The 144,179-nt window shown below is 36.8% G+C and overlaps 6 protein-coding genes across 9 annotated transcripts; 1 reads left to right on the top strand and 5 right to left on the bottom strand.

Moving 5' to 3' along the window:
- Positions 1–32,999: 32,999 nt before the first annotated feature.
- On the bottom strand, positions 33,000–36,409 carry LOC134844385 (mpv17-like protein 2). Its single transcript, XM_063861044.1, has 2 exons — positions 35,002–36,409; positions 33,000–33,364 (listed from the first exon to the last, which is right to left on the bottom strand). Exons 1-2 carry the CDS (start codon positions 35,258–35,260, stop codon positions 33,054–33,056), a joined length of 570 nt encoding a protein of 189 aa, XP_063717114.1. The 5' UTR covers positions 35,261–36,409; the 3' UTR covers positions 33,000–33,053.
- An 8,818-nt stretch (positions 36,410–45,227) lies between these two features.
- LOC134844264 (cytoplasmic dynein 1 intermediate chain 2-like) lies at positions 45,228–67,319 on the bottom strand. Of its 4 annotated transcripts, none has more exons than XM_063860857.1 (14): positions 67,029–67,319; positions 64,263–64,283; positions 63,708–63,801; positions 62,975–63,032; positions 61,890–62,104; positions 61,065–61,266; positions 60,504–60,618; positions 60,025–60,186; positions 58,777–58,923; positions 58,150–58,263; positions 57,535–57,697; positions 56,884–57,020; positions 46,442–46,711; positions 45,228–46,098 (listed from the first exon to the last, which is right to left on the bottom strand). In XM_063860857.1, the coding sequence occupies exons 1-14, from the start codon at positions 67,140–67,142 to the stop codon at positions 45,985–45,987; spliced, it is 1,926 nt and encodes a 641-aa protein (XP_063716927.1). In that variant the 5' UTR covers positions 67,143–67,319; the 3' UTR covers positions 45,228–45,984. The 4 variants fall into 4 exon arrangements, with proteins under 4 accessions (XP_063716927.1, XP_063716925.1, XP_063716928.1 ...); XM_063860855.1 differs by lacking the exon at positions 62,975–63,032 and adding an exon at positions 62,531–62,678 and having other exon boundaries at positions 45,229–46,098; XM_063860858.1 differs by lacking the exon at positions 64,263–64,283 and having other exon boundaries at positions 45,229–46,098.
- On the top strand, positions 49,093–52,863 carry LOC134844266 (homeobox protein DTH-1-like). Its single transcript, XM_063860860.1, has 3 exons — positions 49,093–51,811; positions 51,984–52,348; positions 52,546–52,863. The coding sequence occupies exons 1-3, from the start codon at positions 50,758–50,760 to the stop codon at positions 52,777–52,779; spliced, it is 1,653 nt and encodes a 550-aa protein (XP_063716930.1). The 5' UTR covers positions 49,093–50,757; the 3' UTR covers positions 52,780–52,863.
- A 221-nt stretch (positions 67,320–67,540) lies between the features above and the next one.
- Positions 67,541–76,292, bottom strand: LOC134844267 (NADH-quinone oxidoreductase subunit I-like). Its single transcript, XM_063860861.1, has 3 exons — positions 75,990–76,292; positions 75,164–75,337; positions 67,541–68,074 (listed from the first exon to the last, which is right to left on the bottom strand). Exons 1-3 carry the CDS (start codon positions 76,281–76,283, stop codon positions 67,814–67,816), a joined length of 729 nt encoding a protein of 242 aa, XP_063716931.1. The 5' UTR covers positions 76,284–76,292; the 3' UTR covers positions 67,541–67,813.
- Positions 76,293–83,808: 7,516 nt separating this feature from the next.
- On the bottom strand, positions 83,809–98,707 carry LOC134844721 (uncharacterized). The gene is made up of 9 exons (XM_063861534.1): positions 98,683–98,707; positions 97,497–97,769; positions 96,596–96,723; positions 95,872–96,008; positions 94,902–95,130; positions 88,418–88,592; positions 86,918–87,163; positions 84,549–84,766; positions 83,809–84,183 (listed from the first exon to the last, which is right to left on the bottom strand). Exons 1-9 carry the CDS (start codon positions 98,705–98,707, stop codon positions 83,992–83,994), a joined length of 1,623 nt encoding a protein of 540 aa, XP_063717604.1. The 3' UTR covers positions 83,809–83,991.
- Positions 98,708–104,453: 5,746 nt separating this feature from the next.
- On the bottom strand, positions 104,454–117,999 carry LOC134843537 (stress-70 protein, mitochondrial-like). The gene is made up of 9 exons (XM_063859643.1): positions 117,938–117,999; positions 117,235–117,863; positions 112,107–112,362; positions 111,068–111,277; positions 110,388–110,615; positions 109,740–109,935; positions 109,169–109,383; positions 106,416–106,559; positions 104,454–104,872 (listed from the first exon to the last, which is right to left on the bottom strand). Exons 1-9 carry the CDS (start codon positions 117,977–117,979, stop codon positions 104,762–104,764), a joined length of 2,031 nt encoding a protein of 676 aa, XP_063715713.1. The 5' UTR covers positions 117,980–117,999; the 3' UTR covers positions 104,454–104,761.
- Positions 118,000–144,179: the final 26,180 nt, after the last annotated feature.

Below are 144,179 nucleotides of genomic sequence, written 5' to 3'. Positions count from 1 at the left end.
CACTCACGGTCGACGAGTTGAATTCGTTCGGTGTTGGTGCCTTATGAGGATATAATCCATTGGCGTTGTAAGCCACTGTATTGTTAAAAATTCTTCACAATTGGAAAAAAGAGACAGCAAGAGAATGTTTACATAAGTTAAGTAAGGTTTTGGTTGCTGATCTGAGTCATCCTTGGATTTTGCTTTATGTTCTGTTTTTTCTCTCTTGAAAGCATCAAACTACCTTTTCTTGAATATTTGAAGCTTTAAATTAAGTAGGGTATCACGCATATCTAAGTAGAGATTACGATTAGTTTCAAATTCAAATTCAAACTCAAAACTGCTTTCATCTTGATAAGTACTGGGGAACCCTTCTTGTGAGTAAGATGCCATAATCGTTTCCAAAACTGGGACTTTATCAAAACTCCAACGAAGAGTTTGTAAAACTCCATACAGAAATTGAATGACCACTTTGATTTATACTCATTTTTTTTTTGTAAAAATGTCTTAGCGAGAGCGACTGGTTTTATATCTATTTTTCGAGTAATCAGGTTCTTTTTGTTCCACGCTTGGATTTTTTTTCCACCTTCCAATTGTTTCCAAACTATTTTTGTTCCCGCATCTTTTGCACATGTTTTGAGTTTTTTGCGCCCTCTAACAACTTCCCCAATCTCTGGAGCAGCGACTTCGAACAAATCTACTCAAATTCTTGTTACAGCTGTGACTATTTATTTTTTAAAGAAGGGGATTGCAGTTCTCTCAAAAGTTTGCGCAAGAGCACCAAAACTTTTTCCACGTTGTCTTCCATGTCCTCGAAAATGGGAAAATCAGCTAAAGTTTGAGCAACGATTTTGTATGGACTATAAATCGAAAATGACTAATCGAAATCTTGCAGAGCAAGAGAATAACTTGTGTAATTCCTACGGAAAAAAGCTAGATTTTTTCGCCTATACAATCTCTTAGTTCTATCTTGATACCATGGGATAAAAAATTTTAAACTTGTAAATGGTTGATAATTCATGTACTGTCCTGTAGATATGTTGTCTCTAGTTTTTTATATAAGAGATAAAAAAAATTTTGTATAACCGACGTTTTTATATTCTTTGATATCACTATACGTCATCAAAGAATGTCTTCTTAAAATGTCGTAAAAATAGTGAGGCTAATATGGTCATTTTACATTCATTATAAATCCTGTTTGATTTTATGCTAATTTACAATCAAAAATGTGACTCAAATCAAAACTTTGAATAAAAAACACTGATTGATCCTCAGGTAAATAAACGGCTATCTTATGTGTAGTTTTATTTTCTTAAACTTGTATTCCGCTTTAATCAAATGCAGGAGCACCTAGACGTTCTCGAATTTTTTTAATCATGGCTAAAACTATAACAACTAAACTTGGATACAATCATGGTTCAATATGCATCGGTTCACTCTTCCTTTTCGCCTCAGAATTTTCTCTGCTACTTACGAATGTAAGCTTTCCCTCAGCAACATTTTTGTACAAAGAAGGGTATGATTTTTCTAAAATAGCAACCTCCCATTTTCCTTTCAAATGTATTTGTCGGCTAGCAAATTTGTAAAGTAACTAATACTGTTATCCGGGTAACAGTTAAACGAAACGTTAGAAACTAGCTCTACAGCAAACGAATCCATGACAATATTTCGATAGAAATTAAAATTAAAAAAATACCTTTAATGTGAACATTTATGTAAAGACTTACCTTTTCAGATTTTGAAAGGGATCCAAATGCCTCTTTTGCTTTGGCCTTCTTCTTGATAAATCAATTTTCGAGAAATCTTTTTTTGAAAACAAGCTAAGTGTCTTTGGCTTATTTTGTTATCAATGTTTGAACTCGCGAAAAAACATCAACAGCAACCAATAAATAAATGACTCCTAATGACAACAATTGATTTGACTCGCTAGTTTGTCCTCGAAAGCCAAGTCCAAACACCAAATTTCATTGATATATTTCGGGCTTCGGAAACGTCTGATTGGAGGACAAAAATTTTTAAATTTAGTTCTACTTTCCTTTTTAATAAACCGCTGGCTTTACCTAAGTTTCGCACAGAACCGTACGCCGCTCTATCCCTAGAACATATGTTGAAACTTACCTTTTCAAATTTTGAAAAGGATCCAAATTCCTCTGTCTTTTGCTTCGGACTTCTTCTTGATAACAAGTTTAGTTGGAATTTGGGTTCCTTCCAAAAAATGTAAAACAAAAATCTGGAAAATCAGTACTTTTTCGCTTTAGTGCATACACAAAGTCTACAATAGATTCTTTTGTATCTCGATTGTCCGATGTGATACTGTGTGACTGACTTAGTTTTGACTCTAGAAGATTTCAAAGTTAGATTAATAAGGTGCTTATTGTTACTCGTTTTCAACCTCGCATTTACAGCACTGTAAGTATAATCAAAGTCTTTTAGTACAATCACCTGTTTTTCTTGCTTTTTTCCCAAATTTTTCAAAATCAGTTCTCCTTTTATGCATTGAAGTTTTTCTTCGTGTGAGTTCTGATATTTTTCTTCGATATTTTATTAGGGCTACTTTTCGGAGATCCTGTAGTTTTCCTCGTGGCAAATTTATTCCTCGTGTAGTTTTTGCATGACAAAATGGGCAGTATTTTTTTCATAATTACTGCTCCAGTTGATTTCATGAAGATGCTTCGTACACGCAGATTGAGATGTTGCTTTGAAATTTTTGAGTGGAAGAAAAGAACAGCCCACAACGCTATAAACTCCAATATATAAACTCCTAATTCTTTCACTATTTTGTTTTCAATACACTCAATATCTAAAACAACCAGATTCATGATATTCACTGTTTAAAATTTTGTTTGAAAAGACTAAAAATCGAACAATGCATACACTGTTGAAGCAAAAATTCAAAGATAAAAACAGAAAAGCAATCTAGTCACATGACCAAGAAATCAAGAACTAGGAAATCTAGGTACAGTATAACAAAAACCAGGGCTCTTATTCGTATTAGACTTCACAGATCCAGCTGCATCATGAAGAACTGAAATAAGTCTGAACGCTTTGGAAACGCAGAAAAAAATAATCCATACAAGAATTTCAGATTCAATTAGACCTCCAAAAGGAAATTTTTAGTCCATTACTTTCCAATTTATGTTCGGGTACAAAACAATACAGGTACAAAGAAAAAAAATATTCTTATTGTAATTGAAATACATTTACCTTAACCAACTAAAAAAAATCTGAGAATTTCATTCAATTTCTGAACGTTCATTTACTTAAGTGCATTCGTCAAAAAAGATACACATTTTTTGAGCGTCTCGACATAAGACAAAACCGAGCAGATAAAAGCAACTGGTTGTTCATACTTCTTTTTTTCTAACTAAAATTTTTGATTGCTTTTCCAAGGGTTTTCTTTCCTACGATATTCTATATGATTCATTTTTTAATATCTGAACAATAGCTTAGAAAAATGTTACGTCTTCCATTATGCAAAGTCCATTCAAATTGAAAAAATTGTAATTCTGTGTCCAAATCTTGCAATTTTGGTAAACTTTGAGATTTTAAATTCGTCAGTCAAAACTTCCTAGACTTTTCTTGTAAGACGATATGGAAAAGACCCAATTCACTTCGAACTTTAAAATTAGATTTCCAGAAAAACCAATGTTCCAGCTCATACAACTCAGCTCAATAAAATTTTAAACAATGATCCAAGAAGATGAATATTTGAATTACATGACTATCATAACATCACTCAATGAAAATATCGAAAATTTCAGTAGAGAGAGAGAGATTCTCTAGAGAGAGAGAGAGAGAGAGAGAGAGAGAGAGTTGCTTAGTGGAGTCAGTTGGAAGTCAAATTGTAATTAGACAACTGTGCTGATAAATCGCGGATACTTTCCTTTTGATTTGTTTGTTTGAATATATTCTGGCTACTCAGGGACTTCTGTTATTAGGCGTTTATTCATCTAAATTTAATTACAATTGGAAATTCTTGCGATTGTATTGAGTAGATAAGACAGCCTGAAGAGCAGTAGTACACAAGAAGGGGTCAAGCAACATAAAACAGTTCAGAACAGTTGCCACCAACTTAAACTTTTCGGGATTGTATATAGTACTGCATCTCGGTTGCCCCGCTGAATTCACTACCCAGGGGACCACTTTGAGGTGTCTTTAAGAAAGAGAGAACGAACCTAGAAAAGCAATCCCCTAAATCTACAGCAAACATATGAAAGAAATTCAAAAAAAGCTTATAAAACTTTTTTCACCACTTGTCAAACATGTCAAAAATCTCGAAAAGAATTCCATAAAACAATTGAAAAAAATTTACGCCTCTGAAGAACATGTCACACATCTCAAAACTTTAATGAAATGTTGAAAAATTTTTGTACACTCTTAAAGACATTTCAAACATACTTCGGAGGCTTTCGAAGACAAGGAAAGCATCCACAGCAGTGGTGAGTGAAGTGCTGAGATGGTACTCCAACTTGGTCCTGATCTCCTTGTTTGACAGTCGCAACCTGGAGTCATTCATGCCCGGAGTGTCATATATATTCAGCTTCTTTCCTCCGCTCAATTGCGTCGTACACTCCGACACTTCTGAACATCACCACCCTCAGTGTTTTCAGGTATAATAACCGATTATAATCGGTTTTCGCGGTGAAAAATGAAGCCATTATAATCAATTATAATTACACTTTGCCACCGCGCACTGAGTTATTATCCGTTATAATCCATTTTTTACAGAAACTAAATCGATTTTAACCCATTTAAAATCCCGTTTAAGATCGAATTACGGGCAATCGTCAAAGAATTATATCTAATCTTAGTAGGATTTTATGAAAAAAATTGTTTTTTTTTTGCAAAAGTTTTGGCTTAAAGCTGAGGCAAAGTTTTTTGTACACGTCTTCATTTAAAATGTCAAATATGTTGCGTTTCTGGTTTGATTGTTTATTTGATGCTGCACTTTTTTATCGAGAGTCCTTCCAAACAACCAACTCACCAGCAGTCGTGGACTCTCCGTTGTCGCCACCAACTCGTTTCCAATCACGCCTGTTGACAATCGTGTTCACGAACGAGGTCTTGCCAACCCTCGTGTCTCCGATCAACATCACGTTCAATTCCATCATTCAGCTTTTTTCCTTTTTTTTTAGTTCTCCCGCAAAATTAGAATGCAAAATTTAGTTTAATTTTTTGTATTGAAAACAGAAACAATTATACTTTTTTGTGCGGTGTTGCTTTTTATAATTTATTTTGTTTTTGGTATTCAGCCTCTGCAACTGTTTTTGTAGCAACGAGACGCAAAATTAACAGAATTTACTACCAAAAATGGAAAGAAAAGTAAAATGCAGGCGTTCACTTCTATGACGGAAAAAAACGTTGCAATATTTGTGTGAACATCATTGCAACCGAGTGCTGTAAGGACATTTTAAATTTATAGTCCAAATGTGACGTCGAACGATATTTTCAAAGAGGTGTGTGATAACCGAACGATCATTAAAAAAATCTAGTATTTCATGTTCTTTTAGTTTCCAATTTTTTTCTGCTTAGTTATCAAGTAACCGTTTTAGTTTCGATGGCTTAAAGGCTCTATGATGCATTTTTTGAATGATTGTAAAGTTTCCGGTCTTTTGTTCAGACATTTCGCTAAATAAAAATGTGACGTCAAAATTGAACTGCAAGTACATTATGTCGCAATACTAATTCAGCATGGATCTTCAATTATATAGAGCAAACAAGGAAGTTTTGACCACAACAATTAAGGAAAAGAAAATGAGCAAATAAAATATTGAGCAGAAACCAAAAAAAAATGTTCTTTTCATTAAATTATTTGTCATTTTATTTTTAGTTACAGACGATTAGATTATATAAATTTCTACCAAGAAAAAAGCTATGATTGGCACAAGGAGCAATGAAATTAGCTAGTTTCACACCAAAACTATAAATTAAACTGAGAGCTCAAAGCCTCATCGTGCCTTTCGATGACGTCAGTAGTAGATGTTGGATCTAAAAAGGGGGGCGGACCCCATGTATTGAGATACCTTATAAATGACTCCTAATGACAACTATTGATTTGACTCGCTAGTTTGTCCTCGAAAGCCAAGTCCAAACACCAAATTTCATTGATATATTTCGGGCTTCGGAAACGTCTGATTGGAGGACAAAAATTTTTATATTTAGTTCTACTTTCCTTTTTAATAAACCGCTGGCTTTACCTAAGTTTCGCACAGAACCGTACGCCGCTCTATCCCTAGAACATATGTTGAAACTTACCTTTTCAAATTTTGAAAAGGATCCAAATTCCTCTGTCTTTTGCTGCGGACTTCTTCTTGATAACAAGTTTAGTTGGAATTTGGGTTCCTTCCAAAAAATGTAAAACAAAAATCTGGAAAATCAGTACTTTTTCGCTTTAGTGCATACACAAAGTCTACAATAGATTCTTTTGTATCTCGATTGTCCGATGTGATACTGTGTGACTGACTTAGTTTTGACTCTAGAAGATTTCAAAGTAAGATTAATAAGGTGCTTATTGTTACTCGTTTTCAACCTCGCATTTACAGCACTGTAAGTATAATCAAAGTCTTTTAGTACAATCACCTGTTTTTCTTGCTTTTTTCCCAAATTTTTTAAAATCAGTTCTCCTTTTATGCATTGAAGTTTTTCTTCGTGTGAGTTCTGATATTTTTCTTCGATATTTTATTAGGGCTACTTTTCGGAGATCCTGTAGTTTTCCTCGTGGCAAATTTATTCCTCGTGTAGTTTTTGCATGACAAAATGGGCAGTATTTTTTTCATAATCACTGCTCCAGTTGATTTCATGAAGATGCTTCGTACACGCAGATTGAGATGTTGCTTTGAAATTTTTGAGTGGAAGAAAAGAACAGCCCACAACTCTATAAACTCCAATATACAAACTCCTAATTCTTTCACTATTTTGTTTTCAATACACTCAATATCTAAAACAACCAGATTCATGATATTCACTGTTTAAAATTTTGTTTGAAAAGACTAAAAATCGAACAATGCATACACTGTTGAAGCAAAAATTCAAATATAAAAACAGAAAAGCAATCTAGTCACATGGCCAAGAAATCAAGAACTAGGAAATCTAGGTACAGTATAACAAAAACCAGGGCTCTTATTCGTATTAGACTTCACAGATCCAGCTGCATCATGAAGAGCTGAAATAAGTCTGAACGCTTTGGAAACGCAGAAAAAAATAATCCATACAAGAATTTCAGATTCAATTAGACCTCTAAAAGGAAATTTTTAGTCCATTACTTTCCAATTTATGTTCGGGTACAAAAAAATACAGGTACAAAGAAAAAAAATATTCTTATTGTAATTGAAATACATTTACCTTAACCAACTAAAAAAAATCTGAGAATTTCATTCAATTTCTGAACGTTCATTTACTTAAGTGCATTCGTCAAAAAAGATACACATTTTTTGAGCGTCTCGACATAAGACAAAACCGAGCAGATAAAAGCAACTGGTTGTTCATACTTCTTTTTTTCTAACTAAAATTTTTGATTGCTTTTCCAAGGGTTTTCTTTCCTACGATATTCTATATGATTCATTTTTTAATATCTGAACAATAGCTTAGAAAAATGTTACGTCTTCCATTATGCAAAGTCCATTCAAATTGAAAAAATTGTAATTCTGTGTCCAAATCTTGCAATTTTGGTAAACTTTGAGATTTTAAATTCGTCAGTCAAAACTTTCTAGACTTTTCTTGTAAGACGATATGGAAAAGACCCAATTCACTTCGAACTTTAAAATTAGATTTCCAGAAAAACCAATGTTCCAGCTCATACCACTCAGCTCAATAAAATTTTAAACAATGATCCAAGAAGATGAATATTTGAATTACATGACTATCATAACATCACTCAACGAAAATATCGAAAATTTCAGTAGAGAGAGAGAGAGATTCTCTAGAGAGAGAGAGAGAGAGAGAGAGAGAGAGAGAGTTGCTTAGTGGAGTCAGTTGGAAGTCAAATTGTAATTAGACAACTGTTCTGATAAATCGCGGATACTTTCCTTTTGATTTGTTTGTTTGAATATATTCTGGCTACTCAGGGACTTCTGTTATTAGGCGTTTATTCATCTAAATTTAATCAAAATTGGAAATTCTTGCGATTGTATTGAGTAGATAAGACAGCCTGAAGAGCAGTAGTACACAAGAAGGGGTCAAGCGACATAAAACAGTTCAGAACAGTTGCCACCAACTTAAACTTTTCGGGATTGTATATAGTACTGCATCTCGGTTGCCCCGCTGAATTCACTACCCAGGGGACCACTTTGAGGTGTCTTTAAGAAAGAGAGAACGAACCTAGAAAAGCAATCCCCTAAATCTACAGCAAACATATGAAAGAAATTAAAAAAAAGCTTATAAAACTTTTTTCACCACTTGTCAAACATGTCAAAAATCTCGAAAAGAATTCCATAAAACAATTTAAAAAAATTTACGCCTCTGAAGAACATGTCACACATCTCAAAACTTTAATGAAATGTTGAAAAATTTTTGTACACTCTTAAAGACATTTCAAACATACTTCGGAGGCTTTCGAAGACAAGGAAAGCATCCACAGCAGTGGTGAGTGAAGTGCTGAGATGGTACTCCAACTTGGTCCTGATCTCCTTGTTTGACAGTCGCAACCTGGAGTCATTCATGCCCGGAGTGTCATATATATTCAGCTTCTTTCCTCCGCTCAATTGCGTCGTACACTCCGACACTTCTGAACATCACCACCCTCAGTGTTTTCAGGTATAATAACCGATTATAATCGGTTTTCGCGGTGAAAAATGAAGCCATTATACTCAATTATAATTACACTTTGCCACCGCGCACTGAGTTATTATCCGTTATAATCCATTTTTTACAGAAACTAAATCGATTTTAACCCATTTAAAATCCCGTTTAAGATCGAATTACGGGCAATCGTCAAAGAATTCTATCTAATCTTAGTAGGATTTTATGAAAAAAATTGTTTTTTTTGCAAAAGTTTTGGCTTAAAGCTGAGGCAAAGTTTTTTGTACACGTCTTCATTTAAAATGTCAAATATGTTGCGTTTCTGGTTTGATTGTTTATTTGATGCTGCACTTTTTTCATCGAGAGTCCTTCCAAACAACCAACTCACCAGCAGTCGTGGACTCTCCGTTGTCGCCACCAACTCGTTTCCAATCACGCCTGTTGACAATCGTGTTCACGAACGAGGTCTTGCCAACCCTCGTGTCTCCGATCAACATCACGTTCAATTCCATCATTCAGCTTTTTTCCTTTTTTTTAGTTCTCCCGCAAAATTAGAATTCAAAATTTAGTTTAATTTTTTTATTGAAAACAGAAACAATTATACTTTTTTGTGCGGTGTTGCTTTTTATAATTCATTTTGTTTTTGGTATTCAGCCTCTGCAACTGTTTTTGTAGCAACGAGACGCAAAATTAACAGAATTTACTACCAAAAATGGAAAGAAAAGTAAAATACATAAATTCGCATAAATTTCGGCGCGGGTTATCTATTTGGTAAATTTCAATAGTGTATTACGTGTAGATTGTAGGCTGAAGGTAATATATTCTGTTTTTTCGTTCATGGTAAACCAATGCTAGGAGTTTTTGGGCAAAATTGAGATTTTTTAGAAAAATTGAAATTTTTTCATAAAAACTCCAAAACACGATAAGATTTGACATGATTTGACATATTAAATATTTTATTAGTTCATCTTACTCTTTAAAATAGCACTCTATAGCACTCTATGAAATTATGCTGAAACCTACTGAAACTTCGAAAAATTCAGTTTTTGAGAAAAAAATTAATTTAATAAGATATTATATAAATCACTACATCGTATAGTAAAGTTACAGCAAGAAATTACCCATACAATTAAAAAACTACAAATTGACATAAAATTACAAATAAAACTAAAAACTTGCACATCACGAAAATGATTCAAGTTTCTCTGGTGAAATGTAAAAAAAATAAATGCTGGATAAACTGCGTAAAATCCACACAAGTTATCAGTTTTTTTTTGCAAATTCCGCTAATACTTTTTTATCAGAGAGAAATAAGTTGTTTTTTTTACCAAAAGAATCAGCCAAGTAGTAAATTTGGTCCAGTTGAGCTATCATGAATCAGTGTTCTCCTCTATCATTGCTTGGAGTTGATGATTGCAAAAGATTATTTTGTTAGTTGAGGTAGTTATCAGAGGGGTAAGATCCCATGTACTTGAACCTGAGCTCAGAAATTTTTTCAAAAATTTGTTTGAACGAACAATGAAACTGATTAATCGATTGTGCAAATTAAGATAAGAAAATTAAGAATAAACACTTACATGCACAAGGTATTGAATCAACAAAGTCTATACACAAGTCTTATGAACTTCTCGTGTTTTCAATTAAACAGCCTTAAATGTCGCAACCTGGAGTCATTCATGCCCGGAGTGTCATATATATTCAGCTTCTTTCCTCCGTTCAATTGCGTCGTACACTCCGACACTTCTGAACATCACCACCCTCAGTGTTTTCAGGTATAATAACCGATTATAATCGGTTTTCGCGGTGAAAAATGAAGCCATTATAATCAATTATAATTACACTTTGCCACCGCGCACTGAGTTATTATCCGTTATAATCCATTTTTTACAGAAACTAAATCGATTTTAACCCATTTAAAATCCCGTTTAAGATCGAATTACGGGCAATCGTCAAAGAATTCTATCTAATCTTAGTAGGATTTTATGAAAAAAATTGTTTTTTTTTTTGCAAAAGTTTTGGCTTAAAGCTGAGGCAAATTTTTTGTACACGTCTTCATTTAAAATGTCAAATATGTTGCGTTTCTGGTTTGATTGTTTATTTGATGCTGCACTTTTTTCATCGAGAGTCCTTCCAAACAACCAACTCACCAGCAGTCGTGGACTCTCCGTTGTCGCCACCAACTCGTTTCCAATCACGCCTGTTGACAATCGGGTTCACGAACGAGGTCTTGCCAACCCTCGTGTCTCCGATCAACATCACGTTCAATTCCATCATTCAGCTTTTTTCCTTTTTTTTAGTTCTCCCGCAAAATTAGAATGCAAAATTTAGTTTAATTTTTTTTATTGAAAACAGAAACAATTATACTTTTTTGTGCGGTGTTGCTTTTTATAATTTATTTTGTTTTTGGTATTCAGCCTCTGCAACTGTTTTTGTAGCAACGAGACGCAAAATTAACAGAATTTACTACCAAAAATGGAAAGAAAAGTAAAATGCATAAATTCGCATAAATTTCGGCGCGGGTTATCTATTTGGTAAATTTCAATAGTGTATTACGTGTAGATTGTAGGCTGAAGGTAATATATTCTGTTTTTTCGTTCATGGTAAACCAATGGTAGGAGTTTTTGGGCAAAATTGAGATTTTTTAGAAAAATTGAAATTTTTTCATAAAAACTCCAAAACACGATAAGATTTGACATGATTTGACATATTAAATATTTTATTAGTTCATCTTACTCTTTAAAATAGCACTCTATAGCACTCTATGAATTTATGCTGAAACCTACTGAAACTTCGAAAAATTCAGTTTTTGAGAAAAAAAATTAATTTAATAAGATATTATATAAATCACTACATCGTATAGTAAAGTTACAGCAAGAAATTACCCATACAATTAAAAAACTACAAATTGACATAAAATTACAAATAAAACTAAAAACTTGCACATCACGAAAATGATTCAAGTTTCTCTGGTGAAATGTAAAAAAAATAAATGCTGGATAAACTGCGTAAAATCCACACAAGTTATCAGTTTTTTTTTGCAAATTCCGCTAATACTTTTTTATCAGAGAGAAATAAGTTGTTTTTTTTACCAAAAGAATCAGCCAAGTAGTAAATTTGGTCTAGTTGAGCTATCATGAATCAGTGTTCTCCTCTATCATTGCTTGGAGTTGATGATTGCAAAAGATTATTTTGTTAATTGAGGTAGTTATCAGAGGGGTAAGATCCCATGTACTTGAACCTGAGCTCAGAAATTTTTTCAAAAATTTGTTTGAACGAACAATGAAACTGATTAATCGATTGTGCAAATTAAGATAAGAAAATTAAGAATAAACACTTACATGCACAAGGTATTGAATCAACAAAGTCTATACACAAGTCTTATGAACTTCTCGTGTTTTCAATTAAACAGCCTTAAATGTCTTTTTTTCTGGAGATATAGGTCTGAAGAAAAAAAATTATACAGTACAGATACAACAACAATGAAATGTCCCTAGAAAATTTAAAATATTTTTTGAGGAACCTTAAAACTCAAAAATAGAAACATTTTTAGCGACTGTTCCGAATTTGTCAATTTGAACACTTGAAAGTCTTTCTCTTAAGAATATCACTTCCGTTACTTGCTCCAAGGGAAAACGAAAAAACATTTCCGATATCAAGCTTTCTCCACTCGGTTCTGGTTAATGCAACTGTTCAGCTACATCCTGTAGTAAAGACAGGTCAAAAACAAGAAATTAGTGACTTTGAAATACCTCCATAGGAAGAGCTGGAACATTTTTGTTAAATTGCATTGCTTTCATTGTTGTTACAAAGGGGTGACAAGGAGAAGTTGTGTCTATTGGCACAATTACTCTTGCGCCCCGATTAGTTCAAATCTCTCTCAATTGAAAATGTTAATATTTGAAAGGATTTTTATGAAATATGCGGTTACAGCTGAATCTGGGTTCATTGCAACTGCTATTCTATCTTTGGAGCGTTATTGAATATAATTTTCTGTATGAGTTGGTTTTGACGAGGTTGAATGATAAAAGTTCTTGCTACAGTTTCCATTTAATTGTTTTGAGCAGGTTCTCTTTCCAGATTCCATTGCAAGTAATAATGATTAGGTTCACCAACGGAAATTTTTCTAGTAATTTAGCAAACAATCAACAATTTTCAGACTGAAATTTGGATTATCAGATGGCATGTAAAAATTAGGACTAGCTCGAATTACTTTATTTCGAACTTTGGTATTTGGTAGTAACAATGTTTTGCAAGAACATAAATCAAGGGCGAGCCTCCCATAGAGTGAAAAAGTTATCACTGCTTCAAAGGAACTTGCTCTATCAGTGAGCGGATGCATATCAAATGCATCAGGAATATCTTCAAAATTGTCTTCATGACAAGCAAGTATTCCTTTATCACTCACGGTCGACGAGTTGAATTCGTTCGGTGTTGGTGCCTTATGAGGATATAATCCATTGGCGTTGTAAGCCACTGTATTGTTAAAAAATCTTCACAATTGGAGAAAAGAGACAGCAAGAGAATGTTTACATAAATTAAGTAAGGTTTTGGTTGCTGATCTGAATCATCCTTGGATTTTGCTTTATGTTCTGTTTTTTCTCTCTTGAAAGCATCAAACTACCTTTTCTTGAATATTTGAAGCTTTAAATTAAGTAGGGTATCACGCATATCTAAGTAGAGATTACGATTAGTTTCAAATTCAAAATCAAACTCAAAACTGCTTTCATCTTGATAAGTACTGGGGAACCCTTCTTGTGAGTAAGATGCCACAATCGTTTCCAAAACTGGGACTTTATCAAAACTCCAACGAAGAGTTTGTAAAACTCTATACAGAAATTGAATGACCACTTTGATTTATACTCACTTTTTTTGTAAAAATGTCTTAGCGAGAGCGACTGGTTTTATATCTATTTTTCGAGTAATCTGGTTCTTTTTGTTCCACGCTTGGATTTCTTTTTTCCACCTTCCAATTGTTTCCAAACTATTTTTGTTCCCGCATCTTTTGCACGTTTTGAGTTTTTTGCGCCCTCTAACAACTTCCCCAATCTCTGGAGCAGCGACTTCGAACAAATCTACTCAAATTCTTGTTGCAGCTGTGACTATTTATTTTTTTAAAGAAGGGGATTGCAGTTCTCTCAAAAGTTTGCGCAAGAGCACCAAAACTTTTTCCACGTTGTCTTCCATGTCCTCGAAAATGGGAAAATCAGCTAAAGTTTGAGCAACGATTTTGTATGGACTATAAATCGAAATTGACTAATCGAAATCTTGCAGAGCAAGAGAATAACTCGTGTAGTTCCTACGGAAAAAAGCTAGATTTTTTCGCCTATACAATCTCTTAGTTCTATCTTGATACCATGGGAAAAAAAATTTTAAACTTGTAAATGGTTGATATTTCATGTACTGTCCTGTAGATATGTTGTCTCTAGTTTTTTATTTAAGAGATTAAAAAAATTTTGTATCACCGACGTTTTTATATTCTTTGATATCACTATACGTCATCAAAAAATGTCTTCTTAAAATGTCGTAAAAATAGTGAGGCTAATATGGTTTTTTTACACTCGTTATAAATCCTGTTTGATTTTATGCTAATTTACAATCAAAAATGTGACTCAAATCATAACTTTGAATAAAAAACACTGAGTGATCCTCAGGTAAATAAACGGCTATCTTATGTGTAGTTTCATTTTCATAAACTTGTATTCCGCTTTAATCAAATGCAGGAGCACCTAGACGTTCTCGAATTTTTTTAATCATGGCTATAACTATAACAACTAAACTTGGATACAATCATGGTTCAATATCCATCGGTTCACTCTTCCTTTTCTCCTCAGAATTTTTTCTGCTACTTACGAATGTAAACTTTCCCTCAGCAACATTTTTGAACAAAGAAGGGTATGATTTTTCTAAAATAGCAACCTCCCATTTTCCTTTCAAATGTATTTGTCGGCTAGCAAATTTGTAAAGTAACTAATACTGTTATCCGGGTAACAGTTAAACGAAACGTTAGAAACTAGCTATACAGCAAACGAATCCATGACAATATTTCGATAGAAATTAAACTTAAAAAAATACCTTTAATCTGAACATTTATGTAAAGACTTACCTTTTCAGATTTTGAAAGGGATCCAAATGCCTCTTTTGCTTTGGCCTTCTTCTTGATAAATCAATTTTCGAGAAATCTTTTTTTGAAAACAAGCTAAGTGTCTTTGGCTTATTTTGTTATCAATGTTTGAACTCTGAAAAAACGCGAAAAAACATCAACAGCAACCAATAAATAAATGACTCCTAATGACAACTATTGATTTGACTCCCTAGTTTGTCCTCGAAAGCCAAGTCCAAACAACAAATTTCATTGATATATTTCGGGCTTCGGAAACGTCTGATTGGAGGACAAAAATTTTTAAATTTAGTTCTACTTTCCTTTTTAATAAACCGCTGGCTTTACCTAAGTTTCGCACAGAACCGTACGCCGCTCTATCCCTAAAACATATGTTGAAACCTACCTTTTCAAATTTTGGTCCAAATTCCTCTGACTTTTGCTTCGGACTTCTTCTTGATAACAAGTTTAGTTGGAATTTGGGTTCCTTCCAAAAAGTGTAAAACAAAAATCTGGAAAATCAGTACTTTTTCGCTTTAGTGCATACACAAAGTCTGCAATAGATTCTTTTGTATCTCGATTGTCCGATGTGATACTGTGTGACTGACTTAGTTTTGACTCTAGAAGATTTCAAAGTTAGATTAATAAGGTGCTTATTGTTACTCGTTTTCAACCTCGCATTTACAGCACTGTAAGTATAATCAAAGTCTTTTAGTACAATCACCTGTTTTTCTTGCTTTTTTCCCAAATTTTTTAAAATCAGTTCTCCTTTTATGCCTTGAAGTTTTTCTTCGTGTGAGTTCTGATATTTTTCTTCGATATTTTATTAGGGCTACTTTTCGGAGATCCTGTAGTTTTCCTCGTGGCAAATTTATTCCTCGTGTAGTTTTTGCATGACAAAATGGGCAGTATTTTTTTCATAATCACTGCTCCAGTTGATTTCATGAAGATGCTTCGTACACGCAGATTGAGATGTTGCTTTGAAATTTTTGAGTGGAAGAAAAGAACAGCCCACAATTCTATAAACTCCAATATATAAACTCCTAATTCTTTCACTATTTTGTTTTCAATACACTCAATATCTAAAACAACCAGACTCATGATATTCACTGTTTAAATTTTTGTTTGAAAAGACTAAGAATCGAACAATGCATACACTGTTGAAGCAAAAATTTAAATATAAAAACAGAAAAGCAATCTAGTCACATGACTAAGAAAACAAGAACTAGAAAATCTAGGTACAGTATAACAAAAACCAGGGCTCTTATTCGTATTAGACTTCACAGATCCAGCTGCATCATGAAGAACTGAAATAAGTCTGAACGCTTTGGAATTCGCAGAAAAATAATCCATACAAGAATTTCAGATTCAATTAGACCTCCAAAAGGAAATTTTTAGTCCATTACTTTCCAATTTATGTTCGGGTACAAAACAATACAGGTACAAAGAAAAAAAATATTCTTATTCTAATTGAAATACATTTACCTTAACCAACTAAAAAAAATCTGAGAATTTCATTCAATTTCTGAACGTTCATTTACTTAAGTGCATTCGTCAAAAAAGATACACATTTTTGAGCGTCTCGACATAAGACAAAACCGAGCGGATAAAAGCAACTGGTTGTTCATACTTCTTTTTTTCTAACTTTTTGATTGTTTTTCCAAGTGTTTTCTTTCCTACGATATTCTATATGATTCATTTTTTAATATCTGAACAATAACTTAGAAAAATGTTACGTCTTCCATTATGCAAAGTCCATTCAAATTGAAAAAATTGTAATTCTGTGTCCAAATCTTGCAATTTTGGTAAACTTCGAGATTTTAAATTCGTCAGTCAAAACTTTCTAGACTTTTCTTGTAAGACGATATGGAAAAGACCCAATTCACTTCGAACTTTAAAATTAGATTTCCAGAAAAACCAATGTTCCAGCTGATACAGCTCAGCTCAATAAAATTTTAAACAATGATCCAAGAAGATGAATATTTGAATTACATGACTATCATAACATCACTCAACGAAAATATCGAAAATTTCAGTTTTCAACAAACATCAAGACGAGCACATTTGTTCTTGACTTAATGCCGTAGAAAAAGTGATAATAAAATACAAAGAAAAAACTCCAAACAGAACGTGCAAGTTTCAAAAAAGAATAGTTGCGTTAAGGTTTCATTATCTTTTTGTAAAATCTCTCTCAAGATTCTGAAGTAAAGATAGCGTTGACCAACTTGTATTTTCAAACATTTATCAGGCAGTAGTTCGAATATTTTTTAAAAAATGTGCGCTATCATGAGTAAAATACGTAAAGTCTCTTTTTTAGTTTCAGTGCATACTACTGGCAGATTCATAAGTCTTAACTTTTGATCGAGTTCCTTGCCTCATTTCGATAAAATCAAAATCAAGTAAGAACCTAACAAAAATTCCAAGATTTTGTAAAACCACCTCTGTGAAAAATTGTTTAAGAAAGATTTCGATATCAATATCAATGTTGTATTCCAGCAAAAATCATTTTGTTTCATCAACTTTTCGTTTGAAAAAAAGTGTTCTTAAAATTTGTTTTTGCATTAAATTAATTCTTCTAAGAAAGGTTTTAGATGGAAACCCATAAATCAGAATTCCAGTGTTTATAACTGATTTGAGGTAAACATTATAGAAAAACATGAGAGATGTCTTGGAAATCAAAATTCACGCTTGATGGAGTACTGTTGAATTTTGCCGTTTTTTTGCATACTTGATCAATATGAGGAGTTAAAGTCAGTTTTTTATCAGTGAAAACTTCGACATATTCAAATTAACTGCAATCCTGTAATTTTTGCAATTAAATGTTAAGCTCTATCGGCGGACGCAATTTGCCAAAACATATATACAGGCGTTTGGAACTTTGAATGGATATTTTATCTACTTTGCACCAGTCGTCTGAACATTTTTATATCGTATCTGAAATTTGAACGCCCGGGGATTTGTTTTGTGGTTGCTCAAAAAGTTGTATCGTCCGCAAAAAGAGTAGCTTGCGAATAAGCCATTTGATCCGCAAGTTCGGCAAAACATAACAAGAAAAGTGGAACCAGATCTAAACTACAGTTTATTATTGGTTATAAATTGGATATTTTATAACTATAAAATACTTAATATTAACCAATCATAATCCATCTAACTAACAACCCACTTTTTTGTAAGTGCTGAAAATACTTGTAATTTCAGCACCAGAGAGAATTGAATTTAACTTACAAATAAGTTACCTCTCCAAGAGACCTTCTAGCTATCGCAATCAGCCAGTTTACTCTAGATCTACTGAGCCCAGCAGAGACTAGTTAAACACCCTGAGACTAGTAGATATAAGAGTAAGATTAGGATTGGTATTAGACTAAGAAGTTGCACGAATCTATCCGGCCGAAAATAAGATAGCTTGACGAGCAGACGGTGTACCCTATCCGAAATTACTCTGTGAGTTAAACCTCGGTCATAACTCATCTGGTGCGACCATAAGTGTTGAATAAGACCTTAAAAAACAAATTAGCTTAGAACTAACAAAATAGATTAGAAATAGACAAAAACATTTCCGAAATGTTACATGATAATAATTTAATTGAAATGTCTCCACGACTTAATAGATCAGAGCCGCTATTACGTACAATACGAGAACTACCAGGAATTGGAAGAAAACCTCGGACAAGAGACAATCTATGACTACGAAGAAACTTACCATTAAATTTCATGGTCGTACGGCAAAAGCCAGAACAAACTTTTATATTTAGAATTTTACTAGCAATGAATTTAGATTTTCATTTGCAAACATAAAACCTTGAAGAATAATCTTCAATGATTATTTCAGGCGCTATACAAAATTTACTTTTGTACAATAACGGTTGATAAAAACATCTCAAATCGTTTCCTCCAAAACTGCAGTAAGATTCAAAAAGATATCTGAAACATATATTTACTAAAAGAAAAACAAAAATTAGTTAACATGATCATAAATTATTAGTATATACAAATCATCATGTCATCTCCAGCTTCATCACCTAACCATAATAGCAATAATAAAACTACTAACATCATCAAAAACCAAACTTTCCATCAATAAAACATAAAATTTTTTTAAAGGCTTATCCTAAATTTTATTTTTATTTAACTTAAATTTCTCAGCACCTTAAATACAGATCATCAAGGCTTTCCTTGGATCTCCTTAAATACCTAACTTAATTCATTTTATACCATTAAAATTTATATCTGATCATCAAGGCTTATCCTTGGATCAAATAAAACAATTTTGTTCTCCCCCACCCTATTAATAAAGTGTCTAACGACCTCAAACGTCGATTCACTATCCAACCCTTTCAAAGACCCAGGACTAATAGAAATTTTTCAAATCCCTCTAACTATTCTAGTTAGGCTAAACAGTGAAGAATTTTGGTTATTCATCCTTCACTTGACCCCCCTCTTACCTGACCCAGGCTAAATCTTAATTCATAGTTAGTTTAAAATAGTACCTAACGAACTACTCGCGTTCTAATTATAACCGAACCTTGTAGATCGATTTACTATTCTCCAACCCTTGAACACAATCACTACCCCTAAATAAAATTAAGTAAGTTAACACCTTAACTTAGAATAGTCACGAGAAAGTAACAGTCATATACTTTTCTCTCCAACCCTGAATAAATAAACCCGAGTGAGGCTAACCAAAAAATCGTAAGGACTAACAGTCTAGGATATTATATTCACAAATAAAAAACCTTGCATCCTTCATCCTAAACCTTATGTCACTGAACAATTTAGGAAATAAACAAACAATCGTATTACAAAATTGCGAAATAAATAACGAAACATACGATCTCGTAATCACACCACACAAACAAACGATGGGATACATTCGAACAAAACGACAAACAATAAAAAGGAAAATTATAAGTAAACAAAGACAAAATATAAGGAAAAGATTTTCAAAGGAGAATAAAAAAGATATACAAAATTGAACCAGTACGTTTATACAATTGGAACCAACCAATCAGACACATTGAACATTACGCACTGACAGTTATAAAACGAAAAATTGAGCCAAAGTCCAAGTGATGAAAGTCCAGACGAAAATTCTGTTTTGCCATTTCTCATAAATTCACTCACTGAAGATAGAGGACAAATACAATTTTGTACTAACTTAATTGCAAATGTGTTTGAACAAGGAATCAGCCCATGTAAAGCAGAATTCCCAAAATTAAAAATCAAAAGACAAATTATCGACCATTATTTAAAATGAATATGTAACCTAACACAACCATATAGAATCTACACCATAGAACTCAGTACAGAAAGTAAATTCCATATCAAACATGTTATTCAAACAGACGATGTTGACATCGAATTTTCAAAAGTATTCGCAGAATACATCAAAAACATACAACACCAAAATTCACAGAGAGCAAATTCAATATTCACTAACGATGTTTTTTCACTAATATAAAATTATATATCCATATTAGAAAAAATAGGAACTGAAAGTACATCACCAGTTCAAACATCAAGACACACGAATGTAAAAAATGAAATTGCCGCATTTTCAACATTTTCAAATACAATCCGTGAAACTTTTTCAAGCAATGAAATTTCACAAAATGGTAAACACGATTTTCAAGAAATCTTAGCATGGTTCATAATTAATTATTTTACACATAATATTGATTTAATTGCACAAGCAAGAAAAAATTTTAGACCTCAAAGTACCAATGACGACACTGTCATTGCAGAACAATCAGATTAAATTGGGGACCCTGAATGGTCTCATCCATTTTTTCTGAACATTCCAATAGACATCTCAAGTCAAGCAATCAGTACGATTTCTATTCACAAAGACTATGTAAAGGTATTTCCACTTACAATAGATGCAACACCTTTAATCTATAATTCATTTTTAACTGATAGAAGACAAAATAATAGCTTAAATTCAACCCTTGTACAACAAGAAAATTTGAATGGAACTAGAAACCTTAAACAACAAGATATTCAAACACCATCACATTTTGTAAATGAAGAAGTAGTTGAAACAATAGTAGCAACTACACAACAAAGTATTGCACCAGTACAATCAAACCCTACAACACCAAAACCTAAAAATTAAACATTATCACAAGTAACATTGCAATCTACGGTTAAACCCTCGGTTGCTCCAAAATATTCACATATGGATTATCAGACATATAGACCAATGACAAAACCAACACACAGACAAAGAACAATCACTAGAAGTAATTTCGCAGAAGACAATTATAATTATGTAAATCCATCGAAAACAACTCATCCTCCCCGTATACATAAGCAAAATCATTTATTTTCACAAAAGTCGAATTTTCCAATGACATCAACAAATTCAGTAAGCTTTCATGACTATCCACATTTCTCTCAAGATCATCCATTTATCCATTTATTATAATTATCCATTTTTCCAACAAAATAAGAATAAACAACAAACACCATATTACACATCAAATTATTTATCTTCAGATGATGACGATTATTATCAACCAGATACTTTTGCACCATACACAAAAGAATATCGTACACAAAAACCTCGACAAAATCAATTATCTCAAAATATAAAATATCACCCACAAAATTTAGCTAATACACAAAGCTATCAACCGATGAATATACAAAATCAACCAATCACACAATCCTATCAACCAGCACAATCGCAAAACCCAGCCATTATGCATTCTTATCAACCAACACAAATGAAAAATGAAATACCACTACCATATTATTTACAACAACACGAAATAACACAAAATCAACTTACAAAATTTTTACAAACGCTAAATGCCGCAGAATCACTACAAATGACAATGAAGCCATAACTAACTAATGGATCGATCATCAATAACATCAAATAAACCATTGATGGTATTTACAGGTACAGACCCTGAAAACTCTGTAAAAGATTATTTAAATACAGTCACAGCAAATCTAATTTTAAATACAGGAATTGAACCAATTAATACGCCACTTCACCAAAATTGGATACCTAGACGCACAGCGTTAATATAAACAACACTTGATGGCGCAGCTCAAAAATGGTTTTCAGTTTTACCTATAGATATAAAAACAGATTGGAAAAGGTTCACACAAGATTTTTCAAAAATGTTTGACTCTGAAAGAAATAAACAACATCAGAGAGTTTTATGTAATGAAATTCGCAGACTACCAAACGAAACAATTAAACAATTGGCAGTTCGAATCGAAACACTAGTTCGAAAAGCATATTCACTTAACATCCATGATTATAAAAACACGAAGATGACAGAAATTTTAATGATGACTCTAACACCCCAATTAAGGAAAATAGCTATTAAAAAGAGAGCATCACATCCCTCCTTAATTCGAGAACCAGATTTAGAATTCAAAAAACTAGTTGATAAACTAGAACAAGCAGAAATTACAATGAAAGTCGAAGAAACAGAAAATCTTAAACTACAATACGTCATTAGAATCGAAACAAATACTACACATATAAACAGCATACAAGATTCAGATGTAGATCTAACTGGAAAAATCACTGAAATTTTAAACATATGTGAGAAAAACCCAAATTTCAAAGGTAAACCATCTTTCAAAAAATGGTGTATTTATTGCCGAAGATACGGACACAGTATTGCCGAATGTAGACAAAAACAACAAGATAACCAAAACAAACCACAAAAAAAAACAAAGAACCAAATAAATCATACTATCAATACTTGAAAAGAGACCAAAATTTACCAAACAAAAAAATACATAGTAATAACAGCTCTGGTAAACCACTTCCAAATAACTCAAATTACTCAAGAAACCAATAACCCTATAATTCTAGTTATAGAGGTAGATCACCAGAACAAAGAAATTCACGAAACTTCTCACGAAATAGATATAGTCGATCAACTAGTCAAAACAATCAGTATAGAAATAACTATTCACGCTCAAATTTAAACAGAACAGAATTGTTTGATACCAGTTCCCATTCAAATTCTAGGAGGAGACACTATTCAAACGATAGATCACGAAACTCATCATACAATAGAAACAGAAACTATTCAAACAATAGAAATAGGAGTTATTCCAATAATCGAAATCAAAGTTACCAAAACAGTAGATCAAGAAATAATTCATACAACAGATCCAATTATCAACGAACAAATAACAACAACTTCCATAATAGATCACGAAATAGTTCACAAAATAGGAATCCAAACTACCACAATCAAAAAAGGATTTATTTTCAATCTCCTCATAGAAATAATTATCGCTAATCCATTTCCCAAAACAGATATAGAAGCAATACACCGAAACATCAAAGACAATTTAATCAGGTACAAACAACTGAAGAAACAAATTCAGACCCTTCTGGTATCGATTATACAGAAAGGACAGAATTACAATTAAACCACATTAATTGTGAATCAACAGACAGCGAAAGTGATACAAATAATACTATCTCAGTTAATATGATCACAACTGAAAATGATTACAAACCTATTATATATGAACAACCTTTCACTTCACACATTTACGAGTTTCTAGTTCCTAGTTCCCAGGAGAACAATGGAACAAAACAAAATCTTAAACAAACCATTTAAACAAACATTCCACATAACAGATATAAAACACAATATCATTGGCATACCATTTATTACTCAGTATATTCCCACAATAAATATTTTAAATAGTAAACTTCATATAGAAGACAAGTACACAAGAATGAAAAATACATCCTTAACATTTTTTCAAAGATTAAACAAACAACCACCATTTTTCTCTAAAGTTTACCCTATATACAATCAGCAATGAAAATATCTGAAACCACTATCAGGAAATGTATATAACTTTTACAAGTAATAAACGAGTTCACCAATATGATAAAAACCGAAATAAACAACATCTCTTTATGTCAGATCTTGAATTTAAAACCATCCATAAAATTTTTAGAAAAACAATCTCATCCATAAAATACATGAAACAGTCAAACTGCGATATTATTTCGTTACACGTATATAACAATTCACCATACCAGATAACATTACCTCTAGGACTCTTAGGATACTGTGAAACAAATGCCATAATTTTACCCACAAACGAAAGAGCATATCGAGTCAATAATATATTACAATTACTAGACATATGTCAATCAACAATTCATGATGAAGAATTATCAATAAATAATATAATAAACAATAAAAAAAAGAAACACAGATTATTTCACAAAAACACCATATTTTAAACCAACCTTTAAAATACCACATTATACAGAAGAACAACAAAAAATTCTAACAATGTTGAATTTTCAACATTCTCAATTAACACAAAACGAATTCGACAAATTAGCCAAACTGTTATTAAAAAATCCAACAGTTTATGCAATATCAAAATTCGATGTCGGAAAAATTAGTTCACCACTACATTTACCTTTAAAACCTGACGCAATTTTCAAAAAACAAAGAGCAAGCAAAGTACCAATGCACTTAAAAGATAAAGTAAATACACTACTTGACAATTTAGAACAATATGAAATTATATCTCCAGTAAATAAAGAAGAACAAACAAAAGGTAACACCTTTATCAACCCAGTTATCACCCTAGCTAAAGGAGAATCAATAAAAATTGTTCTAGACTCTAGATATCTCAATTCCCTAATTGAGGAGTCTAAATGTAATTGGCCCATAGAACCAATTCAGGTAATTCTAACAAAAATAAATGGTAAATTTTTCACAACCGCAGACATGAATAGTGCATATAATCAAATTCCATTAGACGAACAATCACGAAGATTAACACAATTCGTTATTGGAAATCAACAATACGAATTCAACTGAATATTGTATGGAATATTTATAGAACCATCAGCTTTTTCAGCTTTTATGAGTTAAATTTTTAGACCAGTTATACTCAAGAAAAATGCAATCACACATTTAGACGATGTTTTCATGCAATCACAAACTAAAGTTGAAATGTTTATAATTTTAGAACAGTATCATCAAAAACTCAAAAATGAAAATATGAAAGCAGCCCCAGATAAATCACATTTTTTTCTAACACGCGTAAAGTTTTTTTGGACACATTATTGAAACCAACACTATAACTCCATTAAAATCACGTAAAGACGCAATTCAAAATTTTCAAACACCCACAAATAAAAAGAAAATCCAAGAATTCCTTGGAATGTTAAATTTCCTCAGTAAATATGTATTTAAAATGCAATTATACTTAAGACCTTTCTATAACATCCTTAGACAGCAAAACAACTTTGAATGGACTACTGAACATCAAACACGATTTGACGAAATTAAAAAATTGGTAACGGAACAAATATCAAATACAATCCCAGATCCAAATCAACCATTCTATGCAATGTGCGATGCTTCAAATTTTGGCATCGGCGCAGCATTACTACAATCACACAGTGGAACAAATAAGATGAATCTTACATCAGCAAATTTTCGCTTATTTACACAAGCCGAACTACGACTCTCTACTCTTATGAGAGAATGCACAGCTAGAATATACACACTTACAGAATATAAATTTCTGATACTTGGATCAAAACATCCAACAGTTTTTTTTACGGATCACAAACCAATTATATTTCTTTTTACACAAAAATCGAATCCAAACCATCGAATTTACAGATTTCGATTAACTTTAATGAAATTCCCAAATTTACATATAAGTTGGACAGCAGGAAAAAATCTTGCATTACCAGATACACTAAGTAGAAATACACCACCTGAATTACTCACTCGAAAAACTACAGTTGAAAAACCACAAAAGATTAAATTTTTCACCTTGCAAAAAATGAAACATCACCACGACTAGAATGTTAATATGCAGTAAAAACCGTTATGGATCAATCACAAATACACAATTTACAACATTTTCCACTTTAGTTAGATTGTCAAAACAATCACTATGAAGTCGATTTATTAGGTACACCCACATTTAAACCAATCCCATATTCACATTGGATAAAAAATAATACTCACCAAAGGCAAAAAAGCAACAGCCACACAAAAAAGAATCCTTCCCTTTAATAGAAAAAGAAAATCTAACTGACATATTAAATTTATCAGGACCACCGACAACTGATTTAAAAGACACAGTAAATCAAGTTTTTAACCTTCATGACCCACATGACACAATTCCCCTATCAAAAATAGAAGTCGAAAGTATTTTTTCACCACCAACAGAGAAAATCACACCACAATTATTACAAAAATACCAAAATTTTGACCCTGTTATTAGACAACTCAAACCATGGCACAAATATAAAACAAACCCAGCAAAAGCTGATACAACGATATTAGGAAACAAAAAACTCCTTCGATACAATAGTAAATTCAATAATACTACTATAAATTAAAATACAGATCTTTTAGAATATCAAACATCCGATTTTAAAGTACCCTATCTTCCCCTCAGCATGATGTTGATAGCATTCAACATATCAAACACACAAAATACAAAAGGACACTCAGGATCAGAAAAACATATTCAAATTTTACACAAAATTTTTACTTCCCAAACGCACGAATTTGGAGTAAAGTATTATGCAATAATTGCATAATATAACAATTAAAAAAACCTTACCCAAATCAATAACAAATAGCACCAAAACAAGACTTTAAAGGCCAAAGTATATATTTCAATCATAAAATTTCATTTGACACAAAAGGATCAATTTCACCAACCTCCGAATTAAAGTCCTATATTATGGTCATTTTTGATGCATTTACGCACTACGTAGCACTCAACCCAGTACCACATTGTCATTCTTATTACGCATACACAACACTCTACGAACATTGGATAGCTAAATTCGGAATACCCGAAATACTAGTTACAGATAATGGCACAGAATTTATAAATAATGAAACCATCACATTATGCCACTTATATAACATCAAACATAAGCCACGTACATCTCATGCACCATGGACAAATGGATTAGTTGAAGGTATGAGCCGTTCACTACAAGAATATCTTCGATGTATCATAAATGGAAATGATACAAGATACACTGAATGGTCAGCAGATGTAAAATTATTCCCCTTATCTTATAATTCACAAATCACAACAACCCTAGGATTGTCACCATACGAAATGGTTTTTAATCAAAAGCCACGAAAACCAATTATGTTCACAGCAAATGCCCATAAAAATACACAAGGATATTGTCAACCAAACAAAGATTCAATTTGTTATAATCTACCATGATGAGGACCACTTTCATCATCCACAAATTTTGAAATTAGCTTCCGGTACACATACCGGATGGATTTTAAATAGAGATGAAAAACATAATGAAATATACCAAAAAGTAACAAAGAAATTGTTACAAAGGCAAAACATAAATAACCAAATTAATTCACGCTTCATACCAGCCACCGATTTAAAAATTGGAACATTTGTTGTAGTACCCATTTTTATTACACAAAAAGGAATATCCAAAAAACTACAACCACTTCGAAAAGGACCATATCAAATAATTGATAAACTTAATGAAGTAACATACAAACTTACTGACTCTTACCTTATTATCCAAAAGAATACGCACTCCGCGATATAACTCAATTATATTGTTTCACAGGTTTACACATCGTTCAAAATCATTCACAAATAGAAGAAAATCAAAACGTTATTACCACAAAAAATAAAAATACAATTCAACAGCAAAATGTAGACCCTCAAAAATCAAACCTACCAGAACCAAAAATAACTCAGAAAGAAAGAAAAAATAGAAAACTGACAGAAAAAATCTTACCACAGGATCACCAACAAAAATCCGAACATAGAGAATCATCACGTCTTAGAAGTCAAAAACGAAAAAACTATAAGACATTCATTCCACAATCTGAAATATTAAAGAAAGTTGAATTTCAGAAACAACTTTAATTTAGATTACCGTAAGCATTCTTTTTAATCACTTTAAACTTAAACATTTCTGAAAAACATGCTGAAAATAACGTCGATCAATTCTAGTTCAAATTCAGCCAATAGAAATCGTTCAAAATTGCCACCTTTATATCTCTAACACAAACTCATTAGCCGATAGATATTAATCTCCAGGCATATCTCAAACTATAACTTTACAACCTCCAGGTCAAAAATAAGCAACTTGCTAAAACTTGACAACTAAAATAAACATTAATTCAATATTACAACCCTCCCTTATCAGATTATGCAAAAATTAACAAAAAATCCCCCAACCAAAAATGGCAAATTAGCCTAAAGTGAAAAATACCCATGTTCATTTGGCCTAAGGTACAAATATTTCAAAGATACCCCCACTTACCCAACAAATAAAAACAAAACTATGAAGACCTCCCAAATACCATAAAAATACATCCTCAACAATTTTTGACTAAACCCAACCCACTTGTCAAAAAATCAATAAATAATCAAACCACACTTGAATTTCGCCTCAAAACTTTAAAAAATATTCGACGAAACAAATTATTTCTTAAATGCTTTTTTCCATAACAGTTGATCACATAAAACAAAAACTTCAAAACCTCTCCACAAAACTTTTCACTCTATTTAAATTTTTGCTATTCTTTTTCATTGAAACTTTTGAATCTCTAATAATCCTTTCTATAATTTTTTGCAATCTTTTTTTAAATTTTCTACTTCCGATTTGAAATATATCTCCAAATTTTCCAAATCCTTGACCACATCTACAGGTACGAACACATAAAATCTATTTAAATGATACGAACCATTTTTAGTCGAAAAGATATTTTTCTTTATTCATAGTTTTTCTTACATTTTTAATACCCCTAATCATGACAATGTGCAAAAGTATAAAAAAGGCAATAGTCACATTCGTCTTAGCAACTATTCTTTTGATACTTTTTATTGAAGAATTTTACAATAAACATAAATTTTCCCAATAAGAATTAAACACTCAAATAACTTTTCAAAATTGCTAATCAACCACCACCAAACCAGCCCCCACCAACAACATCCCAAGAAAGTCCAATAACACCTACAACTACCAATAATCCCCCACCATCAACTCGAATTTCTTTTCAAGACAACCCATACACTTTTGAAGAACGACACGCACGATTATCTGAACCCTTAGATCCAGTTCATCGCCAAGCACCTTTAAGTGAACCAATATATAATTTATACCCCGCCTTGCAGCAAGATCTTAATCGAGTAAGACATATAAGCCAAAATCAAAACACACTTGAAATAAATAGACAAATCATACACCCAAGAAGAAATAGAAAAATTCAAACCCCCAGAGTTCATTTTAACATACCCCAATCACAGACACCAACTACCTCAGAACTTTCAAGTAGTACACTAACAGAAACTCCCACATTTTCCTCACAACAAAGCATCTCAAATATCCCATCAGATTATTTAGATTCAACTCCAACATCAGAACAAATTCGAGAAAATCCTTTTAACCCTCCAGATACCACCGAACGACCACCATATTGGTCAACACACTCATATACTCAAGGTGAACCAAATTTAGTGAATAAACCAATAGATATTTCTTCTGATACAACATTATCATCTCTACCAGAAACACTTTCACTTCCATCAACACCATCTTTAAGTCAAATTTCATCAAAACTTTTCCCCCTAAATTTAACCACCAATCTCGACACCAGATACCAAGAACAATCATCGACAAATACCCCTCTACGATTAGATTGGAATAATTTCGTAGCACCTCCCCCACTATTTGGACAACCTCAAGAAAGTAGCCGACTCCACAGTTGGGCACTAAATAGATTACAGTACAGACAAGAAATTCACAAAGATAATCAAGAACACAACATTCAAATACTCCAACAAAATAGTTTCCAATTAAAATTTGAAATCACAGTCAGACTTAATAATATTGTTCAACACCGTTTTCCTCTAAGCCCACCAAACATAACAGCTCAATCTTTACATCCCCCATTTATAACGACTGAAGTCATATATAAATACGACAGATATATCAAAAACAAAATTGGATATATCACTTGTTATAACCCATATTCAGGATTATCATACACATGTATATTCTAAAAATATTAACATTTCAACACATCCTTTTTCTAATTTTTTTCCAAACAAAACACAAATCCAACTCCCCGCACAGGACCTCAGGATTTGTTAGTAACACACTACGATTGTGAGGAAAATGAACAAAAACGCTACACAAATATGCAATAAACCAAGTAACACAATGCGAATCAGAACCACAAGCTATAGAAACAACAAACATAGTAGCAACATTATACTTAAAAGCCCGAGTAACAACACTTACAGGCTATAAGTTTACAGCAACATTTTCTGAAAAGAAAGTACATTGTTCACAAGTTTCAAATGGAAATAAAAACCGACTTGATCACGAATCAATCTATCAAAGTAATATAGAAAGACTTTTACATCTAAGCCCCGAAGACTGTAAACACTAACTACATCAGACGCTATTCACGATGTTTTCCCTCACGGCTTTTTCCCCGACGACAAAGGTAAGTATGAATTTAATATTTTAAAACTAACTAATTTAAAATAAAAACTAACCCTTCTTCATATTTAATTTACATTTTCTTTAGTCTTCACCCATGATCAGCTACAACAAGAAGAAAAAAAAATAAAAATGCAGACTCTTTTTTCAGAATAAACTCTATTAAACCTATAGCACTAAATGATGCAGTAAAATTCGATTCGAAAGCAATAAATTCATCTATGAATTATTTCCCTGAATGTAGTAAAAATCATTACGATGATAATCAATTCATAATTTTCAATCCCCACAAAGCAGTAAAATTTAAACTTAAAGTAGTAAATTTATACAAAAAATGCAGTACTAACCTTTTATATATCTTCTGTTTACCCGCACAAGAGTTCTATCGACAATCGCACAACTCGCCTACGAAGAATTGTTTAAAATAATGAATTTTAAGTTTTAATTTTGCACTAACAACAACTCAAACAAGCAATAGCAAGTTTCCAACTTTCCTTTAACCCGGTTGGAATGGAATTATATAATAACCAAACTAACCAATGCAGCTAACTAAACACCATAAACCACAAACTAACAGCATGACTAAGAAAAGAACACCGACGGTACCCAAACCGGATTAAACCAGCTTAAAACTGGATAATTTATTTTTTGAAGACTATTACCAAGTCTAAAAAAGAAATAATAAAAAAAAAAGTCGCAAGACAAACCCAAACAAAAAACAATTTGATTTTTGAGAAAAGGACACAACCAAAGTAACAAAAGGAAAACTAGAAATAATATAACAAAAACGTTAGCACAAAACAGGACCCCTTAAAAAACCAGCATGAAATCATGCTCCCACTCCTGGCCTAACCCACCAGAGAGGACGTCCTGAGCATGCTCTATAGCCGGCCTAACCCACCGTGCTACATCCACGCTTTGTGACCACATCAAATTTTTGACAAGAGGTACTCAAGGGTGAAAAACTCTTAAAAATAACTGAACTAAAACTAAAACGCTTTTGCGAAAACAATTAACCAAAATCATAACTAAAAAATTAAATTAACAAAATTTTAAAAAATGTAAATTATTATATGCAGAACATAGATCGCGAACAACCGCAAAGACGAGCATCCAAAGACTAGGCGACCACATCACACTCAACCTACAGAATGGCTAAACACAACCGACATGCCGCTCACAATCACGACTCAAAAAAGGATTTAGAGTACGACTTGACTTCGCAGAAAAGGACTTCATTGAGTCAGACCAATGACCACCTCGATGTTCAAGTATACGTACAGATCCGAGTTACAAGGCATTTCCTCCAAACACGATCTTCACGCCTTTCCCAGACAAGAGTGATACTCGATCAGTTCTCCACCCAAGCAGAACAAACAATCATAGCCAACCAATTTGAAATCAGATCGATTTCACCGGCGGTCGCAGCCATCGTCGAACAAACAAACTAACAACTTCCTATCGACGACTCCAGCTTCCTGGAGCTTTCTTCTCCAAGAAAAAAACAAGAAATGATGCTCGCCAAATACCAACGACCATCATCCATCCTTCATTACAGATAGAAGATAAAAGATTCAAAACTCTGTAAACCCCGGATGGGTGGAGCCAGATCTAAACTACATTTTATTATTGGTTATAAATTGGATATTTCATCACTATAAAATATTTAAAATTAACAAATCATGATCCATCTAACTAACAACCCACTTATTTGTAAGTGCTGAAATTACTTGTAATTTCAGCACCGGAGTGATTTGAATTTAACTTAGAAATTAGTTACCTCTCCAAGAGACCTTCTAGCAATCGCAATAAACCAGTATACTCTAGATCTATTGAGCCTAGCAGAGACTAGTTAAACACCCTGAGACTAGTAGATATAAGAGTTAGATTAGGATCGGTATTAGACTAAGAAGTTTATCCGGCCGGAAATAAGATAGCGTGACGAGCAGACGGTGTACCCTATCCGAAATTACTCTATGAGTTAAACCTCGGTCATAACTCAAAAGCAATGGTCCCAAAATTGACCTCTGCGCAATTCCTCAGGTGACAGTTTTTATAGAACATACACGCTTATCTGATATTACAAGAAACGTCCGATCTTCTGAATAGGATTTAAGAAATTTCAAAAATTACAACGGAAACAATAGTATTCTAGTTTTGTCAATAAAATTTTATGATCAAGAAGGTCGAAAATCAAAAAAGGGCTAAGCCGAATGTTATTTTTTTCAATGAACCAAATTATCCCTTTAAATTTGATTTTTTTCCAAACTTTGCTGAATACAGGAGAGAGACTGATCGGTTTATAGTTGTTTGGATCAGATTTATATACTGATTTCCACAAGCGAACTACATTAGCAATTTTTAATGTAATTTTTGCTCTTTAAATTATCTATTGAACTATCATATTCCTATTTGTCAATTGGTGCAAAAACAAAAGACTTTTCAAGGCAAAAAAAAGTTTGATGGCAGCAGAACGTTCTTGAATTGAGGAAATCAATGTCTTACTAATACTAGCAAAGAAGTTTCCAAATTTTTTCACTTTTAGTTCCATGTTACTTCTTAAAATATCTCGAGATGTCTTTACTTTCAAACTGAAAAGTTGTAAGCTCATTGAAGAAAAATTAAAAAGTGATTGAAGAAAAAGGTTACGCTAACCTTCGAAACTCATGTTTTATATAATCCCTCAAACAATTTGAACATTCAATAAATAAATTCAACAAAATGAAAACAAGTTATCGACTATCAGTTTGATTTTACATCCGGTTTGTAGTGAAATAGAGTAGATAAAATAATATTCCATGCGAAAGTTACGAAGTTTACATAAGTTACTCTAAATGCTGGCTTGACAAAATAAAAGTTGGCGAATTGAGCAGCCGGCCAAATGCACAAATCGAGGGCGTAAATTGGGATGAATTTCTGTTTGCACTCTTTCACTGATTGTGACCAATTGTTTCCTTCTACATATGCCAGACATGTGATGAATGTCAGGTAAAGAGGGACTGCGTTCAACTGGTCGAAAAAGATCTTTGCGCCGATTGTTTTGAAGGCTAAACCTAAAAGCAGCAATCAAATATAAAAATGATAGATAAGACCAAGTTAACACGACCAACCCCCCCCCCCCCCCCCCCCCGCAGCAGTTTTGGGGGATGATAACTTTACTCTAAGTGGGAATTTTCAGCCAATCAAAATCGAGCATTTTACATGCAGCGATTAGCTAGCTAATCTAATGTTAATTGAAGGATGTTAACTGATTCCATAGATGAAATACTTTGTTCCATTACTATATAAAGCCGTATAGGCTGTATCACAGAAAAGATCAAATATTCGACCCCCTCAGGGATTCGAACCCCTAACCGCCCAAACGCTCCCCCATTTGGTAAAAGTTCGAATGCAATTTTTTGGTCAACTAACGCCTTTGGCACCAATGCACCTAGTTTACCCAAAGGCAACTGCTAACAAGCACACCAAGCTCAAGACTCCCAAAAAAACTACTTCAAAGCGACTGTTCAGCCCAGAGAAACTTTTGTTCTCTTGCATCTGAAAATTTTATTCTATTACTTGAAAAGAACTTAGTTTTTTCTACGCCATCTGGCGTTAGATAGTCGACGATTTTTCAAATCAGAAAGCAACTTTTGCGGAAACTTGGTTAAATATAGAATTTTAGTTATATTTAGGTGCTTTATTTATTTAAGAGAGCTTGGAAATTCAGCATTCATTTTGGTCGACCTAAACGTTTATAAAACATAAATTCGCAGAGAAAATTTGCCTCTTTCCTCAAGATCTGAAGCGTGGCGGGATAAAAAAAAAACGAAAAGAAAACTTTAAATTGTCCTTTTAAAGTGTTGTCGCAACATTCAGGGCTTTCGTAACTTTGATATACTAGGAGTCAGGGGCGGATCTAGGATTTTTTCGAGGGGGGGGGGGCGGATTTTCACGACCTTTTTTGACGACCTTTTTTTTTTTTAGGTCGACCAAATTGATTTTTCGAGCTCTCCCAAAGCACTGTTTTGCCCCTATTTTTGGTAAATTTTCTGCGCCGCAGGCAAATTTTTGAAAAAACAGTCAAAAAAGCCGTTTTTGGGCACTTTTTGAAAAATTTTGACAAAAAAATCGCGTTTTTTTTGGCGCGCGCTCCCCCTCAAAGTTAGTATATATTGGCGCGGAAGGCGTTTTTAGAAAAATTTTAGGGTCGGTCGGCAAAAAATGGATTTCTTAAAAAGTACCAAAGGGGGGACCCTTTGGGTCGGCAGGGGGTCGAATCCCTGAGGGAGGGCGTAGCCCCCCCCCCCCCCCACTAAATCCGCCCCTGCTAGGAGTCTCGCTTAGATGAGGCTAATTTGGCCATTTTTACTTTGCCGACATCCTATACTCTATATCATCAATTGAGCCTGGCAACCTTTGATGCGGAGTGCCAAAGCTGCGTAGGAAATCTTTAAGCTTGGCTCTCAAAAATTATTATAGTAAAAATAGTTGAACAGCGCAGGATGTTCCTGCCTTTGTTTTGTTTCAACCCGAATTGAAATATTACCAGAAATTTATTTTAGACAAGCAAACTTAATAAAAAGTTTAATATTCGATATTTTACCATCATGACTTAACCGCTGGATTTTTTTACCATCATGACTGGGTTAGTGTAAACTAAGTAAATTATACAGAGGGCGGGGGACTTTTGACTTTAAATGCTTCTGACCTGGCAGTCTTCTGTCCAGAACGAGGTAGAACCCAGTCTGCCAGGGACTGATGATGAAACTCATACTCGCCATCCGCACAGCCCTCTGCAAATCAATCTGACCTTTGACCCCTTCTTTATGACCTTCAACTGAACTGATCGTCTGCTGTGACAGTTCAATCTTCTGGGCGGCTATGTCTCCCATGAAGTAGAGTGCGAAAGAAGAGGCAGTGTTTGTGACCCACAGCAAGCGACCTGAGAATGCCTTTCTCCATGCCATTAATAACCAGAGGTTTATAACTAATAACTTGATTATCACAATAACGCTATACAAAACGATTTCTGTACACCGAAACCTCCAATGAGCTCCAATTAACAATTATTTTCAATTAACAAATAGAAGTCAAAAACAAGTAAGGAGTAAAATTAAAGTGGCTAAGAGCTTCAATAACGAATATGCTATATTTCATACCTGGATCCAAAATTAAATCTTACACTTCTTACAAGCCTCAAATTACAATTTTCTACAATTTGTGGAAAAAAAATTGAACTGATCTTCTTCAGAAAAAAACACCAATTCTTGGCAAGTAATTTAAAAAACTTCAATTGGACTATCAAATTAAGAAGCCAAAATAAACGAGCAACTTGGTGTGATGGCTAAACTGACTAAGAACTGGACTAGATTGAACTTCAAGATTGAACTTCAGCATTTACGAGTGGCTCAGAATCAATTTTAACTAATCACCAGCAACATTTTATACCCGTATCAGGTGCAAGCCTTTAACATCCAATTTTAAACCTTCATTCTGACGTTCATTCTAATTTGTAAGACAAAAGTAATACCAAAGAGTGTCCAGAAAAGAAATGCAAAATCTAACCCCTTATTTTTGGGTACTTTGGGGTAATTCAGTTGACGTTGTGGAAAGGAAGGCGCTGATGAAAAAAGGAGAACTGGTAGCGCAATGCGGAAACACAGTAAATGACTGTGTCAATTTCATTAGCATAAAGTATCTGCAAACAGAACTCGATTGATGAAGATTGACGCCATTGACGCAGACCGTAATTTGATTAAAATCTTGTTGCTGTTTTCGATGACTGTTGAAAAAGTCTTTTTTTCTAATGATATTTAACAAGAACTCTATATATTATCAAGTGCACAGTTTCAAGTTGCATCTTCGAACTGGGCCAGCAGGAAATCGAAGCATTAGTTGCGAGATAAATTATGAACTGTTTGCTAGAGATTATATACAATGTAGCTTATTTTCTAAAAAGAACTTTTATTTTGAACGCGTGTGGTATATTATTATAAGTCACCAGATAAGAGTTTAAGCCAAACACCGAAAGTGCAAGTCACTCACAGCAGATTGAAAACTTCAAAAACTACGATGAAACGAGTGGACAAAATTAAAAGCAAGCTCATTTTTATGATCGCTTGAAGGACAGTTTGTAGGACGATTTAAGACAAACTTCACTGAAGAATTCGAACAACATTTTACATCGACAAAAGTAAATAAACTCAGCTATCCTGTGTGAAAGGATCAATGTTTTCAGGTACTTAGTATGGGATTCCCGGTCTGAAATTGCCAGTTTTCACCATCTGGATTAGGTTTCCCTATCGGCGTGATTTTTATTCAAAGCGAAATAAAAACAAAGATAGCCAGTTACTGTGCAAGTAGCACAGAATGTTTAGACCATAAACTTTTTTTAAAAATATATCAAAAACACTATTAGTCATAGTAATATAGGCAATTTGGACAATTTTTTTCCAAAATTTGTAAAAATTACTAAATAAACAAAAATCGATAAAAAAAATTAAATATCTTTTTTTGATATTTTTGGTTCTCAAAATGGCGCAAAAAACCAACTTTACTTGCTTCAAACTAACTTTTCAGGGCTTAATTTAAGCATAAATAAGCCGCTGTAAGCCTGCTTGCCCGATTTGTTTGCTCAAAATTGAATTGAAATCAAAAATTTTAAAACAGTGTTTCTCGATACTGAGACAACTTTTTGAAAACGTTTTAATGTCGTTTGAATCAAGACTGAAAGGGCTTCAATTTGGAATACTACTCACCCATTCCAATGAAAATTTTTAGTACTTGACTTTGCGCAGAAAACAAAAGTAAAACTAACTCGCCCCCGAAGACAAAGTTCCTAATTTTTCAATTCGTCGGAACAAAAAGGTTCACAGTGTGAAACATTCTCAGCCATAGAACTGAACTGTTCAATGTGACAACGTTCCTACACTTGACTGTGTTTAAGAATTTTAACTAATTGAGAAAATTTTACCTCATTGGCAACATTGGTCTTTTCAGACCCAAAAATAAACATTACTTCTTTGAAATCAAGGAAACGATATTTTCACTGAGGGTAGCTGAGATTGTTTGTTCTCCGTGGATGCAAACAATTTACTTCAATTCGAAGTTAACTTTGTGCAAAATAGTCCTAGAACCGATAACATCTCAATTGGTATAATTCTCAAATGGCATAATTTCTATGCAACAGTTGCATTCATACTTTTTTTTTGAAGAGAACTATTTTGTGAATAAGGTATGAAAACTAGTAAAATTGTTAATGTAAATTGATTGAGATTTTATCTTGAAAAAAGTTGTCAGAACTCATATCAAAAGCATGAGTTTGCTGTTACTAAGTAATGTTTCCAGCATTGCAAATAGCGTAGCAATTTCTCCAGCACTGCGATCATTTTTTCAAGTTGTCGCTCCTGATGAAAAGTAAAAATATTAGTAGATAAGAACTATTAGAACTATCAAAGGAGAAATATAAGTTAATCCTTAACCAGCTTCTCCAGCATTGCAGATCAATTTTTCCAGAAAAATTTGAACTTTTTCATTATTTGTTTGTAAGAAATTATTTCCGAATTAGTGTTTTTCACTCCTTGTAAAAAGAGGAAATAACAGTTCATGGAAAGGGTAAAAACTTAAACATAATGACATTTGTGAAAGTTTTCATTTTTGTCGAATTTGGGATTTATTCCATTTGGGAATTTACCCTTGAAAACAGGCAGTTCTAAAAAACGGAAATAAAAAACTGAATTTGCGTTCAATTTTGTTTTTTTTTCTAAGAAGGAACTAAAGACTATTAAATTTTATTTTACTATTACGCGGCGTGTTCTACTGTGTTACACTTTTTCTGGACAATGACCTGAACAAATATACTGAACCAGTATTTGATCACTGAAGCCTATATTGTGCTCAATTTCAATTGAACAAAAACGCAGAAAAATCAAACTAAACAAAGCAAACGTTATTATCTTGCAATAGTTTCTGCTAACTGCTAAAAGACTTTCTTAATCCACATAAACTTATTTTAACAATTGCACATCTTAGAAAAAATATTTAAATGGCAAAAAAAAAATTAACTGATAAGAGCACTGAAATATATTTAATGCAAATTTGGAAAAAAGGCAAGATTTATTTCGCTGAAAACTCAGACGCCTAAATTTTTGACAAAGAAATTCTAAGTTAAAACCATGACGTCTACTGTAACCGCTTTTAGTGTCACTGAGAATTTTCTTCAAAACATTGAGTAAATTATTGACTGTATGTTAATTTATCTTATCGAACAAAAATAAGGTTTGCAGTAGGTATAAAGTATAACTTTGGGTCAGTCGTATTTAAGTATTATAGCACTGTGTTGCACTTCGCATACACAAAAAAAATATGACCAATAACGCTACTTAAAAACATCCGACCCTTCCTAGTTTCAAACCCTCTTAATTTGTTGCGGGTCCCCTTCCCTACCTCTACTCTACGCTACATATCAAGGATACTTTGCGGCTAAAGTGCTAGTCTGTGTATACATCCTTAGCATTGGCTGTACTTAATAGCTGGTTATTGATCAAAATGAACACTTTCAATAAGACATTTTGTCGCAACGATATTTGCGTCGCAAAAACATTTGCGACTTAGGTTGAAAAAAGAGAGTTCATGGTATGACACAAGCTTTGCTTGTGTTAACAACTGAACACTGTTTATTTTTGTTATTTAAATAACTTGCGCGTTCGAAAATTACACACTGATCATTCAAAACTTGTTCAAAATTGAACTAATGCTGTTGCAGCTATTCGTTTAACATGAAGCACCACGAATGACAAACCACGATAGTATTATCAGAAAAATTTGAAAAATCCAAGTCGTAGAACCAAATTATGAATTTTATCTAAGCAATATTTCAAACAATGAAACAGTTCTTATCATGGTAACGTTAATATATATTTTTAAAATTGAACCATTTCTAGGAATTTTTATGATCATCTCACGTGATTTTCCTTGAATTGCGGGAGACAAACCCTGCGCCATAGATAAAAATTACGATATTCGAAATAATAACAAGGATAGCCGGTTGCTGTGCAAGTAGCACAAAATTTTACTACAAAGTTCACAGAAAAGAGTTATTTCTTTTTCTTCTTCAATTCAGTTTCATGGTGGCTTTTTTGTGCGTAGAGATAAGAGGATCAAACAAACGCGTCTATCAGTAATGAATTAAGCTTAATCGACAACAATTTACAACTTAAAATTAACAACACAATTAAGGAAATTCAAAAAACATTATAAAAACTTTCTTTTCCAATTTTAGACATCTTTTTTTTGCCAGGAAGCACTGAAAGATTAATCAAAAACTACTGGTCAAACCAAGCTTACTGAGACTAAAGGACTAAATTTCTCACACACAGGCGAATGGGAGCTTCGTATCACTGGCGGTACAGGGCAAGCGCAGCATTGCAAGCAAGCAAATAGTAAGAGAGACGGAAATAACAAAATTTAAAAAATGGTAAAACCTAGTAAATGTATCCGAGAAATACTAGTATTAAAACTACAAAATCAGTATTAGTTGATTTTCAACTAACTTCTCCAGCATTGCAGATCAATTTTTCCAACAAAATTGACACTCATAATTTCCTTGAGAGCAATTAATTCTCAATTCGGGTTTCCACTTCCGACAAAAAAGAAACAACTAGCAGATGGTTCCGGTGAAACACTATTATAACTATTAACAGAGAAATTTTAGATGATTTCCAACTAATTTTTCCAGCGTTGCTTAAGAATTTTCCAGCCAAATTATCACTCAATATTTATTTGTAAGAAATTTATTGAGAACTTGTGTTTTTACTCCTGGTAAAAAGTAGAAATAATAGTAGATGCCAGGCTTGAAAAATTGAAAATTAAGCCATTTGAGAATTTTTTTATCCAACTTAGAATTTACGCTATTTGGGAATTTCGTACAAAAAACGAATGTTATTTCTTGTAATGAATTTTTGCTAAAAATATACTTCTTTAATCCGCATCAACAACTTTTAACGCTTGTAACGAAGGTCAGAAAAAGTTTTTTAATAAATCGCAAAAAATCATCACCGATAAGAGCATTGCAAAAAATTTAAGGCAAGTTTGGAAGTAGGGCGGCGCGATTTTAAGGCTAGATGGCTTGCTGGTTGGACAGATGGCTAGATGGCATAATGTATGGGTGGCTGGGTGGATATATGGCTGATTGACTGCATGTCTGGCTGGAAGTATAGATTGCCGGAGGGATGGATAGATGACTTGAAAAAGGCTATCTGGATTGATGGACGATGGATGGCTAGATAGATGGATGGCTCGATGAATGAATAGAAGGAGTGATTGGATGCTTCTTTAGATGGTTGGATGGATAAATAGTTAGCTGGATCGCTAGATGGAAAAAGTGTTTGATGGATAGATGGCTTGATCGATTGATTGGTAGATTGCTGGATGAATGGATGACTGATTAGATGGTTATCTGGATGCATGAATAAATGGCTGGAAGGACACGAACCTGTCCTGAACCAGCCTGCTCTGCCCTCTTTGCTCTGCCTAACCTTGCGCTGTCTTATCTTTGGCTAACTTGCCTTGCGTTGCCTTACACTGCGCCGTCCTGCGCTTCTCTACCCTGCCTTGCACCCCCTTACAAAACCCTGCTGCCTCTCGCCCTGCCCCAACGGACCTAGCGCTACCCCGCCTTGCCTTAAGCTTCCATGCCTTGCCCCTCTGCTCTCTTACGTGCGTTGAATTTAACCCAGGCCTTGCGATTTCTCGTGCAGCCATGCACTTCAACGCTGGCCCTGCCTTGCACTCCCTACCCTGATTCGCCCTTTCTCGCCCCTTTTCTCCCTGCCCTGCCAAGCGCTGGCCTACCCACGCCTTGCCCCTCCTCGCCCACCTGCCTAGCACCTCATCATTCCGCGCTGCCCCACCCTGCCCCTTCTCGACCTGCCATATTCTCCTCGTCCTGTCATGCCTTTCGCTGCCCTGCCTTTCCGCTCCTCGCCCTGCCTTGCGCTGCTCTGCCCAGTCATGTGGTGAAAAATTTTTAGAGCACTGCAAAACAAGTGGCAGCTTAAACGTGTACAACTTCGTTCGTTTCTGAAAGCTTGAACATGAAACATGGTACAGCTTAAACATGGGAGATGGGCACAGGCATTTAAATATAGAATAGATTATTAAAAGAAAAACTTAAAAAACCAAGCCATATGCCCAAAAAATGAATCTAGTCAATAAAACATTGCAAAAATAGGAATGTTCTTGTGCAAATAGTATACAGCGTGGCAAAGTAACTTATTTTTCGATTTGATTCGTTTCGCTTTAAGTTTAGGATCATCCTAAGCCTTCTTCTTTATTTGATAAAATAAAATCACGGCAAACCCTGCGTCATTGTTTTCTGCAATTTTTGTTGGACCGGAAAAAAGTGCTATATTCAAATTAACAACAAGGATTGTGGGTTGCTGTGGAAGTAGCACATAAAGCCATATCATGATGACATTCATAAAAAAATTACAAAAAATATTCCGTTTTCATGAAAAGTCGTTCAGGTGCGTAGTGTGATGAGAAAACTAAGCAAATGCTTCTTAAGTTAGTAAATCAGGCATAATCGACTGTAGTCCACAATTTCGGAAAAAAATTAATAAATCAAAAAAAAACTTTTAAATCCAAAACAAGTTTCATAAATTTTCTAATCTCTTGCGCTATCTTTTTTCACGCGTTTTTGGATTGTTTTTCGCCAAAGGAGCACTGCAAAAAGCATCCATATCTTGTATCACCAAAATTTTTTAAAGTAAGACCAATAATCATACACGGCGATACAGGGTTAGAACAGCATTGCAAGCTAGCGAGTAGAGAATGAGACGAAAATAACAAATTTAAACAATAATAGTTTTAAAACAGTCGAAAAACTGCCAGCTTTAAATATGTTTCTAGTATTACCCAGCAGTACCCTAGCAAATCAATGGGTAGGCACCTCCATCTGAGAAAAACCATAAAAGTTAACGTCGTAAAAAACTTTAAGCAATTAAGTTTTGAAAACTTTGAAACTTTGCAACATAAAATACCTGAAATTTTTGAAAACAAAATCTCAATCGAATTTGTTTTGAAGTGACAAATACTAGAATAATTGAGCAGATGAAAATTCGGCCGAAACTATTCAAGCCGAAAAAAGCTTTTGAAGTGACAACTTAGACAACAAAACGTAAACAGAATAACATAAGTTCGGCATTCAATTTTTCCAGGATTTTTTCCACTTAATAAATACTCCAAAATGAAACAAGGTCCGACCGGGACTTGAACCCAGACTTTAGGGTAAAAAGGTATCTGCATTACATCTAGGCCGAGTCAGGAAAAAATCTCGAAGTTGCTAAGGTTCTTTAAAAAAGTAAATTCACAATTTCTTACAGCTGTGTGAGAAAAAATATTTGATTGAAAAAGCGAAAATCCCATAAACAAAAAACGTGCTCTCGCAAGTGTAATAACGAACGTTAGTCATTTTCATAACATCTATTTTTCTCGATATCGGGACAACTTCTTTCGAATTATGACTAAAAGGGTTTAATATTATATATCACTCGAACCATTCCATTATTTGAGGTACCTGACTTTGTAAGTAAACCAAAAAAGAAACAACTAAAACACACCCGATTACAAAACTTCTCCTCATTTTCTCCTCCAAACAAACGGATTTAACGCTCAATGATCAATTTTCGATAGAAAAAGACAAGAACGGCAATTAGATAGCAAGTGACTTCAAAAGCTGTTTTGATGTTTAGTTTCATTTGGGTGGCTACAAAAGAAGCCACACTTTTTTGCCAAAATCACAAATACATATTGTGCTTCTGAAACACGTGATAATATCAAAATAATTTGAAAAAAAAACTTTTTCTCTTCAAATAAAAATTTCACTGAACAAATTACAGCACAGCAAATCTGCCTACTACAGCACAGCAAATCTGATAGTTCGACAAGCGACAACTCACTTTAAAAAAAAAAACATTTTATTTCTTAACATTTTTCAAATTTTGAATCAAAAATAGATATTTAACTTCTAAAAATAGAAAATTCAATTTTTCCAATTTCTTGATTGAGTACAGTAGGTTTTTCCCACTACTTGCGTTTCTTTCATGGTAGATCGTAATTTATCATCCATTCATCTGATAAAATTGCAGTGAAAATTTTAAAGTCCAGCCTCGAAAAAATAAAATCAGTGGATCGATTCTGAAGTGATAATCTTTCTTATCAACAAGTTTCAAGAGAGTTCAATTCAGACTTCAAGAGTGTTCAATTCAGACGTTGGTATGTTACAAATTACACTGAATTTCAGAATCAAATTTGGTTTATTTCATGATTTATCAAAGTGCGGGAAAGTTGCTCCAGCAACATGCTCCCGGTCCCCGAGTTGGGCTCAAGTCAAGGAACTTTTTTGAATCGAACGAAAAAACGCGTGCGAGTGCACTAGCCCGGCGGTCAAAAGTTCGCTACGCCGTTCTTACGTTAACGATTCGAGTAGTCTCATCTCGTTCAGGATGTTCTGCTGTGGCGCGTCCCAAACGCCATATTCCACGCGGCGTCAGATATTTCAAGATCCAGATTAAATCCGTCTTTTTAGCGGTTGGTCTGCGAACTTTTTCGCTTCAACAGATTCGGTAAATGTTCCTTTTATAGTCTTCGCCAGATCTGGTTAAATAATTGTTGTTGTTGAGACCAATTTTCAAGGCGGAGTAGTAAGTTGATCGTCAAAAGTTGCTGGTGGTAGGTTGCTGAAAGTATGTTGGATTTTAGAATGATTCGGGGTCAGTGGTTCTTCATTGTCTGCGATATCGGCAACGTTTGTCAGAGATCTGGAGTTTAACATCGAATCTGTTTCCGTGAGAATGGTATTGAAAAAAAACTAGGGTACGTTTTTTAGAGCCAAGAATAACTAAGATCGTGCGTTTGGCGACCTGGACTAATTGCTCCCAGGCCCCAACAAAACGAGGTCCATATCGTGGGTTAAATTTCCATTCAATCCCACCCAGGAGCGCCAAAGCATGTAGTGTTATGTTATTCTTTCTTATCAACAAGTTTCAAGATCGTTTAATTCAGACTTCACATTCATATGCTACAAATCACAGATACTTGCAGAATCAATTTTGACTCATTTCATGATTTATCAAAATGCGTGAAATTCGCTTCAGCACCAAAATCTCTGATAAAACTTGAAATGCTGCTGAATATGTTAACAGCCTGATTAACATGCGCTTGAGAAGTCTAGAAATTGTAATCCACCTGTGAATCTGACAGTTGAGTTCCATTTCCCTCCATTTTTACGTTTTGTAGTTAGTTAATCTCAGCGTAGCAAGCCTCCCATTTGTCAAAAAAATTTGAATTGAGTTAACCAAACTGCTGACCACTACAACATCCAAAAAACATCCTAGGAACAAAACCAAAAAAAAACACGACCTAATTAATTGAAACATAACTGTATTCATTAACTCTTGGTTTTTTTTTCGTGAAAATATCACGAAAATTTAGCCACTGAAAATTCATTCAAATTTCATTAGAAATTGTATATCTATATATTGAGTCATTCCATCATTTTATTGCTTTCAGCAAGCCAAAATGCACAAAAAAGGCCAACAGACAGTTAGGAAAATCACTTGCCACAAGAAAACAGAAAAAACACCGACTTGTTTTTTGAAAAAATCTCCACTTTCGAAAGTGGATCATAATGCCCGAGTCCATTGGTTGCGAATAATTCCACCGAGGTGAAATCTGGATTTTCAATAAAAAACAGCTCATGCAATAATTTAATAATTTTGGACCATATAGCAGAAAACACCCAAAATTCCTAATAAACAGCAAAATTCTCGTATTAATCAGCAATTGACAAAGATCACTCGAAACTTTAAGGATCTCAGAGAACTTAAGAAAAAAATTATTCAAAGTTAAATTATTTTCTTCAACCGACAAACTATTATAGCTTTATTTATCAAACTTATTTTACATAGTTAACTAAAATATGAAGACACTCCCGGTGACAACGTTTATTTAAACGATGGAAATTGGTCATTAAATGGAAGACAAAACACATATTTGCAAAAAAGATAGCAAAAATAGAATTATGATGCTGACATTTTCAGGTTAATTTTCAAAAATTGAAAAAATCGCTAAACGGTGTCCAAGATAATGACGTTGTCTGTATCAAAATCAAATCAATCTTCAAAATCGGTAACATTTTCTAATTGTCGTCCAACTAAAACAGCAGCACCATCACGCAATAACAATTTGCAAGCAAGAAGTCTATCTACATCTATTTCATGTCTTCACACCAGTTCTGAAAACCATATTTACCAAATACGAAGTTTTTGCGCCAAAAATGATCATAATTAACAGCAACATTGTCGACAGTCGACAAGCGTTGTTGAAAAAAAGGCAACCCAAATTCTAATAAAAGAGACTCGTATAAGTTTTAAAATTGCTTTCGATGAACTTCAAATGCGTATGTAGAGTCAAGACAAGAAGAAATACGTTTCATCCGACTTCGATTACGCTTGATTTAACACTCGTTATGAACAACTGCTTTCGGGCTCTAGAGAGTGATTACGTCATATCATTGCATGATTACTTCATCAATATTTGTTCCAAGTCCAACAACGTCATGTGATTGATCGATGACGTCATATAACTGGATGACGTAATTCGATTGTGATAATGATGTAATTGTTTTGGTCTAGTAGTTGGAGCTGGTGTCCGACCACTGGTCTATTTCTGTGGTCTGGGTTTGCAGCTCGGATAGAGTGTGTACTAGGTTGCTCCAAGCATCTGGCTGAGGCGTGCAGATGTTCTATGACACACATATAGATAAGTTTAACCTTTTGTATCAAAACGAAAACAAAAATGAATCAAACGTTAAGCTCCAAGCAGATTTAAAAAAAATTATGATATCTGAAATTATTAAGATATAAAAAAAACATTTGAGATTTAGACAACTGAGATTTTCGACACAATTTGAATGAATTTGTGATTTAAAGACAAAATGATCATATAAATTTGTCAAAAACCACAGACAAAGGAAATTGCCAATTAACACTGAAAAATTCGGGTTTTGAACAATTAGATGAGATTCATCAAAAATTGAAAAACTTGTTTAAACTTCATTTGGGGTTAATTATAGAAGGATAGCACACCTCTCCTATGTCTGCCACGTGTATCTTCCCGTCATCGTCACCCATCACAATCTTGCGTCCGTTCTGGGCCCACTTGGCCTTGATGATAGCGGGGGATCCCTCCAGCTGGAGAGAAGAGAGGGGCACTTCTGTGTCGTGGTTGAGGTTCCAGATGTCCATTCTGCCAGTGGTGAGTGTGGTGGCGAATGTAGAAGGATGCGTGGGACACCATCTACTCTCAGTCACATACTCGCCCAGTCCTTCCAGAGAGTGCAGAGGTCTTCCTGGAGCCTGAAACCAAACAAATTTTATCAGTTTAGTATAATAAAAATCATAAATTGCTCCAAAACCAATTTTTCTTTGTACTGGAAGTGTACAGGAACTTTGATTTCGGGTGTTTTTCCGCGTTAAGTGGTAGGAAGTCAAAGATAAATTATAGTGACGCTCGTTCAGTCGTTTTTCGATCCACCGATGTCAAAAAATCAAACTCCAAAAACTGAATAACTGTGAAGAAAAAAATAGAGAAATTAAAAAAAAAAAACTACTTTAACATAAATGCGAAGTTTCAATTCGCGGATACATTCAAAATTAAAGACAAATTCGACCCGCCTACTAAATCAAAAAAAGTTCAAAAAAATACTGACTTGTTTTCGAAAAAATCTTTCGAATTGCAAAGCAAAAAATAGATGGCCTTAAATTTCTTTGAAGTTCTAAAACAATTTATGATTGACTCTTTTTTGATAAAATCAACCCAATTTGAGAAAAATGGACGCTATTGCTATTCGATAGTAGAGTTTGCCTTCCTTTCAAAAAAGCAAAAGAACTGAACTGAGCGAAAAAATAAATTTCCTGGAAAAAAAGCATCAGGACCTATAACAGTCTGAACTATGTTCATCGAAACTTAAAAACTGGTATATAGCTAATAATAATAATCTTAAATCGGTCAATTTAACCATTTCTAAATAATCATAACTTTCCAAAAAAAAGTCGATTTTCTGAAATCGGGATTAGGACATCAGTGTCTTTCAGATGGTTTGAAATTGGAAAAGTCTGTATTAATATCATCAACAGCTATTGCAAGGAGAACTGGAGTACATGCAAACACTGTAAAAAAAATTGAACACAGAAGTTGAGCTCAAAAATTAGGGGCTTCTCCTGGAAAACAAGGACTCGTAATATAACAAGCGTTTTCTTGTATCAAACACACTTTGTTCATCAACACTCAATAAAAAATTTCAGGTTTTGAATTAAGAAAAGAAAAAATATAGACATACGAGATCTGGATGAAAAAAAATGACTGATTAGGTTTTTATCAAAAAAATTACGGCCTGATCGCACTTTGAATTTCAAGAGCAGTTTATGATTGATACTTTTGCGATAAAATTAACCCATTTTGAGATAACAGGATAAATTGGTAAACTTTCTATTTCGCAGGGAAATCTAAAAGTCAAAATTTACTTTCGAAACAATTAACTTTTTTGCGCCGTTTTCGCTTCCACAATCGCAGAGCGTAATTATCATTCATTTTAGTAAGTTAGTTTAAATTGCGCTGCAAACAACTCTTAAATTCAAACTTGGCATGAACAAGTTTTATAGACTTTTTCCTGAAAAAAAAACAAAAAAATTAAACAAAACAAAAAAAAATAAAACAAGGATAGCCGGTTACTGTGCAAGTAGCACAGAACGTTCCGACCATGGTCTTTAGAAAACTACGGTTTAGAAAGTTTTTTTTCCAACTTGGTGTTGTTTTTTCTGCTGGGTGTGATGAAAGGATCTCACGTAAAAATATAAATAAGGCATATTATACAGTCATAGTAATAAAGGCAGACTGGACAAAATTTTTTGTAGAAAAATTACTTGGAACATATAAAAAATTTTCGAAATTTGCAAAAATTTTTTGATTTTTTGAAGTTTTTAGTTCCCAAAATGAAGCTAAAAAAACCAAAAACCAGTTTTACTTGTTTAAAATGAAGTTTTAAGGACTTAAATTAGGCATAATTCAGCTGTTGTACGCCTGCTTGCTTGCTTTATTCGCACGAATTAAGACGAGAAACCAAAAATTTCAAACCGGTTTTTCTCGACACGAGGAAATTTTTTGGAAATTTATTAATGTGGTTCGAATCACGACTTAAAGTGCTCTTATATGATATATCACTTAACCAAGATGGATGATTATTTGTGTTACCTGATTTTGCGTGGAAAACAAAAAAAAACTAAAACACACCCGAATATAAAGTTCCTCACCATTTTTCAAATGGTCGGAACAAAAACACGACCTATAAAAGTCGTCTAGAACCATGCGCCTTTTTTGGACTCTGATACGATTCTTTCATCAATTACGTCACTTAAGAGCTGACTCAGATTCACTGAACTGAACTACTATGATTGAAAGTTTTCGATAAAAACAACGCGATTTGCTCATAACGTTTTTTTCTTCCGCTGATAATACTCATAACTGAATCTCCCTTCGGAACTAAGAGTAAGAGCAAATTTTTGCTTTATTTTATCTTTCGCAAAATTGCAGCAGCGCATTCTGAGCTTCGCTTGGAATAATAATTTGAATTTTACGAAAATGATAACTTGACAAAAACTACAAAAAACTATCGCTTCGCTGTGTTAAAATCAGTTTTTTTTAATGGAAAAAATGGAAAATTTGAGCTAATTAACTATTAAAGCTGTGAAATGAATTTGAACATCACTTCATCGATATCGAGTAAAGCGCTCCTAGAATCATTGCATGTATTCTGTACATAATTAATAGACTTCTAAAAAAATTTTACCCAAAAATATGGACAGTCCTTAGAAAAAATTTGTACGCTTTAGCTTGGCGTACTTTAAAAATATATATATATTGATCTGAAAATCCATTTATTTATTTGGCGAGACCGGATTCTGCAAATCTGTTAAATTATTAATTTAATTTTATTTGACATCATTATTCGTCACATAAACGCGTGTCGTTCAAAACTCATGATGCCTTCAGTTTAGGAATTCAATTATAAAAGCAAATTAAAAAAGACAACAGACAAAAGTCATAACAGATACGCGCAAACAATGAATATTAATTATAAAAATGAGGCCCATTTTTTGATTTATCATTTCCGAATATTATTTTGCCTATTATAGTTTTTTAATAGCAAGTATAAAGCTAGCGTCTTTCTAAATCAACACAACAATGCTTCGTACATCAGCTAACTATGAAATGACGCCAAATAAGGTTAATATTTGAAAGAAAAATTAATTAAAATCATTTAATAAAATCGGCAAACAAAAATGATACAAAAATAACTATTGTTATTCACACAAATAACAAAAACAATTGTCATTAAACAAAAAAGATGAGAGACGAATTATTGGCTAGCAACAAAACCACAATTATGGGAGAGGAGGACAAAAAAGAGCATTTGATTAGAATCAGAACAGACGAATGAAGCTTCTTTCAGATTAGAAGAGGAGCTATTTAGTATTTGCAGAGCAATATTAGAGAGAGGCTATCAAAATAAATGAGGGGATCAATTTTTACTAGAAACATTAGCAACCTGTGATTAAAGAGGAGCGAAAAAAGAATTTTAATTTCATACTCTTTCTCGGTCGAGATGGCTAAAGATTATGTGCATTATTGTTAAGTGGGACACTAAAGACAAGACGGATCAACTTTACTCTTAATTATTCAATTCCCTCTTCAATAAAACAACCCCATCAACCACCACCCACCACCCAACAACCCCGTCGCAACATCACCACATCACAATCAACTCGAGAGAAAAACTCGAACGGACCCCTGCACCGCTTTCTCAACACTTCGCTATTCTATCATAGTCCCCCCCTCACCGGCCAGACGCCGTTTGTTCAAAATCAGCCGGAAAAAGGAGCCAGCAAATAGCAATAAACTCGGCATCAAACCGGATCAGCGGCCTCTTAATTTCCGGCTTTCATTGCGACACACTACACACAGGAGTTACTCTCAACGGCAGACCCGACCTCATCCAGATTAATTACTTCATCTCATTTCTATTCTATTGTCATAATAATAAAATTCCACAAAATCCTCCAATAAAAAGTAATAAAGCGAACAGAAAAAAGTTCATTTGATTCACTTAAATTAAAACTTATCATTTTTATTTAGGAATCGGTCGAGAAATATTTTCTGAAATTATTAACAAAAAACAGCGATTTGAGCAAACTTTCAGCAAAAGTTGTTTTTATTCATTTTTTCGCGGCTAATCCGTAATTAATTAATCAACAGCGGCGCCCATTCATAACGCATCACAAGTCTAATCGAATAATTGCTTTTAAATCCTTCGATTAGTCGCTATTCCTCAATTGATTAGTTTGAAATGACAGCTCTGTGTCCCTCTCCTCAAAATAACAACAATAAACAATCTTCACCCGGAATAGTAACAGCGAAATTGGAACCTTCCGAGGATCGACAACACATGTCATTTCAGTTGACCCCCACCGGTGAAAATCAAGACAGCCCCCTATTAATCAATCAGCCCACTAATCCCGCCCAAATTAAAAGCCCAAATCACATGAATTACACCCGCTATCCAACTCTAAACCCGTCTAATTGTTTCTCATTAATCGATCATCAGAATCAATTCTCACTTTTAAACAGCGCATCTTTTCCAACAACTTTACAAAACTTTCAGTTTTCGCATTCCAACTCAAAACCAACTTCGCCAAAAACGGCAACTCAAACGTCGCCACTTGGTCATAGCGTTTCAACATCCGTGGAAAACTCGCAGAAACCAGTTCCTAACAATTTCAGCAGAGAACTCCTTGAAATGTTTTACAACTACAATGCTTGTCGCTATGGACCTCAATTAACTTCAGGGTTCCATAATATGGCCAATTCCGAGGTCCACACATCTGGTCATAATACTATGCCCTTCTCCAATTACCCAATGGGAGGTCCGATTTTACCCCAAATTCAACAATGGGCTTCTAATTCCCCAGTAATGAATGCAGTCTCAGCTGCATCAAATAACCAAAATTTAGATTCACGATCTGATAGCAACTCGCTCCTAGATCAGAACGATTCGGTAATTTCGGCCCATAAATCGGAATATGTTAACAACCGATACACTATTGATAAAATCCTGGATAGCACCACTTCCTCAAAAGATAAATCCAAAAGAATCCAACTTGATACAAAGAGTTCGAGCTCTGCTGCTTTGAAGGGAAAGAAAGAAAGAGATTTGTCGTCATCAACTTTTGATTCCAAGGATTTCCAGGTTCACCCACACAACAATTCGCTTTTCCACCACCAGCAAGCGGCAGCAGCCAGTTTGATGCTGACTCAACACGCCCAGGCTGCTCTGATGCGACAATGGCAACAGGGTCAAATTTTGAACTTCGGGCAGGCAAAGGACTCAGATCAATTTACAGGTACAAAAAAGAATGTCGACACATTGAGCTTTCTAACAATTAAAACAGTTCTAACAAAAACTTATGCAAAAATTTGAAATAATCCAACGCAAAAATTAGTTAAAATGCGTTTTTCTTCAGCCATAAGAGAGAGACAATCAAGTTCATTTAAAAGATGGTTTTCTGTTTTTAGATGGAGCTTCACGTCCGCTACCACTGTTGAATAAAGACAACCAAATCCAGATGTCCATCCCGACATCAAACCACGGCTTCTCTCTGGATCCCTTCAGTGGGGCTAACTTCAGGTCAAACCCAGGCCAGCCACTTGACCTCACTCCAAACGACGAAACAAACCCATTGTCTCTTCTCAGTTCAGGAGGGGACAATGACCCTAACTTTGGGGAGGGCTCTGGCGTGAATAAGAAGCACACTCGGCCGACATTTTCAGGACACCAGATATTTGCTCTGGAGAAAACGTTTGAACAGACTAAATATCTGGCTGGACCTGAGAGAGCGAGGCTCGCATTCGCACTTGGCATGACTGAAAGCCAAGTCAAGGTAAATCCACTTTTTCTCAAACTTTCGGCGAAGCTTCAAATAGCAATATGAGCCTATTTGAAATCGTATTTTACTCATTCGATTTGAGAAACACTTCGATATTGATTTGATTTCAAAAGCTTCAATATGATAGCTTAAATAAGTTGTATTTAAATTTTTCGTCGCTTTTCACTTCAAAACTTTTCATTTTATTTCAGGTGTGGTTCCAGAACAGACGCACCAAATGGAGAAAGAAACACGCAGCTGAAGTGGCTTCGAACAGATTCAAACTACAACAGTCCATTTCATCCTCGAACAACCCCCACTCAGTCGGTCACATGGTGGGGGGAGCATCCGACCTAGACCACGACTGTCCCCCCAATACTCTCAACCTCACATTGGGAACCGAAGACGATTTAGATGACAACTGTCTTTATAGCGACTCAGATTAAACAAACAAACAAACAAACATTTTGCTTTACATTCACGTTTTTGGACATAAATAATAAAAATTTGAAATATGTGTGAAAACATAGGTGGTGGCAAAGAGGCTTCTTTTTATATAATTTTCTCATCAATTAACTCGGTAGTTTCAGCGTTCTTCTTGATTAACTAAAAAAGCCCAAATTACCCATTTTTGGAGGAAAATGTTGGCTGCGAATTTCGAAAAATAGATTGTACTATAATAATTCTGGTGAAACTCTGAGCAACTTTTGTTCACTTCTCACTTTATCTAATCTTAACTCAATTTGAGAAAAAAGCCTTTGAAATTTCAAACTTTGTTCGTTGTGTCCGGTTAATTTAAATCAGCACTATATAAATCCAAAACACAGCCCAGAAAGAGTTGAGGTATTCACAGAAACTAAAAAATCAAGGTTTTTTGCAACACTCGATGGTCTGTCACGAAGTAAAATATGTCACCTTGAAGCTCTCTGAGTTTGATTAAGCTTCTACACATTTTTCCTTCCGGACAGAAAATGAAACTAAAAACCGAAAAATTAAAAGCCACAAGAAAATATGAAAAAACCACACCACAAATATTAGCATCTTTCATCGACGACTAGAAAAAGACCACGTACCGCAACCCTGACAGGTCGAATAAAACGGCCCTTTAAATTTTTTGCATTGTTAAATTAAGTTTGCTGAAACAAAATTCGGGGTGTTCAAAACAATCAAAGTTGATTAGTATAATGCCAAAACCGAGCCAAAAAATGTCTTGAAAATTGGAATAATGTTGTAGTAATTTAATGCAGGTTACAACGTTTTTGCGTCAACACAAAGGCGATGCAGCACTTCTCAAAGCCAACCACTAAACACCAAGAAACAATTTATACAGAAGCGAAGCCGCACTTCGCTAACACTAGCCAGAACACGACAAAAAAGCTGCTTTATAAAGTGAAATAGGAAGTAGAAATAAGCCACGAATTAGAAAAACTTTGCTACGTATCGGATTCGAACTTGCGACCTCGAGATTTTGAGTCTCACGCCCTGCTCGCTCTATCATGAACACTTGACATCCGAGAAACACTAGCATTAGTGGCATCAAATACAAGTAGATACAATTTGTCATGAAATAATTTGAAATATAACTAACTGAAGACATCCACGCAAACTTTGCTCATAATTAATTCGAAAGCATAAAACCACATTATGAATGAACTAAGCATTTCAAAAACATTGCGAGATATATTGAGTCGGAAAGTTTCTGAAATCGAGTTTTTACACAGAGGCGAAGTTGCACTTCGCATACACAAGCAAAAATATGACCGATAAAGCTGCAGGGAAAAACTGAACGAGTAAAACCAGGGGCTGATTTAGGGGGCGGACGCCCCCCCCCCTTCAGGGATTCGACCATCTGCCGACCCAAAGGGTCCCCCTTTGTAATATTTTGAGACAACCATTTTTGGCTGACGGACCCTAAAAATTTTTAAAAGCGCCAATATATACTTATTTTGAAGGGGAGCGCGCGCCAAAAAAAACGCAATTTTTTGGTCAAAATTTAAAAAAAATGCTTATAAACGCTTTTTTAGCCTTTTTTTTCAAAGCTGTTCTGCGACGCACCTTTTAGGGTCTTTTTGGTGATTTTGGAGAGCTCGAAAATCAATTTGATCGACCTAAAAAAAGTCGACAAAATTTTCGAACTTTTTTTGAAAATCCGCCCCCTCCCTCCTCGAGAAAATTCTAGATCCACCCCTGGCCCCTGAATAAAACTTTGAGTCTACAAAATTTCTTTAGGGACGCAAGCCAAATACAACGAATTAGCAGTACCAGTCAATTTGAAAGGGAAAGAAATTTACCAATTGCACATGCCTCAATTTATAGAGCGGACGCATTAGAGGCCAGTTAAAGCTAAAAAAACCTGTTTGATAATTTTTGAAATTTTTGTATTGATGCGGAAGTACAAGGGTATTTTCAAAAACAGACCTATAGCAAAGAAAAGTAAATCCCAATTTAATGACTTCAAAACCTGTTAATTTCATCAATTGAATCAATTTTCTTTTGAAAACTTGAACTGAATACAAGAGCTTGTTAGGTTGAAAGATAGTTATAATGTTGCACATTAGATTTGGTTCGGTAGTTTTCGAGAAAAATCAAGTTTCACAAACTCCATTTCCTCGCTGTTTCAAGGGTTTGTTGTTGTTTATCAAACATGTTTTTCCGGCCCAACAAAATTTTTGAATTCTCAAAGGATTGAAAAGTTAAAACTAATTGGTAAAAATGCTAGCCAGTGGCTGTGCAAGTAGGAGAGAAATTACAAACAAGTTGATTAAATTTTTAAGAATCTGAAAAAAAAAACAATTTTTTCAATTTGTTTTTTTTTTCGAAATTTCCGATCAACTAATTAAAAGCGAAAACACAGAGGCTAAGAATAGAGAGAAAACGACAAAAGGCAGCTCTATAACGTCAACTAATAAAAAATTGAAATGAGCTTAGATTTAGCAAAAGTTTTCCTATGTCAAATGCAATCCTGCGAACTCGAGATTTAGAGTCTCGCGTTCCCAAATCTGCTCCGCCGGAACTTGAAAGCTGGTTAGCACTGTCCAACTATGATGCAGCTATAGATGCTAATAAATTGCCAAGGCTTTGCACCAAGAATGCCACCAAATATAAATAAAAAGTAGTGCTTAGAGTAAGGTTGAACCTCCGACCAGTAAATTAAGAGTATCAAGACCTTCCATCTATTCCTCAGCCAATACGCGATCGACAAATACTAGCCACAAATAAAGCAGAGAACAGATACTTCGATTTTTTCAATGCTACATATCGTGATTATCGCAAAAGTGCCGCCAAATGAGCATTATATTTGCGGGCAAAATGGCAAATTTCAAACACCCAAAACTTTACGAAAAATGATCACAGGTGAAATATCTTTTCAAATTTAAGCTCAAGACAGCACTACCTTTTGAATGATTTAAAAAAAAAACACCGTCAAAAATCGCTAGTTAAAAAGACGAATTTTGTCTGAAATAAAAAAAACCACCCCGAGCACTATTAGTCCGCGATCGACAAACACCGTAAAAAAAATTCCGTCAACAGTTCCGTCAAAAATGGCTTGTTAAAAAGTCGAAATTTGTCTGAAAAAAAAACACACCGACCACAATTATTCCGTTACTTTCGTTACGAAATTCGGAACAAAAATAGACGGTGTTAATATTGTTAGCATTGGCTGTACTTAATAGCTGGCTATTGACAAAATGAACACTTTCAAAATGAACACATTTTATCGCAACAATATTTGCGACTTAGGCTGGAAAAAAAGATAGTTCATACTATAACACAAGCTATGCTTGTGTAATCATTGTACTGCTATTTGAAACAAATAACCTTTTTAGTTCATTTGATGAATTAAAAATACATCAGCTGTTTTAACTTTTTACTAATCAAATGCTAAAGCACTTATGATATTATACTGCTACCACAGCCTACCGATTCAAAGGTGCCACCAAAAGTAGCACTTTTATTTACGACTTCGGTTGGGAAAAAAAAGAAAGTTCGCACTAATACACTTTGCTTCGCAAGTGCAAAAAGTGTTGATATCGGAAAAATTTGTAGATATTTTTAACAGCTGAACATACTCTTGACAAATACGTCCCAAGTACGATGAAATTTATACATTTGGAGAAACTTATACTATCTCGAAATATGAAGCTTAAAATTCAGTACATCAAAGACATAAAATCAAAGTTGAAAAGCGTGAAAGCACCTGAAGGTAATTATAAAACCTTAACGCATGCCAAGCTACTTCTCCAAAAATTATCTCGATTTCCGATAGCTGATGATTTGGTTTCCCTGATCTTGTTAACAAACCAACCCTCCCCTAGATACCTAATGAACAATCTCCTCTGATACAGTAGGGATCGGAAATAGTTGACCAGTTCCGACTTCCATGCAGCTACGTCGTGGTTATTTGTTCTAAATTGGATGTATTTATGTTTGTAACTCTTTGAACATTTCCCAATGTTGCAAAAGTGAAGAAATAGTCGAAAAGTTCCGATTTATCTGTAGCTAAATTGGTAATATTTTTCGTTCTAAATTTTATTGAGTTTGTTAGTAACCTTAGTGGACCATAGCTTCGCAGACCAGTCGAAGGAAGAGGACACGAAGAGGTGGCTGAAGTCTATGGGACCTGGACACTGGTTGAAGTCCACACTCGTCACTGGCGCATAGTGTCTCTCATAGGTGTCCGTTATACCTGCAAGTAATATAACTTTATAGTAGTTCTACAAATAAAGCAAGACATTATCGGCACGTAAAATAGTCATCGCAAACCACCGTCAGATCAAATAAAACCTTTGAAACATCTAAATTTTCTCTGGGTTACTCAGCACCTCCGATATTGAATACATTTATGGAGCAATAGATTTATCAGTAACATCATTGAAGTGATATGCATTTGGTTGGTTCAGTGGTCTCTGCCTGAGACTTGAAAGACAGCTGTCAGTGTTTCGAGGGCCGCCATGATCACTGCTTGAGGGTTAGTCAACATTTCCCACACAAAAATAATCAAAAAGATTGCATGTATGCCTTAATCATAGTTACAAACGCGACCTTCCGTAATTAGCTCAACAGTCATAGTTGGCCAGTTCACTTGTGGATAGAAGGCTCAGGAATCAAATCGTACTAATCAATTCTTTTTCTTCGCTCCTACTTGTATGGACCATAAGCATTGAAACGTTTTTGTGGACTTTGGTGTGAATTTAGACTACCTGGTTTGCTCCCGTGTCTGACTGCCCCGTAGATATATCCGTCTTCTGCTCCGACCACGAATGAGTTGTACTCGTTAGTGGGGAAGGACATACACTTCACAGGCACACTGTTGTGTTTACTCGTCTGTGTCTTGCCCAGAGACGTGAACAGTTCCACTGTCTCCTGAAAGAACGACAATTAATGGTGGCTCCTGCGAATCGACGAAGTTATTTTTCTGAAGCAAGCTCTTTTTTGCAACTCAAGGCCGTGTGCTTAGAACTCAATAGATACACTCAATTAACCTTGCCGTAGACACTAAAACTGGACTTGTAAGGTATCTCTCCTATTCGCTTTTTTCTTCTTCATTTTCTGCGTGTGGGGTAGAGACAAAAAGCTATAGGTGAAAAAACTATTAATGGCTTAATTTAATACAGAAATTAACTAAACCAATATGCCACACATAAAGCAGAGAACAGATGCTATGAAATTTCCAAAGCTACAGATTGTGATTATAGCATAAGTGCCACCAAATAAGCACTTTATTTGCAAATTAGGTTGAAGGTTCGCACTAATACACTACGAAAAAAGAAGGTTCGCACAAGCTCTCTAGAGTAAAAACGATGAATAATACATGCCTGTGGCTCGGAGAGCATGTCCAGACTCCATGAGCAGAGTTTTCCGTCCGAGGAGATGGTGATGAGGTTGTGTGCATTCTCAGTCCCAATCACCTCCGTACAGAACACAGGATGCTACAGCAACACAGTCAAAACACAAAATCATTAGTAGTGTAATTGCTACCTTTTTTTTCGCGTTAAAAACTCGACAAGACAGTGATATTCGGCTCTGAATAGGTATTAGCATATTTTCAATCCAAAAAACTGCTCGCTAAGTCGGGATTCTTAGGATTCAACTAAAGCCCTCAATATGTACATATATATTTCAACGTTTTTGCTGACACCAAATCTTTTTTTAACTCCCAAGTTCAATCATACAAAATTAAATTAAGACCAGTCTGCCTATTTTGTAAAAAATTTGCATTGAACTGTGAAATTACTCGCTACCTTGAGGCATGAAATTTGTCTGAAACACCAGTTGTAGCAAGCACAAAAAATCTGTAATAAATCTTTCTAGTTTTGTTTTGTATGTTCGATGTGCTTGCAACTGTATGTGCTTACTTTATTACAAAAAATCTGTAATAAATCTTTCTAGTTTTGTTTTGTATGTTCGATGTGCTGCATAAATTATTCAATTGGTGACCATACCGTGTGACCCTGAGTGGGAAGAGCCGTTCTCTGAACTGGACTTCGCTTGTTGTTCCTGCTGTCCCAGATGACCACTCTGCCACTGTATGTGCCTCCCACCACTAGATTCTGATGGAACTTGGCAAACACTGCATTCACTACTGACGTCTGAAACATTGGTTTTCTATGTTTCAAATTTTATCACTTTCCAAACTATCGTGTTTTCATCGATCACTTTTAACTTAACTTCACGACATATATATTCAGTGGCCTGCTCAAATCTTTTTAATTTTTCGGCGGTGGAGGGGGGGGGGGCTGAACAAATTATGCCAGTCATTTCATGGAGACATTCTTTTCAAGTCAGCCATTATAAAATTAGTTCTACAAAAAATTCTGCTAGACAGGTAAGTTTTTTGAAAGCTTAGATAAAAATCGGCAAACGCTGCCCGACCAAATTTCGGGTATACTGAACGAAGTACTATAGACTTTTTAGGCGGTGCAACGATTGCAAAGCTGCACATTACCGATTATATCTAAAAGAAACTTAGCAATTCGAACAAGGACGAGGAAACCATTATCCGGTTTTCCTCCATTGTTCTAGCTGGCTAACCATTACAGGGTACTGGAATTATTGTTGACGCTATTACTCGCTACTTTTGGATACACACCCGTCGGAAAAAAACAAATAGCTATCTTCACAATCTTCTTGATTTTTTTTGATGCGTTGAATCAGGGGCGGATCTTTTTTTATAAGTCGACTTAATTGATTTTCCGAGCTCTCCTAAAGCACTAAAAAGACGCTGTTTTGGCAAAATTTTCTGCGCCGCATGCAAGTTTTTGAAAAAACAGGTCAAAAAATCCGTTTTTGGGCACTTTTGGAAAATGTTGACAAAAAAATGCGTTTTTTTGGCGCGCGCTCCCCCTCAAAGTTAGTATATATTGGCGCCAAAGGCGCCTTTAGAATAGTTTTAGGGTCTGTCGGCCGAAAATTGATTTCTTAAAAAGTACCAAAGGGGGGACCCTTTGGGTCGAATCCCTGAGGAGGGGTGTTCGCCCCACCCCCTAAATCCGCCCCTGCGCTGAAAAAAAATACCAAACACCAATGTCACAAAATTCCCTCTGGGAGAAAATTTTATACAACTTTCGAATAAATGAAAACCAAGAACAAGGTTCATTATCGAAAATATAGGAGACCTTCAGATAAAAACCTGTCCTTTTTGTAGCTATCTTCATCTCATCATCTCTCCTATTTAATTTGTTCACATGTACCTGACACTGATAAATGGCATCTGGAGTGTCCGTGTTGAAGCCTAGATTCCACACCATTGCCAGTCCACTGTTCTCCAGTCCACCCAGAGATCCCCCGGTGGATTCGGATGCTGCTCCGGCAGGGTGGTGGTCATGGGAGAAGGAGTGGTAGGAAGAGAGAACCTAGAACAACAGACACAAGTACTTAATCAATTTACATGAAAACGAGACAACAAACATTTTTGTAGTTACTTTTCTTGTTCGACAGAAGAAAAAATAAGGACAAAATTTACCATTAAAGCTCTTTTTAGATTAATGAGATGAAAAAAGTATATTACTGAGTTCGAAAAAGGGCTGCAAAGAGCTTATTGAATCACGGTTGCCATAAGAACTTGGTACGATTGATTTGCAACTCAGCTCGCTTCGGCCAATAAGACCCGTTCGTTAATTGAACCATTATCCTGTAGCAGGTGTATGATTTAACATTTGCTGTGCAGTACCAGTTCGTTGGGGAAGAAGGGGGACCAGTCGAGGCTGCTGATTGCACTGTTCGCACACCAGAAGTCCTGGTAGAACACTCTGGACACCTTCACTTGACTTCCGGGGTGGGTACTCCTAAACAGTTCTCACTCCGCCATTGGTTCACTCTTTCCTCATTGAGGACCAGGCAAAATGCATTTCATAACCCAGAAAAACATCCAAAAAAACTCCCTCCCCCCCCCCATAATGGTATTCACCCCCTGTAATATCAAATTAAAACGGTAAATTAAAACTAGAGCTTTTCTTTTCCATTGGTATTTTCAATTTTGCTGCTTTCTCATTGGTCGAAAATTCGATAAAATGATCTATTTACCAATCTCCCCCTTTTTTTATAAAGGGGATTGTTAAGAAGATCCCAGCGGCTCTTCATAAATAGAAAAGGAACCCATGTTGGAAGAACTCAGATAACTTTACTAACTGTAACGTCTTCAAATGACTGATTCGAAGAAAAATAGTTGAGTTGTAGCCAGAGTTGCACTTATTGCCACCGACTCAGAATATCGAATAGTAATGAGACTTACGAGCTCTTATCGTCGTCCTCCTGTATGTAAGGCTTGTACACATCCACCTCCGATGTGATCTTCCGCTCCACCAGTTGGGATGAGCGGGTGAGGAAAGTGAGGAATCCCTCTGATGACACGATGGCCGCCTTCTCCTCCTCCGTCAGTTCCTTGGCCACCACTGGAACTGGACTGCCACTCCCACTGCCAGACTCCTTCTTACCTGAAGGAACAAAAACAAACTTAAGCTTGTTTAGAGTTGCAGACAATAGTTTTATAGATGACCCTGAAAGTCATAGATTCTTAGCAGACATTCATCTGTTCTCGTTGTTTAAGCCTCTTCTTTCCTTTGAAGAAGGGAGTTGCATTTTCTTTGCTTGTGCTACCAACTACTCCAGTTTAGATACTAATTAGGCATTCAAAACTACAGAGTCTGGAGCAGAAATAAATGGCTTTTTGCTGCTCGAAACTGACAGAAGGTTGGCTTCACACATCCACATAGTGAAGTAATACAAACAAATAATCTCTGTCCGGTAAACGTACAAGCCTTTCTATCAATACACTATCATCATATTTTAGAATTGACAACAACACATCAAAATAACCCATCCCATAACATCGGGCACTCGTTGATGCAAAACGTATTTTCGAAGAAGAGCATTTTCGAGCCAAATTTTCGCCACGTGAATCAGCGAAAAATATTAGTTGAGTTATGGTTTTTTTACTTAAAACTGAATGTTTTGAACACCTCCAAGCAAATGTTTTGAACATGTGCTAGTCGCTATGAAAGTTCCAATTGCATTTAAGCAAGCTTGGCGTACTTAATTGAAAAGAAATGACCTTGACCTTTGTCGGCGTCCTTGTTCTCGGTCGCTTCTTCCTTCACAGTAGACGCTAGTTCCTCTGCATCCGTCTGCTGGGACTCCTTTGGCAGGAGGAACTCATCTGTCTGGGTGGATTTGGGGTAGAGGTAGTTCTCCGTCGGAGGAATGTCCACTGTGTTAAAGGAACCCATCTCTAGTTTGCTTGTGGACCGAAGAGACCTGGATGTTCCAAGGCCACTAGAAAAGATACAATTGGTATGAATTGGGTCCAATGACATGAAAGGGAAATAAAGTGTAAGAACACATTCAGATGAAAAGATAGCGAAGACTGATCGCGGGAAGCATCATATATCAACCATGTATTTAGGGAACCTCGCTTCAATCAAGACCGCCAATACCAAACATCTTTTTGGTTTAATATAGCGTATAGACTCTTTCAATTTTCCACCAACACCACCAAATTTTTTGTGCAATAAAAACTGGTTCACTACTCCCAATTGAAAAAGAAGGTTGTTCACTTGCAAACGTTTAAATCACAATTGGTTAATGTTAAAACAATGGTTTGCCATCATATGTGAACTTTGCCTTCATACATCATACTGTTGTAGTACTCTTTTAAAGAAACAATAAAACAATGAGTTGAGAATGATTCTGAACTGTAACCTGGCGTGAGTGAGCCCTTCACCCGAAAATGCCCCTCCGGTAGAGGATTCCATCATGCCCCCTGCAGCTGACATGCCAGAAGGGGGTGTAGATAGGAGGGACTGGCCAGTCGAGGGATCCACACCTGAGGAAGACTGGGTCGGAACCCCTGAAAGAACCCCCCTCAATGTGACATGCAAGCAACCCAGACAAAGACAGAAAATATCAGCAATAGTCTATGAACCCTTCCCAGAAAACAATTCCTAACATAAAGTGCTCGGGTTTGAGTTCCAAGAATGAAGTATCGAGAAAATTACTTCGAAACTCCAGTGGTAAAGACTTATGTAGAAATAGAAACAGAACCCGTCTCTACTGCGCATATGTACAAGGGAATTACATGTGTTCAACAGTTTTGAAGAAAAATGAATATTCAAATGTCATTTGTTTCGCTTGTGTTGAACCTACTGAAGTGCGTCGGAAGATACAATGGCGCTCAAAAAGGCACTGGACCCGGATTCACTCGCTGAAATGTGACCGTACACAGATTTTTCCAGATATTCAATTCAAATAAATCTAACATGGAAATAAAAAAGGTTAAAAAAATACAGTAGGTTTATTTGGTTACACTACGTTTTCGAAATAATTTCGTTAAATTGGAAATCTTCAAAGAGAAACCACTCTAAGAGCTTCTCGGTTTTTGTAACGACCACATACCAGGCCTAACTTGTTCCTTTTCCACGGAAAAATAGATAACTCAAAGAATATTCTCGGAGAATTGAGTGAAGTTCCATTTTAAGATAATTGTTGTCGTGATTTGGATTCCAAAACAAATTTCAAGTTCTCCGTCAAGAAAAATTGGTCTAATATTTTTGCTCTTTAAACTACTTTACCAAAAAGAGTGAATGTAAAGAAAAAACGTTTCTAGCCTAATTTTACAGCTCTTTTCAACTTATCTAAGCTATTATAAGCAGCTTTTAGGACTGGTTTTCAAAAGACTTCTACAACACAGAAAAGTAGAAAATCTATCAAAAATTAAATTTTTCTTTCATTTCTATTGCATTTCATTAGTTTCGTCGTAATATTTGTTGCTACTTCTAACGCAACCCGCTTCTATTTTTGAGTATTGGGTTTGCATTTGGTCTTGCTTTGGAAGGAAATCGAACTGGAGCCTGTCACACGCATTTTCTCCAGACCTTACCTTGAATGTCGAACTCCTTGAAGATGTCATCTGCGTTAGACCATCTTTCAGATGATCCTGCTGCTGCGCCGCCTGCAGGAGCATCCCCTTGGTCCTGCACAGATAACAATTAAACAATTATCACAGAATTGTCCGGATAGAACCAAAAACAGGATTGGGTGAAATTGCAAACCTTGAACAGCAATTGGTTGAAAAGAATTCATAGATGGACATCATCACTAGACAAAATGGACATAGCAAATTTTGTAAGTATGCAAGCAAAAATAATTCAAGGACATTAAATAGAACGTTTAATAATTGACAATCAAAAACTTGGAAATCGCTTTTTGCTTCGAGCTCCTCAATCGTTATTCGTGCAAAATTTTATTCGTGCCAAATTAAATAACGTTTTTTTTTCACAAATCTTTTAGAAGAAACCATTATTGTGCTCAACAGTTGTAGAAATCAATTTTTATCCCAAGATGAGATCAGCCGTTCTCACAGACAAAAGGATAATGCTTGTCAGTCAGTTCAATCTAGAGGAAAAAACAGCTTGTGGTCAAACTAAGTGCATACCAAACCCATGATTCCTCTCATCTAAAACTTCACTTTGCTCATACTGTTTGCAATGATCATAATGGGTACTTAATTTTGAAAACAACTTAAATCACACATTTGATTTCTACAAACTACCATCGAATATCATGCTTGTGCGAGGATATGTAAGCCGGTGCGCATTAAGGAAACCCCCTAAAGAATTTTGTTCTTTTCTATCACAACTGATTTTGTCAAAATTTAACTTTGAATCTAATTTGCCTGGCTTCGCATAATACTAGGGCTTAAAAATGAGACCAATAATCAAAAACTTATTAGGGGCCAAATGTAAGGCATCCAACAACCAAGCAAGATCATTATCATACTACAGATTTTAATTTAGTAAGCCAAACATAAGTTTGTCTATATTTTTCAAATACACGAGGCTCTATTTTATTGTGTTCAAGACTCTTTTAAACCAAAAATGTTGAAACAGACTAGGCATTCAAAATGCCATTGCCTGCGGCCAAACCGTGGTAGTTACAGTAGCTTCCCTTTTATTACTCACAGGCGAAGCTGCACTTAGCAAAAATGGCAAACGGGGATTTGGAAAAGAAAAAACAACAATCTGGATCTACGGTTTCGAACCACCGACCACCAAATTTAGAGTCTGGTGTCATCAAATCTGTGCCTATCTACCTAGCTCTACTCCCAAACACTAGCCAGCAATAAAACGCTAACTGTTAAATTGCCAAATAGAATCCGAGCAGCACACAGATATTGAAATTGAGCTTTTTGTTGAGCCCTAAATTATGCTCAAGTTAGGATGGAAAAAAGAAAACTATATTTAACGGAAATTTTTATTTCCGTAATGAATTTTGGAGACAACGTGATTGTTTTGCCGCAAAACTCCGCGTTTGCTTGTCTAAACAATATTCACATATATTTATACCTTAAAAAGACCACCAATTTTTTTTTAAATTAGGGCAGTCACTTTGTCCGACAAAAACCCACATGGTATCGCTATTCATTTTATTTACAAGCTAATATTTCCAACCCTACTATTAAATGGGAATTTTTGTAGGGTGGCTTTTGCTGCGACAACTGAAAGAGGGGAGGAACTTTGTCTTCGAGTGTTTTAGTTTTTTTACTTTTTTTTTCACGCAAACTTAGGTACAAATAATTATCAGAACTATTCGTGTTATAAACCATACGCAATTTCAGTCTTGACTCGAAAGACATTGAGAAACTTCCATAAAATTTCTCAGTGTCGAGAAAAACCGGTCAGAAATTTTTATTTTTTAGTCTAAAATTTTTAGGCTCAACAAATCTATTAGTTTGAGCTTTTTATTTAAGCGGTTATTATTTAGTTTTACTCTAAAATTAGTTTTAGAAGGTTCTTTTAGCGCCTTCTATGTAAATAAAACATACATATCATTTGAAAATTAGAAAAACTGTTTGTTTTTCTATTCATTTTTGTTAAAAACTGATGTCAAAATGCACAATTCCGTTTTTATGTAAAATATGGTTTCGCTCCATAGTATATCACACCACGGACAAAAACTACAAGAAAGGTCTGAATAATTTTGGATTGCCACCAATACAGCAGCTACAGTTTCTATCAAATTGCCAATGTTACACAGCAAAAATTCGATCGAAAAAAAAATATTTTAATCTTCCGGATTTGAGCATCCGACCTGTTGTTTATGAGTTTTACGTCCTCGCATCTGCGCCACCGTCGCTTGAAAGCAAACTATTGGACCAGTTAATGCTGGATCTACCTGTTCTGATAATTTTTTATTTATTATATTGATGCGGAAATGCGTAAAATTCAAAATTTCAAAAAAGGACTTTTCGCTCTGCTACGAAATGGACATGTTGTTTCTCTGCTTAAGAAGAGGATTAACAGCTTTTTTAAAGGAGAAAACTACTAGTCGCTGTTTCCATTGAAAATTTTATATCAGATTTGGCTAGGCAGTTTTCGAAAAAGTGAAAAAGATACCAAAAACGATCAAAAAATCAAAAATTTGCATTTTCCTAAATCCATTAAGCAAAAGCATGGTACCAGCCCTTTATGCAGTAAAAAATTCTCATACCTGATTTTTCAACTTCGATTGGACGCTTAATCTACGATAATCAAAAAACGAGGATAATTTATGAAAAATTTTAAGAATTAACCAAAATGTCAAAAAAATGGGCTTGTTTCAGGCCATAACTTTTTTCTACCGTAATTATTGAATATCCATCTGAGAAGGGGAGATCCCTATAATTTGTTCTTTTCATTAAAATCTTCATATGATTTTTCCCTTTAATATTTGAGAAAATGAAAAAATGAAGGCCGTCGAACGTGAGGTAAAATGAAAAGACACTAGCGAAATATACAGGCACACAGAAGAGCAGCCAAAAAACGAAAAGCAACAAATCACATGCATTTTCATAACACACGCTTTTTTTCAAACAGGACGTAACACTAGCGAAAATAAAGCGGTAACATATGCCATTAAATTATTTATGATTAAATAACTTAAATATGATTAAATTGAAATACACCAAAAGTGCCACCAAATGAGCACTTTCATTTGCGACTTAAAATACACTACGCTTCGATTGTGTAATGAATTGAAAACAAATCGGAGAAAATCGGGCTTGTTTTTTAAGTTACATATACTGTGATAAGAAAATTGTGTGCTAATTCCTGGGGAGCCTGATTCTCTTTCTGCTTTAGAAGGGTTTAAATATCAAGTAGCCAATCACAATCATCGACAGTTGCAGCTACTTGAATTCCATTTGATGCATTTACGTGTTTACCTTAGCCTTGTGTTTCTCTGCATTCGTCCTTTGCATCTCCGCCTTCTTCCGCCTCATTTCTTCTAACTTTTCCTTTTTCCGCGCCAGCTCATCCTTCACAGGTGTCGACATCATCACAACAGACTCGCTAGACAATACACTACACTGCTATTCAACCAGTTCACAGTTTCTAAACTATTCTGTCTCAAGTCCACCAAAGAGCGGGTATTAAGCAACTGGATTTGGACGCAAATAACTGCTAGATGAAATATTTAACCAATTCAAAACTACCTGAAAAACGAAAATAAAAAACAATTGAAAAACTTTCAGGTACCCAATTGTTGAAATCCTAAACGATAGTATAGATTAATTAGATTCAACGATTTATGCTTCTGATCAGAGGAAGAATGGTACCAGCCCATGCTTATAAATATGTACAATAAATATCTCGAAAATAAAGCCAATGCATAACATAGTTAATCGTAAGATATACCGTTGTCCGTGACGAGAGATTTCACGCGCAGTTGAAAAGATAGATTTTAAAATATATTTCTATGTTAGAGTCAGTTTTAGTCGTGCTACCGAGTACAACTACGGATTTCAATGCAATGAAATTGTTTCCTTGCCATTCGAGCTAGCAGTTAAATTCTCAATTAACTTTCAAATTTCATCTCAAAACCCATTTGATTACATAACTGGACACCGATAACAGAATCATGTGTAGGCATCGCTGGCTAACAGGAAACAATTTCTACAGAATTCAATCATGAAGAACAGTCTTCTGCGACAACTGTTCTGTCTTTATCTCATCTGTAGAGATAGTCCGCCTGGATGTTAGCCGCAATCTCCTGCTCCCATCTGTCGCCATTATTCAACAACTTCTCCTTGTTGTACAGCAACTCTTCCCTGGTCTCTGTGCTGAACTCGAAGTTGGGTCCCTCGACTATGGCGTCCACTGGACATGCCTCTTGACACAGTCCACAGTAGATGCACTTGGTCATGTCTATGTCGTATCGGGTGGTCCTCCGACTTCCGTCCTCTCGCTCTTCCGCCTCGATTGTGATCGCCTTAAGAACACACTTCGCTTAACTCCAGTGGCGTACTTAAGTGTGTATGCGCGCCCGGGCATGTGTGCGTGTTTCGTGTGTGTTTGAGGGGGAGAGGCATTTAACTCTACCAACAAAAACTTGGAAATCAAATTTGATCGACGGAATCTTATATGAAATAAATTTTCGGCACTTACTACGGGTGGCAGCGATTTTGACACAGAAGCAAAGCTGAGCTTCGCACCCCTTGCGGTACAACAATTATAAGAAAAAGGCACCGTGAGGCTTTTTTTAAACTACTTAATTTATTTTTGTAATTAAAATTTTTCTTTTTGTGTTTCTAGAACGGTTAGCTATGGGCATTCAAAAACTGCTGCCAGAGTCTTATCGATGTCAAAAGTACTACCAGACATTTTAAGAAAAAAAGACAAATAAGCCGACAATATTAAAGCCGACAGCCAATAAGCTGAAAATCAACCAAAAAATGTTGTTCAAAAAATCATAGTAGAAAAATTTGCATGTAACGCCCACAAGGATCCACGATAGCTATATAGTATATAGCTGTATCCAGTTTGCCTAAGCAAACTGGATACAGAATTTGGAAACTGAGCTTAGGCCAGCGATCATGAAGCCGAAAATCATCGGCAGGAAATAATATCGAATATAATTATACAAAAAATGGTTTGAGTTCTAGATATAAAATATACCAATAGTAACTGGTACCTAGTAGTAAAACTTGAATTTTTATGAAATTGAGCATATCAGCAGCATAGTAGCATCATAAAAGATTCAACTGACTTTATTAAACTAGTTGTTAACCCGAAGAAAAGTCTATATTCCGATTTGATAAATCTTCTTAAGCGTAGACTAGCGTTTAACGCACCTCCGGTGCTTCGAAATTTCTCGACAACTCATGAAAAACCGCATATATTGGAAACAATATCTGCAAATTTTTTGTGTACTCTGACTGCACCCAATTACAGGGTTGGTTATTTCGAACTTTTTAATTCCCATTTTGAAAGCGTCATCTCGAAAACTTAATGGGCCTCTGGAGAAAATTGGAGGCCAGATTTGCAACCACTGAGAGTCCCTGAGAGCACCCTACTATAGGGTTAAGAATTCAAAATTTTGTGAATTTTTTTTAAACTTAATTTCAGTTTGCCGAATAAAAAAATTGAAAAAAACGTCTTATCTCGGACACTAAAAGGATTTGAGCATTCATTTTAAAAGGCACGATTTAAGACACCAGGGTGTACACTGACAATAAGGTTGTAATTTCATCGAGTTGGTAGTTACAAATTTTTTGAAATTCTTTGTAGATAAGTTCTTTGAGAAATTTTGAAAAATCAAAAAATGTCACATCTCGGAAAATAAAAGCAATTGAGCAGGCGCGTTTAGCAGTCGCATGTGGCAAGATTTGCAACTCTTTAGAGTACCCTGACAACACCGAACTATAGCGTTGGGAATTTCAAACTTTGAAAAATAATTAATTTAAACTTTCTTAAAATTTTGAAAAAATCACAAAAAACGTCACATCTCGAAAACTACAAAGAATTGAGCAGTCATATTTGGAGGCAAGATTCGCAATCCTTGAGAGTACTCTGACAGGACCTAACTTCAGGGTTGGGAATTTCAGATTTTAAAAAATAATAATAATAATTTAAGTTTTCTGAAAACTTTTGAAAAAATCACAAAAAACGTCATATCTCGAAAACTACAAAGAATTGAGCAGTCATACTTGGAGGCAAGATTCGTAATCTTTGAGAGTACTCTGACCAGACCTAACTACAGGGTTGGGAATTTCAGATTTTTAAAAAATAATAATTAAAGTTTTCTGAACATTTTAGAAAAAATCAGAAAAAAAAAGTCATATCTCGAAAACTACAAAGAATTGAGCAGTCAAATTTGGAGGCAAGATTCGCAATCTTTGAGAGTACTCTGACAAGACCCAACTACAGGGTTGGGAATTTCAGATTTTGCGGGAAAAAAAGTAATATAAGTTTAAAAAATCACAAAAAATAATTCAAATCTCGAAAACTACAAGGATTTTAACAGTCATATTTGGAGGCAAGATTTGGAATTCCTTAGAGTACTCTGACAGCACCCAACAACAAGGTTGCGAATTTCAAATTTTGAAAAACAATTAATAAAATTTTTTAAAACATCACAAAAAACGTCATATCTCGAAAACTACAAAGAATTGAGAGTACTCTGACAAGACCTAACTACAGGGTTGGGAATTTCAGATTTTTTAAAAAATAATAATTAAAGTTTTCTGAACATTTTAGAAAAAATCACAAAAAACGTCATATCTCGAAAACTACAAAGAATTGAGCAGTCAAATTTGGAGGCAAGATTCGCAATCTTTGAGAGTACTCTGACAAGACCCAACTACAGGGTTGGGAATTTCAGATTTTGCGGGAAAAAAAGTAATATAAGTTTAAAAAATCACAAAAAATAATTCAAATCTCGAAAACTACAAGGATTTTAATAGTCATATTTGGAGGCAAGATTTGGAATTCCTTAGAGTACTCTGACAGCACCCAACAACAAGGTTGCGAATTTCAAATTTTGAAAAACAATTAATAAAATTTTTTAAAACATCACAAAAAACGTCATATCTCGAAAACTACAAAGAATTGAGAGTACTCTGACAAGACCTAACTACAGGGTTGGGAATTTCAGATTTTTTAAAAAATAATAATTAAAGTTTTCTGAACATTTTAGAAAAAATCACAAAAAAACGTCATATCTCAAAAACTACAAAGAATTGAGCAGTCAAATTAGGAGGCAAGATTCGCAATCCTTGATAGTACTCTGACGGTACCCAATTACAGTGTTCGGAATTTCAGATTTTTAAAAAATATTTATAATTTATGTTTTCTGGAATTTTTTGAAAAATCATAAAAAACGTCCTATTTCGAAAACTACAAGTACTTGAGCAGTCCTATTTGGAGGCAAGACTCGCAATCCTTGATAGCACTCTGACAGTACCCAACTACAGGGTTGGTAACTTCAAGTTTTGTAAATTGTTTTGTTATTTAAAAGTTCTGAAAATTTTTGAAAAAATCTCAAAAATCGTCTTATCTCGTTTACTAAAATGATTCGGGCATTTAAAATTGGAGGCCAAACTCACAACCCTTAATTCGATATTGGGTTTCTTAATTTGAACTCGGTAAAATAACCACTAAAATCAAATTGGAAAATCGAAAAAAAATCTTAACCATTGCAATATACGATATAGCTTAATAATGCAAATAATACGTTGGAAAAGCTTAAACATGATGAGATGGTGAAGCACGCATTTAAATATATAACAGATATGTCGAAAAAGACTCGCCCTCTTCCAAAAAATTTCAGAATGCATCCTGATAGGCAAGAAAATTATTTCCAGTTTTTGATTTTAATAACCAGCTTGCAATTCGTTGCATTGAATTCATATTCATTCAATTGGTTGCCCTTATCAAGCGCTTTTAACGCCAAATTAAACACCATTTGCGATACAAAATCAGAAAGGACAAAAATCAGAAGATAATACCTCAAACGAATCGTGAAAACCTTGAATTAATGCTTGAAGCAAAAAGAACAAGGAAAAACCTTTTTGCAAATGTCAATTCTTTCTCATAACCAATCGATAGTAACGATGAGAAAAAATTTCGGTAGAAGAAATCTAGATCCAAAAATTCCTAAATTTACTTTAAAACGATGCCTCATATCTTGCAATCAGACAACTTGCATATCCTACAGGAAGAATAGTGAATTAGATAAGGCCCTCTCCGCTATTTGCGTTAAAGTAAGATAAAAAAAAAACTAATAAAAAAATTCAATATGTAAAAAATTTACACGATTGCCGCAAAAAACTTCTTAATCAAATTTTTGTAGTTTCATCCAGAAATAAAAAAAATCCTGAAACTCATGCGACACTCGCCGAATGCTTTCAAAGACAAAATAGTCCAACCAAAATTTCAACAAAAAATATTCTGGAAAATTAAGAATTTTTTCGAAAACAATTCAACATATGAGAAGAAAAAAAGAAAACGCTACTCCATCAACTTAAATCAAATTCAAGTGAAACTGCTCTAAAACACACAAAATCAATTAAAACTAACTAATTCCACTTGCAGAATAAAAAATAAATCAGAACAGAATAAAATTCTAGCAGAAAGTCCCAAAAAACTCTATTCTAACATTAAGTTTGGGCGTGTATAAAAACCAGGAAACCATGAGCTATGATTAAACACTTGACAAGGAAAAAGTCATTAAAAAATTACCGAAGGTTACAGAATTGAAAACCCGGCAATAAGGCCGACAGAAATTGGGTCGAAATCACTAAAGCCGACGAAAAAATCAATTTACCTAAAACTTTTTCGGCTGTAGACTTGGTATTCTTTCAGTAGCTGAAATGGAGTTTTTAAAATTGGAAATCTTGTGAACATATTTTTTATGGGAAAAAATTCTAGTACCCGGTTGCAATACCCTTGCTCGTCGCATAGGTAATAAGCTAAGGCGCGCTTGGGGCCCCTACAAGAATGATTTAGCAATTCCGTACCAAGGTTATCCTATATTTTTAATATCGAACGTCGTTATGTGCAATTTGAAGCCAAATCTTTTCCCGACCCTAATCATATTAAGCGATAAGTAAGATTCAACAATCGAGCAGCAGGCTGATGACCTTTTTATTAGATACTAGCAAGCCCGTCTCCAAAAATCAATCGGCTCGCAAAAAATTAGTCGTTAATCTGATCAAGCTATTCAAAGTAAACCATTAGCGAGGTCTTCCAGCTAAAAAAATGATGTTTCAACTTAACTCATGAAGCGATTCGGATGTCAAAAAGTATAAGTTTTTCTGTTGAAGCCATTCAAGCGAAGACCCTTTGAAAGATTTGATTGAGCTAATTAAGTTAATTGTTAGAGCAAATCTGTCTGCGAAAAATCAAACATTTCTTGAGACATCTATTCAAGCTATGAAACTTCGAAATATTTCTTCTAGAGCAAATTATTTCGCGAAAAAATTGAGTTTCTCTAAGCAAGCTATTGAAGCTATCAAAGCTTAAAATATTTCAAGTTATATCATGAAGCAAGTCGAATGGCGATATTTTTAAGTTTTGTTATTGAAAAAAGTCAAGCAATGAAACCTTGAAATAGTGCAAGTTGATTCATAGACCGAATCAGAGGACAAAAAATCAAGTTTTTTCAGCAAGTTATTCAAGCTAAAAAAAACTTTGAAATCGAACTTGTTGCCAGCTATTGAGCAAAGTTCTAAAAAATTCAATTTAATTCTTAGAGCGAATCAGTCCGCGCAAACTCGGTATATCTCAAGCAAGCAATCCAACAAAAGAAACCTTGAAATTTTTTAGTTGTTTCATACAGCTAATCATTTGGAGATATGTCAAAAATTTCTCAGTAAGTTATTTATATTATGAAACTTTCACATATTTCAAGTCATTTCATGAAGGAAACCGCACAGCACATGAAGGAAACCGCAAGGAAATTATAAGTTTTTCCATTGCAGCCATTCAATCGGTGAAATTTTGAAAAATGTCAAATTATTCCATCGACAAAATCAGATTTCCAGAGTTTCAAGTTTTTTGGGCAAGCAATTCAAGCTTCGAAATTTTTGAAGTACGTAGTGTTTTCAAACTAAATCGGTTCACTAAAACTTAAACTTTTCTAAGGAAGTTGTTCAGGCTATAAAGCTCTGATACGAAGCGAATAAGAAAGCGAAAAGCAAGTTATTGAAGCTAAGGAAACTTGAATTATTTCAAATTGTTGTTTAGACCGAAACCTATTGTTTAGTCGAAAAGATTGAAGTTGAAGACAGAATCGTTTCGCACAAAAAATACGCTATCAAACTATAAAATAGTTCTAGTTGTCTCAGACGAATCGGTCCCTGAAAAAATGAAAAAAAAAATTCTCAAGGCAAGCTATTCAAGCCTTAAATCTATGAAATATTTCAAGTTTTTTCGTAGACTGACTCGTTTTGCGAAAAATGAGTTTTTCTAAGCAAGCTATGCAGGCTACGAAACTTCGAAAAAATTAAGTTTTTCGTAGACTGATTCGGTTCGCGAAAAAACTAGGTTTATCTCAGCAAGCTATTCAAGCTATGAAACTATGAAATTTTTCAAATTGTCTCATAGACGAATCGGTTCGCAACTAGTTAGTTTTTTTAAACAAACTATTCAAGTCTCGCAACTTTGAAATATTTCAAGTCTTCTCTGGACTGACTCGGTTCGCGTAAAGTTTAAGTTTTTCAGGAACTAGTCAAGCTACGAAAATTTTCAAGATGTCTCATAGACGAGTCGGTTCGCGAAAAGTTTAGGTTTTTTAAGCAAGCTAATCAAGCCTTGAAACTTTGAAACATTTCAAGTTTTTCGTGGATTGATTCGGTACGCAAAAAGTTTAACAAGTTTTGTTTAGGCAAAATATTAAGCTAAAATTTGAAATATTTCAAGTCATTTTACAAAGCGAATCGGTTCATGAAAAGTTTTACTTAAGCAAACTATTCAAGCTACAAAACCTTCAAATATTTGAAAGGGAATCGGTTCAAGAAAAGTTTAAGTTTTTTAGGCAAGCTATTGAGCCTATGAAACATTTCGAGTTGATGCGCAGACCGAATCGGTTCGCGAAAGTTTTTCCCAGCAACCTATTGAAGCTACGAAACTTCGAAATAATGAGGATTATTTCATACACTGAATCAGTTCGCAAAAAAACGTGTTCTACGCAAGCTATTGTAGCTATGAAACTTTGAAATATTCCAAGTTATTTCATAGCTCGAATCGATTTGCTGAAATACATCTGTCACCGCATACTTTCAGACAAAAAGTGGGCAGGTACTGTCCAGCCTTGAAGTTGAATCGAGTTCATCTTGCTCTGATTGATTCTTAAACGTTGCGCTCGATACCCCCTTATTCATTGGGCGTTATGTCAGCTAAAACTTGGCATTAACTTTTCTGTCATTCGTTTAATATATAGGATAGGATAGGATAGGATAAGATGATTCCTTTATCAGTAGAATAAACTCTTCCTACCAAATGGGTCCAATTTTAAGCACTTGTGATCCACTTCAGATTTGTTCGGCGATTGCTGAATTTAACCGATAATGAAACTAACTTGGGCAGGACAGATGGCTTCGCACAGTTTACACGCAATGCACCTCTCCTCTCCATTGGGGTACCTCCTCAACGCATGTTCCCCTCTGAATCTGGGACTTAGGGGTCCTTTCTCAAACGGGTAGTTGATGGTGGCAGGCTCGTGCAGTATTTTACTGATTGTCATTCCCATTCCCTTCAAACATTGAAAAAATAAGACTTCAGGCCAGCCATACACGAGCAGCAGCTCTCGTCATTGGAATTTTTAGCATTTCAAAAATCATTTGAGATATAAGTTAAGAAATCACTTCAGCTTTGTCCTGTCTTAAACAAAAACTATAAGTTTAACCAAAATATACCGTTATTTTTCTATGTAATTGATCGACTACAAATAAAAACCAAAATGGAAAACAGACTAAAACGTTTTTGATGCCTTCTTTTGACATGACGACAATTGGTCGCTAGCGACGACTCGCCTCAGGACAACTTAATCAGGATGCTTTGCCTCGAAATTCCGTGAAACATTCCATATCAAAACCTTCATTTGGTCAGACAAGTCCGTTTGGTCGCTATGCATAGCTAAATCATTTTGTTTCGAAATTCTTATGTAATTATAAATTGCAAATAATATAATTGCTCTTACAAAGGCTAGCAAATTATCGCTGGCGACGAATTGAAGCTAACGACGAGTTGTCGCTGGCGACAAATTGTCGCCTCGCACTTAATTTTAGCCTAAATAATAATTTTTAAAAATCAGAACAAAACCGCCTTCAAAATTTCAGTAGTGTGAGCTCTTGGGATCCAAAAGCAGGACATACGTTCAGATTCTGCTTTTAAATAATGCTTACTTTCATGAGTTCCCCGAACAGAAGCGAATTCGCACTCAAGTCTGTCGTTTCAAGCCATGACGATGCAGATGTGGTCGCATTCACTAACTTGTACGTGTTCTGACCAACGCTTTTGCCCAGTTGTGATTCAATCGGGTACTCTTCGCCTTCAGATCCTTTGCTGACCCCTGTTGATGTCGTGCTTTTTGTGCGGCATGCAATTTGACTGTTACTCTGTGCTAATTTACATGATGTTGCTGAACTTGGCAGAACTGAAGAAAGCCAGGTGCTATTTTTCACGAGGTTCTTAATCATTACGACCTCAAAAATTCAAGAGAATAAATTTCATACTCGACACATGTGATGGAACGTATACTTTACCAGGCAAGTACTGGCCAAAATGACCGTCATCCTAATTGGACTGATTCATTAATAAGCAATGAGAAAAAACTGAATACTTAAAAGTAGAGCTGCTATAAGGTAAATTAACGAAACTAAAGTAAGCTTTATAAAAAAAACGACACATTCAGACTTTCAGTACTAAAACATCACTCAATACTGAGGTACTAAAATTATACAAATATAATGCTAAAGCATGAGATGTAAGCAATTACGGAGACAACTATGTGAAAGATTAGCTAGCGTATACGAAGAATTAGGAATCAGAAAAAAAAAACGTTTTCCCGCTTTCAGCGCTGGTTATTTTACTATCTGGTTTCTATACAGATTTCCTGGGTGCTATTATTCAGTATTTTATCATGCAGGAAGTGTCTTTCCAACTGAGGAAAGTCTCCTACGAGAGATTTTACCCAGATTGCGTTGCTAGCAGGACTGTATTCCTCGAGGCTGGGAGGACTAGAGTAAAAAAGTTTCGGCAGAGGCGTTACAGAAATCGAACTGGCCACTCCCACGGATATCTATAAACTGATTTTACCAACCAAGACATTTGTTAGTTTTTACAGTGGCAAGATTGATTTTTTAAAATTATCAGTAAAGTTGTTACAAAGGCTTATATATCTACAAAATAAAGAGTTTACAGTCACAAGTGCAAGTAAGAGATATTTATTCGGGAAATTAAATTCGCAAAAGTAGAATTCGGTTCTCAATCGTCTAGAATAGCACGTACAGCTGTATTGAGATAGTGATATGTTGTCAGAACAGCAGACGAAATTTGAACCGTGAAAACAAAGTTCATACAAAACCGTGAAAACAAATTCAGAAAATCTGACCTTTTTTCAGAAAAAAATTTCGGCCAATTTGATAATTGTAAATGATGATAAAAGATTTCCAAAAAAATCACATGTAAACATAAACATCATTTTAGATAACTACTAGATTTTCGAACGAAAAAAAATTGAGAGGAAAAAAGTTGAGAGGAGAAGCTTCTTACAGAAACTACAATGCGCCCAATGGAAGCCATCTAGGAATAAGCAGGAAAACTCGAAACACAGGATAGTTGAGAGTTACCGCAAATATCGTTCACATTGTGACAAAAGTTTACTACCCGAGAATTTTATTCAGATTCCTTTGAGGAATGTATTCCTCAGAAGGCTCAGAGGACTAGAGAAAAGCAATATAGGCAGAGGCGTTATTGGAAACGTGCTGGTCACTGTCGCGGATATCTCTCGAGTGATTTTACTAAGTTTAACTAAGAGTATTGTTGGTGTTTACTGTGGCCATATTGATTTACGCAAATTATCAGTAAAGTTGATTACGAAGACTTGTATCTAGAAAATTAAGAATTCAGTTTGAGTTTATCAAATTTTTTCCCTTGAAAAGTATTTGTTCGTCCTCTCTTTTTCTTTCTTTTGTTGAGAAGAGAAGCTGAAGACGAGGATGATGACAGTAGCTGGACTGACTCCGAGGCAGTCTCCGAGTTGGAAGAAGAAAGAGACGATGACTTCTCGGAGGTGGAGAGAGGGGACACCAGAGTGAAGACGCAGTCAGAGAGACAGCGATAGAGGAGAATGCTTCCTCTACGGATCACCAGTCACAAGTGCAAGTAAGAGATATTTATTCGGGAAACTAAATTCGCAAAAGTAGAATTCGGTTGTCAATCGTCTAGAATAGCACGTACAGCTGTATTGAGATAGTGATATGTTGTCGGAACAGCAGACGAAATTTGAACCGTGAAAACAAAGTTCATACAAAACCGTGAAAACAAAATCAGAAAACCTGACCTTTTTTTAAAAAAATTTCGGCCAATTTGATAATTGTAAATGATGATAAAAGATTTCCAAAAAAATCACATGTAAACATAAACATCATTTTAGATAACTACTAGATTTTCGAACGAAAAAAAATTGAGAGGAAAAAAGTTGAGAGGAGAAGCTTCTTACAGAAACTACAATGCGCCCAATGGAAGCCATCTAGGAATAAGCAGGAAAACTCGAAACACAGGATAGTTGAAGGTTACCGCAAATATCGTTCACATTGTGACAAAAGTTTACTACCCGAGAATTTTATTCAGATTCCTTTAGATGAATGTATTCCTCAGAAGGCTCAGAGGACTAGAGAAAAGAAATATAGGCAGAGGAGTTATTGGAAACGTGCTGGTCACTCTCGCGGATATCTCTCGAGTGATTTTACTAAGTTTAACTAAGAGTAATGTTGGTGCTTACTGTGGCCATATTGATTTGCTCAAATTATCAGTAAAGATGATTACGAAGACATATGTATCTAGAAAATTAAGAATTCAGTTTGAGTTTCTCAAATTTTTTTTCTCTTGAAACGTATTTGATCGTCCTCCCTTACTCTTTCTCTTGTTGTCTCACAATAATTTAGAGTCATACCAAATGAGCCACGAAAGTGTTATTGTCGTCAAAAATAATTCAACCATAAAGGGAATTTAGGGATGTGACACATTACCAATCTTGAAGTTGCCCTGGGTTAGAAAGTTGTATGCACTCTGCCATTTTTTGTCGAAAAAATGGGGTTTCATTTAAATCCTCTAGTTGAACAACCAACGCGTTGGTCATGTTATATATATTAACAAATATGCGCCCCACGAAAAAAAAATTATTTTCTTTCGAGCCTATTAAAAGTTTATTGAAAAACCAGGCTTTTCATTAAGATTTAAGGCTACCTATTGCGGTTGCTTTATTAAATGATTTTGCTGTTAATTTTATTTTAACTGAAGTAAGTTTTCAAGTGTGGACTCAAGCCCTAGAAATGACTTAGCAAAGCCGTGATTTATAAAACTCGTCTGCTTAACAAACTCAACGGTGTGAAGCCCAGGGCGTCAATTCCACTTTGACTCTTTCTGCGTGTTTCAAAAGAAGGCTCTCTGGAGTCAACATTTAACTATTGTGTCAGTGAAGGTGTCACAAGCAATATAGGGTCTGTTTTGTCCTTTTTACATTTGTAGTAGAATTATATGAACATTGCGTTGTGTATCATTGATCTGATGAGGGAAACAACACTTATGATTAGCGAGTGTGTCAACTTTAGCCGGTCATCGAAGGCTCGTGCCAAGGAGGGACAGAGTTTTTTCAATTTTTGGGCTAGTGATTGGTCAAAGGTCCTCAACTGGTCATTATTTTGTATGGAAGGCGAGTCAAGAAGCTGCTCTCGTATTTCCTTAAATAGTTGTATCTAAGCATACGTGTTTGTGTCGAAGTAAGGCATTTCTTCTACTTCTGACAATTTGTCAGCAAATTTAAAATCGGTTCAGGTGGTTTGTCGTTGATTTTGATTGCTGGAACTGTTTTGCGATGTGATATGAATTGAACTTAAAAAAACTCAATGAACTTTTGACAAAGATATTGGACGATTGAAGTTTTACTGAACATGACACCAAATATTAATATCAAAAGTTGGTCGAGAGTTCAAGGAGTTTATTGAGTTCAAATTATATCCCGGATCACAGATATGTGATATAATTTGAGCTCATTTAACTCGAACTTTCGACAAGCACTTATGCTATTTATTATTAGAAATCAAAGGTGGTATAAAAAGGAGCTCAAAAATAAGTACCGACCACTTCGAGCCGCACATTGTCCGAAGCCCTCACTTGCTTTGGTCACATCCTAAGCCTGATTAAACTAAATTATACAGAGTAATTAGTCTAACATATAACAAATTTCCCATGTATAAAAGTTTGATCTGATTTTTATGTGCGGTCTCACAAGTTGTCTCCCGAAACTCAAAGTTATCATGCAAATAATTCATCCAGAAAATTTCACAGTGCCGCTCGAGGTTGTAGATGTAGAGCCAGAAGAGTTTTAAGTAAATTTTAAGAATCTAGCACTCCATGCATTTCCTGGCCCGAAGCCTTTGGCAGATACATAGGCAGCGACTATAGACGCAGCTGAAGGTGCGCGAGAAACTGCTGAGCATCAAGCCAACAGGGATGGAAAAGATTCGCGGAACGGAAAAGAACAGGCTATGTAATGAGACTTTTTGAAAAGGGAATACCAAATTTCAATTAGTTAAATTACTTGAAAAAGAAGATACAACCACTAGCGTACAATATTTGTGCAGTACAGCTAAAAAGCATTTGATTCTAAGAGAATTTTGGCCCAGTTGATGATTTCACAGATATTAACTCAATTGAACTAGAAAGTAATCCGCAGACTGATCATCGGTCTAATCGTAGTAATGACTAAAAGAAAACAGAAGACTTAAGAAGAATTACATTCCAAAGTAGATGAGCTAACTAAGCAAGTCCACGAGAAAAGTAAGACTTTTAGAATTTTGAGTCAAAACAAATGAAACGACAGCTGGAAACAAAACCAGCAATCGACTTCAAACTGAAACTATAGAGGTAAAAAAAAGGAGAAAAAAATATTAAAGACAGGTATTAATTGAGTTGGTTAGGAAAATCAAGAAAACAATCAAAATTGGGTAAATAACCGGAAATCAGGCAACAACCATAACAAAAGTAATTAACGCAATCGGAACCATAGAACTTGGAATCAGAACCAAATCAGCAGGATCTCAACACCAGCAACAAAATACTCAAAGGGTGGAAACCCTACAAACAGAACACGATGAGATGACACAGCATGCAGAAGCCCAATGCAAAGCTTGTGTTCTTACCAACCACATCCCTAAGTTTTCCTTATAAAACCCTTAAACCCAGAGAAAGAAAAAAGAATCTTTTTAAAACCAACTAAAAAAACGTAATGCAAACAAAATGTCTCATTTATGTATTTTTTTTTAATATTTCCAAAAAACTTCGCAAAAAATTATAGACACGGCTGCAAGTGCTAGTGCACTCCTAGAAATCGTTCAATCCTCAACGCAAGCCGAGAAAACGTTTCTACTCTAGAACCAATACCATCGTCTTTTGTAAAATTTGTATATTAATGTTATACAATGTTATGCAAGTCTTAGCATTTAATTTCGCTTCAAGAACTTTTGCATATAAGTCAATACCACAGCAAAATTTAGCTGCAATACTAACATATTGCCGGATTCAAAATACAGCAGCCCAAATTGCAAAAAAAAACAATTCAAAACCGCATTTTCCCGATCTAAGACAAATCGATCAAATCGAGAACTGATTACAACAATACCAACTTCCTAATAACGAAAATGACAGAGGCAGTACATCTTTTTGCAGTGAAACGATTATTCACGAAACTTGACTGTTAAAAAACATATCACTGTGTACAATTGGCAGACACTATTGGTACAATAGCAGTTTTAGCAGTTGATTTTGCTTGGAAATTTTTGCATAATTATCTCTAGCTCAAGGCTTGAGTAATTCGAATACAGGCTTTAGCCCACTCATCAGGTCAAACTTAGAACCCTATGTAACATCCGATCTCGGTACACAACTCGTGGACGATATAGGCGATGAAATAATCTTCGACTTATCTCCTGATTTTGAAAATTTCGTCTATGTTTCTTTTGGTTCCAGAGACTTTTACATCAGAGAGTAGGGTTACTCTCAGACGTAAAATTGTCCTGAACGCAAAGAAACATACCAAAAATAGACGAAACTTTCAAAATCAGGAGATTAGTCCCAGATAACTTATTACAGGATAGTGATCCATGAGAACCTTTCAACCTATAAAAACGAAAAATTTCCTATAGACCCAGAACAAGAACAGAAAAAAGATGCAAACATTTGAAAGGTTCTTGAAAGGATTTCGAATGATGTGCCCTATGCAGCTACAATCTTAGAAAGTACCACAAAAACTTTCAAGATTAAAACTCAGTAATGGCATGGCATACTTCATGGCATGTTTTGACCAAAAACCGTATTTGTACCAAAACAATTTGAGATGAGAAGCTTCTTACAGAAACTACAATGCGCCCAATGGAAGCCATCTAGGAATAAGCAGGAAAACTTGAGAATTTCGAAAAGGTTTTAAATTTTCCCGGCTTTACAGACTTTGTATATTGATATGAGAAACTCTCAAACATGCTTAACTGTCAAGAGTCTCGTATGAATCAAAATTACTTGATTCAGGTCAACTCAGTTAGCTAGGTTATTAAATTTCTCAATTGGTTAAGCTTTTGTTATCCGTGAGAAATAAAACTGTTTTTTTTACATCCCCAAACAAACAGCAAAGAATTTTTGGCTCTTTATTTTGCTCTCTGTTTTTCACAACTAGAAACTTTGAGATTTCATTCAACACTACTCACAGTAGTAAAAAATGTCTTAACGCATAGGAAGAAGGAACAAACCGAAAAATAGATGAATTTTTCAAAATCAGGAGATTAGTCCAGGACAACTCAGAACAGATAGTGATCCATAAAAGCCTATCAACCTATAAATTGGGTTACTTCTCATAGACCTGGAACAAACGCAGAAAAATGATGCACACAGTTGAGAAAACGTTTGGAAATTCGGAACTGTTGTTGCGGAGTTATAACACGAGTTCTCGGACATTAAGTTAAGACACGCTTTGCTCAAACATCCACAGACAGAAGGAAAAAAACGAAAGACAAAACCTCTCAAAGAATCGTGAAGAACGATACGAATGAATCATGATCAAACCGGCATCGATGCTCAAACCTTGCTCCATTTATTCACAACACTTCCTATTATACTTCATTAGGTATCACACCTAGCACAACGGAAGATACAACCTCAAGCAAACTGATCTAAGACTCACACTAAGTCGAAAACAACCGAATGACTCAAAATCGGACTATGCAAGTGACATTCAAAAGTCACTAATGACATCTTATGAAAAACGAAACACAGGATAGTTGAGGGTTACCGCAAATATCGTTCAAATTGTGACAAAAGTCTACTACCCGAGAATTTTATTCAGATTCCTTTAGAGGAATGTATTCCTCAGAAGGCTCAGAGGACTAGAGAAAAGAAAAATAGGCAGAGGCGTTATTGGAAACGTGCTGTTCACTCTCGCGGATATCTCTCGAGTGATTTTACTAAGTTTTACTAAGAGTATTGTTGGTGTTTACTGTGGCCATATTGATTTACTAAAATTATCAGTAAAGTTGATTACGAAGACTTATGTATCTAGAAAATTAAGAATTCAGTTTGAGTTTATCAATTTTTTCCCCTTGAAACGTATTTGTTCGTCCTCTCTTTTACTTTCTTTTGTTGTCTCATAGTAATTTCGAGTCATACTAAATGAGCCATGTAAGTGTTGTCGTCGTCAATAATGATTCATAACCATAGATGCAATTTAGGGCTGTGACACCAACTGGTTTCAGAAATAGAACCAATCTATTAAACAATTTGTCTAACATTTTCGAAGAAACTAATGAAAAGCCTCGAATATTTTCAGAAACTCATACGTAATTTTGCTTGCTTTGTTAAACTCCGAGGAGTAAAAAAACTGAGCTTTTTACGATGAACAAATGGAAAACTTCATATATCATCTTCGTGAAAAACAAAATTAAAATTTTTCCAGTCGCCGTGAAGCGTTGTCTCCGTATTGTTATACATTGTCTACAACTCCATATTAATAACCATTATTATTACAGATTATATTAAATCACCAACCGCATTAAATCTCTTCAGTAAACATTTTGATTATAGATTAACGAACAGCACAAACACGTTATATACTTTATCAGAGCAATTAAATTGGCTTCTTCAATGTCTGTTGGATCTGAAACTCTCGTAGTGTTTCTTGATCAACTTGGTTTGGAAGAGAATACTGTCTGCAAAGTCGTCCGCTGATTCCTCGTGTTCTCGTGTGCTCCTCGTGTTTATCGACTGTCTATTTCTGATGCCACTTTGGGGTGTTCTTGGTCGTAAGTTGTATGATCTCCTGGTCGGAGTTAACTGAAAATAGTTTCAAGTCAACATATCGTACTTTCTGAAAATTTTATCATCAAGTTTGAAATGTTAAATTTCGTTCGAAAATCTAGTAGTTATCTAAAATGATGTTTATGCTTACATGTGATTTTTTTGGAAATCTTTTATCATCATTACAATTATCAAATTAGCCGAAATATTCTTTTGAAAAAATGTCAGATTTTCTGATTTTGTTTTCACGGTTTTGTAAAAACTTTGTATTCACGGTTCAAATTTCGTCTGCTGTTCCGACAACATTTCACTATCTCAATACAGCAGTACGTGCTATTTTAGACGATTGAGAACCGAATTCTACTTTTGCGAATTTAATTTCCTGAATAAATATCTCTTACTTGCACTTGTGAATGGTGTTCCGTAGACTGGTGGCTCTCCTCTAACTCTGTCTCTCTGACTGTGTCTTCATTCTGGTGTCTCCTCTCTCCGTCCTCCGAGAAGTCACCGTCTCTTTCTTCTTCCAACTCGGAGACTGCCTCGGAGTCAGTCCAGCTCCCGTCATCATCCTCGTCTTCAGCTTCGTTGTTGTCGTCGTCTGACTCATTCGAAGCGACATCTGCAAACAAATCGAGAAAATTGAAGTTCATTTGTAGTTAAGCTCTAAACATCGCGCAAACGGGCAGGGAAATTCTTAAACGTCTTCCACCTCATTTGATGCCTTAAAGGCGGCGTCAATTTAAAACAAATCAACATTCGTTAGTTGCGAAATAACTAATGTCGGAACCAAATAGTTTAAGAAGCAATCCACGGCATAAATTAGTAATTAGCATAACTTACCATTGTTATCGAAAATCAGACGTAAGAAAACACTTGATAAATGCCAAAATTGGTTTAAGACTAAGGTTGAGACTAACACTCTTTCTCTGGTCTAACGGCATGAATTATACGTTAATTTGAAAGGCTATGAAAAAACCTGGAAAAGGAGAAGCGCTTATGAATAGGAAAATAATTCATTTCTCTTACACGAAATAAAAATAATACAGCTTAAATAAGGTTGAACACTTAATAATCAATTTGGTCCCTAGAGTTTCTGTGCTCATATAAGGATGAAAAAGATTTGGCAAACAAATTTGATGACAGGAAACAACTGAAAATACGGACGAATGAAAATACGTTGCAAGGCACACATAAGCTCAAGCCTATTAGCTCCGTTCTTTATCAGTTGTGAAGTGGTTACGAAAGGTCGGATGTTCGCGGCCCACCATGATCCGAGCTCGAGGGTGAGGCGACATTACCCAGCCTCAGTGATGTCCATTTAAAAAATTGTAACTGAAATTTAAATTGTTCAAGAAACCTATATAAAAATTGTTGGCATCAATTTAAATTTTTTCGAGATTATTTATTTTTTAACAATCGCAATCCCGTTCCTATAAATAAAAGCAATAAATTAGCTCTAGAGCGTTGTATTTAAAATTCAAATTGTTGCAATCTGATTGGTCGAACTTAATCTTCTTAACAATTGCCCCCCTTTCTTGAAAGGGGACAATAAGTAGATCCGTTTTTTGGAAATTATTAGCTATTTAAATTTTTCTGAAAGCTGTTTTAAGCAGTTTTTGAAGCAATTTTGTTTACTTATCGCAACTTCGAAAAAAATCGAAAGCTGATTTTTCAGACATCTGTTAACAACAAAAATTTATCAATTTTGTCGTGAAAACTCAGATTGTTTCCTTTTTGGAGGAATTTTGAAATTTGAAGTTAATTGAAATAAGTTAACTGTGTACTTTGGCGTTTGATCGAATCCCGCTTGAGCAATTTACATTGCTCCAATTAAATCAATATTTTCATTTAAACTGAGTCGTCTCATAATTTTATTATTAAACACAGAGACGAAGCTGCGCTTCGCAAACACTAGCGAGAACACGTTTAAAAAGCAGCTTTATCAAGTCAAATACGAAAAGACAGAAAAAAGCCTCGAACTAGTAAAACTTTGTTACGTAAGGGCTTCGAACCTGCGAGCTCGATGATTGGAGTCTCACACCCTGCCTTCTCGGCCACGAACGCTAAGCAACCGGCAAACCTTGTCACAAATAAAGCAGCTACATATGCTAACAAATTGCCAATGCCATGCAGCAAAAGTGGCACCAAATACAAATAGACACAATTTTGCAAGTAATGGTTAGGAACAAGGAAAACTGAATGCATCCACGCTAATTTTGCATGTAAAAAATTGGAAAGCATAAAGCCACATTGTGTTTAAATTCGGTTCATTTGATGAATTTAAAACGCATGAACTGTGTTAACTTATTACTATTCGAATGTCAAAGCACATGCTATCAATAAGCCGTAAAGGTGCCCCAAAAGTGGCACCAATATTTGCAACTTATGTTAGAAAAAAAAAGAACAATCGTAGTATAACACAACGCTCACTAAAGTTCGCAAGTGTAATAGATTGAAATTTTAATGAAAATCTAAATTAATTATTTTTTTTAATGAACATCACTTCCCAGCCCAGAAAAAAATTGCATGTAATTCTTAAGCAAGGCCACAACAGCGGTTCTCCACGATGAGGGTACAGCTCGTATGTTGGTCCTTTCCCTTGTGGATAAGTGCCAAAATTAGCCTGTGACATTTCATCAAACTTTCTCGAAAACTACCTTTTCCCATCTCTAAATTCTCGTTGTATGCAAATTTACCATTAACAATGAGAAATAAATTATTTCTTCTTCTAGGAAGGAGCTCAACAGACAGAAAAAGAGAAGATAATTACCTTCTTCTATCTGTGAGTCTGCTAATTGTAACACATCGTCATGCTCATTAACATCCACTCTCAATGCCTCCTCTTCACTCATGAAGTACTGCACATGTAGCCCACTGTTATTTCTATTCATGCTTCCAGGCAGCGTGGTTGAAGCACACATGGAGTCGTCTGACACTAGTTGGGCATTCATAGAGCAGTCCAGGGTCTCACCAGTCTGTAGACTCGGCACGTGTTCCTCATTCGACGATTTCATCACTAAGCACAAAATAATGAAATTCAGAACTTTACACAGAGGCGAAGCGGAGCTTCGCACTGTTTGCAATTAAACAAAAATTAAACGAAATGGAAGTCGAAAAAACCAGATCTACCGAAAATTATATTTTCGTATGTCTTAATAGAAGCTCATTCTAGGCTAACCTGCCAGAAACTTGAGTATTAAATTAGTAACGGAACAAAACTTACGAGGAAACAAAAACGACAATCGTTGAGCAGACACAAGCAGAGCAGAAAACAACATGATTTCATGAAAAATCTTTACAATTCTAAGTTCCACCTGAGACTAGAACGAACAAGACTTCAAGTGAAGTTGCCTACAGCACAGATGTGGCAACTAAGCCGACAATCTTTCAGCAGACACCTGTTGATCAGGAAAAAAAAACGATTTAGAAAAATTAAAAAAATTTCAAGTACACCTCCCTGAACCTACAAAGAACAACACTTGCACTTGCAATGAAAGTTGCTTAGAGGACAAACAATATGTGTGATGTGGCAACGCTGACAAAACTTAAAAGAGCAACGGAAGCCCAGTAATTCTTTTTTGACCGATAAAAAACAAAAAAAAAACAAACAACTGGAAACGAACTGACAGAAACTAGGCCGAAAACAACGACTCTGAAAAAAATTAGACCGGGAACGGACTTCACCTATTTACTACCTAAACTATCGCAAGGGTAATTACATGCAGTAACTGTTGCCTGGAGGCTTATGTTTTCCTTAACTAGATCATTATCATATTTGGCGAAAATTTTTGTACAACGTAGATGAATTTTTAGCGAAAAAAAAGCAGAACATTACAATTTTTTGGTGCGCTATTACCCAAAAATTTCGAAATATATTGGTGCCAATAGTTCAATTAGATAAATTTTAGATCTGCTGACCACAAACGGATGTCGTAAAATAGTCCCCAATGGGTCATGCTTCGGAATCACATACGCCGGCCCTCAAAAAAAATTCCCTCTACCAGTGTCAAAAAATGCTTGCTAATATAGTACATAACAGAATACAAACATGTCCACAAACCACTTTAATATTATCCCACCCAATAATTATCAAAGAATACTAGCTACAAGTTACTGGCAATTAGACAATTTGTCACCTTCTTGTACGTTCATTCAATAAGACATGGGAACTCATCAAACTTTATTTCAAACTAGTTCTCCGATTGCATGAAACTCGACTCAAAAACCCGTTCCGCACCATTGAGTGTCAGCACTCGATAATAGTTCTCACCCGATGTAGCAATATTAGTTGTAGTTAAAGTGAGCAGGTGATGTTTGAGTTCGAGTAGAAGTCTGTTGTTCTCTCTGCTGATGTCTCTGTAGGAGTAGAAATAGGCCACCCACACTATCACCAACACTCCCCACACTGACTTGCGCAACTTCCACTGACTGTCATACACCATTTCCTGCTCACACAAATCACACAGGTTCAAATTGCACGACGAAACATGATCGATCAAGAAGGTTACAAAAAGGCTTCTTATTGTTCCGACCATTGACAATGGAGAGGGACTTTGTTTTCAGATGTGTTTAAGCTTTTTTTTACTTTGCATACAAAAGCAAGTACCACAAACAATCATTGCATTGAATCGAAGGATATATCCTAGCGAGGCCCTATAGTCGAGATTCGAGCGGCAAAAAATAATCAAAAAGTTGTCCCAGTGTCGAGAAAAACAGGTTTGAAATTTATATTGAAGCGAAAAGAGCGATCTAATTGGCTCGTTTTCGAAGTTTTCTTTAGCGCCATCTTAGGAATAAAATACTCAAGTTTCAAAAAAACTGCAAAAAATTGAAATTTATTTTAACTCTTTGGAAATTTTTTGTTTTTCTGGACATGTTTTCAAAAACAATGTCATCTAATATGGCTATTTTACTATTATTTTCGATTATGCTTCGGTTTTATGCTTTCGTTCACATCCTTTCATCAAAACATCCACAAAAAACTTGAAGTTTACAAAAACCTTGGTTTTGAAATTTTCAGAATATAGTCAAAACATTATATGCTACTTGCACAGCAACCGGCCATCCTTGTTTCTTCCTTTAATGCGTTGGAGTAAAAAAGTGCTGAAATGGTCAATAAAAACTATCTGGTTAACTTAAAACTCTTCGGAATTTCTAACTCTGACTATACTATTCACTGACATGTATTTAGCCTAATTGTTGTGATAAACTTATTAAATAGCTTCAGATACTGGAAATGTCAACAGAATCAAACTCAATGGAAAGACAAATCACCAATTTGGAAACCGAATATCCCGAATTGACGCCCATCCTTCTCCAGATGTGGGAACAAATACAATAAAAAGATAGACAAATTGTGAATCTGGAAAATTGCTGTACAGACCTAAGTGATAGAGTGCTGAAATTGGAGAGGTACAACAGCAAGGACTGTCTCATTATCTCGAACTTTCCATCAGATCTTTCGCCATCAATTACAGCACAGGCAGTGAATTTCTTGAATAGCATATTCAAAATCAATATAGGATGTGAAAGTATAAAGGCATGTCACTACCTGGGGAACCCCAACGCAGAGAGAGCCATAGTGATAGTCAAATTCGTCTATTTCGAAATCAAGAACATTATTTGGAGGTCAAAGGCAATGTTGAAAGGAGTGACAAACAAATACAACGGTAAATTTATTTTTATCAATGAGAGACTACCTGAGCCCGATAAAGAGGTGCACATTTATGCAAACAAGGAAAGACAATTGAAGACGGTTACTGACAATTGTGCAGTAAAAATTGAGGTTCGAGGTAATAATGGAAATGGCACTAGGTTCATTGAAGTTCGAAACAAAAAGGACGTTGATAGACTCGCAGCAGATGCAGTACCTAGATTCAACCAGAGACCCCGAAGAGAAGCGAATAGCCCATCGCGAAATTCTTATGGTACACCGGTGCCTAAGTTAGTGAAAAAACCGGATAATTTCTTCGCCACGCCAATATCCACAAGCCTTCCAACACTAAAAAGAGGAAGAGACAAAATTAACTACCGTGAGACAAATGAAAAGGAAACTGAGATAAAACAAGAACTACGTGCACGAAAAGGAAACCGAGAAGATATGCTGGACTACATCATGGGTTTTTTAGGAGACACAACAGAAGCTAAGCAGTCCAATATTAGCTCAATCGAAGAAGAGCCCTTTCGTATCGAGAACGAGGAGACCAATGGAAATAAAACACTCCAAGCCTAACCTAACCATAAGTATCATACATATTAATATACGTTCGATTAAAAAGCATTTAGATGAATTGGAAGCACTTATTCTTAGTCTTGAGTCTCCGCCCGATATTATATGTTTAACTGAAACATGGCTAACAGACAATGATAAAAATGAAAGTTGGTTAATCAGTGGTTATAATCAATGCTGCACAAAAAGTAGGAAAACTCTTGGCGGGGGAGTCATGATACAAATCAGAAATACCTATTGTATTTTGAATCAAATAGAAATGCCCTTTGATGAGGGTATAATTGCTACAATATCGAAAAATTATTTTAAGTTCTCAGTGGGTGTTGTATACAACAAACCCAAGGCTAACAAAATGCTGTTCGTAGAGAAGTTAGATAATTATTTAGATGAAAATAAATCTATGGATCAGCCAATGATCTTGTGTGGTGATGTTAATATAGATATTATCCAAAACAATCTGCTTACTAAGAATTACCTAAACGCGATCAGCTCAAATGGCTATGAGATTAGCAGTATTGAACCAACTCGAGTTACAGAAAATACGCAAACGTGTTTAGACCACTTTATATTTCAAAATATACCACTGCCTGTTTTGAATGTACTTAAATATGAAACGATATCCGACCATTATCCCATATTATTTGAGTGGAAATTAAAAAGGGAAAATTGTTACGACGAAATACCTTACCGGGATACATCTTTTCTTAAAACACCTCTTACGGTGTCAAATTTTTTGCAAAATTTACATATAGTTTTGGATAATAATAAACAGTGTTTGTTTGAAATACAGGATGCCAATGTAGCTTTTGAGTTTTTTCAAGGATTGTTTGTAACAACTCTTGATGCCTTTGCTCCTCTGAAACGTAAGAAAAATATACAAAAAACGCGGCCAGTTTGGTTTACCAATAGGCTAGCTAATTTAAGAAACAAACGTAATATAGCCCACAGAAAATGCAAAATCAACCCCGATAATGCTGATTATCTAGCAAAATTTAAGCTGATAAGATCACAATTTGAAAAAGAAGTTAAGCAATCGAAAAAAGAATTTTACTGGAATAAATTTAAAAATTGTATCAGAGACTCAAGACAAACATATAAACTTTTGAATGATATCAGTGGCAAGAACATCAAATCAAACAAAATCCCACCCCTAAAATCATGCCTTGAAATGAAAGAAAAACCAACAGATGCTGACATTGCGAATAAATTTAATACTTTTTTCACAACTGTAGGGACTATGCTCAAAAATGAAGTTCCTAATGCTGACATACAGGTGGTTGTTAACAATCCCTTTTCTATATTTCTCTATCAAGTAAGCCCTGCAGAAATTGAGAAAATTATTAACAGCTTTGATAATAAGTACTCAGCAGGTGATGATTACGTCAGTAATATAATTGTTAAGACGTCATCCGCGGTTGTGGCGCCCTATCTAGCATTTATCATTAACCTCTCTTTTTTGAAAGGAGTGTTTCCCAATGAACTATGTAAAGCAAAAGTTTTTCCCCTGCATAAGGAAGGTTCGAAAACAGATGAAAAAAATTACCGTCCTATATCTCTTCTCATCGTATGGAGTAAAGTTTATGAACGAGCAATGTACAACCGCGTATACTCCTACTTTGAGAATTTTTCTCTTCTGTTTTCAAAACAATTTGGTTTTCGCAATAAGCATAGTACAATTGATGCTTTAGCAGATTTAACCGAAAAAATGAGGTTGGCAACATTGTCAGATTCAATTTGTAGTTTCTTCTTAGATTTGAAGAAAGCTTTTGATACTATCGACCATGACATACTAATCTACAAGTTAGAACGTTACGGTATCCGTAGTAATTGCTTGAACTGGTTCGTATCATACTTATGAAATCGCATGCAGCGTGTTGAAGTTAATGGCGTTAGTTCTGCTTGGAACACGGTTGACTGCGGTGTTCCACAAGGATCAATCCTAGGACCATTATTATTTATCATATACATGGATGATCTTCCTCTGACTTGTAAGTCTGCAGAAATATTTCTTTTTGCGGACGATACTAACTTAACAGCGATAGGCTGCACTGTAGAAAATATCCAGTCAGACCTTGAATGTCTGAATAAATGGTTAATAGCAAATAAATTAGTAATCAATATATCAAAAACAGTACAAATGACCGTTAAATCAAGTGCTTCCAATTGCTCTTTCAATTTAAATGCCCTTGATATAACCGTTAAACCTGTGTGCAAGTATTTAGGAATTTATATTGATTGTAAATTGTCCTTTGTCAGTCATGTTGATTTTGTTAAAATGAGACTTGGGAAACAATGTGGCATAATATCAAAATAGAGACATTATGTACCCAGGTACCAACTATTAGAATACTACCGAGGTAATGTTGTCCCTATTTTACAGTACGGAATTCTGGTTTATGGATGCTGTAGTTTCAGTGTTTTGAATCCAATTTTCATTTTGCAAAAAAATTTTTTAAAATTTATATATTTCAGGAAGCGGCAAGATCACTGTGAAGATATATTTGAAAAGATTAAATTACTGACAGTTTATGAATACCACGTATACGAGCTTCTGAAATTTGTTCTTAAATCTGTAAACCAATTGCACAGCGAAAATTTTCTAAACGAAATGTTCACTTTTCAAAATTCGGAGAAATTGACAAGGCGATCTAGTGCCAAGTTACTATTGGAACCTCTTTCTCTCGATACGATATAGAGCATGCAAATTGTATAATAAACTGAATAGCTTGGGCTTGCTCCCAGTGGATATTGAAAATAGTTCTTTTATGGAAATATCGCGTTATTACCACAATTTCCAAACTTATCTGATTCAAAATATCGAATTGGTGAAATATATTTATGAATTACAAAAAAAAACTAATACAACCGTTAGTTAAATGCTGCTGGACAACCCCCGTAGGGTTACGAATTAGGTGGAAAAAAATGACCCTCCAGAACCCGCTAGTTTTCAAGAAATCGCACTTTTTAGATTTTTAAAAATTTTTTCTCACTAATTTGTTTTCAAAATACTTAAAAAAAAAAAAAACGATAAACGATAACTAATCCAACCACTGAGCTAGAGTAACCATGCTGAAAGAAAAGCTGTGTCAGTCACCAACAATTTAAGTATCTAATCGAATCTACCGAAACATAAAAAAGAAAGTAAAAAAAAAAAAAACATATTGGCAGATCCGTGGTGGATCCTAGGATCCCGTTATCTGTCATCTCCAAGTCTCAGAATCTGTTATGTTGTATATTTAAAATTTGATGTTTTCATATACTGGAGAAATTCATTCTTTCTTTCTTTCTTTATGATTCGTAAAAACTCGCTTGAGAAACTCAAACCAGGTGAATGAAACATTTAAGAGACAGAGGCGACGAGGATCTTCGTAACAGCTGCGACACAATAAAAACAATGCATTACTGTTGAAAGAAAAAAGAAGAAAGTCATATTTTTTTGAAAAACTAAGCTGAAAAAATTTGTCGAAAAAACTACATGTATAGAAGTTTCAGAACTTTGGCTCGGGTGAAGAGCCTTAAAACTTTGAGAATCAATGAACGAGCTACAACTTGGGTAAAAAAAACTTGGGTCGGCCCTCATTAAACCGGAAATGAAGCTAAGTCATAAAAATTTCAAGCTTTAAAACTTATGAAATCATTATTTTAAAGATGCACCCCTCCCCTGAGAAAAGCAAGAGCACTTCTAAATTCGCCATTGAAGCTACGCAACAAAAGTTGACCAAGCCGATAAAACGTATACCGAACCCGTTTAACCGACAAAAAATTCACAAAAAAAATATATATTTAAAATCAGATTGTTTTTACTCGAAATTTTACGCTGCACTTCGCTAACACAAACAAGAAAACGACATAAAACAGCTCTAAAAACTGAAATAATAAATGGTAAAAATATGTCTTTTATAAAAATTTTTGCTGTGTGACGGGCTCTAACTCCGAGATTAGGAGTCTCACGTCATCGCATTTGCCCCATGAGCCCTTGAAAACCTAGCCCCCAATAAACAAGCAACAGTTGTTAAAAAATTGTCGATGCTATGCATAAAAAATGCCAAATTAAAAATAATAAGTTAAGTGCATCATTGAACCTCCGATCAGTAGATAGGGAGTCTCGCGTCCTTCCATCTGTGCCACGGCCGCTTGATTATCGGCAAACACTAGCCACCAATAAAATAGAGAACAGATGCTATGAAATTTGAAAGCTGCAGCAGACCGAAATTAGAGCAGAAGTACCACCAAATTAGCTTTTTTTACTTGCAACTTTGCTTTGAAAAAAAGATTCCTACAATAAACCTACGCTCACTTGCTTGCTTCTGATTAAAAGAAGAAAGCAACGCCACATAAGCCCTTTATTTTGGTTTTATATGGAAAGAAATGTCAAATGATTCAGTGTTTTTTTTTATAAATGTTAACTAAATGTTAGCCCGAAAAAATATATATATATTATCGAAAGCGCCATTAGATATGGAAACATAAAACGAATATCTAATACGTTAAACCTAATCATCTCACTTCCATCAATTGTACTCACATTGGGTGCTCCCAGTCTAAGTAGGGCCACTTCAAGACAGAACTCCACAAACAGCGTCACTGCCATCCAGCACCTGGCGCCTCTGGTCCTTCTGGAAGCAGTGAGGAGGAACGAGAGAAGGGATGAAAATAGGAAGAATATTACACTGTGTATCCAGATGTACTCTCCCAGCACGATTGACTTCAGCTGCTCTATTGCATTTACCATCTGCGGCAGGTCAGAGGTCAGGCTGCAGGTAAAAAAAAACTAACAAATTAACCGCCCTCTTCAATTCTGGCTGCCAAAATTTCTCAATGTACTCATTGGTACTATTGTACAACAACCTTTTCTCGCAGCGACCGAACATAAAAACTTTCAAAAGGCGTCTCTTTCACGCCAATATATACTGACTATATACGCCAATAGCGCAATTTAATGGCCAAAACTATCTTAAAATCCTCAAACACAATTTATTCCCAAAATTGGTCTAGACAGAAATCACAGGAACTTTTTGGAAAAAGCTGTTTTATTCTTTATACGGTTATGACCGAGTTCGAAATATTCGAATTAGCTGACCTATTCAAGCGCATGCTGCTGGTATTTTTTTGTCTATCTGAAATTCAAATTAGACCCAATGTGAGAAAACAAAAACCGCTTCCAGTTTTTCAGATAACTTTAATCATTGCTGTACATAAAATCGAATTGACGAATCAAGTGAACGCTCTCTCAACAAGCTCTCTATATCCAGTTTATGTTGGATAACGATTCAGCATCTCCAGGATTCGAGCTCAGGGTCGTTAATACGCTTTTAGTCGCCGCAGAAATTTAAACACTTGTCATTTATTTGGCCAACTTAAGAAAAATTTATTTGGCCAACTTAAGAAAAACGCTTATTTTTCAAATTCAACAGCGCTATAAATGGCGTTTTGCGGCAGCGTACTTGAAGGTCGGATGGTTCACATGATTCAAAATTGCATTTAAGGATACTCACATATCATGCACTTTGCTCACGATGAGTTCCAGGGCTTTGTGCTTTTCCAGTGTGCTATCCAGTGTACTGACCACTTGTGCACTGGTGTCTGCCAGTTGCTGAACTGTCTTCGCCTGCCACTGTTGCCACAACTGGGCCTGGTAAGAAGCATTCACTCTTTCAGAGAAGCAACAAATTTCAGATTGAAAAACCATATGGATGCTTAACTGCGTCGCTCTTTCCGTAAAAAACTGAGTATAAAACTGAATGCACCAGATAATTTTAATCATTAATTAAAAAATAAATTAAGAAATATCCAACAGACAGAAGGAAAAGCGCTATCAAACTCATATACATCAATCAACTCTGGTCCCAAATGATAAGCAAACCAAGCTCGGATCTAGGAATTTCTCGACGGGTCGGGGGTGATATTTATAAATTTTCTAGACGGGAGTTATTGGAAAAAAAACAGGCCTTAAGTGTTTGAGCACCTATTGGAAGGTGCTGACCTTTAAATTGCGTTTTCTCGGCACCACTCAAAAATAATTAATAAAGGCGCCGAGGGTTGGTCAGTCTACAATGAAATGGATGTAATAAAAAAATAAACAAAAAGGGAAATGCGTGGTCGGGGTCGAGTCCCAGAAAAGGGGCACCCCCCTTCCCACTCACGCTGCTGAAGTGTTGATAATCCGCTACTGAGTAAATCTTTTCGCAAAATGATGACATGCATGGAATTTGCACTAACCTGCACGAAGAAGCACAGATTCTCCGAATGAGTGAAGAATGTGGTGTAGATCTGGAAGGCCAAATCATTCATCCTTCCCGTACATTCCGACGCATCCGAATCCGTGTAACAAGTCATCTGTCCTTTGCCTGGAATCAAAGGTAACAAAAGTTATTACTTAGCCATCTAATCATTTAATTAGATATTTTTAGTGGCATCGCCCAGCGATTACTTGATTTAATAAAGACTTTATTTTTAAACATCTTTGAAGCTTAAAAAATTGGAAAAACACTCATCAATTCGATAATTTCAAGCTGAAAGATAACACCTTCCTTTTGAAGAGTCAGCGATGAAAAACTGTAATAAATGCAACAAAAACATCAAGAGAGCTCATGAAGGAGCACAACTATTTGACGAATACTTTTTTGAAATTTTAGCAAGAAAACAAACGCTCATTGATGTTATTCTTACATTTTTCCAGTCAACGCATGCCAAAAAGTAAAAGAAATGAAAAAAAGGTTAACTGCTGAAATAAACAAAAGCTACTACTCCGAGAAAAGTTTACCGTATCTTATAAATAAGTAATTAGCCAAGTCTTACTATTTGAAGAGACAACTTACAAAAGATACCGGCGATATGTTACAATAGGTGGTAATTTTGAGTGTAGTGCATGTATTGAATTTGAGAACTATAATGCATAATATAGTCATTTCATTTTCAATCAATTATACTACTACTAAGATAGTTTTTGTAAATACTATGCCAGATGAAATGCTATTCAAAAATTCAAAATTTACACTTCTTTTGCCAAAAAATTGGCTTTTGAAATAAATTATAAAAAATGTGCGACGTATAACAAAAAACGATCCAGCTATTCAAATTGAACGTACCACCTATTGTAATATATCACCAAGATACGAACCTGACATTAGTAGATGACAATTGGTGAAGGACAATGCCAGTATCTGCTGTTGTTCCTCTCTCATACTCCTACAAGACGTCTCCAGGTTGGCCAGCGCTTTCGTCCAGCACTTGCCATACTTCGGGTTCTCCGCCAGTTTCAGCATTTCGTTGTACTTGGCCTCGCCGGCGGCTGCAGGGGGGATGACTAAGTCTACATCCGGCACCGATCTTAAAGTCGAGCACTGGTGCAGACAAATTGAAACAATAGTTAAAAGTTCAAAAACAAGCATATCTGAAAACACCAACACTGATTTAAGAAACTTCAGCTGAAAATGAAGACAAAATAAGATAAATTATGAAAAAAAAATCAAAAAACAAAATCGTCGATTAAAACAATTGCCAAATCAATTTAATTATTGCATTACTGGCAATAATATTGATTGCACAGATTTTTATGGCTTGAAAATCCATACATTTGATGAAACAAAACGAATTTTTTTGCTGATGTTGATGTTAAACTAGAAATTGTGCATTTTCAATTTGTAATTAAAACTCTTATTCAATTGATTAGCATTGCGTTTTTAACAATAGCTGCTCCTCTAAGCTATAAGGACCAATCTTAATACTTGCTTCAGCATATGGCGTTACATTTTCTAAGTTTATTCAACTTTTGCCTCGAAGGTAATTCATAAATTGAAAAAATTATTGTTGAAACAGCATTGAGAAATAAACGGAAATGAATCGATTTACATAGGACTTAAAATTTAAGAGCTTTAAAACTTTTTCCATGTTAATAAGTTTGAATAATCTCGAGCTTACGTAATGCCACAGCAAGCATGTTACGGTAATTCCTTTTTAAACATACGAATTACTTAAGCTGATGCAATAATCTAAAGTTTTATCAGCTTTACCACAGCCGAAGTCGTAACCAAGAAACTGAACCCGAACCAAGAATTCATTGTCTCAAGTAGATCGAACCCCTTCGCAAGCGTTAGAAAAAAGCCTGCGCTAAAAAATAATATAGTCTTCACTGAAGCTCTCACTTAACGAAATTGTGTCTGAATACAAATAGATCTTTCAACTTATAAGAAAAGAAGAGAAACTATTTTATATTTAGCTGAAAAATTTTTTTTGAAAAACAATCAACAAAAACAAAAACACGAAAATTTCTATACGGCATAATTACTTAGCCGAAGAACGCTAACTCGATGTTCGGATGTAGATTGACATTTCCATATGACCATATCCCACACGCATAACTTTTATACCAGCTAAAGACTATCTGACGCACATGAAATTGCGCAGAAAAACACCCACCCGGCAAAGTAGTTCCTTCCCACGATATCGAGAGGTGTCGGAACGAAAAAATCTGATTCACAGTTGTCATTTCAGAAAACAATCCCAAGTTGACTCTAACACAATGAATTGAAGCAAAACTTTTGCACTCCTTTTAGCTTTGTTCGCAGTGGAGCTCAATTTGAAAAACAAGCTTCAAAACATCAGAGTCGATAGCCATAACATAAAATTGAGACACAGCGTTTTCAGACTTTTTGGATAAAAAATGAAAGAAAACAGAGGCGGAGCGGAGCTTCACAACCTTTGCGATACAACGCAATCACAACAATTCAAGTTGCTGAATAGAAAGTGAGACAGAAGTGGCAATTCAGTAATAGCAGTAGTAAAAGCTTCAATTACCCAAAAATGAGGTACAAATACATTCGACACCTCAAGTACCAGGTACAAGTTCTATGCAAATCGTAATGTGACGTAGAACGAAAGAGAGTAGAACAACAAAGTAGAACAAAAAAGAGCTTGCCGTATCAGCTTCTGCTTCTTGATGTTTATGGGCGCGTCCTGGATATTGATTCTAGACTCATGATAGAAACCGTTAACACGGTAAACTACTCGGTAAAAGTGAAACGAGTTTGTCACAACTTTATTCGCTAATCGCGAGTTTTAACTGGAAGACAGTTGTATTTCGAAGTACTAACCAAAATCCTCGAAACGAATGCAACTCAAGCCTATTTTCATTGTTGCGAAAAATCAATTTTGACAAAAACGCGAAGCTGCGCATCGCAAACACTAGCAAGAACACGACAAAAAACCGCCCTCTTAAGTACAATAAGAAAAAGTTGAAACAAGCCCCGAGTCAGTAAAAATTCGGATACGTCTCGGATTCGGAAAGGACCATATGACCATCTAAGTCCCTAGTGTTTGAGCTGTTCTAAGTTTCTCGGTGAGCAGAGACTCGGAAACCACGCAGGATAATCATATACAATTATTGCCAAAACAGGTTGAAAATTAAAGGAAAAAAACTACAAAAAATTGAAAGGTTTGTCTCAATCCGAAGTTCAATTTCACGATAACAGTCGCAAAACACAAACAAAAGCGTTAAAAACTTCAAAATGAAAGGACGACAAAACTTGGGTAAACAACCATTCATTACAAAAAAGCGCAATTACACAGAAAATTCTCTGGAACACTGCCAACTGACCGTTGGAAAAGACTAACGAACGCAAGGAAAACTGAATCAATAGGTATAACTTTTATTTCGCTGGGAAATCTGATAATAATTTCCATCTTCGAAATTAAAAATCGAAGTTTTTCGTGACCTTTACACTTTAGCTGTTTAATAGTGGAATTTGCCTTCTTTTAAACCACGGAAATGCACTTAACTTAAAAAGAAAGTCAAAACGCTAAAAAATCAAAAAAGCGTGATTAAATTTTTAAGACTTTTCCTGAAAAAAAATCACCAAGACCTATATAAGAATACTCACTACGTTCAAAACTCTTAAAAAATTTCTTTAATGTTTGAGTTGCAACTGAAGGGACTCTAAGAATAACTGGCATAACAGCTGGCATCAAATTATGAACAAAAAATATCAGTAATTCAGTGACCATTTACAGTGCCCGTAAACCATTTAAGAATCCTGGAATTGAAGTTCTTGATTTTTTGAGAATCGTTATTTCTAAGAACCAAAAAGAAAGACCCCAAAAAATTAGACCACCCAGAATCGGAACAGATTAGAACCCACAGAAGCCCAAAAATTTCTAGGTATACGACAAATGTTGGAACATAACCGTTCAATTTTTGCGATTCGGATCTGTGAGGGAGCCCTATGATGGAAAAAACATAACTAAAAAATGTCCAAATCAGTCTTTGGGTCGTTGAAAGCTTCAAAAGATTATCATCAGAGCTATCGCGGATAGTTTTTTGCGAAGTATGATCTGTAACAAATTCGAAGACTTTCTGAAAGCCTCAGTTCAATGTCAGCAGCCGTTTAACATTATAACCGAACTTCGATTGGACTTTATCAACAAAAATCAACAATTGCGTTATGCAAGAAAACACTAGCAAAAACTACGCTGCTTCTTGCTTTTTAAATTGACACATTTAAAAAATTACATTCTTTAGCAAAAACTAGCGAAATTCTCATAAAAAATAACTAAGATAGTCTTTCACAAGAGACTTGAACTTATTTTTACTAGGGGGCAATATACGAGCTGCTTCTTAAAACCAGAGAAAGTACAGGAACCAAGCTGAGTTTAGACGAAGAAAAAATTAAACAAACGCAGTGTCATCCGGCCGGATTGGCAATGTACTATATAAATTATTAAGCTCATTGTGTTGAGCTGGTCAGTTGACCTTGAAGACAAAATTAACAAAGAGTTTAGCTTATATCATCAGAACTTAAATAAAGAGTTTACGAACCAGTTGTCTTATTTATGCTCTCAGCCTGCCTTATTCACCTTTGACTTGCCAATCCATTCGGATTCAATATTAGCATTAAGCATACCTAAGGGTATGACATGGCGCAGTCAGCAGGATCCAAAAAAACCCACTCAACATTAATTCATTTTGGGAAAAAACATCAGCGGAGCCCCGCTAGAATGGAGTAAATGGGTCACAATTGTAGAACTTGCACTATTCGCAAAAGATGGAATAGAGATTCAAGATCTGCTACGTGAAAAACCTGATATCGTTCTGCCAACTAAACCAATCTTAGAAGTCGAAATACAAGGAGAAACAGATGCACAACGAAGAAACAGAGCGGTTAGAAACCAAGAGAAGAACGTAGATTGGGAAAATAGATGCCAAAAAGCAAGAGACAAGGGCGTTATGTTTAACTGAGTAATCTGGGACGAGGCGGATGCGAGAGTACGAAGCTATTTATTTCTATGTCTAGGCATGGAAGGACAAAGACAAGTTCAACAAAAACGACCAGGACTAAATATACAAACGACAACGACAAGACAATTAAAACAAGTATTGGAAGACACTTTTATCACACAAAGAATCATAGCAATCGAAAGATACAATTTTATCTGCCGTAAACAAAGAAAAAATGAAACACTGGAACAATTCCACGCTGATCTGGTGGAACTAGCTTCACGTGCAGACTCTGGAGACAAGAAGGATGAATAGGTTCGTGATATGTTCACCGCGCATATGAACAATGAAAAAATTGCCGAGGAGCTATTAGCGGAAACAAGAACGCCACAAGAAGCATACGAATATGCAATAAGACGTGAAAAGGGCATCGAACACAGCAAAACTATGAAATTAAATCCAATCGGACCCACCTCGCCGGTGACGATCAAACAAGAACCAATGGGCTACATCCAACCTAGAGGAGGTCGTGGCGGATTTTCTTCAAATTTCCAGAACAATAATCGAGGAAAATACTCGCGCGGAAGACAAAACCAAAACACAAGGGAAAATCAAAACAGAGGTCCGCAGAACTACACTTCTCAAAAACAATGCTATAAATGTGGAAACCTTTCAGCCCTAACCATCTACAAACATGTCTAGCCCGGGATAAAAATTTGCACAAAATATGCAAAGCGAGGACACTTTGCGAGAGTCTGTCGTTCACATCATGCAAACTTTCTTCCAAAGAACAATGAAGACGAAGCGAGAAATGAAAATGAAAGTCAACTTCACAAAACCGAAGATAACGACCCAGTTGCTTTTGCTGAGTTCACATCACACAGCGGATGGGAGAAACTACAGAGAGATAACTACTCCATGGTGGCAATAGCAGATGCATTTGAAATCAAACAAACGGTAAATATCAGTGATGAAGATTTAAATGGACATATTGTGAAACTCAAAACAAAATCAGCTGGAATACTTGCTATCGCGGATTCCGGGAGTCCAATGTCATTCCTAAACGAAACGACGGCACGTCGAATACACCAGAATGATAAATCCAGTATTTGTTTAAAAAAATCTCGCTGGAAAATACAGCACGAAATCTAGCATGCTATAGGGAAAAGTTATCATCCCCAAAGGACGACTAATTTTAGCAATAGAATCCGGCGGGTGGACTATCGAATCGGCCCCATTTATTGTGGTGGACGACCAAAAAGCGAACATTCTCGGTCGTAATTTACTCCCAAACATCGGAAAAAAATTAGTTCAAGAAAAATCACAATATAAACAGGTCCTGAATATAACAGAAGAAGAAAAATCACACCCGGAGATAAAAACAATGGGTAAGAGATAATTTCACAAATTTTTGTGTTAGAATCGGAAAGTCAAAAAACCATGTTATGAAAACACAATTTATTCCGGACGTTACACCGATTCAAGAAAAACGTCGACGTATTCCAATCCACATTATAAAACTCATTATAAAACTGGAAAAATGTTCCGAAAAACAATTCATCAGTCCGCTGTAATAACACTAAAAAGGATCAAACGGTCAAACTTGCATTAGATTCAAAGAAAATTAATAAATTCATTCATGAAAACAAGTACCAGATGCCGAACATCGATTTATTACTCGATAAAATCGCACACACGATAAAATCCTACCCAAAAGAACAAACATTGTTCTCATCTCTTGACGTATGATACGCATATTTACAAATCCCTTTGGATAAGAAAAGAAGAGATCAATGCAATTTTAGCCTCATTGGAGGAAACGCCACGGGAACATACCAGTTTCAAACTGGATTTTACGGCCTCACAGATATGCCGGCAGAACTCCAGAAAGCAATTGACCTGACATTAACTAATTGTAAAAATACATATGCGTATCAAGATGACATCTTGATTATTACGAAAGGATCAGTAGAAAAGCATAAAGATACTCTGGAAAAAGTTCTTCACAAACTGGACGAAGAAAATCTCACAATATCATTGGATAAATGTAAGTTTGCTTGCAAACAAATTGAATGGCTTGGGTTTCACATTGATAGCGAAGGGACTACCCCTTTATCAAGGAAAACAGACGCTATCGAAAATCTTTTCCCACCTAAAACATTCAAACAACTTAACTTTCATGGTATCAATACATCATCTTACAAGGTATATCCCACATTTGGCACAGGCCGCTGCGGCACTACGTCCTCTTCTAAAAAATTCAGACAAGCACAAAACACTTAGTTGGTCGGCTGAACATGAATCCGCATTCCAAAGGATTAAAAAGTTAGTCGCTGGAATTACTCGAAATAAACATTTTGATCAAAACCTTGATACACGTGTAGTATGATATGCATCTACATATGGACTCGGCGCGGCCCTAGAACATAACACACAAGAGGGGTGGGTAGCTATTGCATACGCGTCAAGATTTCTAAATTCGTTGGAAGAAAAATATTCAGTAAATGAGCTAGAACTATTGGGGGTCGTGTGGGCGATAGAACACTTCAAATACTATTTATAAGGGGAAAATTTCACAGTCATTACTGATCATCAAGCTTTGATCAGTGCATTAAACGCCAGCGAACGATCTAAGACAAGCCAAAGTAGGCTCACGAGATGGATTGATCGTTTAATCCCTTTTTTTACCAATTACATTTTACAGTGCTTCTGATTGCCTTCTCAAGAGTCGAAACAAAACCATTCATTTTAACTGTTTATGATCAATTATAAGCCCATGCTGACTTTTCAATATCATAACCCGACATATTAGTATTCAGTGAATCAAAATTCCGCGCTACTTGTAATTAATTAAAAAATAAAAAGAGAACTTATAAGCATTCAATTCAATTGAAACTTCGATACGAGTAATCATATATACCATTTTATACCATGTTTATTCCATAGTTCGCTCATTTTTCCAAATAACTTATAAACATGTCATTCTAGAACACAACTCCGGAAAATACTTTCTCGGTTAAACGCATAAGGAGGCAGCAGTTAAAGAACCATCTCATAACAAGTAGGGATTACAAAAACAACTTCGCAATAGAAGAGTAACATTCTGTAGTTTTGAGGAAGTGTGAATTGTGAAACAAGGTCAAGTGAGACGTCAGATCACTAAATGCATTAGGTTAGGACTGGTTAGACTTCTTCTCACAGTCGTCACTGTCACTTGTTTCACTCGATGACTCATCCGAAGAAGTGGAGGACGAGGAACTCCCTGATGACTCATTCTGGGCCATCTAAAACAAAGAAAGAGCGGTTCAAAAAAAAATTTCGCCGCAGACCGTAATGACGCCATCACATAAAATACACTTTTTGTCTTATATGCTATCCCTTATTGCAACTTCAGAGCAGTTTTCGTTCAAATCTTACCACAGTTGTTTAGTATGAACACAACAGTTGAAATAAAGGCTTTAATTTGGTGGTTGAATTGCGGTTTTCTTTACCTCAATTCAAAGTCCTGGTCAGTGTTTTCTATAAAAAAGTTTTTTTAAATTTTATATACGATATGACTTTGTGTCTCTTTCATACAAGTCATATATAATCACTTCTGGCAAATAAAATCATATGTAATTTTCATATAAAAGGTAATTTAAAAAAAAAAAATTGATTTTGAGGAACTCTATGGTTGACCTGTCTTTTAGTTTTCGAAAAATTATCTTCATATAGCACAACTGTTATCTTCATTAAAACAACGAAAGGTTAGTTTTCGAGGAAGGTTAGTTTTCGAAAAAAAATTAAAATAGATTCAACATTACGAGGCCAAACTGTGCACTGGATAAGCGCACAATTTTGTGGCTGTATGTTCCTGGATTCCAGAGACAATTCTTTAAACATGTTAAATTTTTTCGGAACGATCAAAAGAAAGTAAAGAACAAAAGAAGAACAAAGGGAGCGTCCTTGTTGCGGAATCCGCTTACAATGCAAAAAATGCACAGTTTGGCCTCGTAATGAAAAAAAGTTTAAAAAAATTTGACTATTTCGAAGGTCATAATTTTGTGTAAAAAACGTTTGCGCGTAGCCGCTTATAGAGGGAAGCTTTTAAAGTCCTTTTTATTCATTCAAATCAATATCTCAGATTTGGAACGTTAGTTTTTGAGAAAACGGAAAAAAATCAAAAATATCGGTCAATTATTCCTACCCACAGGCTTTTGCGAAGGCTTTTTGAAGGGTAAAGCAAAAAGAGATCAGGGAAGTATGCATGCACACAAGAATGCAGGCAGTCTTTCTACGGATACTACTTTTTTGAAAATCGGTAGATCGGTTTTCGAGAAAAAAAACTACATTTTTTTGTAAAATGTGATAAAATTTTCCAAAGCATCTCAAAAAATATATAATTAAAGTGCCCAATCCCATACACTTTCTCATAATACTTGCTTTTTATCAAACAAGAATTCTGGTCAAACATGCCAAGCAAAACATTTGAAATTCAAACTAGCAACTGAACAATACTTTCGAAGCGGAAAAAAGGCCGACAATATTTGAGCAAACACCAGCTAAGCCGGAAAAAAAAACATTTTTTTTGAAGAACTTTAAAAAGTTTCAAGTCCCCCTGAAACTACCCTGTTGTAACTAGTATATGCCCAGTAGCTAAATTTGAATTTTCATAAAACAGCATGTCATGCAGCTGACATGCTCAATTTCATGAAAACTCAAATTTGATTCAACTGATTTTGTTAAACTAGTTGTTAACCGGAAAAATGTCTGCATTCCGATTTGATAACGTTTGCTAATCGCAAGCGTAAATAGTAGATTAGAGTATAGTAGTATAGTGGAAGTGACCTTGGCTTTGTATGCCTTCTCGAAGAGTGACATGCTGTTCTGCTGCAGAGTGTTCCTCCTCTCCCGAATGGTCTCGGCAGTCTCCTCCTCCTTATTCGCCATGAACTTCTTCACGTCCTCAATCTCGTCCTTCAACTTCTGCAGCTACAACACACCGACACACACAGATTACACATTTGGATTCAATTACAGATTTGTCTTATTCATAAAAAACCATAATTTCTGTAACCCTTTTTAAATAATGCAGCAAATGTCAACCAATACACAAATCAGCATTAAACGAACCAGGCTAAGAATAAATATATCATTTGATCGCTGGATACCGTCATTACGTTTCTGAGCATCATATAGCGATGAATTAAATCACGTGAAGAAAAAGTTAATTACAAAGAAAACATCAGAAATCACCAAAAACAATTCAGCATCAAAAATATTTCCCAGACCAGCAGTCGGGACAAAAAAGGCCATCAAAACGTCAGAAAGTATCATGGATCACCTAAAAGTTCAACAAAAACTACTGAAAAAAATTGCATTTCACTCAATTGACAAAACATTATTATCATTTAATAACACATCAAATCGGCTGAATTACAAAAATCAAAGATAGTATTTGAAAAAAATGTCAAACTTTGAAATTGGACACAGAAACGAATCTGCGCTTCGAATCATTTGCAATTCAAAAATGAACGACTATGATTAAAAACAAATGAAAATCAAAAATTGAACAAAAACCTAAAGCTCCTTGTTTACACAGAATGATGCGGGAACTAAGCCGACAAAAATAAGCAGAAAGACAAAAATCTAAGATAGCCGAAAATTTTGACTTTAAAAAAAAAACAAGTCTCGAGTGGAACCTAACTACCGGGCTATGGGTGTTACAGCAATTTGAAAGAGAGCTGAACCTTCAAAAAAAGTCTGGCAACAGGAACTAAGCCGACAAAAATAAACAGACGGACTATAGTCTGAAAAAGCATAAAAACTCTAGTTAGCGAAAAAAACACGTCCCTGGATTTGCACCACTACTCCCCCGTCTCAAGCAGGTATGTTACCTCTACGCCAGTTGATTGATTGAATATATATTAAATCAAGTAAAACACTGGTAGGATTTGCACGTGCACATTCTATGAACAAAGTTGTTTAATGAAAAAAAAGTCCTGCACCAGTTGTAACGCCATAGGGTGATTTGAGTTTCAAAAACATAGCTAATAAGCCGTCTGGGATAAATTAGTAACCTTAGCTAACAAATTCTGTGTTCAAAACTTAGATAGTTGGCTAAACTTAGATTTGTGGAGCAGAGGTTTTGGTTATATTCTATATCTGGAAACAAAAGATTTTTTTTCCGTGGAAGCACAAGCAAATTTAGTATTTAACACTAGTGCGCTACTGGCTATATCTATGACAGATTTGCAGCAAGCGAAGATTGAATTCTTAATGAATTTTTTGAGTCGCAAAAAACTACCAAAATTAGGGCCATTCTACAGCTGGAACAAACATCTGGCCTGAAAATACGAATACTTAAAGAAGTTACTGAAACCAAATAGAATTATGTTATGGCCTAATTCTACAACTACAACTAAAACCCCAATTAAAACTCTAAAATAGAGTCAACAGACAGCTGAAAAAGAGTCACTGAACGCAAGTAAACAAAAAAACTAATTCGTTTTCAGAAAAAAAACTTTCGAATTTCAGAAAAAATTAATGACCCTAAAGCTCTTTGACTTTCAAGATTAATTTAAGGTTGACTCTTTTTTGATAAAATTAACCAAATTTAAGAAAACTGGATCAATATGTAAACTTTTTATTCAGCTGGCAAATCGAAAAATCCGATTTCGAAACTGAAGACGCGGTCATGTTTTTTGGCGACCTTTCCATTTTCGTAATTGGAGAGAGCAACTTGCCTACCTTTCGGCAAATTAATTAAACTGATCTCAAAAAGAGCAGATAATGTCTTTGAATTTTTGTGGATTTATATCACTTTTAAGCTCTTTTAAATTGAAGTACCTTTCATGATCGACACATTTCGATACACAGAGGCTAAGCGGCGCTTTGCAAACACTAGCAAGAAAATTACAAAAAGCCACTCTAACGATAATTAAGAAAACGTAGAAATATGCCTCAAATTAGTCAAACATTTGATAAGTGTCAGATTCGAACCTGCGACCTCGAGATTCGGAGTCTCATGTTCTCGCCACGGGCCATTGAAAAACTGCTAAGACGCCCTCAATTATGCAGTTATAGATGCTAATAAATTTCCAATGCTACCAAATATGAATAAAACCTCCGAGAAGTAGCTTAGTAATCTCACGTCCTTTCCTCTGAGCCCAACGGCAAACACTAGCCACCAATAAAGCAGAGAACAGATGCTAAGGAAATTCCAATGCTATAGATCGCGATTATAGCAAAAATGTCGCCGAATGAGAACTTTATTTCAGAGAAACACACTACGCCTGCTAAATCGCTGGAGTAAAAACTATCCCAAGCTGAAAAAATGGCATTAGAAGGTATTTTTTACTGGAAAATCAATTAGTTAAAATCCATTTTTTCACCTAAAGTTTTGCACTGTTGCGTAATTTGCGGTCAAAGGATGCAAACTGAAATTAAAACAAGACTGCTCTTATCAGGGCAAAGCCCTGAATATTCCGACTACCCATTAAGATCTGAGGAATAAGTCAACTTTTGGAAAAACTCAAAAATTGAAACTTCAAACTAAAATTATTTTTCATTTTTCAGCAAATAAACTCCACAAAACGTACTTCTGAAGCGTCCAGTTGGTCTTTGAATTCGTCCAATTTGCTCTCGATGTCATGTACTTGGGACTCTGTGAGATTGACCTCTTCGATCCTCTCTCTGCTCTTCTTGTCTTCTTCTGCATGGGCCTCTGCGTTGGCCACCATCTCCTCAATCTGATCCTTGCTCAGACCTCCCGAAGACTGGATTGCAATCTGCTGCTCACGGCCAGTACCCTTGTCTGCAAAAAAAGATAAAATTGATTTAATGTATAAAAAAATGCAATCAAAAAGGCATTTTTTGACTCCACAGGAATAATCTTCAAATTTTAAACACACCCTCAATACTAAAATGATGATACAATTTTCCCGCCACTTCCACAATTCAGAGTTATTTCAATGTGAGTTAAATTGAAGTCAGTTGTTCATTGTTATTTTAATGACATTTTAATTAACTAACAACTCTAAATAGAGAATCAGAAGTTCTTGCAAGCCAATTCCGATTTTTTTGAAAACCAACAAACTGGCAAAACTGACTTGAACTTGAAAGAAAAAAACTTGATCTAACGTATACACAATGACAATAGGACATACATACCTTTAGCGTGCACATGCACAATTCCATTTGCATCGATGTCAAAGGTGACTTCGATCTGGGGCTGGCCCCTGGGGAGAGGTGGGATGCCGACCAGCTGGAACTGGCCCAGCAGCTGGTTACTGGCCGCCATCTCACGCTCCCCCTGGAACACTTTGATCTCCACTGTTGTCTGGAAGTCGGCTGCAGTGGAGAACACCTGCAACACGATTGATATGAATTGGTGGGACAGCAAACTGATGTATAAATCAAACAAATATTGCCAATTTTTAGGTCATTGAATGCGTCGACTTTGATTGAAGTTTCACTGATTATGGCGGGTAAATAATCGACATAAAACAACTAATTCGGCAACGATCATAAATTAAAAAATAAAGCGTTATTCAAATATGCCTCAGCATTATTTTATGTGCAAAAACTGCAAAACTTTTTCAAAAATCATTAAACACAAAAAATTTCAAAATATATATATTTGAGCTATCAAGAACTTTTGCACATTACATGAAATTTTATATGAGATATCTTTTCTCCGTATCCAATTATTAGGCACTAGACCATTAAATGCGAAAAGTGATCGGAAACAACTAGACCCATTTTTATGAAAACAAAAATGATCATGAATAATCTTTGAATAAAAGTTAACTACCATACCTGAGACTTCTTGGTGGGGATGGTGGTGTTCCTGTTGATGAGTCTGGTGAATACTCCCCCCAGAGTCTCGATTCCCAACGAGAGGGGAGTGACGTCGAGGAGCAACACATCAGTCACGTCTCCCGCCAGCACTCCGCCCTGGATCGCAGCCCCCACTGCCACTGCTTCATCTGGATTCACACTCTTGCTCGGCTGGCGACCGAAGATCTCAGACACGATCGACTGCACCTGATCAGGAACAAGACACATCAAGAAAAATATAGTCGATAGATTGGTAGTCATAGCTTAGTTTTATGTATTGATGTGCTCGGGGCTTGAATTGGAATCAGGCAAGGATCTACAATTTTTTCGATGAAGGTAAGATTTTCATTTCATTTATTAGCCCTCGGTCCTGCTCAGTGCAGGACCAATCGTGGGGGAGGGAGATGTCATCCTTTTCGCCGCAGCCAGTCCCACCTTGAGGAGGCGGATGACACTCGGACCGCTCTAACCGAGACCGAAGTGGGTTTCGATCGCATGACCGTGAGCCCAACCAGTCAGATCTTCATGCAATTTTTCTAGAAAAGCCGGAATGCAGTTTTAGGGTACTTTTTTGAAGGAGTAAATAAAACTGTGATTTTTGGGAGCCCATTTTCAGTTTTGAAATTAATATCCGAGAGCTTTATTAAGAGGCCACTGACCTTTGGCATTCGAGACATGCCTCCGACCAGGATGACCTCCCCGACCTCGCTTTTAGTGACATCGGCGTCCTTGAGGGCCTTCTTGCAAGGTTCGATGGTCCTTTTGATCAGTGGCTCCACTATACTCTCGAACTGTGACCTGGTCAACTTCATGTTCATATGTTTGGGTCCAGAAGCGTCCATAGTGATGTAGGGCAGGTTGATATCAGTCTACGGGAAACAAAACAATAGGTGAAAAAATGAATATACAATTTCTTCTTATTGATCAACACATTCGAAGTTTGAAGAAAGCAAAGGCAGCGAAATATTTTATCCCTGATTTACATGATTTCCAGCGCACATCTTAAGAAATGGCTTTTCAAAATAACAAAGGAAATAGACATTAGTGAAGAAATTCTTCAAGACCTAAAATTTTCACTTGTACATCACTCAGTTGAAAAATATTACACTGCTGATTCAAATTATCCGGACAGAACGCAAAAAAATGATTAGAATATGTTTTTTTTTCAAAGTGGGTTGACATTAAGTGGAAAAAGTTGAATTTATTTTAAATTTAAAAAATTGTTGTTTATAAAAGAAAATGAAATTTTTTTGTCTATCAAAAAAAATAAATTAATTTATACAGTGCTTTGGGCTTCGTTGGGCTTCGTAAGAGGGTAGTTTTGATATAAACTTGTCAGTAATTAACTCCGTAGTTTTGGGGCAATTTTTGAATTGCTAAAAAAAGCCAAAAATGATCAATTTTTGGGGTAACAGTTTGGGTCTGAATTTCGCAATACAATTTTTACAATATTCACTAAGCTAAAATTCTAAGAAAATTTTCAGCTCATCGTATTTCGCCTAAATTAAACCCAATTTGGGAAAAACACGTTTTAAATTTCAAGGTTTGTGCATTTTGTCCGGTTAATTTAAATCAGCACTGCAGACAGATTTTATTATGATAAAATAATTGCAAGCCATCGCATTTTTGGTTTATACTTGGATCGATCGTAAACTCTTAAATTCTGTTCAATTTCGCTGGCATTCAATCATAATCTACCTGCATTGAGGATGAAAGTTCCACTTTAGCAGCTTCTGCCGCCTCACGAAGTCTCTGCAGTGCCATATTGTCTTTCTTCAGATCGATGCCTTGATCCTTCTTGAAAGCATCAATCAAATGGTTCAACAGTGCATTGTCGAAGTCCTCCCCTCCCAGGTGGGTGTCCCCGTTTGTAGATTTGACCTCAAACACTCCCTTCTGAATCTCGAGGATTGAGATGTCAAATGTTCCTCCTCCCAAGTCGAACACGGCAATGCTAGGAATTAGACAAATTATATCAGTTGAATTTAAGACAAGAGGCGAGTGGACACTCTGCGAAGAAATAAAAACTGCTGATCAACTGGGGACAAAAAATATAGACACTAAGAGTAACAAAAGAACATCGACAAATCGAACCGGACAATTGAATGGAACCTTTCTAGGAAAATGCAATAGAAGAAAACCCATCTAAGTCGAAACAATTATCATATTTAGCTACAGCAAAGTAGAATATTCATTAAAAAAATCATGTTCAAAATTATTTATAATTAGTTGAAATTAAGTATTACTCTAATCAAGTTTGCTATTCGACACCACATTAGACTGAAACGATAACCTACTACTGGCCCCGATGTCAATCTTTTCCGAGTCTCGCATTGTTAATTGTTAACCACTGTCACTTCTTTCTTTAAAAAGCCTCAAACTTGCTCGACATTTTGAATGGGGAAAATGAGCCCAGCAACCACGTTGAAAAAACCAAGAAAATACAACAAAAATTTAAATCGAAACTGGAGCGATACCTGGCAGCTTTCACTTGATGTAAATGTCTCAATTGAAAATAAACAAGAAAATAAATAAGAACAGCCAGATGATGGGCAAGGCGCACAGAAAATTCCGTGTCATAATTTCCTTAAAAAAAAACGAAACGGAACATATTCACAAAAATTTGGGGTTTTTAATTCAGGTACCGAGAAGGACTTACAATTTTCTGAATTTAGACTTCAGAATAACTTTCTTTTCAAACTCAAGTCAAAATAAAGATATTAATTCCTATTTCTATGATGATACAAAATCTAGCAGAAAAGCACAAAAAGCCACATTTTTTTATCTTCCCTTTAAACGTATTGCATATCTTTGAAAAAATCAGGACCAATTTTGATTTAATCGACCAGAGCTAGCCTGTAAAAGCTTTTCAGATTGGACCAAAACTAGTTACGAGTTATGAACTCTAAGCCTAAAAGACAAGTTCATTTGATTCCGGACGCTATCAAGAATCATCAGTATAGAATGGATGCTCCTTATGACACAGTGCAGCCAATATAAATCAGAAAAACTATGAAACGTATCAAGATTCAATGCTAAGTCATCACAATAACCAGGCCCACCGAAAACAGAGATAAAGTCTACAACTACATGACCATAAAGGCAAAGATTATTGAAGTATTATGACAAATTAACAAACTGGGTATCAGCCTATATAGGCTAAAAACAACAAGTCGTCTATAATTCCAAATTATTTCAACAAATTATCGCGACTTTCTCTTGAAATTTCAATAATTTTACTGAGATTTGAACACATTCAAATAACTTAAACACAGAGGCGAAGCTTCGCAACACTTGCGAGAAAATGACAAAAAACCGCTCTCTAAAATGCAATAACAAAAATTAGAAAAAAGCCTCGCAAAAAAATTTCGGCTGCTTCTAAAACTTGAACCTGCAATTTAGAGGTTAAGAGTTTCATACACTAACCACTCAGCCACGGACGCTTAATAAACGCCAAACAATAGCCAAAACAAAAGCAGAGAACAGATGCTATGCTAGGCAATTTCCAATGCTACAGTGAAATTTCCAAATACGTGAACACTTTTATTGAACACTTTTACTTGCGAGTTAGGTTAGAAAAAAAGAAGATTCGTACCAACATACTAAGCTGATCGCAGTTGTAAAAACAAAACAAATTCAGACCTTTTTCGGCATTTTTAGTGAGAGATGCAGTAGGGCCTAATGTAGAATTACATATTCCTAAGTGACAAACCAGAAAAATATTTTCCATTGGTTTGTGTCAAACAGAGACGATTTTTTTTTTCAGACAAGAGAAAAATACATCAAAATGACGCCTGAAATCAAAAATACTCAAACCATTCTTGGGATTCTGATCACCAAAAAAAGACCAAAATTTAGCTGTGACAACAATTTCTGATGGGATTAAAACTAGTTGCGGGTTCTAAGAAATATGATGCAGTGAAACAGACGAGCTTGAGCTAATTTGAATCATGACTTCTATGACAGACTAAAAAGTACAGAAGACTAAATACTTAAAAGCAAAAGACCGGCCAGTGTATTTCAGAGTAACTATGAAACGTATCAGGATTCAAATTCTGAATAGTCATCACTATATCGAGGCCAGTTGAAAACAAAGCTCAAACTAACCACAAAACGAAACAAGGATAATCCTTAGCTGTGCAAGTAGCAGAATGTTTCGACCATATTCACACACACAAAAAACTGAAAATAAAAAAAATGACATGATCGGTAACAATGACCGACAAAAATGAAAAAAGATGTAAAATTTTTTTTATATGTTTTAGAAAAAAACTTTTATTGCCAACGAAGCACAAACCTTAACATCCAAAACAAGTTTTCTTTCCTAGTAAATTAATTTTTTTAGCCTAAAGGTCTAAATAAAAGTAAAATTTCATAGCGATCGTTACTCGGTCACTTTTCTCGCTCAAAAATAGACGAAAAATCTAGAGTTTTAAACCAGTTTTTCTCCACGCTCGGTCGGAAGTTTTTAAAGTCGATCGAATCACGACTGAAAGGATTTAATATGATATACTAATTAAGCCAGTCCAATGATTAATTGTGGTACCTGATTTTGCCTGGAAAACAAAAAAAAACTAAAACACAGCCAATGATCGGAAAAAAAACATAGCTCACTGTACCAGCAACTCACGCGAAGAAGTATCACCACGGATCATTTTTGATGACAAAAAATACAACCTATAACTCCGAGCTAATGCAATAAATAACTAATTTTGTTTTTGAAACTTCCATTAATTTCAGTAAGACTAGAGGGTTGGGAATTTCAAACTTTGAAGAAAAAATTCGTTTGAGTTTTCTGAAAATTTTTTGAAAAAATCACAAGAAAACGTCATATCTCGAAAACTACAAGGAATTGAGCAGTAACTCCTGAGAGTACTCTGATAGCCCCCGCCTACAGGGTTTGGAATTTCAAATTTTGAAGAAAAAAAATAAATTTAAATTTTTTGAAAATTTTTTGAAAGTAGCAAAAAGGCATCTCTCAAAACTCAAAAACTACAGGGATATGAGCAGTTAAAATTGGAGGCAAGGTTCGCAATACCTGAGAGTACTCTTATAGCACCCAACTACAGGGTTGGGAATTTCAAACTACGAAGAAAAAAAAACATTCGTTAGGTTTTCTGAAAATTTTTTGAAAAAACACAAAAAACGTCATGTCTCGAAAACTACAAGGAATTGAGCAGTCATATTTGAAGGCAAGATTCGTAACTCTTGAGATTAATCTGATAGCTCCCAACTATAGGGTTAAAAATTTCAAATTTTGAAGAAAAAAAATTGTTGTCTTCTGAAAATGTTTTGAAAAATCACAAAAAAACGTCATATCTCAAAAACTACAAGGATTTGAGCAATTAAAATTGGAGGCAAGTTTCGCAATACCTGACAGTACTCTTATAGCACCCAACTACAGAATTGGGAATTTCATACTAAGAAGAAAAAAAACATTCGTTAGGTTTTCTGAAAATTTTTTGAAAAAACACAAGAAACGTCATGTCTCAAAAACTACAAGGAATTGAGCAGTCATATTTGGAGACAAGATTCGTAACTCCTGAGAGTAATCTGATAGCCCCCAACTATAGGGTTAAGAATTTCAAATTTTGAAGAAATAAAATTGTTGAGTTATCTGAAAATTTTTTGAAAAATCACAAAAAACGTCATATCTCGAAAACTACAAGGATTTGAGCAGTCATATTTGCTACACCCGATTCTCGCTACACTCGCTACCCCCGAGAGTAAGACTCGCTACACCCGAGAGTATCCACCCGAGATACTCGCTACAAGACTCGCTACACCCGAGAGTATCCTGGCAGCACCCAAATACAGGGTAAGGAATTTCAAATTTTGAAAACAAAAATTATTTCAAGTTTTCTGAAAATTTTTTGAAAAATCACAAAAAAACGTGATATCTCGAAAGATGGAAAAAAAGATAGAAAAAACAAATCGACAAAGAAGGATCGAAAAAAGACAGAAAAAAACGATAGAAAATCCAGATAAAGATAAAGAGAGATTGGAGACAACCGTTTGACAGTAGTACTATTTTGAACTAAATCGTCGAAACCAAATTGAAAGTGAAAAATTAGGAGAGGGGTAGACAGGCATAATCAAATAAATTAAAAAAGCAGGTATTCAGACAGACAGACAGACCTTATTTGGCCTCGAAAACAATACTGAAAAATTAAAGACCTTGTGCAAAACTAATTGAAAAATTTTCTTAAGCATTGCAAAATATGATAGCTTAAACATGAAAAAAACTCTTTCGTTAAACATGCAAAACTATTAAGCTTGAACATGGGAGATAGCTGTCACTAGCATTTAAATATAGTATAGATAGATAGATAGTTAGATAGATAGATAGATAGATAGATAGATAGATAGATAGATAGATATAGACAGATAACGCCAGAAAAGAGCTTCACTTAGCTTAATAGAGTTTTACATTTGAAAAAAAAATCAGATATCCGTTCATTTTCGATCATGAATCAAGAAAGCGTCATTTTCATCACTTTGTCGATGAAGCTCCACTACAGTTCACAACAATTTTATAACTACATCAGGCGTAAAATCCGAAGTAGAGAAATTGCAAGCGAAACCACACAATTTCCAATATAAAACCAAGTTTCAATTATGATCAGAATAGATATAAATTATAAAACAATGAAATTCAGATATCCGTTCTTTTTCAATCATTGATCATGCATTTGATATTTTCATCCTTATAACCAGCAATTTTAAACCCAATTTCATGTCTACGAAGAAGAGTGATGCATATACTAGACTGCGCGCCCCATAAGAACGGGTTTATCATCCACATTAATTCGAACTTGATACTCACATTTTATCGCTTGTCTTCTCGAGCCCATAAGCCAGTGCAGCGGCTGTTGGTTCATTAATCACCCGCAACACGTCTAGTCCAGCTATCTGCCCAGCATCTTTGGTAGCCTGTCTTTGGGAGTCATTGAAATAGGCTGGTACCGTAACAACTGCGTTCTTCACGTTGCTTCCAAGATAGCTTTCAGCAGTCTCTTTCATTTTAGTTAAAACGTATGCTCCAATTTGACTGGGTGAATACTTCTTGCCATGCGCTTCGAGCCAGGCATCACCATTATTTGCTTTCACAATTTTAAATGGCACCGTTTTGATGTCTTTTTGAGTCTCTGGGTCGTCAAAGCGACGACCGATGAGTCTTTTCGTAGCAAACAAGGTATTTTCTGGATTTGTAACAGCTTGACGTTTAGCGGGAATACCTACAAGTCTTTCGTCGTTCTTTGTGAAAGCAACAACTGAAGGAGTAGTTCTGTTTCCCTCCGCATTCTCCAGAACTTTGGCCTGTTTGCCTTCCATGACTGCAACACACGAGTTGGTCGTACCCAGATCGATACCAACAACATTGCCTTGGACCTTTCCGCTGGATAATCGCGTACTTTGGTACAACCCTCCGTTCAATTTCAAGGATGAATAAAACTACACAAAGAATACTTCAAATCATTTCAAAGAATACTAATATAAACTAACCAATACGAGAAGCATTTGCATACCTGAGCGCTCGAGGATCGCCTCAAAAGCTGTGTCATTACCATTTTGAGCACTGAAAACTTCAAAAAGAAGAATTAATTTTCTGTACAACCAAAATACTGGGATAATCAGGTGAAAAGTACCATTGTAACAGAGGCTACAGTCAGGAGTCCCGTCATCGTATTTAGCCTAATTGTTGTGATAAACTTATTAAATAGATTTGTTATGTTTGACGTTTGTGGAGCGCCCTCTGAGGAATTTTAGAGGCAGGTCTGTCAAGTGGCTTTCTGTGGGGAAGAGGGAGCTCGGGTGAGATTGTTCCTTGTTTTTGATTTTGTAGTTTGATTTCAAAAATTAAATCAATTTAATTGTCTTCTATTTTTTTATTTGCTGATTTATAAGATTCCCACTAACCACTTATCATGGGTTAGTTCAGTCCCCTTAAGTCCAGTAAAAATCCTTTCCTTTACCTTTACGCTGCGTCAAGATGAGGAAAAACAACAAAGAGTGTACAAACAACTATATGCATCGTCAGGATTTTTACAGTAGTACTACTTTGAACCGTTTGACAGTAGTACTATTTTGAACTAAATCGTCGAAACCAAATTGAAAGTGAAAAATTAGGAGAGGGGTAGACAGGCATAATCAAATAAATTAAAAAAGCAGGTATTCAGACAGACAGCATTTAAATATAGTATAGATAGATAGATAGATAGTTAGATAGATAGATAGATAGATAGATAGATAGATAGATATAGACAGATAACGCCAGAAAAGAGCTTCACTTAGCTTAATAGAGTTTTACATTTGAAAAAAAAAATCAGATATCCGTTCATTTTCGATCATGAATCAAGAAAGCGTCATTTTCATCACTTTGTCGATGAAGCTCCACTACAGTTCACAACAATTTTATAACTACATCAGGCGTTAAATCCGAAGTAGAGAAATTGCAAGCGAAACCACACAATTTCCAATGTAAAACCAAGTTTCAATTATGATCAGAATAGATATAATTTATAAAACAATGAAATTCAGATATCCGTTCTTTTTCAATCATTGATCATGCATTTAGTAGTAGTAGTAGTAGTAGTAGTAGTGTAGGCTTTAGGATTTCTCCATGGGTTTTGAACCCTCGTTTATAAGTTCATAATTTTTCCCGGTGGGTTGCAGTTTCCACACCAGCAAAGAATTCTCCACATACACAAGTTGTTTTCTGCAAAATTTCTGTTGAAGAATTTCCAAAACGTGTTTGTTATAGATATTTTCAGGCTGTCATAATCTTGATTTTCGAAGTCCACAATTTGGCTAAAGTAGTTGTATAGCGTAATAGAACGTATATAATAATTTTCATTTGACTTTTTCAGTCTTGTTGCATGAACAGCAATCTCACCACGTGTTGCTTGTCTCGTTCGTGATTCGTTTTTATGAATAATTGTATTCAAATCAATGTCATGTTTATTTTTTAGTAGTGAAACTAAGTACAATATGTCGTGTAATTCAAAGTACATTGAGAGTGGAAGGAGCTTTAAAAATTTCAGTCTTTCAGTATAACTCATTTTGAAGTTATTTGTAATCCAAGATGTCGCTCGTTTTTGTACTCTTTCTAGTTGTCTTAATTCTGCTTTGTTCGGATACCATGTTTGCGATGCATAGCTTATGATTGGTACGATGTATCCGCAGTATAAGTTTAATTTTGACTTTAAAGATGTTTTTTTCGAGATATTTCGTTTGATTTTGTAAAAAGCTCCCATTGCTTTTGATATGCGATTTTCAGCATTTACTGACCACGAAAGGTTGTGACACATTAAAATACCTAAGTCTTTTTGGGTCTTTGCGGTATCAACATTTGTATTAAATAGTGTAACTTCCATTTTCCCTTTGAGGTTTAACAAATTACATTTATCTTCATTCAGCGGCATTTTATTTTCTTTGCACCATTTTTCAACATTTGCCGTGTCTTTTTGCAGATGAATTTCTTCAGTAGACAAGATCTTCATATCGTCACAATAGCCAAAACAATCTGAATTCTCAATGCATTTGGGAAAGTCGTTAATGAATATGATAAAAAGTAGAGGGCCAAGAATTGAGCCCTGTGGTACACCGCTAGTTACTTCTTTCAGAGTTGATGAACTTTTATTGATTTTCACAAACTGCATTCTATCTGTTAGATAGTCTTGTATTATGTCTTGTATTTGAATGCTTAGACCTATGTTCCGTAGTTTGGCGACTAGGATACTATGAGGAACTTTATCAAAGGCTTTAGAAAAATCTAGATAAAGGACTGAGAGTGTTTGAACATTTTTGTCATCGTAGAGTTCATATACTTTGCTCAAAAATTGTACCATTTGTAGTACTGCTGACCTTTTTTGCCGGAAGCCGTATTGTGCGTTTTCCAGGAAAGGTTGAACTTTGGGGTATATATTATCAAAGATAATTTTTTCGAAGACCTTCGAGGCGGAGCATAAGAGGCTAATTGGGCGGTAGCACTCGACTGACGCCTTGTTCTTTTCTTTAAAAATTGGGGCCACTTGACTTGTTTTCCAGTAGGTCGGGAAGAGCCGCTTGTTAATGAATGTGCGGAAGAGAAGATAGAGCGATTTTGACAGAGTTTCAGAAAGATTTTTTAGGATTATATTACCTATACCATCAAAACCTGACGCTTTATTTGTTAAAAGATTTTTGAGAATGTATTGGATTTTGGTTTCTTCAATGTGTATTTGTGTACAGATTTCTTCTGTAGGAGAACAGTTTGTATTTCGTGCGAGAGGGTTAGGAATTGATTCCTTTTGATATACACTGATGAAAAATTCGTTAAAAAATGTAGCTTTTTGGGTGTCATCTCTTGTGGATTTTTCCTTGTAGAACATTTTTTGGGGATATTTCCTGGAACTACTTATTTTGTTCAAGTATTTTTGCAGGTCACTGAATCGTCTACTGCTTGTTACTGTTTCTTCGTAAATTGCTTGATCTGCAGTCAATGCTATTTGAAGATTTTTTTCCAGTTTTTTGTGTTTTAGGATAATGCTTAAATTAGGTTTGTTTTGCCGATCGATACGCCGTTTTAAGGTTTGTACTCTTTTTAGCATGTGAGACGTACTTGGCTTCACCCATGGGGGGAGAGTTGATCTGTGTGATGTAACCTTGGGTACATTGTTCTTTATTTTGTCCCATAACCATGCATACCACTGACGAAGGAGCTCATTTACATTACTGTAACAATACGGTATGAAAGGTTTGTCTTTTATTTCTTGATTTATTATCTTCCAATCGGCTCTGTTAAACGCCAGACTTTCATCTTTGTTTATTTCTTTGATACTGGCTTCCATGTTAATTGTTGCAGAGTAAGCATAATGATCTGAGCAAGAAACTTTGTCGATGCTGTATGCGTTTGTTGCTGAATGGTCCGTGTGCCAGTTGAGTATTACTCCAGGGTTGTTTGTTAATAAAACATCAAGCTGCTTTTTTTTGGAGTCGAATAATTGTTCATAGTCAAGTTCAATGAGCTTTTTTAACACTGCATTTTCATATTTGTCCTTTGAGTGCATCATTTTCCAATGAGTGTATTCAAAATTTATATCTCCCGTAATCGACACTGCGTTACAGTTGTATTGTATTTGTAATTTTGTTAGGTTTTCGAACAAACTGATGAAGTTTTGTTGTTTCCATTGGTATTTACTGTTTTTCGGGGGATTATAAACACAGCAGAGTATTTGATGATGCCCAGTTTCACCTGTTAGTTTGGCCACTATGCATTCTTCATTTTCTATTTGAGCATCAATTTCTTCGTAATGCACATTTTCTTTTATCGCCATGAGTACGCCTCCGTGATTGGTTTTTAAAGTGGAGTTTTTTCTATCTTTGCGAATTATATTAAAACCAGCCAAATGCAGAGCTTTATCTGGTATTTCCTTTACCAGCCATGTCTCTGTGAGACATAGTATATCGTAGTCTGTTTGTAAAATGGCATTTGAAAGAGCTATTCTTCTGTTGATGTCTAAAATACTTCTGACATTTAGGCATAACATTTTTAAATACTTGGCAGTAGGTAGTCAATTGCTTTCTTCGACTTTTTTCCAATTTCCACTTTCTTCGTCATATTGGTAAAGGACAAGGTCCCTTAGCCTTAGGTTTTTAGCTGATACTCCAGTTTCTATCATTGTTCGTCTTTTCATAAGAAGTTTGTTCTCAATCAGAAATTCACTTGGGCTGAGCTCTTTTGACACAAAGACAGTTTTGTCGTAGTTTTTCAATTTTGCCAAGGACATTAGTATCAGTCGTTTTTGCCATTCATTTGAAACATTTACAACTATTGTGCGTGGCCTTTTTCCTTCTTCGTATTTTCCTAAACGTTTTAAATCTGTGATTTTTGCTTCAACTGTTAAGAACGCAAACAGTTTGTTCACCTCTTCCAAGTCGTGTTCGTGTCTATCTCTTGAACTTTTTGAGCCCAGTTCAAGCAGTCCTCTTATCCGGATTCCGTTATAGCTTGATTCTGGTTTGTTTAAGGCAGGTTGCTTTGGCTCATTTCTGTTTTGTGGTTTTTTGCTTGTTTCATCTATCTTTTGCTTAAGTGAATCTATCTCTTGTTTAAAAGTAGAGAATTGTTCGGCGATTTCATTTAGTTTTGTTTCAGCAATGGATGGACGGGTTTGCATCAAATCGTTGATCATCGACTCTTTCCTATTGTTTCCAACACAACAGTTACAGAGCAGGAGGACGTTCTGGCTGATCTCCGAAATTCCAAGGATGGCAGTTTCAGATATTCCAGTGCATGTTTTTGTCATGTGCATAACATCGCCACAGGCAATGCAATTAAAGATTTGACTTTTGTTTGTGATCGGCTTTTTGCATGTTTTACAAGATTTCTCAGATGCTTGCGAGACGCTAGCATTTCTGCGTCTTTCTTCTGAGCCCATATTGCTCAAAAAAATCTTCTCAGAACTGACACTCCAAGGTATAAAACCTCAGGAGAAAACCAGACTAGAGAAGACTTATTGAGTTTTTTTGATTCCCTTGGACTGATACTCCAAGGTATAAAAACCTCAGGAGAGAATAGTCTCAAGAAAATCAGACTCACCAGAACTAGTGCGATGAGGATTGGGCTGCTTGTTTTTTCTTTGCTGCTGCTCTCTTTGATTTGGTGGGCCGTACTCTGGATTTTGATCTTTGCTGAAGTACTAGTGAACGAAGGTTGTGACGTTTCGAAAGTACTTTGTTGAGCAACTTCAGCTCAAGAGACGGAGGGGGGTGTAGTTTAGAGAGGGCAACAACTGTATCAATGTCGTTTTGTTTTTGTTTAGGAAGAAGTCGTTTTATCGCGTCGATGATAAGAGGTTTCGTCTTCCGTAACTTTTCAAAAATGTGAGGGGTACCGTCTCGACGAATGTATATGATCGCAGCTATTTGATGCTGAAAATTCGTGATGATTTCAGTTAACTGCTCCGGGGAACACTTCGTATTAAAGTTTTTGGGATGTTTTGTGATACTATTGTTTATCACGTCGTGCCAGAGAATGAGTTCTCTGGATTTTAGGGAACCGTTTCTAAGTAACCACTGCAATTTCTTGAGTTTACTCACGTTGTTTGGGTTGAGGCTTAGTCCCGATTTTGCAAAAGTGAATCTTCGATACTTTACCCTTAGATCGTAGGGTAGGTAGTCAAGGGTCCTTCTGAGTGAGCTTGCTCCAACTACAATCATGTGATCCACCAACCTGTGTCCACCCACTAGTGTCCACGAGCGGTAGCAGAGGTAAATAATTTGAAGTAAATGCAGGGGACCACCACGGCTGTCCCAGTATATCAACAATTTATCTGAAACTATTTAATATTTTCATCCTTATAACCAGCAATTTTAAACCCAATTTCATGTCTACGAAGAAGAGTGATGCATATACTAGACTGCGCGCCCCATAAGAACGGGTTTATTAAACTTATTTAATAGATTTTTCATATTGTGATGTCCGAAGTTGATGCTGCTCCCCAGCAGCGCGTGAGGTTGGATTCGATCGATGATTTCAAAAACCTTTTATTCTTATTTAAGAAAACATTTCGTGAATGATTCTCAGGTGATAATCAATTTTGTAAGTAGTTGCGACTGAGTCGGCATAAAGAAAATAGGCGCTCTGGATCAACACTGGACGGACGAAAATTTTCCAGAAAAGCGAAAATGTCAAACTCATCTAATTGGCAATTGTTATTGAACTCTGCAAAAGACAAACCTTCTTCCACAGCCACATATTGATGATCATTAGACGCCACCTGTGTGGCACTTTCGGGTTCAACAGCGAACTTTCGAATAGTTTCAAAAAAACTCCCCGATTTATTAATCAGGGCAGTGATAACAGGATTGTTATCAATCCACTTACCCAAAACAGTGCAAATTGGAGAAATAAGAGCTGGTTCCATATGTGCCAAATGATTAAGAAATTTTATAACTTTCACAGCTAACGCAGCATCAGACTTGTTGCTTTGCAGAGCCAATGTACACTCCTTCAAAGGTTTCAGTGTTCGACAAATCGACGCAACTTTATCCCAGTCAAAATCATTTAAATCCTCAGATGGCAAAATAGAAATAAGAATAGGTTTCAACTCAAGAAACCTTGTCATGCAGTCATAGAGCGAGTTCCAGCGGGTCTTATTATCAATCACTATGGACAAAATAGTTTGCCCAAGAGCCAATTGAACATTTGCTAGCTTATCTCGTAAAGTGGGGGATTTCTTAATTTTTCTGCACAACTCTCTCAATCGGTGAACAGTTCCGCTTAACATAGTTTCAAAAGTGTTATCATTTTCATCATCATCATTGTCTGAATCACAGTCACTATTTAATGCGTTTAGATGCTCTTCGTCAAAGTTTTCAGTCTCGTTTCCGACATTGCATATAAACTGCTTGACAATCAGGTTAATAACATGAGCCAATCATGGGAATGTAAATACATTGGCAATGCGGCCAGCTAATTGAACATCCGACCCACAGTCGCTAATAAATAAGGAAATGTCTCTTAATTGTAGACCAAAACGACTTAGCGTTTTTTTTTCAGATTGATGAGTATTTCTTCGGCCCCACAGAAACCAGTATAAAAAATCAAACCCAAGCAAACGCTTTCTCCGCCAACATACAAATATACTCCAGTGAACTTTTTGTTGTCCGCTGATGTCCATTTGTCAAAACTCAAGGAGAGCATTTGTCGCTTATCACGTGTTACTATCAAATCTTTAATTTTCTGTACTGCTGTTTGGTAATTTACCTCCAGCGCATTGTTGACTGAACAGTAGGTGACTTTACTAAAGTGAAGCTGCTTAAAAAATGATTGCAACGTTGGAGAACGCACAACTTTGTACACTGGTATATTGTCTTCATATACAAGTTTAGCAACTTCATTCAAGCCGTCTTGAACTCTAGCCCGCTTGAAAGGAATTACAGTTTGGTCCGATGCAATGACAGTTTGGACCGTTTTGCTATCACACACTTGCGTGTGTTTAGTCATCGAAGTCGTTGACGCCCCAATACTCTTAATCAAAACATTGCATTTAATGCACTTTCTTCCTTCCGTTTTTCTACCACCTCGATATTCCACAAGAAACTTTTCATGCCATTTTGCCACTCCTTTTTCTTTTCTATACTCGCACTCGGCAGCGACATCAGACTCTTCTACATTAGCCATCTTAAAAAAAACAGAAAAATATTGTGAAACAAAACAGTAAACCAATATTCGGAATATTCGGGTTTTTTAGCAGTGGACCCTGGATTATTCGGTATTCGGCAAAAAAAAAATATTCGGATTCGATATTCGGATTTCAAAATTTTAATATTCGGATTCGGCTTCGAAGTGCCGAATACTCGGTATTTGGGTCGAATACTCAGATTCGAATCGATATCCCTGCCCCAGACGATCAAATAAATAAATATCTCACGAAAACCAAGAAGGATTCTATCATTTGCTTGTTCAAAGAGTTGTTGTCCCAGCACCGTCAGACGTTATCAAGATTCGACGAAACCACATCTCTCAAGATATGTGCCAGTCGGTCATATTTGGAAGTTTGACCTTGAGAGAAGCAAAAAACACTTAATTTTGGGGTGAAATTTAATTTTTCAAAAATTTGAATGGAGCCTGTCATGCACGATTTTCTCGCGATAACTGAAAGTCAAAAAAGAGAAGTCAGAACAATCGAGTGACAATCGCGGGAAAATTGCAAGATAAATCAGTAGGAAATTGCTATTCGCAATTTCCGTCACAGCAATAATCTAGAGTAGAGCTGTCCCATTCGAAACAGAAAGAAGCGTATTTCCACGAACTGGATCATTGTGACTTGACTGGAGTATTATTCTAAACTGGACTAGAGTGAACCTTCGGTGGAAAGGTGGACAGCTTGAGTGTCCCAATGGTTCACGAGAAACTATAGTCTAGAGTACAAACTTGTTCTTGTTGTTAAAACTGACGAACATTAAACTCATTTTAGTTACATTATTTAATTCTCGAGTTGATTACCGACTTGATTACTCCCAGTTCTTGAGCGTGCTACAATGTGAGTACTAATTTAAATTTCTAGAGTGTGTTTTATAATTGTTATGTTGAGGTAAGGCGAGTTTTAGGTTGATCCATCTGAAATGGATCAAAGTTCCACTGTCTAATAAAAAGTAACGTAACGGATTGTTCCAACCCGGTTTTTAACGGCGTTCATGTATTTTGGGTATCTAGAGACCTAAGTATGAGGACGTTCTTAATTCTAGAGTGGGGGGATATTTTAGTAGTAGCCTTTAAGCTGTAACGGGTCGTAGTCTCATGTCACAAACGAACCGAATTGGCTCCGACTGATTTGAGGTAGAAAAACACAAGAGATAGTGTCACTGACTCTTGAGCCAATAGTTATTGGGCCTATTTTTCTTAAGCCTCATGTGTGACTGCAGTAGAAGAATGTTACATAGTGTTTTTATGGCGCTCCAGGGTGTTTACGACATCAAGACTACGGAGTCGAACCCACTTGAGACAGCTTCGGGCTGAATGCCCATTCTAGAGTACCGGCGGTGCGGTTCGACAGGAACGTGCAAACCTTCCGGTTGTACCGTGATAGCTTTTTAAGAAAACTCGAGAAAACTTTCTGGTACGCTCTCCGAACGAGGCTTAGCTAACCGAGTAAAGGGGGGCAACTAGGGGGACAAAAACACGAGCAAAAAGACAAAAAGCAAAACAAAAACCAAAAAAGAATAGAAAAAGGAACAAAAACCATAAAACGAAAAAAGACAGTGACTTTGACACCAGATTAGTTGGATCAAACCTTTATATTAATTAAATAGTATACCCATACTGTTTTACAAGTTCGATCGTTTCGATCAACCTAGTAATTTAATCCAGTAACCTTAATAAAGAGCCCGAGTGTGGGGCGTTGTCAAGGGTTTTCAGATAGCTTGGAACTTAGCTGAACCAATAGGAGACTTGACTGGAAGAGGTGACCAGCCGAGTGGGAAAGTGGTTCAGGAGCACTTGAGCTGAACCAATAGGAGACTTGACTGGAAGAGGTGACCAGCCGAGTGGAAAAGTGGTTCAGGAGCACTTGAGCTGAACCAATAGGAGACTGGACTGGAAGAGGTGACCAGTCGAGTGGGAAAGTAGCCAAGAAGGATTTGGCAGTTCTCGAGTCTCTCAAGTTGGGCAGAACGGGTGTCGTTAAAATTCACATTACATTATAGGAAATAAGTGTAAAATTGGATAAGCGATATCCCCCGGTTTTGAGAAACGTTTTTACTTGAGCAGGCCTGGAGACAGGTCTACGGTTTTCTCTTGAGAGGTTTAGCACCCGGCGCTTAAGGTAATTTTAGGCTTAAGAAGGGGGGCTAAAAAGGGGGGAGGTTAGAAGGGGGGCTGGTTAAGTTAGAAGTGAGCGTTAAGTTAGATTGTAAAAAGGGGGGAAATTAGAGTAACTAATTAGTCGACATCGTTGATTTAGCTACATTAGTCATTTACACGCGTTGGTCATAGGAAGCGGATATCCAAAATTGGAATTAGTCTAAGGTAGGTACCCTGGTCGGATCGGTAGGGGGGAACGGACATAGACAGTTTTTGTGATACCCCATAAGATCGCTAGCAGGGGGGAAGGAAACGCGTGGCAATTAGGTACCAGACATTTTTTCGAAAGAAGGTAGACGTTTGTCACCTTTGAATTTTAGGTGGGCTCATCTTTCCGTTTTTATTACTTTTTCTAGCTTGGATTTTTGTTGCATTTTGGTGAGGATTTGTGTTTAGTTTTTTTTACGAACAGGTGATCACAAGATACCTGCGCACAGGTTTTGGTCTCAAGTTGCTTGGAACATTGAACGAGAGGTGATTAAAAAGAAATAAGGAAAAGGGGTGCAGCATTTGGCTTTTAAGAGAGGGTTTTTGGGAAAATTTTACTAGAGCTTGAGTGGTGGTACAAGGTACAGTGAATCAAGAAGTCCCCATAACGAAGAAGAAAGAGGTCCCACCGCTCAGACACTTGTCAACAGTCTTGGGACAGTGCCAAAGAAGTCCTGGGACAGTGTTGGACCAGAACAGTCTTGATACAGTCTTGGGACAGTGGTCTTGGGACAGTGGTCTTGGGACAGTGGTCGTGGGACAGTGGTCTTGGGACAAGGGTCTTGGGACAGGGTCTTGGGACAAGGGTCTTGGGACAGTGGTCTTGGGACAGTAGTCTTGGGACACTAGCCTTGGGATAGTAGTCTTGGGACAGTAGTCTTGGGACACTAGCCTTGGGACAGTAGTCTTGGGACACTAGCCTTGGGACACTAGCCTTGGGACAGTAGTCTTGGGACACTAGCCTTGGGACATTAGTCTTGGGACACTAGCCTTGGGACACTAGCCTTGGGACAGTAGTCTTGGGACACTAGCCTTGGGACAGTAGTCTTGGGACACTGGTCTTGGGACACTAGCCTTGGGCGGCAGTCTTGGGAAACTGGTCTTGGGACACTAGCCTTGAGACAGTAGCCTTGGGATAGTACTCTCAGGACAAGGGTCTTGGGACACTGACGAAGTACTGGGACATTACCGAACAGTCTTGGGACAGTAGAAAAAAGCCTGGGACGGTACAAAGAAGAGTAGGGACGGTAACTGGAAGTCTTAGGACAGTATAAAAATTGAAGTAAAATTACAAGAAGTTGTTTTAAGACAGAATTAAAACAGAACAAGACTAAATGGAACCCGGTACGGTTGGGACCACAAATAAAGAAAGTTACTCGAAGATTTTAGAGAACTGGAACAAGGTTTTTATCACGTTGTATATTTTCTTTTAAGAATTTGTTTCCACAAAATTTTTTTATTCTTAGAATAGAATTGTGTATATAATAATATTGTAAATAAGAGCAATTGTAAATAGAAATAATGAGACGGAGTAGGGTACCGGTGCTTGAAAAAAGGTCAAGTGGATCAAACACGAAATATAACTCGTCGCTGCGTGGAACGACATCAAGGGGCCCAAGCAAAACAAAAAATAACTTTTCAGTTAGCATGGTCAGCACGAGGAGTGGCACCGAGAGCAAGATGCGAGAAGATGCGAGGGAAAAACATGTGGAGCCTACAATCGAAATCGACCTAGAGACACCAGACCAGAGCGTAGATGAACTGGAGAAAAAGACGACGAAGTCAACTCCAATGACCAATGCAGAAGAACCAAACCCGAAACCCATAGAGTTCTCACCAATAGACAATGTGGAAGATGCAATAGGCAACACCGAAGAAACGGTGAAAGAAGACTCTCAAGTAAAAAAGACATCTTTTACAGAAAGGTTGGCGATGATGGTCGGAATAAAAACGAAAGAAAACATGACTGAAGAACCAAAAGCTGAAAGAGCACGAAAATTTGGGACAGTGAGCACGAAGACGACAGAAGCCAATCCAAGAGAGGAACAAAATAAAGCAGAAGCTACGGCCGAGGACAGACCGACGGCTGACCATGAAGGAGCTACTATTGAGCTAGGTGACTTGATGGCAAAACTGAATCAGATCGACAAAAAACTGAAGCACAGCGAAGAGGACAGAGAAATGATAAGAAAAGAATTAAGATACAACAAACACGAGTATCTGGATAGTTATTTTAACCTGGCTATGGCAACAGATAAGAGACTCAAGGAGATGTCAGATAAGGTAGAAACCACCAATGAAGAACGAGATAAGAACATCAAAAAAGATATGCAACAGTTGAAAAACCGATATGATGATGTCAAAAGCCAATTAGGTAGCCTGGAAAAGAGAATGGACACAATGAGCAAGAATCAGGCCGAAAGTTCATGTGCAAAACAGACGAAATTGGATGCAATCTTGAGAAATTCTACCTCACAAGAAAGACCGGCAGCGGATCGCACGCAAGGCACCAGAGTTGACTTTGTGGAACCACAAAGGGGCAAACGGCAATCGACACCGTCGCCCTTAACCCGGGATACGGTGAGCATAGCACCAACAGCTGCTAAAACAATCATGAAGAATGGAACGTCAAGTACAACGACTTGCCCGGGGGACTCAACAGCTAACAGCAACGCAGGTCCGGATGCTATGACATGGGCAAGCACTTGGGAGATGATGAACAGGACTCTAGAGGCCTTCGCCACGAGGAACACTGACTCGAGCGATAGGAGGGACAGAAAATCAAGAAAAACTTTCAAGAAGCCAAAGGAATTCAAAGACGACTCCGATGGATGCATCGACACTTGGGTGGAAGTGATGAGATTACACCTAGAGCAAGATAACTTAAATGATGAAAGACAAGCATGCACAGCCATACTCAGCAACTTAGAAGGCACGGCATTAAAATGCGTGGTCGCAAAGAAAGAAGAAGAACGCGACACCGCGGACAAGATCTTCGAGATATTGCTGAATCGATTCGGGTCAGGCATGAAGGGTCACCAAGCGATGATGCGATTTGAAAAGAGAAGGCAGAGGGACGACGAGTCAATAGATTGGTTCCTAGATGATCTCGAGAGCTTGAGAAGAAGGAGTGACCCAGAGGGGTCGACAAACAGAAGAAACTTTAGCATTGCCTCGAAGTTCTTTGATGGGGTAAAAAGTGACGACTTAAGGACAATGTTAGCAACATACTACACATTGTCGAAAGACAGCGCACCAACCCCAAAAGAAATGAGACAGAAATCAAGGGAATACATGCTGATGAAGCCCAAGAAATACTCATATTCAGAAAACAGGAACACACAGGGGGGAGGCCAACCCCAGAGGTCATCATGGTACAAACCGAGAGATGATATGGACAAGCGCAGATCATGCGCGAACTGCGGGTCAGCGGACCACCACGTGGCTGACTGCACAACATACAAACAAGGCATGAAGAGCCTAGGATACGCACCGGATGAGGAGGACATGAGCCAGATGGAGGAACACGAGTACTATAATGGCTTAATCATCAAGATAGGCGCTAGATGCTTCTTCTGTAAACAGGAGGGGCACTTCAGAATGGATTGTCCCTTGTTCTGGGAAGCGGTCAAGGACCAGAGTCACCCCAAACATAAGTTAGCATTAGCGGCGGTGCAGAATCAGCAGAACAGGCAAAACGAGTTTGAATCGAGGAACTTAGGAGCACCAAGCACGGAATTGCCAACGAAGACAGTGAAAGCTGTAACACATGTTAATGGCGCGATAGAATCCGCGGCCGGGAATTCTCTACAGATAAATTATGAGAAAGCCGCGACGGAGGCAATTGCCAAAGTGAAACAGGATCTGGCTGCGAAAGAAATAGAGCAACGATTAAAGCTGGAGATCGAAAGACAGAATTTTAACGAAGCATTAACCGGATCGAACCCGACACCAGAGGCTGTACCGGGCTCAACAAAGACCGGGAATTGTAACACTGTAAAAATGGTGACGGGAAAGCCATTCGGCATATCGAAAATCGGGGCTAGAAAAATGTCGATAATCACAGTGGGCGGCCACGAGGTAACCAGAAACTTGAGCGAACCGAGCGACCAGACAATAATGCACATTGACGTGTACGCAGATTACTTGAGTTGTATAAGCCCACAAACGACTTCTAGAGCGCTGAGAGCACTACTCACGAGAGGGGGCAGCAAGTCGGTCCGTGTTGACAACAGGTATACTGAAGCTTATGGTCCACACGAGGTGATGCTAAATATAGATGGAATAAACATCTATACCAAGACAATGATAACATGTGACGAAGACCTAATTGGGCAAATCTACGTAGGAAAAGAAGAGTTGAAAGTGAGATCGATTGGACACTGCGCTATGCTTGAAGAAGATGCGATGCACATCGGGACAGAGGCAGATGTGACAGGGCACGTGCTAGACATAAGTGGCAGAAAGACTCAACTACGTGGGCTACTTGATACGGGAGCAGTCTTGAGCGTCATACCAATCGAAACTTGGGAGCGGATGGGCTTTGACAAAGGTGATTTGATAGACTCGAGAATACGGCTGTCAGCAGCAAACAAAGGGGCCCTTCGGGTGCTGGGCAGGACGCCGATAATAGCCCTCAACTTGGGGGAACGTAACCTGTGGATGAGCTTTATCGTGGTAGAAAACCTAGATGAATCTGACCAATTCATTTTGGGCAGAGACTTCATCAGGAATTTCGACGTAACGATTGATCTAAATAACGCAATGTTCAGGATACGGAACCCGGATAGGAGGTACGCAATCAAACCGGTAAATTTAATAATGGCAAATGAAAACAAAGCACCGGTATTCTTGAGTAGGAGGGTGAGGCTAAAAGCGAATGAAGCGGCAATCGTAGGCTTGAGGATGAAAAATTACAATGAAGTAAGTGACAACAAGCAAGTGTGTGTAGTTCCGAACCCTAATAGTCAAAGTGCTGCTGTTTTAGGAAGATCCTTCTCGATAACGAAGAGCGGCCTCTGCGTCAGTGTCTTGTTGAATACCCTTGATATACCGATCACGATACAGAGAGGGAGGAAACTGGGATATGCTTTACCGGTTAAAACTCGATATGAAACGATCGAGAACTCAAAACAATTTGAAGTTGTTGATTGTCCCAATCATAGGGACAAAATTTGTATCTTGAGACGATTGCAGAAAATAAAAGATACTTCAAGTCTTATTAAATCACTTAAGTCAGAAACGGATGATGGGCTGTCGAGCTGTTCGAACTTTCCAGAGCGACCCACACTAGATGAAATGCAAAATGAAAAACCGGTTCTGCCGGAGATTGAACATTTGAGGGGCAAACTGAAAGATGAACAGCTCGAAGCCATCAAGGACGTACTAGAGCGGAACGAGGAAGTTTTTTCGAGGCATAATGCGGATATCGGGTGTTGTAATTTCGTTGAGCACGAAATAGAACTTGAGGAAAACGCGGTACCACACAGGGAGGGGGCGAGGCGCATGACCCCACACAAATCGGACGCGTGTAGAAAAGAAATCGAGACGTTACTAGAGTATGACATGATAGAACCATCCAAGTCACCGTGGGCGTGTGGAGTAGTGATGGCCAAAAAGAAAGGCGACCAGTTGAGTCTTTGTTGTGATTTTCGATACCTGAACTCCGTCACGGTGAAGGATGCCTATCCCATACCTAGGATCGATGAGAGCCTCTCGAAGTTAGGTGATGCAAAATTTTTTACGACTCTTGATTTAGGCTCGGCCTTTTGGCAAGTACTACTAAGAAAACAGGACAGGGACAAGACAGGGTTTGCCTGCGAGTTGGGTCTGTTTCAATGGAAACGGATGCCGTTTGGACTTTGCAATGCCACAGCCACGTTTCAGCGATTGATGGCACACGCGCTGATAGGCGTAACGAAGAAGTATGGCAACCTGGTAATGTGCTACGTAGATGACGTGGTAATAGCGACGCCAACACTGGAAGACCACATTGAGAGACTTGACGAAGTGTTTGCATGCATGAAGAGGTCGGGGCTAAAGTGTAAACCATCAAAGTGCGAGATACTCAAGGACTCAATAAAATACTTGGGCAGGATGGTAGACAAACACGGCATCAGACCTGATACGGACGCCGTGGAAGCAGTCCTGACCTGGAAATCACCGAAGACGGAGCACCAGTTGATGAGCTTCCTGGGTTTCGCTAACTATTATAGAGAGTTCATCAAAGGCTATGCAGACAAGGTATACCCGATGCAACAATTAATGAGACACAAGGGCAAGAAGTTCACGTGGAATAACGCAGCAGAAGAATCATTCCAGAGAATAAAGAAAGAGCTATGTGAGGCACCAGTACTGGGTATGCCGACTGAGAAAGGGATGTACGTGCTGGACACGGATGCGTCGGTAGTCGCGATTTCTGGGATTCTCCACCAAGAACAAGAATGGAATGGGAAGACAGTCTTGAGACCAATAGCGTACGGGAGCAAAGTCCTGAGTGACACGGAAATGAAGTACGGAGCACCAAAAGCAGAGATGTTCGCGGTGGTTACCTTTGTCGAGAAATACATGGCATACCTGGGCAGTGAGCCATTCAAGTTGCGAGTCGACAATCGAGCACTGAGCTGGCTGAAAACGTACTCAATGGACCAAAGTTACATTGGGAGGTGGATAGTTCGCCTGGACGGATACAACATGATAATTGAGCATAGAACGCGAGATAAACATCAGAATGCCGACAACCTGAGTAAGAAGACGGAGTTCTATGAGAGACAAGAGCAAAGAGAGGCAGACAGACCTGAAATCAAAGATGGCTTCTCCTTCATGGACAAGGAAACGTACGACAGTCTTCCACTCACGAGATGGCTGGACAAGTCAGGCAAACCGATAGAAGATCATCCTGAATTGCCTAAAGAGCTTCCAGAGAAGACCATCTTGAAGAAGAGCAAGAGAATTCCGATTGAGATTATACTCAAGTCGAAGATCGTGAAGGAGACGCTCAAGGCAAAAGGCTATGATCTTAACCAGGTGGAAGCAGGAACTGCACAGATAGATGATGACTTAATGAGGTTGCTCGAGAAACTATCAGATGATAAGCCCGTGATCCAAGAGAAGGGTAAAGAGGAACCGGAAGTCACTATACTTCGGAGAAAAGAGACAGTGAACGATACTAACTCATCAAGAGGAAGCGTCACTGACAGCAAAGATGTCGTGCGGTCACTAGTTGACAAAATCCCCGAAGACCTTCTGGAGCAGACCAAGGTTAGGAGAAAGAAAGTGACGTTCAAAGAAGATACTAAACACCTGGAACTAGGTCAAGAGTCCGGGGAGTGTTCCAGGTTCACGGAAGAAGGAACCGGAGAAGGAAAATTGTCCGGGGAGCGTGAAGGATGGGACGAAGACTCGGATGGGAGCAGCGAAAACCAAGACAGTCTGTGCATGATATTGGCGGAAGAGAAGACAAGGCACCACGACAGGGAGTTACAGACGGATCCATCTTCAGGAACATACAACATGGACATACAGGAGATGCGAGGTGGTGAGGAACTTGAGAAAATTGCGGTTGCAAGGAAACCATTCAGGGAACTATCATGCAACTCAAACATCAGAACGAATCTGGTGCCAGAAGATGATATGAAAATCGTGAAAAGGATGATATGCGTGAAACTGAGTGATGACATCCACAACCCTGGTGAGATGAATGGACAGATCATGGCGCTAAAGGAGCATGTCAAGGCGAGATATAGGCTGTCAGACCTAATAAGAGCCCAGAAGAATGACAAAATGACAAATAACCTCTCCAAATGGATCCAGTCGGGGGTCAAGGAGAAGGGGGAACTTGAGGAAGACAGCTACAAGATCTTGAGCCAGTTCTACAAAGAAAAGAAAGACTTACTTTATCACACAGCTGATGGGGTGGTAGCGTGCAAGAGGAGAGTTGAGGAAAAGATATTACACAAACACAACCTCATCATACTACCACAATTGTACCAGACGGAGGTGCTTTTCAGATCACACGACCAGATGGGCCACCAGGGGATAGACAAAGTACAACAAAGGATACTTCACAGGTTTGATTGGCCAGGAATGAGAAAAGCTTGCGAGAGATGGGTGAATGCCTGCCTGGCATGTCTCCAGGTAAAAGACCCAAGGAAGATGAAGTTTCCCCTCAAGTCCGTTGAGAGCTCAGAGTTCAATGAAGTGGTGCAGATAGACCATCAAAAAATCTGCATGACAGAGTCGGGATATAACCAGATACTGGTTATAATAGATCACTTCACAAAGTTGGCGGAAGCGGTTCCGTGCCAGACAGCCTCGGCCGAAGAGACATGTGATCATTTGATAACGCATTGGATATCGCGGTATGGTTGTCCAACGACTTTCCAGTCGGACAACGGCAAAGCTTTCGTGGGGGACTTGACAAAAGAATTGATGAAGAGATCGCACATTGCTCAAGCACACTCGACGACCTATCATCCACAGACCAATGGGTTGGTAGAGAGACAGAACAGGACACTGGTCAACATGTTAAGGGTGTACTGCTCAAGATACATGACGGACTGGGACAAATACCTGCCACAGGTAGTAGGAGCCTACAACAGTACACAGCACTCAACGACGGGCATCAGTCCTTTCATGATGTTGACGGGCAGGGAGAGAGCAATGCCTCTGACATTCTTTTACCCGGAATACGAAGGGAAAAGGACGTCGCCTCAGGCATACGTGAAAGAAGCGATCAAAAGACAACAGGAGTTGAACGAGCTATGCAGGAGGAACACGGCGCAAGCGCAAATGAGGCAACGCAGGAAATATGACAAAAAAATATTACGAGCAAAGCCATATGAAGTGGGCCAATACGTGTGGGTCTTCCAAAATGTCATACCGCCCAAGGGAACAAAGAAACTACTCAAGAAGTGGAGGGGACCATTCATGATAACGGAGGTTCATCAACAAGGACGGTTCTATCGCTTGAGTACTGGGCGAGCGGCACCTTATGAAAATCTGAAGCCTCACGTCCCGTCCCCAGAGGATTGGTGCATACCGAAGGACATGGAGGGTCTTGAGTACCTGGTGGTAGAGCCAGCGTGTGAAGTGAATGAAAAAGGCACCAGAGAGAAAAATGATGGTAATGAGAACTTGAGTTTGGATGACAACGAAAAGATAGGAGGGGAGTCTGATGCAGGATCATTTGTAGAAGAAGACTGGAACGACCCGGAGCAAGATGAGGTGCCGAAGTGGATGGAGCCGGATCGACCGACACCACCGGAAACCAGGACTGGCAATCGTAAACGCACCGGCATGAGGTAAAACAGGTACGGGGATGACTTCTTGATCGATAAGATACAGCCAGACAGATTGGGCGAGGAACTACTGAGCGCAGGCGAACTGGAAGCCGGAGAGGAATGGCAGGTCATTGACGATGTTGGACACTATCCGCAGGAAGACCACTCGACGCCGGAATTAGAGACGGATCTCGAGCAGAGTGAGATAGAGAGGAGGGAGAACACGAACTTGAGGATACTAGAGTGGATGCGCGATGTCAAAGACGAGAGCCACGAAGGACAAAGCATTCAACAAGTCGATGTATCAGCGGCAAATTACATGAAGACAGAGGACCCTCTTTTCGGTGGACGGCAACAGACAGGACACTGGACATTCCTCAGGACAATTCAGACCCGACAACATCGACGGGGACGTCGATAAATATTTTTGTCCGGGGAGTGGGGGTAGGACTTACCCACACCGAAAATTTGATGATAAAGAAGCTCAAGGAAGTGAGAGAAACAAGCGAATTGGAACTGGAAGAAGAAAAGCCGGAGCCTACCATAGGTCGGAATTTCAAAACGAAATTTGAAATACCCAATGAGTACTCGGAGAACATCATGATAACGGATAGTGACTTCATCCTGTCATACAGGACTAGCGCGATCTGCATCACGGCGGACATGAGTTTCAAATCAAGATTGGAAGCTGACTTCAGAAGAGAGTACCAGAACGTGGAGTTTCTGTTCAGACAGAGACCAGGACTAGGAGGGATGGCAGCGCTTCCACCATCAGTAGCACAAGTCCCTGGCAAATATCTGTGCTTCCTAGTGACGAGGGTGAATGACAGGAACACAATTGATCCCGAACACGTGATGTTGGCACTAACAAGACTATGAGACTTCATGACTGAAAGAAGAATAACTGAGGTCTCAATGCCGGTGTATGACCCAAACAGGGGCAAACTGAGCTCGAGGGAATTGTACGCTATCCTACATGTAGTCTTTGCAGAAACTGAGATAATGGTGTATCTGCACAAAAAATACTACTTGAGCATCGCCTGAGTTGGGGACACGGGGGTCTCGAGTTGGGTGTGAGGGAGGAGTCTTGAGTTAGGTACTGGGGTGCGGCACAGGTAAAGGGACCTTAAGACGTGATTGGCATGACAATTAAATTTTAAAAAGAATTAACGGTGCTAAAACATAAAATGAATCTGCATGCTTTTAAGGAAATTCCAATTGAATCGTTTTAAATAGAATGAAAATGATAAGATTTTAACCATACTGGTAAAAGGGGGGGGGGTTTCTAGGTTAGGAGCATGACATGTTAGGTCTTAATGTGGTTTCTGTTTTCAGATCAAGTTTGAAAAACAAAGTTGAAAATCCAACTACACTCAAGCGAGAGACAGAAAGAGAAATCTTGATTGAACTCGCGATAAGGGACACCTACAGCAAGTGTTTGCAAGGGAACATTTCTAGAGAATTCTTGAGTTGGGTAATACTTGAGTCGGTAAGGTAATTCTTGAGCTGGTTAACATATACCTGTATACATCCCGAAGTCACAAAGAATGGCAGACAGATTCTGGAAATCCATGCCCGCGGCCCTGAAGAAGCCTACTCTTGATGAGCTGTACAGACGCCTGAGGTACCTGGACTATACCCAGATAGACGAGAGAATGGCGGTAATGCTGAATGCCATCCTCCAGTTGGAAGACCAGGTTGAATGCAGCGAGTCTGCGACTGAGGCTGTCTTGATGATCGGCTACACCACCGAGGGTATATCAAACCAAGAACAGACCAGATGGTTGTCTTGGAATGTGGATGGAGGAGTAAGGGGCTTTGACTTGGCAAGGAATCCTGGCCTGAGTAACAAAACCGAATATGGCGCAGGGGAATTCCCACTACCAACTAGGCCAACCACAAGATCTACAGGCCAGAGCTCGAGTAAGGTGCTATCGATGACGCGAGCACAACAGACGACCGAGGCGTATCCGGATCTTGGTGTTCTAAAGAAAGAGCTCGAGAAGACGCAGAAGGAAAGGAATAAGGCGAACCTCGATCGGGATCAGGCAAAGCTGGATCGGGAGAAGGTTCAGCTGGAAAGGGACCAGGCGGTCAACGAGCGAGATCAGACTCTGAGGTTGCTTGAGATGCTAAAGGCTGAACATCAGCAGGAGCTAAGGGTGCGGGAGAATGCCGCGAATTGTGAACAACTGAAGTCGGAGTTGGAGAGAATAGACAACGACAACGCGAACTTGACGCACAGAAGGGAGCCAGGCCGAAGGAGCGAGTGGTTACCAGCTCGAGACCAGAGTCACGCATGGAGGTGGATGAAGTCCCCAGAGCAAGAGCACGGTTCAACCTTGACCGTGAGGCCCGGGAACACACGAGTGAAGGGTTGGAAGTCTGGATACCGAATGACGCAACGTCTTCCTTGCGTAGCCTAGAGACGCAACCCGTACGCCCGCTGATGGATGTGGTGCTGCCGGGATATACCCCAACCTCGACCTCGAGTGACAGTCAGGTGAGCGGCGGCTCATCGCGTCTGAAAGAGCTGGGCGAGAAATTACGGCAGAAAAGTCGTGAAAGTTCGGCAAGACCGGAGCTTCCCCCGACTTGAAGGGAACAGCCGGTCAGGAGCGTCGTGATCTCGAGTTATAAGAAAAATACAGAGAAGAGGTACCACAGGCACAATCGGCTGGATTGGAGTGCGGAACAGAAAGCCAGGAGGGACTGCTTTCATGATGCAGCCTGGGTGGAGTATCTTGCGCCACCCCGCGTGCCAGAAGGTGCGGTCCACTTGATCATAGGGGACAGCCTGGTGCGGGTGTTGACCCGGATCCAGTCGCACTGGCAGACAGGAATCTTGAGTTTCGCTGGAGCTGCCACGCCACAGATTTTGGCGACGCTTGAGATGCTAGGGATGACTAAAGTGTACACGGTGACCTTGATGATCGGGACTAACGATGTATCAAGGGGAGAAGCGAGGAAAATAACGAGGCTGCACGACAAGATGAGCTGCCTTCTTGAGGAGCTGAGGATCCAGATGGACCCCATCCTGTTGACGGTATGTACCGTCCCCTACAACATGATGTTTGACCAGCACGCCTTGGAGATGAACGAGAAGGTGCGGAACCTAAACAAGGTGATCCGAGATATCAACCGGAAAAGTGTGCTCCCTGTCAGACTGTTGGACGTGGCGGAGCGCATGGAGAAAAAGGGATTCCCTGAAGACACCTCCAATGATGGAATCCATTTCGATAGACCAAGGGGAGCGGAGTGGCTGAACGACGTCTTCCAAGAACACATAAACACGCTAGAGGCGGACCTGCTAGAGACAGCCCAATTCACATTAGGACCAGCCCCGAACCCACCATTCCTTGTCTCAAGGGCCTTGTCTGGTCGCTTGGGAACGAGAGTTGACACTAGAGACAGTTCGAGGAGCAACCAGACCAGATTGCAGAGTGTCACGCCAATGGAGTCTGAGGAGGTGACGTCGTCAACACCTCCAGGCTCGGCGATATCCTCAGTGGTAGTGGCAGAGAACAAGCGGGAAAAGAGATCTATGGAGACCGCTCGCTTGAGATATCCTGAGAAGGTGAAAAAACTGGACCTAGAGGGTTTGGAATGCAGGCGAGAATTGGCGGAGACCCTGGGGATTGAACGAGTGTCGCACGAGGATTTAAACAGACATCATTGCGTGGACTGGTTGAAAGCTCATGAGGCACACTTCTCGAGAACGAAATTGATGGATACCGCAGATCTGACCGGAATTCCCACAAAGGCGATCATGGCACCCATTAACTACAGACCTCTCAAGCTGTTGGGGAGTCCTGGACTCATAGTAGAACCCCCCAAACACCGAACAAGCATTGCCAGGATCAGATTGGCGACCCCGGCACAGTTGAAAGTGGTGGACAAGCTACTCAATCCGGGGGGGATGGAATTGCCAGATGCCGCTTACGAAGGCTCGAAGTTGGCGGAAGATCCCAGGTACGGGAAGCCCTGTGGCAGCACCCAGCTGGCCAAAACCCTGGCAGTTTATGATAGAGCAGATCCAGCCGCTGCGAGAGTAGTCATTGTGGCGGGGTCGGACTTCGAAGGAACGTCTCCTAAGTTGTTCTGGCCGGAGACTCTGATATACTCTTTGCCAGGAGCTGAATTAAACCAGATGTTAACTCTGGTGGTGGCAATAAAGTCGGAGATACCCTGTGAGCCTGAGTTGCTATTGTTTGCAGGAATGAATGATCACCTGCACGCGATGGGACTTCTTGAGCAGCTAAAGGGCAATGAAATTCCGACATCGAGGAAGATATGGGAAGCCATTCAGGCGTTGTTTGCAGCGATGAATGAAGTACAGGAGAATGTTGTCTCGAGATTTGGATCCAAGACGAAGGTGGTGTTCACCACATCCCCTGGATACGCGAATATGCCACCTGCCCTACAATTCGTGTACGCGGTCTTGATCCTAATAGCAGAGGGGAACGAATGGCGGATTCTAATGGCAGCCCCCAATCGGGAGTTGGAGCCATCGAACCTGAGGCTTCGCAAGTCAGAATTGGCGGCGGCATGGGCGGACATATCTCATGCACTGAGGGGCTTTTATGGACTAGCCGACATCCTGATCGTATTAGACGAAGTGCTCTTGCTAGAGATATCGAACTTTGCCAGGCAACTTAAGTTCAGCCCAGTCATTGGGGACGATCACCCGGCATAAGCCAATTGACGGCCAGCTTGTGGTTTCGGAGCATGGATGTGAAGATCACAAATTCCACCAGCAAGTCTAGAGGTCCTAGTAACGAGAGAAGAAATGTGGCTGAGACGGAAAAGCAATTAGAATCGATGAAATATCGCTTGACGCAAGAGAATGGCTGGTGGCCATTTTTGACACCAAGGCTGGAGAACGCCACGAATAAGACGAGGGAGGAAGCACCACCCCTCGTGAAACAAGTCTGGAGTTTTCTGGAGAAACAATTGGAGCTGGCCGAAGTAAGAGACATGACGGTGGCTAGATTCGCCAATGAAGTGACGATTGGAGGGTTCTGGAGAGAGCACGCCAAGGGTGAGCTGAGGACTAGGAGGGATCATGAGATTCTCAAGTTCTTGAGTCCTTGCTGGGAAAAGGAATTCATGGCAGGAATGTTCGGCACCACGGCGACTATCTTTGGATCCTTCGTGCAGGAGATACTGGGCATGCCCATCAGCCTGCTCTTGGCTTTGTACCTGGTCTACCCCAGATACTTATTCAACATGGGCCCAGCATACATGTTTAGTCGAGGAGTAGAGACACTTCGAGTTGATGGGTATCTGGCTCTATTACTCTTGACCCATGGGGAATTGGTGTCGTTTCATCGATTGATGGAATATGGAGAGCCTCTGTCTATGGGGAGAGTCCATTCGAGCATTGAAACCTACTCCTACAAGTGTGCCGCAGGGTTGAAGACGTTGTTAGTGCAATACCTCATGATGCAGAATCGGCACATGACAGATGAAGATGAGAATCCAACCTCGAAAGAAGAATGGAAGAAGATGAATAGGGGGATGCCTCTGTTGACGGACCTATGCCTGGCAATGAGGTCGGACCCTATGGGGATAATCCGGGGTCTAGAGGAGGTGGTGACCTGCATTTATGGTCCAGCAGTGACGTACGCATTCCCAGATCCCCTGGTGACAACGTATCGTCACTCTGTGACGCACTTGAGTCTCATCAGCATACTGAATGGGACGGCGCTCAATTGGTGTCAGCAGGAGGTGCTCAGAGCGCGAATGAGCAACACGGTACTCTTTGGAAAAGTGAATGATGCCGAGCTGATAGTGTACAACTTCAGGGTGCAAATGCAATGTAGAATGGGAGGCAAGCGAGAGGGCCCCATCGAAACGTATCCCAAATTTTGGAACTTGAACCCATTGACGGCAGACGGACGAGAGATCTTGAGGATTCCTACTTGGAAGGAATGTTTTGCGCTGGTCAAGAGGGAGCTGGAGGCCATAATGGAGAAAGAGATCCTCCCAGCCACCATGCCTGAGTACCCGATAGTCAGGAGGATGACCTTGGGAATGAACAGCCCCTTGGTAGTTCCCTCCATAATGGCGAGGATGACGACGGAGGAAATGCAGAAGTATTTCACTGATGGCTGGGACCCCCTGTTCATCGGCTACACGGCGGCGGTCTACTTCCATACTAGCGAGGCGAAGGTAAATTCGTAGACGACGCAAGCGAAAAAGATGAGAGGTTCGCAGCCCCCCGGATATGAGGTGCGAAAGGTCTTGAGAGCTCTTGAGCAGAAGGGACTTGAGAACATGCTACCCATATGGGATGATGGCAGGATGATCATGATGGAGGGGCACGTCGCATTGGTGGACGACATGAAATTTGCAACGAGAAAATACAGGGCACCCTATGGCTTAGAACAGGTGGAAGTGAGACAGGAGGGAAAAGAACTAGATGCAGCAGGTCAACTGCACGTAGCCCTGACGAAATACAAGAAATTGGACCCTACGACACCATCACCACTGTCAGTGGACACGCCTGGAGACAAGAGGAGTGGACCCGTTGAGGACCGGTTTAAAAGAATTCTCGAGAGAAGGAGACATGAGTCAGAAGAAGAGAGTATGGATGAAACTCTCAGTGAAGCCGGTGAAGACATGGAAGTGGGGAATACGCCTGAACCAGGGCCATCAGGGGAAGAGCTCACCACTCAAGAGCTGTTAAAAGACTTGAGCGAGGAGAATTGGGCAGATACTGCCACCCCACCTCTGAATCCGTCCCCCCGGAAGAATCTGGAATTGCCATTGGCAAATGAGACCTTCAATATGGGGATGATACTCTTGAGCTCGGAGGAAAGGGAAAAGAACACTTTCGAAGGGAACAAGGACATGTTCCTGGGGTCCCTGAAGGACGATGCTTGGCAGGAGTTCTTGGAAGAATTCAATCAAGAAGTGGGCAGCGAGACGACGCTGGACAAATTCAAAGAGGAACTGTGGGACACAGTCGTAAGATTTGGAGAACCGCTTCTGATAGGAACGGGCCTGGATGAGAAGGCGAGAAAAGAGCTGCTGAGCAAGCTGGTAGAGCTGAGGAATTCACGATCGAAGACTAGAGAAGAAAAATGTGAGGACAGCTCTACTCTGAAACAAAAAACTGTAGATAAAATAGTTGATGATATAAAAAGG

The sequence above is a fragment of the Symsagittifera roscoffensis genome, chromosome 4 (genome assembly GCF_963678635.1).
Source record: "Symsagittifera roscoffensis chromosome 4, txSymRosc1.1, whole genome shotgun sequence".
NCBI classification, from domain to species: Eukaryota; Metazoa; Xenacoelomorpha; order Acoela; family Convolutidae; genus Symsagittifera; species Symsagittifera roscoffensis.
This window is presented reverse-complemented; position numbering and strand designations above follow the sequence as displayed.

Coding starts and splice junctions, on each gene's coding strand:
- LOC134843537 (XM_063859643.1), bottom strand. CDS start 117,979: ATGGTAATGACACAGCTTTTGAGGCGATCCTCGAGCGCTCAG. Junction 111,278..112,106: donor AACTTTCATCCTCAATGCAG/GTAGATTATGAT, acceptor TGTTTCCCGTAG/ACTGATATCAACCTGCCCTA. Junction 106,560..109,168: donor ACCAACTGGACGCTTCAGAA/GTACGTTTTGTG, acceptor GGTGTGTTGTAG/CTGCAGAAGTTGAAGGACGA.
- LOC134844267 (XM_063860861.1), bottom strand. CDS start 76,283: ATGATTAAGAACCTCGTGAAAAATAGCACCTGGCTTTCTTCAGTTCTG. Junction 75,338..75,989: donor TGTTCGGGGAACTCATGAAA/GTAAGCATTATT, acceptor CAATGTTTGAAG/GGAATGGGAATGACAATCAG. Junction 68,075..75,163: donor AAGCCATCTGTCCTGCCCAA/GTTAGTTTCATT, acceptor TGTGTTCTTAAG/GCGATCACAATCGAGGCGGA.
- LOC134844264 (XM_063860855.1), bottom strand. CDS start 67,142: ATGATGTCGACACCTGTGAAGGATGAGCTGGCGCGGAAAAAGGAAAAG. Junction 58,924..60,024: donor ATGCCATTTATCAGTGTCAG/GTACATGTGAAC, acceptor CCAATGTTTCAG/ACGTCAGTAGTGAATGCAGT. Junction 57,698..58,149: donor ACATGCTCTCCGAGCCACAG/GCATGTATTATT, acceptor TCGTTCTTTCAG/GAGACAGTGGAACTGTTCAC.
- LOC134844385 (XM_063861044.1), bottom strand. CDS start 35,260: ATGGCATGGAGAAAGGCATTCTCAGGTCGCTTGCTGTGGGTCACAAAC. Junction 33,365..35,001: donor TCTGGACAGAAGACTGCCAG/GTCAGAAGCATT, acceptor TGCTGCTTTTAG/GTTTAGCCTTCAAAACAATC.
- LOC134844266 (XM_063860860.1), top strand. CDS start 50,758: ATGACAGCTCTGTGTCCCTCTCCTCAAAATAACAACAATAAACAATCT. Junction 51,812..51,983: donor GGACTCAGATCAATTTACAG/GTACAAAAAAGA, acceptor TTCTGTTTTTAG/ATGGAGCTTCACGTCCGCTA. Junction 52,349..52,545: donor TGACTGAAAGCCAAGTCAAG/GTAAATCCACTT, acceptor ATTTTATTTCAG/GTGTGGTTCCAGAACAGACG.
- LOC134844721 (XM_063861534.1), bottom strand. CDS start 98,707: ATGTCAATCTACATCCGAACATCGA. Junction 97,770..98,682: donor AATCTACATCCGAACATCGA/GTTAGCGTTCTT, acceptor TGGTGTTTTCAG/ATATGCTTGTTTTTGAACTT. Junction 96,009..96,595: donor ATCTGTGCTTCTTCGTGCAG/GTTAGTGCAAAT, acceptor GCTTCTTACCAG/GCCCAGTTGTGGCAACAGTG.